Source organism: Manis pentadactyla, chromosome 4, assembly GCF_030020395.1.
Source record: "Manis pentadactyla isolate mManPen7 chromosome 4, mManPen7.hap1, whole genome shotgun sequence".
NCBI classification, from domain to species: Eukaryota; Metazoa; Chordata; class Mammalia; order Pholidota; family Manidae; genus Manis; species Manis pentadactyla.
This window is the reverse complement of record NC_080022.1, coordinates 39,744,009-39,888,187: the sequence shown is the minus strand read 5'-3', so window position 1 is coordinate 39,888,187 and position 144,179 is coordinate 39,744,009. Positions and strand designations below refer to the sequence as shown.

Here is a 144,179-nt window from a genome sequence, read left to right as displayed (position 1 = left end):
ATCCTTCATTCTCCTCCTCTGGGAAGTCTTCATTGAACCCAGGCTGCATTATGTACATTATCTCTATTCCCACAGACTCTTGGGTTTTCCTGGTAGATCTATGTCATCCATATTAACCTATGAGAAGCTTGAGGGCTCCCCAGGACCCCCTTATGATCCCCATACACTGCATGTTCTTGGTTCAGGAAGAGTAAGGGAGACATGTGAGTGATAAGGCTTGTGGGTGGTCAGCAGAGGACAGATAATGAAGGGCTTCTTAATCATGTAAAAGGTCTTGGACTTTATCCTGGAGGCAGTCAGAAGTCAGGGAAAGGCTTTAAGCGGGTGAAATGCTATGACTTAAGGGAAGAGAAAGTGGAGCTCTTAGGAAAATGAGAAGAGGTAGCCCAAGAAGCTGGAAAAACAGAGGTCTGGGGAAACCAACCCAAATGGGGACCTAGCAGATAATGTTGGTGCTCTACCCAGGTCCCCTTGGATGCCTACCCCTCACCTCACGTGCTTTCAGTAGCACCTGTGGCTTTTCTTCAGCCTACTTGACACTAGCACTAGCCCACTATCACAGACAGCTAGATATATCTGGGAATTGACCAGTTATTGTTGGATTGTTGGAAGGCAGAGGGTGAAAGTCCAACTCTGCTCTCCAGTTGGTATTACTTATACTGCAGAGATCCCCTGCAGGATCAGGCTAAAATCTATTTTCTGCAGGACTTTTACCTGACATCACACTCCTGTCTGTCTCCTTCCCCTTCCTGTCATGCTTTCCCTACTCCCCTACTGGTTTCTCCTGGAAGTAATTCCTTAATAGATTACTTGCACATGAATCACTATCTCAGAATCTACTCTCAAGAAGCCAGTCTAAGACACATACATGGGTACATACATTGATAAACAAATGGACATACTAACCATGCTCATGACCCAAAGCAATGGCTCAGAAGCAATACCATCTCCACCCCATATACCTGGGCTGTGAGCAGATACAGGGAACCATAGATTCTACCTTCTAGGACCCCCGTGAGACCCAACCAATCTCATGAGGCTACAACAAACTTACTTTGCCTTCATCATCCATGAGAGATTTGTTGTGATCCTCCCAATCTCCAGAACACTTTTCATCAGTTCTCTACTGGGCATCCAAAACATCCTGCAATATAGGCAATGCATGCTTCAGTCCCATTTAAAAGATGAGGGAACTAAAGCTCAGAGTGATTGGGGGAGTTGTGTGAGGCCAAAGAGTTCCCCATGGTTTCCTTGATTTCACTGTCAGATTTTCTTCACTATTCTATTTCTCTGAGGGCTACTGGATCTAAACGTAGGGAAAAGTTTCATACCTTTGTGCTACAAGATGAAGGTAAGTAGTACAAAGTAAATGAATCCTCGTATAGAAATCCAGTATATACAACAAACAAAACAGACAAAGATATCTGGAAGTTAGTGTCAGCACCAGACAGAACACTTGAATGGAGGACAAGAAGTAACAGGAAGTACTGAAGTTGAAGAAAACTACATGTTCTTCAGGACCTTGTGGCCAGAAGAAGGGCAGAGTGTCCCTCAAAACAAGACTGCATCCAACACTGAGTGTTGGAAGCAATTGGAGAACCGCAAAACAAAGAGGCCCTGAGCTAAAAGCAATGCTACAAAAAAGGCATTGAAATGAAGCTTCTCAGCTCCTTCTGGCCACAGTTCCAGTATTGCCTTTTATAAAACATATTCCCCGGCCCCCAGATGGGACAATCTGGTCCTCTCCTGTGTTCTTACTGTTTTCTGTTACCCTCTAGCACAACTGTTAATAGTTGATAGAGGAATTTCAGTTTACCGTCTCCCTGACTAGGCTATAAAATCCATGAGAAGAGTAGGTCTAAATCATTTATGAGTCCCATTGCCATGTCACAGACTGAGCCTTGATCCTGACCACAATTTTGCCTGGTCCTGGACCTCATCTCTCAATTGAACCCTAATTTTGGCCACAGACTGAATCCTGATCTTGGTCACAGCATGAACCCTGATCCTGGTCATAGTTTAAGCCTTAATCTTGGTCACAAACTGAGCCCTGCCCTTAGTCCCAGCCTGAGGTCTGATCCTGGCTGTATATGAGCCATAAACCTGGCCCCAGACTGAGTTCTGTTCGTAGGTATAGAACAGATGCTGGATCTTTTCAATATGCCCATCGTTTCACAAGGGACTCAGTCCAGCCAGCCTTCTTGCTGTTTAAAAACAACTCCTTGCATACATGCTTGCCTCTTGTTTCACTTGCTCAGCCTCACACCTTCATTAGATCATGAGCAACCCTGGGGGCATGTCTGCCTCACAGGATGGCCAGGGGGGGCCTCTACAGGCTGCTGACCAGAACGGATTCTCTAAGTGACCACGCCTCCCTGAAGATGTGTTCACCGTGGCTGCACTGTGGGAAGAACAGGAGCCGATAAGGTCAGATCACAAAGGAGCTTCTCGTCTTCCTCTACACTGGCCATCTCCATGATCAAAGGATATTTGAGAAAAGATTTATCCTTTTACACGCAACAGAGTCCCAGGTAACAGAATCTGATTTTCCTTAACCAAGATTCTTCCAGAAGTGGGAGAAGAGTCAGGCGCTTGAGGGCAAAGAAAATGAGAAGGAGAACGTTTGTCTTCCCAGGCAGAAAGTTAATTATAAAATCAGATCGAGTTACCAGAATTGTTTATATCTATGTTTTAAGGAATATGCCATCTTCTGAATCTAATAGATGGAACAGTCAGAGCTTGACTGCTACAACAGTTTTTAATTTGTTTGGAAATTAATTCAAACAATGAAGAAATGCTTTCCAGTACAGCACAAAGGGAATACAATTGGCATGTTTCCTTTTAAACAACAACAACAACACAGTTCTGAACATTGAATAATTAAAGAAATGCATATGTCAGACACAGGTTGTGACCTCTGGCTTGGAGGAATGCCACTTCTAAGGAGATACCAACACCAAACAAGACTTCATAGTTTAGCATTTGGTGTCTGTATCATTTTTACCCTTTAGTATAGAGCTGGGAGTTGGGCAGGTAACCCGACCCTCCGTTACAGGGAGAGGAAACTCATGCTCAGAGGAATGGAATCGTTTTCCCAGGGGCACACAGTTGAGCTGGTGCTGTCTACACCCTCCATGCTGCCTCGTTCTACTTCATAAAGGCTTTGCCCTTACAAGAAACAGGTAGATGGCTTTCCCTGGCAACTTGTGGATTTTTTTAATGGGCAAGTTAGTTTGTAGTGCTAGTGATGATCGATGATATAGACAAACTCTATACATTATAGTTTATAGCTCATTTTCACACAGAACTGCATACCTGCCCCAGTTTTACCATCATCAAGCTACTGTGTAATCTTGTGCATGCCACTTTTGCTTTCTGATCCTGTTTCTTCCTCAGCAAATGTGGTTAATACCTACCTCACTGATTTGTATGAAAATGAAAGGTAGTATTAGTATGTTAACTAGAAGTTGTGATTTAGTTAATCAATGGCTGTGAAGTGTTCAACAGTGATCAAAACCAAGATCTTGCTTTGTATCAGGTAAGTTGTTGTGCTGTGCCTTCTGAAGTTGTCCTGGTGCCCATCCTCAGGGTAAGTAAGATGTAGCTGTGAAGTTTCAGAAACCACAGAATGGCGTAGTTCAGTAGGTGACTGAGCTTCTAGAGATCTCATAGAGTTTGGGAGAGCTTCTCCAACTCGCCACTGAAGAAAGGAGGGTCACTCCTTGCTTCTTCTTCCTTCTTCCACTGGAAAATTTCAGTGGTTTAGGGGATGGTCTGGCAGGACAGGCTTGCCTATTGGAGGTGAGTTTTATTTTATCATTTCCAGGTCCTGTGAAGTTGGCCAGATTTCAAAAGTAAATAGCTAGAGGAAGTGGTTGCCAGGAAGAAGCAGTGGTACAAGTAAATGCCAAGGTACAGGGAGGCAACACAGGAGAGGAAGACGCAGGCAAGGTGGTCCCAAGGAAGCAGACTTGTTCTTCTGACCATTGGGAGCTATTGAAGAGTTTGGAGGACAAGAGTGACATATTGATTTTGTTAGGCACTTTACATATGTCAGCCATTCAACCCTGTGAGGTAGGTATTGTCATGCCCATTTTTACAGATTGAAACACTGACATTCAAAAGGCAGAAACAACCTACTGCAGTTACAGTTCAGAAAGGTGAGAGCCAGAATTTGAGGGCTTGAGACCAGATCTAATTAATGCCAAAGCCTGTGCTCTTTCTAGCACAACTTGCTGCCTCCCAGTGCAAAATGATATTTGCAAAATAGCAAATTGTGAGGTTAAGTTCCCAGGGGTGGAGGTTGTTGGGGGTTGAGCAGAAAGGGAGAACAGAAATGCCAGCTTCTAATTTCCTCTGTTCCTCCCAACAGGAGACTCAGAGTCCTTCCAGACTAGGTGTGCGAGGCAGTGTGCTCCTTCCTTCCTTCCTCTCATCTTCTCACCCCTGCTGCTCTTCTCTACCCCTCCTTCTCTAGCATGTTATCTAGCTTTTAATCACCCTCTGAGATGTCTGAGGACAGCCTCCTTCAGTGTCTGGATCTCAGTCTTAATAAATGATTTTCATGCACAATACACAGCTGAGAAATGGTGGAGCTGGGCTGGGATCCAAGAAGTTAGAGGTTTTTGCATTGTACTGTTCTCACCGTGCCTAGCACATAGTACGCGCTCAATGAATAATAGCTCTTTTCCTTCCTGCAGGAACCAATAATAGCATCCCACTGGAGGTTCAGAATTTTAGAGCCTGAAGATACATTGGCCCTTCCTTTCCCCCTGGAGGGGGCTCTTGTCCTTGGCCAGATGTCAGCCTTTGTTGGCAGAGTAGGAGCACCAGTGCCTGCAGCTTAGGCTATGAAGCTCGTGGTCTGGGAGTCTGGCCCTGGATAGAAATAGGGTGGCTTGGGGAGGCCCTGGCTGCTTTGCATGCGGGATGAGGGCTCCTCTGGTCAATTTGCTTTCACTAATGTCAGGCCCCCGCGGCGCTGTCATCGGTTGCGTAGCAACTGGCCGAGCAGCACGGCAGAGGTGGCCATGCATAAAAGATGACACATGATGGTGGGGCACAGGGTGACGATTTGCAAATTTAGATACAGTCGCAGCAGGAATATGAACTGGGCCTTCCACAGACATGGGGGTGGGTGGCTCTCTTTGTCCCCTCCCACCTCATTCAGAAAGCCAGGTTCCTACCGTATTTATAGAGGTGTGGGGAAAGGCAGTAGAAGGGTGAAGGGGTGGCTTGACTTCAGCCCCAAGAAAGCCAGGGGCTGGGTGGGTGGGGCTGAGAGGGAAAGAGGAAGGGGAACAAGGTGGGCAGCAATGCCACATGGACAAGTGGAGGCTCAGGGCATCCCAAGGACCTTTCTCAGGCAGCCTGGCCCCTGGAGACCATCCCACTCCCAGGCCTTCCCCACCCCTGTGGAAGGGTGGTGAAAGCTGCTGGTCTGGACACCCTTCCTCTCCCAGCGGGTCTTCTCTGTGCCACCATGACAGCTGCAGGGAGATGAGATGTGCCGGACTCCCCAAGACTGGGTTCCAGTCCGAGTCCTGCCATTTCCTGATAGTGGGGACTTCAGCAGGTGACTTTAAATCACACTCAATTCAATCCATCCAATACCCACTGAGCACCTGCTGTGAGCTTCATGCTGACCTAGGGCCTGGGGACACAATATTATAAAATATAATCCGTGCCTTGAGGAGTTCTCGGGGTGGCGGGAGAACATATCTTCCAATCAATACATTATACTCCAGTGCACTGAGTGCAAAGATAGACTGAGGAGGAGGTGATTGCTGCTCTGAGTTTTAAAGGTAATATAGTGGCTGGACAGGAAGACAAAGAATGGAGGGGAGTTTCCAGGCAAAAGAAGGTGTGATCTCAGCAGGACTGGAGGGAACTTTGTGGTGTTTGGTGGGTTCAGGCAGTAAAACTTAGTGGCTGAGTCTCAAGGAGGACATGCCTGTTAATCTCTAAAGGTCTACCTGGATGTGTGGGCTTGTCATCCTGCCCCCCATCCCCCCACTGAAGAGGGGAAAGTTCTGCTCTGTAAAGGAGTAACAAACCTTACAGTCATTGATGGCCACCTGGAAGGGCCTGGAAATCCATTGACTCCAGATCCTTATTTTAGAGAGGAGGGAGCAGGCCCTGAGAATGGGAGGGACTTGCAGAGGCCACCTTTTGACCCAGCTGGGAACAACAGAGGAAGAACAGAGGACAGAAGTGAGTAGGACAGCAATGGTGGGTACCTGTCAGTGAGGATCCTGAGGTCTGCGGGATTCCCGGGAATATGGTGGTTTCCCAGAGACAGATGCCTTCAGGAAGAACTGGTCTGGGAAATAACTCCAGTGCACATGCCACCCTCAGATGTAAACTCCACGAAGGCAGGTCCCTTTTTGTCCCATTTGACAACAGCAGCGCCTGGCACAGATGCTTGCTGAGTAGCTGTGGAATGGATCACTTCTCACTTCCTGAGGGCTTTGACACTCATTGTTTTAGCTGACCCTCTCTGAATCTGAGGTAGGTATTACATCTACATTTTTCAGGTGAGGAACCGGCCCAGACTGGAGCAGGACCTTGTCCAAAATCCCACACAGTGTTAGATGCTGACCCCAAGTTTTCTAACAGTCTGCCGTGCCCTTGTGCCTCCATATCTAGGACTTCTGTTCTAGAGTGAATGGCAGGTAAGTGTGACAATAGCAACAGACAGAATTACGATGTTGGATGGTCAGCCCAGCTGGATTTGGGGTCATCACTGAGGAATAAAATTGTCCTGAAAGAAAGACGTACTTTAGTTGAAACCTCTGCTTGGGCCTCCCTGAATGGGATCATCTATCCAAATGGAAACTGACTGGGCAAGGTGGCTTCCCTCCTGCCTTACCATTGAGAACCATGCAGGAGTTCAAATCCCAGCTCTGCCACTTATTTGCTAGGTGACTGTAAGTCAAACGAATTCATTTGGCTTTTATTTCTCAGTTTCCTTTTCTGTAAAACAAGGACACTAATAACACCCACCTAGTGGAGCTGTGGTGAGGATTAAATAAATCAGTGCAGGTGACATGCTTACAACAGTGGTTAAGTGCTTAATAAAACAATTATTATTATGGAGGGATACAATCCTGCTTGGAATAGGAGTTAGAAGATGGAAGGTGGGGAAATGACCTCCTGAGGGATCTAATAACAAGAGTCGAGTCTAGAAAGACATAAAAATTAGCCTGGCCAAGAAGTGGAAGAAGGACTTCCCGGATAGAGGGAACAGTAGGTGCTAAACCTCAGGGGCTCTAGCCCTTTACTTAGCAGATGGGGACACTGGGGTGCAGAGAAGGCAACTTCCCAGTTGAAGGTCACGTGACAAAAGCAGTAGCCGAGCCTGGTTTGCCCCAGGCACAAGGCCTGTGGGGAGAGGAGAGCCCTGCGTACCCCGGGGGCAGGGCCTGCAGATGAGCATGGCCTTAGCCGGCTCTGCTGGGGCTGTGTCAGGAGGCCACAGGGCAGAGGAAAGGTGGAGAGGTGAGGTGGGCCTTCTCTACCTTCCAAGGAGGCAGAGGGAAAGCCAGGCCCTGCCTCCATTTGAGTTGCCCCCTGGGGAGAGCGGGTGGTGACTGTCATTTGAGATGGGGGGCTGGTGCTTGGAGCTCCTGGCAGCTGAGGGGCTCATTGAGCTGCTGTGTCCAGGAGTCAAGCACTGGGCCCTGGTGAGGATGAATGATCTGCGTTATTTGCAGATCTGGAATCTGACTGGGAGTGGGTGCCTGGTGTGTTTAAGGTCAGAGGAGGCACCCAGAAGAGGCTGATGCCTCCACATTCCACATACCCTGTGCAATTCCAATGGCCTTTACAAGCATTTTGGGCTCTGGCATCTGTGAAGTGCTGGACAGAGACTCTTACAGGGCAGCAAGGGCCCTGACTGCATCCTTAGTTGACGTGAGCCCAAGAATGTTGGTTTTGGAGATGGACTCTCTCCTCGTATGCGTTCTGGTTGCTCCTGGGAAGTGGGTCATGGTGGCCAAGAGGACTAGAAACTTCTTGGGGACAATGTCACAGTCTAGAGAAATGCACCAAGGTTCAAATCTCTGCTCTACCTACTGGGTGTCTGATTTTGGCCAACTTACTTACTTTCCTCCCTTTCGTCATCCATAAAGTGGGGATGATAATAGTGCCAGACTCAGGATTATTCAGAAGACTGAATGAGGCTCTGCATGTAAAGCACTTGGAGGACAAAAGACCTGGCACAGAGGTAACTATCCCCGTGGAGTGTCAGATTCAACCTGCGTCACTGCCCTAATCTGCCCAAGGGCTGGGTAATTCTTCCTCACTGTTACCTGCCCTTCCTTTAGAGCTGCCTTCTCCTTCCCCACACTAGCTAGTGGGGGGAAATCTAGCTTTTGGTTCCAGCTAGGATGAAATTCTGGCTACTTTTTTTAAATGTCAGAGGCTACATATTACTTCAACATTCTCTTGGAATTCCTTCTGGAAGATTCTCAGCTTCACATTAGTCAGACTGGGCAAGGCCCATGTACATGGAGAAGCAAAAGAGAATAATGCATTAACAATTTCCAGAATATTGCCTCTGCTACTCTTTTATTCTCCTAATGATGATACAGTGAGGGCGATGTGATCTGCCTGCTTCCATCACCCACTCCAAGCTGTGGTTAGGACTGCAGCCTGTCTGACGATTCAAGGCTAGATCAAGGCACCGGCTATCCAGGGTGGAACCGTTGGAGTAGCCCCTGAGGGCACCTGGCTGTGCTTGCAGAGGCAGCTGGTCACAGAAGCCCTGGGCACACGGCCCCTGTCTCTACGCAGGCACCATCTGCACCTGCTGCTCCCAGTACCTCTCGGATCCAGCCACCTCATCCTCACTGCAGCCCTGGTCTGGGTCTCAGAGCAGAGATTTCTTTGGAAAATAGTCAACAGGGAAAAGCAGCAGCTCCAGAGGCTTGTGTTCTATTTCTTTCTTTCAGAACAAAAGCCAAAAACAAAAGAAAAAACCACTCCCTTCTCTCCTTCTGGAAACCCTTCTCTGAATCAGCATCCAACTGTCTCTCACATGAGCCGTAGAGCCGGACTCACAATCAGATGGAGGGTGCCAGAGGGGCTGGGAGGAGTGGTCTGGTGGTGGCCACCCACAGATGCCACTATTGGCAGGGCGGGGCCCTGAGGCATCTGCAGTTACCCAGACCTCCATGCGTGAACAGCGTCCTTTGCCATGAGCCTGCGGCTCCGGCCTGGATGCAGGCTGCAGGAGCTCTGGGCCACTCTGGCTCGCCAAAGTGCACACGATTTTAGATGATAGGTAGGGTGGTTTGCGGTGACCTTTAGAAAGTTACTGAACCTCTTGCTCAGTGCCTCAGTTTCTTCTCTCTGAAGTGGGAATAATGCTGTACCACATAAGGTTATTTCATGGATTAAATGGGTTGAAGGTGTTTATTTTTTAAAAAGCTTTAGCACAGCCTCTGACACATAATCCTTGCCATGTAAATGTTTGTTAAATAAATAAACTGCAAAGGTCACAGCATTAAACAGCACTGATTCATACAGCACTTAAGTGGATTCCATTTAATTTCTCTTTCAATCTGAGTACATCAAGAGGTGCGTACACCTTATTTTTGCACTGCCTTAGGCATCTCTCTAATACTTGCTTTTTCCCAAATGGGGGGCAGGCTTTAGACTCAGAACCTCTTGCAAGCAAGGGCCATTCCACACTTTAATAATTTTGTTTTGTTTCCAATTTTACATTTACTTTTCCTTCCTGGTATGTAATATCAATTTTCCATTTATGATAGTGATATAAACACTCTATAAAATAAAAAGATAAATTTAGAGAAAAAAATAAAGTAAGCAATATTTTTTTAATTGAAGTATAGTTGATATACAACATCATATTGGCTTCAGGTGTGCAACACAGTGATGTGACAGTTATATACCTCACTAAATGCTCACCACAATAAGTGTAGTTACTATCTGACAACATACAAAGATATTGCAATACTATTTTTTTATAGACTTGTAGTTAATATACAATATTATACTGGTTTCAAGTATATAACATAGTGATTCAACTGTTATATACATTATTAAATAATTTCCCCAACTAGTGTAGTTGCTATCTGTCAGTGGACAAAGGTGTTACAGAACTATTGACTATATTCTCCATGCTGTACCTTTGTCCCTGTGACTAATTTATATTGTGATTGGATATTACAATATTATTGACTGTATTCTTTGTGCTATACTTTCATCCCTGTGATGAGTTTATTTTATAATTGAAAGTATGTCCCTCTTTGTCCTCTTCACCTGTTTCACCAGTACCCCCCACCCTCCCCCACTATGGCAATCACTAGTCTGTTCTGTGTTTGTGTGTCTATTTCTGTTTTGTTTGTTTGATTTTTAGATTTCACATGTAAGTGAAATCATACGGTCTTTGTCTTTGCTTGGCTTATTTCACTTAGCATAACACCCTCTATGTCCATTCATGTTGCAAATGGCAAGATTTCATTCTTTGTTATGGTTGAGTAGTATTTTATTGTCTACAGGTAACACCTCTTCTTCATCTATCTATCAATGGATGATTAGGTTGCTTCTATATCTTGGCTATTGTGAATAATTCTTTGACAATTATAGGAGTGCATACATCTTTTCCAACAGTGATTTTGCTTTGCAGTCAGGTCAATAATGGTATTGGTGACTTACGGACATGGCAAAAATGGTGATATTGGGAAGCAAATCTTGGAAGTTATAAAGTGAATCTTAGAAGCAAAGAGAAGTCTGTCTATATCTGTTTTTTCTCCCTCTTCTTTCCTTCTTCTTTCCTTTTTTTCTTATCTTTCTTTCATCCCTAAAGTTGGTTTTTGCATATGCTCTGAGGAGTGTCTTTTTTTGCCTGGGTCCCATGTAGGCCCAGCCACCTGCTGTACCACTGTGTGTGACCTAGCTTTCCAGACATGCCCCAGGCTGGTGCCTCTTAAGGCTCTGCCACTGCAGGTCTTTCTGTCTTCACACTCTCTCTCCCTCTTTTAATTTTCTTGCCTGGCAGAGTGGCTGTAAATTATCGCATTAATTTCCAAATCAAGCCAAGTTCCATAGTAACAGAATGGCTTCTATCCAGACCTGAAAAGATTCATTAGGAAGTTGATTTGATAAGTGCCCTCAACTTACTCTTTCAAAAGAACAGCTGCATTTACCCAATTCTGATAGCTCTCCATGGGCCAGGGCTCCAAGATGATGTGAGCCTGATGCCTGAGCTGCCAGAGTGAGTCCTTGAATCGATGGGGTGGGAAAGTCGGGGATGCATTTGCAGTGACATCAGAAATTTGGGTATGTCAGTGGGGGGATGTAGTTTGCCTGCTCTCTTCGAGAACTCCTGGATCCCACAAGCTCTATTTGTGGGCAGACTTACTAAGCTTGCTGGGACAGGTGTCTGTGGAATGCTTTAGGACTGACAATCATGTCCCAGGATTGTGACTTTGGGGCAAAAGTGGGCTCACAAGACACCTCAGCCCCTTTATGTCAAGGGGAGGAGGGATTGAGTAACTGGGCATGTATCTTGTGGTTTAAAAGGGCCAGTAAATATTTATTTGATGAGATTCAAGTCATTTTCAGTGTAGATTATCTGAAATAGGCTAGTGCTTGGAGGCCTCCCTATGCTCATCTATAAAATAGGGACAATACCTTCTCTCAGAGTAGCTGTGAAGCCTGAATGGGATCATATGTGTAGAGCACTTAGGATAGTGCCTGGAGTGATATTACTTTTCTCTATCTATGATGATGGTGTAATGAAAGTAATGGTTCACAGTCCACAGTTCTGACTATAGTACCCCTGTACCCATCTATCCATCCCTCTCCCTCAGCCCTCCCTCACTCAGCAAGTGAACAAATCCCAAAGCTGCCCTTCCTAAGCATCTCCACTCCACTGCCTGCTCTCCTCTCCCACTCCCTGCTGAGGCTATTGTCACCTTTTAGTGGATGTTGAAGCAGCTTCCTAGCTGATGTCCATGCCCTAGCCGATGCTGAGAGTATCAAACGAAGCAATTTCTCTTCCCCTACCTCCCCTCCCTTCTGAGCAGCAGTGGTCCAGAGTAGGCTCTGAGTGCTAACCTCTGGGGCAGACAGACGCAGGACTGGTTGGATCCAACACCTACTAGTGGTGGGACTTTGGGCAAAGGACCTGACTTTTCTGAACTGGTATAAAACCATGTGTTGCTGTTTCTTACTTTACAAAGTACTAAGTACTATGAGATTCAATGAGATTGTGTTGTGAATCGGTTAGCCCAGAGCACATGCCTGGTAAATGTTAGCTACTCTGTTCATTTTCCTGGGCTGGGCCTTGTGCTAGGCACTGGGTAAGGGCTGGGTAAGACTCAAGCCCTGCCCTCCAGGCACTCACTCTCAGGTTGGGGAGATGGGTATCTGCAGGAACAGCCTTAACTCAGGGTACCAGAGGAGGCTGCAGGGCTGCTCCAGGAGGCCACATGGAGAGCCAGGCAGGACTGGCCATGTGGCACTGTGCGGTGGGCACTGCACACACGAGCAGAGATACCTAAGCCTGCTCCAAATACCTGGATTCCAGGGCCCTGAGCCCAAGTCTTCTGCAGGAATCTGAAGAGAGAGAGTGTATGTAGTCAGAGGGCAGCCCCGCCAGCCAATACTGGGGGAAGTGACTTTATAGCCAGTTTTTTTTTTTTAATTTGAGAAAATATTTTGAGGAGACATAGTGTCTATTGCCTTCATATGCTTTTATGTGATTTAATTTAACTGTGAGAAAGGCAATAATAGTAACGATATCTGACAAGTTATTGATGATCTACTATGTAGGCATGTTACAACTGAGTGCTTTCCATATATTATCTTATTTGATTCTCAGAGAATCCCATGAAGTTTATCTGGCTGTTGTTTCCCCATTTAGCTGATGAAACGGAGCCGGGGAAAGGTCACACGGCTCAGGACCACACTGCTAGAATCGCATGTCCACCTGGCTCCAGAGTTTTATCTTTGCAGCACCATTCTGGGGCTCCTGGCACTGGGAGATCCAGTTTGCAGATGGAAGACCAAGGCTCAGCAGGGTAACAGTCATTTTGGGATGGAGTTGCAGGGCATGGTGTCATGGGTGGGACTTGAGGACTGGTCCTGGGGGAAAGTGAGGGAGTGGCAGGTGGGGAGGGTCACTCTTCCAGGGACACAACCAAGGTGCCACCCCTCCCACCAAAGCTCCCTTTCTGGCCAAGTTTGGGACCAGCAGTTCCTGCCTGTGCCGAAACAACCCAGGCCAGTGTGCAGGCTCTACTGGGAAAGTCTTCCTAATGGCAGTCATGTTTGCTTTACACATTCCTGTGGTCTGTGGTGGGGAGGGTGCCCTACTTTTAATTTGGCAGTAATTAAAAAGTCTGAATGGAGAGACACTGCACGTCAGGCTGAACATGGCATTGTCACCCCCTCTAATTTGTTAGACAATACAGTCCTATGGCAGCTTCCAGCAGATGAGGAAAAACAAACCCATGTATATTAATGACTTTAAAAGATTTCCGTTTATCCAAGCATGTCACTTTCTTTTTATTCATCATATCATGAGATCAATAATTAGTCCCCGTATATATTAATAACTGGAGTTTTCACTTATGATTGTTTTTCATAATTTTGCATTTATGTTTGGCAAGTTCAGGAACTTGTTTAGTTTTAAAAGGGAGAAAGAAAGTCAGGGATGGTTTCTTCTTGTGTTGTGGCATCCCTAGTATAAAAAAGCAGTAGAGGCATGAGCTGAGTGGGGCTCACAGAAACCTGGTTTGTCTCTTAGCCTGACTGTGTGTTCTGGGTGTTTCTATTTCAGGGATGTGTGTGTTGGAGTGGAGCTGGGGATTGGGTTCTTCATTATTTTCTGTTTTTTGTTTTGTATTTAGCCATAAACTCTGCTCAGAAGGGAGATGCACTGGGGAAGGAAGGGATCCGTTCCACATGCAGAAGCCAACAGAATGTCTTCAAGAGGTATCTTGGCCTTGCACATTTTTTTTTTTTAAATAATTATTTTTTATTGAAGGGTAGTTGACGCACAGTATTACATTACATTAGTTTCAAGTGTACAACACAGTGGTAGAACATTTATATACATAATTCTAGGTTCCAGCTATCACCCTACCAAGCTGTTACAATATCTTGACTATATTCCTTATGCTATACATTACATCCTGGTTACTTATTTATTTTACCATTGGAAGTCTGTCCTTTTTTTTTTTTTTTTTGTGAGGGCATCTCTCATATTTATTGATCAAATGGTTGTTCACGACAATAAAATTCTGTATAGGGGAGTCAATGCTCAATGCACAATCATTAATCCACCCCAAGCCTAATTTTCGTCAGTCTCCAATCTTCTGAGGCATAACAAACAAGTTCTTACATGGAGAACAAATTCTTACATAATGAATAAGTTACATAGTGAACAGTACAAGGGCAGTCATCACAGAAACTTTCGGTTTTGCTCATGCATTATGAACTCTAAACAGTCAGTTCAAATATGAATACTCATTTGGTTTTTATACTTGATTTATATGTGGATACCACATTTCTCTCTTTATTATTATTATTTTTAATAAAATGCTGAAGTGGTAGGTAGATACAAGATAAAGGTAGAAAACATAGTTTAGTGTTGTAAGAGAGCAAATGTAGATGATCAAGTGTGTGCCTGTAGACTATGTGTTAATCCAAGCTAGACCAGGGCAATAAAACATCCACGTATGCAGAAGATTTCTCTCAGAACGGGGGGGTGAGGTTCTAAGCCTCACCTCTGTTGATCCCCAATTTCTCACCTGATGGCCCCCCTGCGACTGTGCCTGTCTTAGGTTGTTCCTCCCTTGAGGAATCTTACCCGTCTCTGGCTAACCAGTCATCTTCCGGGGCCATACAGGGAAATGTGAAGTTGGTAAGTGAGAGGGAAGCCTTATTGTTTGAAAAGGTTAGCTTTTTACTTCTTTGCATATTTATGCCCTGTGGCTTCTATGCCCAGCATTTGTCTTGAGGTATCTTTACCACTTGGAAGAATTATGATACTCGGTAAATTTGATATGAGGCACGAATTCTATTTAAGGGTTGTAATTAGGAAGGAAGAAGAAAAGCTATAGAAGTAGCAGGCGCAAGAAAACATGGGAAGATTGATTATTTCTTTGACATATCTTCTTGTAGAGTAACTTCAGCATGTATAGGTTTTAAGCTACTACTTAAATTGCACACACACATTAACATAATAGGAGTATAGTTACATAACCAAAGCATATCTGTAATTACCAGCCATCTCCAGTGAAACCAAGAAAACCAGTTAGGCACCTTAGGCATTTGTGAAAACTTATCTATGATATGGTGGATATTGTCCGACTGAACTTAAACAGTCTGAGAGAATTCAGACAAATTAAAACAACCCATTCCTGGGGAATGTTCACATCCCTTATGTTCTTTTAACAGTAAATAGTCTGTAGTTGTAAGACTTTGGAGCGCTACAATTTGCACTTCTCCAAATTCTTGGTTGAGTTCCAACAGTATAGATCCAGTCAAATTTGTTGTTTTACTGTATGCACAGGCCAGCTTAGATATCTCCTTCCTCATTCCCATGGCAAGTCCAGGAACTGGTGGGATGAGTGCATCTACAGCTGTAGCAGTGTGTGGATCTTTGTTGTGGTTTTTTGATGATCATCTTCTGGCATGAGTCTTCCCGAGAGTGCTGATGTTGGAAGTTCTTTTTCATATCGTATCTTAGTTCATTTTCGGGGTAGCCCAATTAGGCTTTGATCCTCTGTATAAACACAAACAGACCCTTTGCCTACACTTTTATATGCCCTTTATACCCTTGTGTAGAACTCGTTGGAGGTTACCACACAGGAACTGCCCTTTTTTTTTTTTTTTGCTTTGTTTTTGGTATCACTAATCTACACTTACATGACGAATATTATGTTTACTAGGCTCTCCCCTATACCAGGTCTCCCCTATAAACCCCTTTACAGTCACTGTCCATCAGCATAGCAAAATGTTGTAGAATCACTACTTGCCTTCTCTGTGTTGTACAGCCCTCCCTTTTCTCCTACCCCCCCATGCATGTTAATCTTAATACCCCCCTACTTCTCCCCCCGCCCTTATCCCTCCCTACCCACCCATCCTCCCCAGTCCCTTTCCCTTTGGTACCTGTTAGTCCATTCTTGAGTTCTGTGATTCTGCTGCTGTTTTGTTTCTTCAGTTTTTCCTTTGTTCTTATATTCCACAGATAAGTGAAATCATTTGGTATTTCTCTTTCTCCGCTTGGCTTGTTTCACTGAGCATAATACCCTCCAGCTCCATCCATGTTGCTGCAAATGATTGGATTTGCCCTTTTCTTATGGCTGAGTAGTATTCCATTGTGTATATGTACCACATCTTCTTTATCCATTCATCTATTGATGGACATTTAGGTTGCTTCCAATTCTTGGCTATTGTAAATAGTGCTGCAATAAACATAGGGGTGCATCTGTCTTTCTCAAACTTGATAACTGCATTCTTAGGGTAAATTCCTAGGAGTGCAATTCCTGGGTCAAATGGTAAGTCTGTTTTGAGCATTTTGATGTACCTCCATACTGCTTTCCACAATGGTTGAACTAACTTACATTCCCACCAGCAGTGTAGGAGGGTTCCCCTTTCTCCACAGCCTCGCCAACATTTGTTGTTGTTTGTCTTTTGGATGGCAGCCATCCTTACTGGTGTGAGGTGATACCTCATTGTAGTTTTAATTTGCATTTCTCTGATAATTAGCGATGTGGAGCATCTTTTCATGTGTCTGTTGGCCATCTGTATTTCTTTTTTGGAGAACTGTCTGTTCAGTTCATCTGCCCATTTTTTAATTGGGTTATTTGTTTTTTGTTTGTTGAGGCGTGTGAGCTCCTTATATATTCTGGACGTCAAGCCTTTATCGGATGTGTCATTTTCAAATATATTCTCCCATACTGTAGGGATCCTTCTTGTTCTATTGATGGTGTCTTTTGCTGTGCAGAAGCTTTTCAGCTTAATATAGTCCCACTTACTCATTTTTGCTGTTGTTTTCCTTGCCCGGGGAGATATGTTCAAGAAGAGGTCACTCATGTTTATGTCTAAGAGGTTTTTGCCTATGTTTTCTTCCAAGAGTTTAATGGTTTCATGGCTTACATTCAGGTCTTTGATCCATTTTGAGTTTACTTTTGTATATGGGGTTAGACAATGGTCCAGTTTCATTCTCCTACATGTAGCTGTCCAGTTTTGCCAGCACCACCTGTTGAAGAGACTGTCATTTCGCCATTGTATGTCCATGGCTCCTTTATCAAATATTAATTGACCATATATGTCTGGGTTAATGTCTGGATTCTCTAGTCTGTTCCATTGGTCTGTGGCTCTGCTCTTGTGCCAGTACCAAATTGTCTTGATTACTATGGCTTTATAGTAGAGCTTGAAGTTGGGGAGTGAGATCCCCCCTACTTTATTCTTCTTTCTCAGGATTGCTTTGGCTATTTGGGGTCTTTGGTGTTTCCATATGAATTTTTGAATTATTTGTTCCAGTTCATTGAAGAATGTTGCTGGTAGTTTCATAGGGATTGCATCAAATCTGTATATTGCTTTGGGCAGGATGGCCATTTTAACGATATTAATTCTTCCTAGCCACGAGCATGGGATGAGTTTCCATCTGTTAGTGTCCCCTTTAATTTCTCTTAAGAGTGACTTGTAGTTTTCAGAGTAGAAGTCTTTCACTTCTTTGGTTAGGTTTATTCCTAGGTATTTTATTTTTTTGGATGCAATTGTGAATGGAGTTGTTTTCCTGATTTCTCTTTCTGTTGGTTCATTGTTAGTATATAGGAAAGCCACAGATTTCTGTGTGTTGATTTTGTATCCTGCAACTTTGCTGTATTCCGATATCAGTTCTAGTAGTTTTGGGGTGGAGTCTTTAGGGTTTTTTATGTACAGTATCATGTCATCTGCAAATAGTGACAGTTTAACTTCTTCTTTACCAATCTGGATTCCTTGTATTTCTTTATTTTGTCTGATTGCCGTGGCTAGGACCTCCAGTACTATGTTAAATAACAGTGGAGAGAGTGGGCATCCCTGTCTAGTTCCCGATCTCAGCGGAAATGCTTTCAGCTTATCGCTGTTCAATATAATGTTGGCTGTGGGTTTATGATATATGGCCTTTATTATGTTGAGGTACTTGCCCTCTATTCCCATTTTGCTGAGAGTTTTTAACATGAATGGATGTTGAACTTTGTCAAATGCTTTTTCAGCATCTATGGAGATGATCATGTGGTTTTTGTCTTTCTTTTTTGTTGATGTGGTGGATGATGTTGATGGACTTTCGAATGTTGTACCATCCTTGCATCCCTGGGATGAATCCCACTTGGTCATGGTGTATGATCCTTTTGATGTATTTTTGAATTCGGTTTGCTAATATTTTGTTGAGTATTTTTGCATCTACGTTCATCAGGGATATTGGTCTGTAGTTTTCTTTTTTGGTGGGGTCTTTGCCTGGTTTTGGTATTAGGGTGATGTTAGCTTCATAGAATGAGTTTGGGAGTATCCCCTCCTCCTCTATTTTTTGGAAAACTTTAAGGAGAATGGGTATTATGTCTTCCCTGTATGTCTGATAAAATTCCGAGGTAAATCCATCTGGCCTGGGGGTTTTGTTCTTTGGTAGTTTTTTGATTACTGCTTCAATTTCATTGCTGGTAATTGGTCTGTTTAGATTTTCTGTTTCTTCCTGGGTCAATCTTGGAAGGTTATATTTTTCTAGGAAGTTGTCCATTTCTCCTAGGTTTCCCAGCTTGTTAGCATATAGGTTTTCATAGTATTCTCCAATAATTCTTTGCATTTCCGTGGGGTCCGTCGTGATTTTTCCTTTCTCGTTTCTGATACTGTTGATTTGTGTTGACTCTCTTTTCTTCTTAATAAGTCTGGCTAGAGGCTTATCTATTTTGTTTATTTTCTCAAAGAACCAGCTCTTGGTTTCATTGATTTTTGCTATTGTTTTATTCTTCTCAATTTTATTTATTTCTTCTCTGATCTTTATTATGTCCCTCCTTCTGCTGACCTTAGGCCTCATCTGTTCTTCTTTTTCCAATTTCGATAATTGTGACATTAGACCATTCATTTGGGATTGCTCTTCCTTTTTGAAATATGCTTGGATTGCTATATACTTTCCTCTTAAGACTGCTTTTGCTGTGTCGCACAGAAGTTGGGGCTTAGTGTTGTTGTTGTCATTTGTTTCCATATATTGCTGGATCTCCATTTTGATTTGGTCATTGATGCATTGATTATTTAGGAGCGTGTTGTTAAGCCTCCATGTGTTTGTGAGCCTCTTTGCTTTCTTTGTACAGTTTATTTCTAGTTTTATGCCTTTGTGGTCTGAAAAGTTGGTTGGTAGGATTTCAATCTTTTGGAATTTTCTGAGGCTCTTTTTGTGGCCTAGTATGTGGTCTATTCTGGAGAATGTTCCATGTGCACTTGAGAAGAATGTATATCCCGCTGCTTTTGGATGTAGAGTTCTATAGATGTCTATTAGGTCCATCTGCTCTACTGTGTTGTTCAGTGCTTCCGTGTCCTTACTTATTTTCTGCCCAGTGGATCTATCCTTTTCAGTGAGTGGTGTGTTGAAGTCTCCTAGAATGAATGCATTGCAGTCTATATCCCCATTTACTTCTGTTAGTATTTGTTTCACATATGCTGGTGCTCCTGTGTTGGGTGCATATATATTTAGAATGGTTATATCCTCTTGTTTGACTGAGCCCTTTATCATTATGTAGTGTCCTTCTTTATCTCTTGTTACTTTCTTTGTTTTGAAGTCTATTTTGTCTGATATTAGTACTGCAAACCCTGCTTTCTTCTCACTGTTGTTTGCTTGAAATATGTTTTTCCATCCCTTGACTTTTAGTCTGTATATGTCTTTGGGTTTGAGGTGAGTTTCTTGTAAGCAGCATATAGATGGGTCTTGCTTTTTTATCCATTCTGTTACTCTGTGTCTTTTGATTGGTGCATTCAACCCATTAACATTTAGGGTGACTATTGAAAGATATGTACTTATTGCCATTGCAGGCTTTAAATTCGTGGTTACCAAAGGTTCAAGGTTAGCCTCTTTAATATCTTACTGCCTAACTTAGCTCACTTATTGAGCTTTTATATACACTGTCTGGAGATTCTTTTCTTCTCTCCCTTCTTGTTCCTCCTCCTCGATTCTTCATATGTTGGGTGTTTTGTGCTGTGCTCTTTCTAGGAGTGCTCCCATCTAGAGCAGTCCCTGTAAGATGTTCTGTAGGGGTGGTTTGTGGGAAGCAAATTCCCTCAGCTTTTGTTTGTCTCGGAATTGTTTAATCCCACCGTCATATTTGAATGATAGTCGTGCTGGATACAGTATCCTTGGTTCAAGGCCCTTCTGTTTCATTGTATTAAATATATCATGCCATTCTCTTCTGGCCTGTAGGGTTTCCGTTGAGAAATCTGACGTTAGCCTGATGGGTTTCCCTTTATAGGTGACCTTTTTCTCTCTAGCTGCCTTTAACACTCTTTCCTTGTCCTTGATCTTTGCCATTTTAATTATTATGTGTCTTGGTGTTGCCCTTCTTGGATCCTTTCTGTTGGGCGTTCTGTGTATTTCCGTGGTCTGTTCGATTACTTCCTCCCCCAGTGTGGGGAAGTTTTCAGCAATTATTTCTTCTAAGATACTTTCCATCCATTTTCCTCTCTCTTCTTCTTCTGGGACCCCTATAATACGGATATTGTTCCTTTTGGATTGGTCACACAGTTCTCTTAATATTGTTTCATTCCTGGAGATCCTTTTGTCTCTCTCTATGTCAGCTTCTATGCGTTCCTGTTCTCTGATTTCAATTTCATCAATGGCCTCTTGCATTCTATCCATTCTGCTTATAAACACTTCCAGAGTTTGTTTCATTTCTGCTATCTCCTTTCTGGCATCTGTGATCTCCTTCCGGACTTCATCCCATTTCTCTTGCGTATTTCTCTGCATCTCTGTCAGCATGTTTATGATTCTTATTTTGAGTTCTTTTTCAGGGAGACTGGTTAGGTCTGTCTCCTTCTCTGGTGTTGTCTCTGTGATCTTTGTCTGCCTGTAGCTTTGCCTTTTCATGGTGATAGGAATAGTCTGCAGAACTGGGACGAGTGACGGCTGGAAGGACTTCCTTTCTTGTTGGTTTGTGGCCCTCCTCTCCTGGGAGAACAGCGACTTCTAGTGGCTTGTGCTGTGCAGCTGCGCGCAGATAGGGTTTCTGCTTCCTGCCGGGCTGCTATGGAGTTAATCTCCGCTGTTGCTGTGGGTGTGGCCTGGCTCGGGCCTCTGCTCCAAAATGGTGGAGTCGCGTTGGAGCAGGAGCTGCTGGGAGGCTATTTATCTCCGTAAGGGGCCTCCCTGCTCCCTGCAGCCCAGGGGTTTGGGTGCCCAGAGATCCCGGATTCCCTACCTCTGGATTAAGTGTCCTGCCCTGCCCCTTTAAGACTGCCAAAAAGCACCCGCCAAAACAAAACAACGCCCACCAAAAAAAAAAAGAAAAAAGAAAAGTTTTTAATTAAAAAAAAAAAAAAAAGGTGGTCGTTCGTTTTTCTTTATTCTCCGGTGCCAGCCTCAGGCCTCTGCTCACCGGTCTTTCTGCCCTGTTTCCCTAGTATTGGGGTCCCTATCCCTTTAAGACTTCCAAAAAGCGCTCACCAAAACAAAACAGCAAAAAAGCAAAAAAAAAAATGGTCGCGCGCTTTTCTTATGTCCTCTGTCGCCCAGCCTTCAGTGCCTGCTCACTGTTCTTGCTGCCCTGTTTTCCTAGTATCGAGCGCCCTGCACTCTGGCCCGGATGGCTGGGGCTGGGTGCTCGGCTGTCCTGTGCTCCGTCTCCCTCCCGCTCTGCCTGCTCTTCTCCCGCCGGGAGCTGGGGGGAGGGGCGCTCGGCTCCCGCGGGGCCGGGGCTTGTATCTTACCCCCTTCGCGAGGCGCTGGGTTCTCTCAGGTGCGGATGTGGTCTGTTATTGTCCTGTGTCCTCTGGTCTTTATTCTAGGAAGGGTTGTCTTTGTTATATTTTCATAGATATATGTTGTTTTGGGAGGAGATTTCCGCTGCTCTACTCACGCCGCCATCTTCCGCCCCTTTGGCCTTGCACATTTTTAACTTTGACCTTCTATCTCCTTCTGGACAGGCCATTGTCACTGTCATGCTGGGAGGGACCCAGTATCCACTGACACCTACTATGCCTGGTCCTTTTTGCGTTGCCATCGAACCTATGACAACCTTGTCTAGCAAGTGTTATTATCCCACTTTACAGAAGAGGGAACTGAGTCCCATAGCAGATACATGAGTTATCCCAGGCTACACAGTGAGAAGGCTCGGAATCCCAGTTTGCCTGGCTCCTTAGCTGTATCTTCCTACTCCTGCCCTTGCTTGGGGGTCCTTTCCAGTTTTACATTGTGACTCAGCATGTGAATAAGTTCTTCAAGGGACCTCCCCTGTCTCCTCAGGTGTCCTCTGTGGCCTCTGCCTGCTCTGTCATGGTGCAAGTCTCTGCTATGGGTGTGATAGCAGTTCCCCAAACAGGCACCCAGGGGCTGTCATCTGTTTACATGATGTCTCCCACCTTAGAATCTGGACTTTTCAGGAGTATATACATTCTTTATCTTTGTGTCTCCAGGCTTGGAAAATAAATATTTGAGGAGAGAAGGAAAGAGAAACATAGGGACAGAGGAGTGAATTATACTAAAATAAATCAAGCAGATTTTAAAGTTGCAATCTCTCTCAGTGCACCATGTTCATGCTGAATGGAGAAACCTCATTTCTCTTTTCCCATCTTTTTCTTTTTTCTTTTTATGAGTGTGAAGGTTTATTTATTAGTAAAGGCATTTATTATTTTTAAGTGAACCAGATGCTCTGAGTAAGGCAAAGAAGGCTATGAACATGATCTTTACTTTCCCAGAAGTTATAATGGAGCTTGAAAAACACACATACAGGATATGTTAAATAACTAAATAAGGGAGCTTATGATTCAGAAGGGTGGGGGGGATACACAGTCATTAAACATCTGCAGTGGGCCAGGAACCGAGCTAGGTATTTTACACACATAATCTCACTCAATCCTCACACTGCTGCAGTGGGCATGACAGCCCCATTTTATAAACAAGGAGACTGACGCTTCAGTAGAGGGGCTAAGTGACTGACACAACTAGCTGGTAAGGCATGTGGACCCAGGTTTGTTTAATTTCCAAAGGTGGCTCTCAATCAAGTTCCCAAATGAAGAGAACAGTCAACACAAAGTATATGGGCTGCTAGCGGTATCGGAGGCAGGGAGAACGTGCATATTCTGCTGTTCTTGCATTTCCTGGCCTGGTCAAGGCTCTCTTGCATCACAGCCCTGAGCCACCCTGGTGCTGGGAGGATGGCTTTTGGGCTCAGCCTCAAGAGTGGGTAGATTCTGGAATTAGGCTCATAGCCCAAGCCTAGCAGGTTGGACACTTGCTGGGAACCCTCTGACCCACATCCTCCTTTCTTGATGTTGGCCCCAATGATGCTTGCCTCAGTTCCCCTGATGGATCTCTGGTGTCTAACAGAGACCTCAGTCTTGCCCTTAGCTTGACACCTTGATCTTATAATTGGCTCTTTCCTTTGACTGAAGGAGTAGAAAGAGCAATACTGTGTCAGCAGGTGTCCAGTCAAGAAACAAACCCCTCTGGGTACTTCAAGCAGAGAGACTTTATTACAAAGCTATTGGATGGGCTGGAAAGCAAATGGGGAAATAAAAGGGGTGGTCCCCAGAAACCATTACTGAAAGGAAGGCACTACTGCTCCTTGGTCTGGAGAAGTAAAAGGGAGAGAGTGGAGGTGGCACCCCCACAGTCATTACTGGAACTGATGTCAGTTCAGTTTCTACAACCCAAGAGTCCATACTCTCATAGCTGACAGAGCCAAAAATGACTTCAGTTTCCCCTTGCCTTTGTATGGCTCATGTGTGCCTTTCAATCGCAGAGTCAAACTGGAGCACAGCTGGCTTGGGAGCCTGAGAAATGTAGTTCGCAGGTTTCCAGCCCCTTGTGGCGCACAGAAGAGTATAAAACAGTAGATGTAGGACTAAAGACCAATGACAACATCCAGCACAGGATGGAAAGAGCAAGAGCTTAGGAATCAGATAGCTTTGGGTTCAAATCCTGACTGCATTAATGGATCCTTGGGCAAATTACTTAACTCATTCTTAATTTTCTCATCTGTAAAGTGGGAATAATAATAATACCATCCTCACAGGGCTGTTGTAAAGCTTAAATAACAACACTTAACACAGTCCCTGTCCAAAGTCAGTTGTCTCTATAATGTTAGTTCTTGTTGGCAGTGGTGTATTTCTTCAGTTCACTTCCCTTCCATATACACACAATCTGTGTTTCTTGAACTGTGTATCTCTTTTTTCCAACCATTACAAATCAGTGTCCACATTCACCAACCACGGAGGCTTTTAAAAATGGTCCGGATCCTTGGAAGATATTGTACATTTGCAGAGAACTTTTCTATCTATGCTGCACTGAAGTGCAATTTTACCCAAAGCTGTGGTTTTCCTCACTCTACCATCTCAGTTTCCCTTGGGGTGTCAAGAAAGTTAGCAGGGGTCAAGTAGGAGTAGAAAGTGCCCACTACAGGCTCGCATCTGCCATTTCCTTGACTTCCCAATGATAACCATGAAGGTAGGAGTTATTGACTCTGTTTTGTAGAGGAGAAGAGTGAGGCCCAGAAATACTGCTGATTCCAGTGGCCCACCTTCTGCTTGCTGGCTACTCCTGCCTCCAAGGCCCCGTGGTAGGAGTCGGAGAGCTGGACTGCTTGTGTGGTGCTCAACTCCTTTCAGCAAGTGTTTTCTGGGCGCCCACGAGTGGTGGGCACACAGCCAGGCAGCCACTGCCAGGCCCAGCCCATCTGGAATTGACTCCCGAGACTGATGCAGACGGCAGGGGAATGGCAGCAGGAAGAAGACAGTGTGAGGAAAGAACATCTCCTGCTCCCCTTGCCCACGCATGAGCTCAGAAGTGGATCCAGTCACTCTGTTCCCCTTTCTGGCTCTTAAAATGTAATACTGGGCTGGTTCCAACTCCATCCCATTTCCTTTGGTTTTATCAAGCATTTACAGAGATGGGTCAGGCCCAGGGTCTGCCCTGGAGGAGCTCACAGTCTGGGGAGGCAGGTATGTAACAGCAAAGACAACCCTGTGTGGTCAGTGCCATGTTAAGGAGGCACAGGACTTGTGGGAACACAGAATATGGGTTCCCAGTTCTGCCTGGGGAGCCAGGAATGGCACCTGTGAAAGAGCGGCCACTGAGCTGAGACTTGGAGGCAGAGGAGATGGTCTGATGAAAGAGTTGGGGATGCTGGCCTAGGAGGAGGGGTCCGAATATGCAAAAGCCATGTGGGGAACTGAGAAAGGCCCATGTGGCTGACAATGGAGGCAAAGGCAGTTGTGGCAGATGCTGAGGCTGGGAAAGGTGGGAAAGGGCAGAATGGTGAAGGGCCTCGTGAATTTTGTCTGTGAGCTTGGATTCACCACTTGGAAAAAGTGTTCTGTGGCCAGTGCAAGACAGGGAGGCCACTGAGGAAGAGGCTGCTGCTGTGTCCGGGGATAAATGTGGTGGCCTAGATGGGGGTAGTGGTACTAGGAATGGAGAGAGGGGCAGGTTTGCTCAGGAGATGCTTTGGAAGTAGAAGAGGCCAATATAGTAACAGGAACCATAACAGTGAACACATAGCAGTCTCACCATATGCCAAGCGCTGGTCTAAGTTAGCTCTCACAATACCCCGAAGCAACAGGCTGAGAGGGGTGTGTATCATATTCAAAGTCATATACCTACCAAGTGGTGCTGTCGGGATTCAAACGCAGGCAATCTGGCTCCAGGTCTGTGCTTTCAACCCTCCACTGTACTTAGTCTTGAGGCCACGTGCTTGGTGACTGATTGTTGGGGTGAAGGACAGGGAGGAGTCCATCATGACTCCCAGTTTCCATAGAAACTCACACTATCCTGTGCCTTCAAACAGAGCGAGTGCAAAGCTGGAGGGAGCTGGGGAAGGAAGCATCGCTGGAGGCCTTTGTGGCTCATGGCCATGTAGGCCCAGGTCCCATTTTCTTTCTGGACCCAGCTTTTTGTCCTGACTTTTTCTATAGATTGAATATTTGTATCCTTCCAAGATTCGTATTTTGAAAACTAACCCTTAATGTGAATATATTTGGAGGTGGAGTCTTTGGGAGACGATCAGATCATGAGGGCAGAACTTCATGAATGGAATTAGGGCCCTTATAAAGAGACCCCAGAGAGCTCCTGAGGCCCTTCCTCTCTGTGAAGACTCAGTGAGAATTTGACTGTCTGTGACCCAGAAAGCAGGCTCTCATCAGACACCAAGCCTGCTGGTGCCCTGATCTTGGATTTATAGCTTCCAGAAATAATTTTTAAAAAATTAAAGCCACTCGGCCTATGGGATTTTTTATGGCAGCCTGAATGGGCTGAGATACTGTTCCTGGCATCCTTGACATCCTGGGGGCCTTGACATTGTTCAGGACTGTTGGCTCCTGATGGACTGGGGGTGTTGCGAACCTTTCCTCCCTGAGGATGCAGAGCTGCTTCAGACGCTGCCCCTGGCAGTGATAGTCTCGCTGGGGGCCTCCCTGCGTCCTCTCTCTCCCACTCCCCAACACATCCCATTCATTAGCATGTCTTCTAAACTATCTGTGGCGCAAGACCTTTCATTTTCCATTTCCAATATGTTCTGGATCAGTACTTGTGTAAAATATAGTAGAAATGTCTCAGCAATGTCAAATTGCTGCAAATGTTGCTAAGTCCTTACTCTCACCTTCCTCTTTTTGTACTTCTCCTGTTGTGGACTGGTGATGGTTCCCTGATCAGTTCCAGATCACAGGCCACACTGTGTTGAGCACTGCTCAAGTCCCTGTCTCCTATTCCACTGCTATCACTCTGGATGAAGCCACCCTCAGGACTTGCCCAGACTTCTGCAGTAGTCTGCCACATGGTCCTCCTCATGCATTCTGGTCCTCTCCAACCTACTCTCTACCTGCTCACCAGAGGAATAACTCTAGCCCATAAATCTGGCCGTGCCATGCCTTGCTTTACCTCTTCTGGGACTTCCCATTGAGTTCAGGGTGGTTCATGTCAGGCCCATTCCTACTTCTTGCTTCCTATTTAAATTCTCACTTTCTTCCTCATTCACAGACACCACGCTTCAAGTCATACCAAATTACTGCTGTTTAAAAAAAAATGAATTCACTTTTTCATGCCTCAGGGCTTTTGCACAGGCTGTTCTCTATACGTGGAATGCCTTTTATTAAAAATTCATTCATTTTTTTAACCAACTCTTATGGGACACCCACTATAAACAAAAACATCATCTAAGCACTGAGACAGCAAAAGGGAAGAAGGTACAGCTCCTGTCCTTTAGGCACTGTAGGCCTAGTAGGAGAGAGACAAGTAAATTGATGACTGCACAGCAGGCAGGACAGTGACTAAAGAAAGCACCAAGGCAGTGAGAGTCTGGGGTTCTTGTAACCCACCCTGGGGTTGGGAAAAGCTGCCTGGGAGATCTCCAACGAGTCATTCACAGTTAGCCCAGGAACAGCAGAGGTCGGGGTGAGAAAAGGTGGCTGGGCTGAGGAATAGCGTTTGCAGAGGCTCAGAGGTACCAGGCTGGGCAGGGGATGGAGTAATGGCAAGAGAAGTTTTCCTCATGCCCCAGCTGTTCTTTGTTAGGCCCTATGCTAGGTCCTAGGGACACAGCAGTGGTGGCAAATATCCCATGCACAAATACACACCTACAGACTTAAATACACACAGATGCAAAAACATGTATGGAGAACCTTAAAAATATTATACTAAGTGAAAGGAGCCAGACACAAAAAATCACATATTGTATGTTTCCATGTATATGAAATACCCAGAGTAGGTAAATCCATATGGAGACAAGGCAGATTAGTGGTTGCCAGGTGCTGAGGGAGGGGGACTATGGAGTGACTCTTTAATGGGTACAAGGGTTCTTTTTGGGGTGATGGAAATGTTTTGGAATTAGATGGAGGTGATGGTTACACAATCACTTATGTATGAAGTGCCACTAAACTATACACTTAAACATGGCTCATTTTATGTTATGTAAATTTTATCTCGATTGGAAAAACATATATGGAAACTCAAAGACGGGGTCACTCAACAAGTAATTACTGACAGCCTCCCATGTGCCAGGCACTGTACACTCTGGATGTGTACAAATCAGTACAAATTGAGGGGTAGTTCCTGCCCCAAAGGTACCACACGTGTAAATAGAAACACATGAGTCCATGGAGACATCGATATGAACCCATAAAGACAAAAGCATATGCCTCATGAAGACATGCAGACACATTCACTTAGCATTCATTTAACAAATATTTACTGAACAACTACTATGTGTCAGGCAATAGGCCAGACACTGAGTCTACAGGAAGGAACAAATAGATGTGGTTACTGTCCTTGTGGCTTAAGGACACAAACACAATCTCCTATAGAGGCACACCCAGATGGAGGTATGCATACACACACATACCTAAATGAGGACACAACCAAAGTTCATGGGTCAAATATGTGTTGGGTGAAAGAAATGAGCAATAACACACAAACAAGTGAGCATAATCCCCCATGCTCCCTGACATGCATACATCCCTCATGCAATCAATCGGAATTCCATTAAAAGTCAGATTAAAACTGGCTTGGGATTTCAGAGCTTTCTTGGGAAGGGGAAATAAACAGACCTCAACAGACGGGCCTGGAGCGTTGAGAAAAAAAATCCCCAAGTCTCACTTAAGTGAACTTTGGCAGAAATCAAATTAACGGCAATACTATGGACTGCTGACAAGGTGCTCCATCATGCTCTGCTCTGTGAATGTGTTTCTTATACATGTTGTTTTCATTAGCACTTCATTTGATAATGATAAATGGCATTTTCATTTGAAAGGAAAATATTAAAAAGTTCTGATTTGCAAGAGCAAGTTAGAATAAATGATATTATTATGTCGTGTCACTTGTTCAGCTCAGAGAAAAATAATAGTAATGATAATATTAAACCCCAACAGCTTTCCCTGCTGAAGACACACAAGAATTTTATTTCTCCAGTGGGTCATTTGCTTGCCGTCAAATCTGTCCTTGGCATAGAACCTGCTGAAAGGTAATGGTTTTGGAGGGTGGGGGAGAAATACTAGAAACATCAAAGGCCGTCAAGAAAGGGTGACCTTGGGAAGTTCTGGGCCCCTGGCGGGCTAGCAATGGGAGACATTGCTCACTTGGCTGGGGCTTTGCGGGGGGCCTGAACTGCACTTTCTTGCCTTTGGGTTAGATTTCAGCTCTCTCTCCACCAGTTATAGTAGCCTGGCCTCTTCTGAAATTACTTCAAAGACCCTGGGATTTTTATGGTGGTTGACCAAGTCACTATCATGCTTAACACCATGAAGGACACCCCATAAGGAGTTAGGATACCCCATAAGGAGTTAGGATAAAGTCCTAACTCCTTAGCCTAGCATCTGAAACCCTTGGCCACCTGGCACCTGCACCCAGCTTCAGCTCCCACATTCCTCCACACTCACCTTACGCTCCATTTATACTGAAGTTCATACTATTCACTGCACACACTCTCTTTTCTACCCATGTACCAAAAAAGCCCCTGGCCCCCTCCTTTGGTGAACTGTTACTCATTCCATGAGCTCCAGCATCTCCCTGTGAGAATCTGTCTGAACCCTTTTATAGGAAGGGGCTTCACTCATTGATTTCCGAGTCTTATTTTACATATGTTATTATGGGTGTCAATGCATGAAATGGTCTGGTGCAGATGGAAGGCCACAAGCCGTCGGTGTGGTGGTGCAGATGGTGTGAGCAGGTGCCCTGGAAGGGAGCCCTGGGGCTGTAGCTGGGCCCAGCTTGTAGAGGGCCTGGTATTTTCAAAACCTCTATGGCCTTGTCCACCTCAAGCCAGTCAGTGTTCTCTTCTGTGACTCGCACAGCACTCTGGGCTACACCATCGTATGTCCTCTTACACCTTAATATCTGCAGTTGTCTGAGTCCCTGATTCAGCCCTTTTCTTGCCCTTAGACTAGGAGCTTCATGAGTTCAGGGTCTGCTCTGTTTTCTTGGGGGCCTGGCTCAGGAGCTGCTCAGAATGAGCATTTGTTAAATAATCAAGTGAGTAAATGGTGGCCAGCTGGCTTAAGAAGGGTATGTCACCCAAACCTAAACAGAAGCTGTTAAAGTTGAGGCCTTGGGAGAACTGTTGTTGGATGACTTTTTTCCTGGTACTTCTTCATATCAATAATGTAATCTTTCTTTTCAACAGAGGTGAATCAGGCAAATAAACTTGTTTGAAAACCTGGGACATCTCAGCAAGGGTCAATGGCATTACTATGCATTGGGAGATTTTTGATGTCTGGCGTCAGCCCAGGCAATGGATGAATCCTGTCTCCTTTGCAGCAGAGGTAGACTGGTGTGATGGGAGAGGGCTGAGAGTCTGCTGCCTCCAGATGGAGTGAGAGCTGTGCAAGGTCAGTGACCAGGGCAGTAATTCAGGACTTTGAAACTGTCTTTAGTCTTTCTTCCTGGTCTTTTGACCATCTGCTACCTCACTTGATGTCCTTCAAAAGCCCAGTTCTACTAACATGAAATGAGCTCCTACTAAGTGCCAAACACCCAATTGAGTACTATTGGCAGGAGAAGTATGGCTAATCCCACTTTATAAATGAAAAGACTGAGGTTCAGAGATGGAGAGGGTCTTGCACAAGGTCACACAGATGCATAATGGATGGAGCAGGACTAGAATCCAAGTCTGTCTTGCTTTGCCTAGGTTAAGGGTCTTCCTCTCCCAAAGCATCTGTAGGTATTCAGCCCTGGGATTAGTGCTGGGGGAGAGAAAGGGCTGACTGAGTCATGGAAATTGGGAGGGAAAGGGGAGTTTGTATCCAGGCTGACACTGAAGGTCTCCATAGTCAGTCCCCACTTCTGTCTTCGGCTTCCTCCCTGCCCATCTCACATCTCAGCCTATATCCCAGTCACACCCAAGCATTCTCTAAGCAGGCCCTGCTGCCTTCTCTTCTCCAGTCCTTTCCTCAAGACACTCCTTCTGCCTGGAAGGCCCTTCTGTCATCTTCATCCATTAAAATTCCTAGAATCCTTTAGGATCCAGCTTAAATTCTACCTCCTCTAAGAAACCTGACAGCTATATATAGTTTGTTATCCTCACAGCACTAGGAAATCTGTGGGGCCATGGGTTTCTCTAATTCATTCTTGAATTATACCTGACATGGAGTGGGTACTCAGTAAATGTATATGCAGTGATGGTCACCATAGCATGTTTATCATTGTTAACATTGTAATATTTGCAGTATTTGTCTAGAATGGTGCTTCCCAACCAACTTTGGGTCCCCTTCTCCTTTGAGAATCTGTTGCTAGGTGTCCCTCCTGCCACAAATGCACAGAGGAGTCACACTTTATGCGGTGTATTCTAAATACAATCTGTGAGGCAAAAATCACATGTAACTGAAATTACCCTTGAAAATCCTTTGAATTACCACTAAAGTCCAGAGTACAATCTTAACACAGTAGTTAGTTGATTTATATCTGGGAACCATGTTGTATTAAAAAGCTTTCTTTAAACAATGGGATCATTATCCACATAGCAAGATGCTTATCTGTAAAGGAAGCATGAGGAAGTCAGTGGGATCAGCACATTTATGCCTGTAAATACAATTTTTAGCATTCTTTTCAAGCGGTTCATTGGCTCAGGTATGGACCTCAGGTTAAGAACTTTTGGTATAGAGCTTTAAAAATACAAAGTCTTTATCATACAGTAGCTAATTTTAACCCTAAAAACTAGCCTCTGAAATGGATATTTATTTCTACTTAATAGATGAGGAAATTGAGATTCAAAAAGGCAAAATGACTCTTAGTTCAAAGACCTAACTTCTTGTCCAGTGACTGTGCCTAAAGATGCCTGCACTCCCCTTCCTTGATGGCCACCCTGAGGGACTGATCCTTGATCCACTTGTTGGTGAAATAGGATGTATGACCTTAGACTTGTTACCTAACCTCTCTGAAACTCAGAAGCTCTGTTTGCAAAATAAAGATAGTAATATCCCTGAGAAGTGTCCTTGTAGGATTAAATGAGCCATTGGATATGAAATTGCCTGGCAGGGTGCCTTGGGTATTCCAAGGGCTTCCTAAGGGTTTGCTTTTCTTCTTTGTCTCTGCTGGCACTCCTGGGAAATCAAACAGAGAAAAGCATTTCTCTTAGCAGTGTCATCTCCCCTTCTGACCCCTAAAGTCTTCAAAGAGTTGGAGTCTTGGGCAAACTCCTTAAGTGTATGTAAATACCTTTCCTTGTCTTTGAAATGTCTGGATCCTCAAAACCATTTACTGAACTCCAGGAGCAGTACAGTAGCTAATTTTAACCCTAAAACCACATTTTGTGTGACTTTGTACAGATGTCTTCAATTCAAGAAATGCTTATGGAAACACAAATGCCATTGGGGTCCTTCATGAACTTTTCAATGGCTGCCCATTTCACTTAGAGTCAAACTCAAGCCTTACAGAGGCCTATAGATCTTGTATCAGTCAGGGTCCAGCTGGGAAAGCACAACCCACCCCAGGTAGTTTAGTAAAGAGTATTTAATACAGGGAGTTAGTTACAAAGGCATTAGAAGAGCTGAAAGAGAGGCAAGTCTGCAATGAGCCAATGCAGATGCTGCCACTGCCCCTAGGGAGGCAGGACTGAAGGGAGGAGGCCATGACACTAGAGCCCAAGGGCTGGAGCTGCCCCACTGGAGCCTGAACCATAGGAGGCCTGTCTGGTAGGAGCTGGAGCTGTGGGGAGCTGTGGCCCCTGCTAGGTTATTACTTGAACTAGAAAGAGTGGGATATATGCCTGGCTTTAGTTTCCTCCCTCTCTAATCTCCTGCCAGTGCCTCCCAATGGCCAAACCAGCCAGAAGCCAGAGGTAAGAGAGCAGTACAGACAATGATATGAATATGAGAGGAAACCAGCCATTGAAGGCATAGGACCCCTCCCCAGCCCTCTGGACTCAAGTCCAAAAATCTTATATTTCACTCACTGTGCTCCAGCCACATTGGCCTCAGTGTTCTCTGGACACACAAGGCTTTTACATTTGTTATTCCTTCTGCCTGGATTTTGTCCATTGCGTATCCACATGGCTCCCTTGCTTGCTCACTGCTAAGTGAGGCCTTCTCTGACCAGGCTACACAGTTTCCTCCCTCTTTCCCCACTGGCCCTCCTTGTCTCCTCCCTGCTTTATTCTTCTCTCCAGCTTTTATGACCTTTTAGCAGTCCATGAATTTATGCATGAATGAATTTATTTTTAGTGTCTATTTCCTCTCTTTTGAATATGAGATCCATGAGGGCAGACATTTTTGTCTGCTTTGTTTATTGCTCTATCCCCAGTGCCTAGAACAGTGTCTGGCAAATGGTAAATACTCAATACTTGTTGAGTAAATGAATGGATGAATCAAGATCCAAATACCCCCTTCACTTTTATCCATTTGTTTATTCAATAAACTCCAGTGTGGAGGATGGAGTGGAGTGAGGAGTATAAGGAGATAGTCTGAGCAATTAGGACTCATGTCTGATCTTTGGACCTCAGTTTCCCCATCCATAAGGCAAAGAGGCTGAGCAAGAGATCTCACAGGACCCTTCCAGCCTCACCATTGTACAAATCTAAGAATATTTCCCTGGTGGAAATACTAGGAAGTAAAATTAATCCTCTCCTTAATCAGCAGTTCCTGTCTCTTCACATGACTTGTCAGGGGAACGTTTCTCTGATGCTCACACGATGTGGGAACCTGTCACATCTTCCATCTCTGGGAACATCCTCACCTGGAATTGAAAGGTAAATATTTCAGTTGTGAGTCTCTTTGTCATGACTCAAATAATTTTAAAATTGCTTAGATGTCTTTGCTTAACAATGTTCAGATTGTTCTAATGCAGGGGAAAACGGTACTTCTAGACACAGTAATATTGATAGCAGCTAGTAATTTCCATGTATTTCTCACAGTTATTGGCACTGTGAGAATTACCAAGGAGAACTTTTTATTCATTAAAAAGACACTCTATGTCAAGGACCTAGCATGGTACCTGGCAATAGAAGGTGCTCAGTAGATGATGACTTTTGCAATAATTATTTAATGGAGTTGGGTTGGAAAATAACGCTTATTTCCAGTGTGCTATAATGTCCTCAGGGATCTCAGCTCAAAGGGATTTTATTTCCAGTAGACCCTTTTGGAAACTGGGACAGGTCCACTACAACAGTATCAGAAATTTGTAGGGCAGAAAATAAATGAAGGATTGAAACAAGATGAGAAGGTTTTACAACTAGGGGTCAGTGGACAGACAGCCCAGAGTTGGCATAATCCTTCCCTCATTGTTTCAGCAGATACTCTCTAGTGCCTTTGTGAAAATCAAACTCTGTCCCTGTTTGAACAGCTCCCTATCTAGGCAGAAAGATAATATAATGTGCTATAAATATCAGTTAATGGGTCTCCATGCAATGGTAGGGGAAAGTACAGGGTGTTTTCTTGTGTCTTTAGAACACCAAAGATGTTTCACAAACTATATATTGAACCAAGGACAAATTTTGTTTTGCTACCTTCACTCAGTAGTCTTAGCAAAAAGGGAAAAGGAACTTAGATAGTAAGCAATGCATCACTATTTAAAATACAATATCATTTATGTGGTCATTTATTGTCTGTTTGAGGCCAGGGAATTTTATCTGTTTTGTTACCTGCTTTATTCCCAGCATCTAGAACCATGCTGGGTGCATAGTAAGTCCCCAATAGATACCTGTTGGCTCATGGACTAGACCAGCCCTGTCTAGGCCACTTACTTCCTAGGAGAAGAAATAAAACTGGGCCCTGGACAAGAGAAGACGGAAGAGCCCCAAGGTCCATAAAGTCAATGGAGCGCTTAGGGGTGGGGGTGACAGCTGGGAAGGGAGAAGAGACGGCTGGCAGAGACTGGAGGTGTGGCCAGATCCTGGGAGGCTTGACTACTGGGCCGACCATCTTGACCTGAGTCCTGAGGCCCTTAAGAGATGCTGGGGGAGTTTTAGCTGGAGTGAGGCCTTCTCTGACTCCTGATCCATGACTTCCTCTTCCTTTGCAAAGAGATTTCCAAGTGCCCTTTCGTGCTGCTTTGTCTGACTAGCCTAGTCTTGCTTGGGAGTTCTCTGGCCAGCAAGTCTTTCAGTGAGTGGAAGGGACCTCGCTCTCTGGTCCTCCCTCCGTAAATCCAACTCATCCAAACTCTAGTCCACACTCTTCCTGAAATTAAACCCAAACTCCAGGTAAATTAGGCAACTATTTAAAAATGGCAACTCAAGAAGGATGTTGTAACAATTGTTTAATGTCAGATCTTTGTCATCCCATTGTAACCTGAAGGGCAGCTGGAGGGGGAGTCACTGCGTGGGATTTTAATTATGTGTCCAGTTCTTGATGTATGTAAGGATGATGACAACTGGATGCCAGTTTCAGAGAAGATGAATCAGGTTTGGTTTGGCATGTCTGTGCTACCTGTCTTGTATCAGGGTCTTTTTTAATATTAACAAAACTCTTTATACTCATTGACAAATATTTCTTAAATATCGACTAGGTTCCAGAACCTGCCCTAGGTTTTGGGGCTGTGAAGTCAGTATTCACAAAAAGCCATGTCCTTGCCTTCCAGCACCTTTTAGTCTAGTAAGGCAGATTTGACATGTGACCATTAGATTACCACAACAAAAAGCAGCTTTCTCTATTTACTAAGTGTTATTATATACATTTTCTCATTTAACCCTCAGAGTAACATTGAGATGGAAAGTTTTATTTCTGTTTTACTAGACAACGAAACCAACTGTGGTGAGGTTGGTAAGTGGCACAGTCAGTATTTGAGCTTAGGTCTGATCCCAAGCCCATGGTCTTTCCCCAGAGCCTGTGTCTCACTTTGGAGGAGAGGTGGTGTGTGTGTGTGGGGTGGGGCTGGGGATTCCATCAGGTTCTTCGAAATAATGAAGGAACAAATGGCAACTGGCTAGGATGCAGAGAGGGGGAATTGAAAGAGAGAATTTCTGGCCTGCTATGGAGGTGGGCAAATCACTAAGTTTCAGGGGTCTAAGGGCCTCTTTTTTAATCAAAGCAAGGCCCAACATTCTAGTGGTCCTGTCGAGAGACACAATCACCGGTGTGGAGGTGCGGCGGAGTCCTAGCTTGAGTGTCCTGTGCAGACTCTGGCCACTGCCCTAAAGAAGCTCCCAGTTTGAAGGCAGGAACAGAGCCTCTCCCACACCTGCTCAGGCTCCAAGCTCCACAGTAGAACACAGGGCTTACAGTATGTGAGCAGCTGCTGTAAAAGCCCATCTTCTGTGAACTCAGTTGAGAGCAGTTAGTCTCACCAGGTCTGGGGGTGGAAGAGCCTAGAATTGTGGTTGATAGAGAGAAGACAGTCCCTGCCCTCTGGGGCGCCCACAGAGACAGCCATGGTTTGGCATGAAGCCAAATATAAGCAGTTACTAGATACATCGCTGGGCAGGCTGTGGACCCATTCATTCTCACCTTCAGTTAGTTTTGTTTTGTCTAAGTAAAACCCTGGATTGGAGCAAGACAGTGAGCCACTCTAGTCCTTGGCATCTTACACAGCAGGAGTTACAAATCTTGGAATCAGGAGGAGTCTCTGGTGCCAGAAATACGAATCTCCTTGCAGTTTTCTTGTCCAGTCTGTTCAGCTTCTGGAAGCCAGAAGATCCACCTGAAACAGTCACTGTGTGGGGAGCTCTCGCATCACCTACCTCCAAAGCCTAAGTCAGGACCACTGCGCCGATCCGCTCTGCTCATCTGATTCTGAGCACTCTGCTCTTCTGACCCATTGGGCTGCCAGTTCATCTTCCTTTTCCATTCTTCAGTTTTATTCTTCTTACCTGCTGCTCCCCATCATGGGCTGGGTGTGGTCACTGCCTCGTCCACCAGAATCTCAAATTGCTTCCAGAGCATTTTGCCTTCATTCTTGGTTTCTTACACAGTTGGTGTGGCCCCACAGAAACTCCTAACTGAAGGTCCCCACTCTCTCTTCCCATGTCTGTTGACTAGATGCAGAGGAGTCCAGGGCTATAGGGACGGTGGAGCCACGAGACGGGAGAAACTTGGGTCTACAGATTTCCTCTAGAAGAGCTTCCTACTTATCAGAAACATCCATTAAGACTTCATACGGTTGAGAAATAAACCTGTGTGTCAAGCCGCTGAGTGGGGGAGATTATCTGTTACCCTAGCTGGCAGATACCTTTACTTAGGTATCCTCGGACTTGAGCATCTACCAAAAATCATTAGCAGAGCTTGTTAAGAAAGAGATTTATGGGCTCCATTCTGAATTTCCAATTGAATAGGTCCTGAAGTGGGCCTGAGAATTTATATTTTTAGCAAGTCCTCAAATGATGCTTGATGCTGCCTGTCTGGGGCCACACGTAGAGAATTACTGCCTTCACTCTGAACCCAGTGGGAGAGGACTAACTTTGGGTCTCCTAAGCTGCATAGGAAGGGACCTTGGTTGGGTGACGATGACGAGGATCACAATGACGACGGCAGTGACTTAAGGCCCACTTTTGCTAGGTGCTTACTTCGTGCCAGCCTGTGTTCTGAGTCACTGAACCCTTCCAACAGTCTGAGAAGGTAAACTATTCTTAAATTTCTGCCTGTGGGAGCAAAGGCTTCTGCTGCCAGGGTGCCTTAGATGTTCCCTGCCTCTGGCTCTGTAAAAGGAGCAGGAGGCAAATATCCCTGGGCAAAGTAGTGAGACTTAGTAGAAAGAGTTCATAAGCTTTGGAGTCAGACAGATGGGCTAGAATCGCAGCTTCCCCACAGACAAACTGTAGATTCTGGGAAAGTCGTGTGACTTCTCTGCATCTCTGATACCTTACCTATGAAATCTGAAAAATACTATGTACTTCAAAAGTGTATTAGGAGGATTATAGAGAATGTATTCAAGCCTGGCCCGTGGTCTGTACTCATGAAAAGCAGTCATTATTATTATCTCTGCTCCAAGTTCCCAGACCCCATGTATAGGCCAGGCCTGGCCATATTAGTGTGTGGAAGTCCATTCTTTTCCCTGATCTGCCTCTGTTTCCCTTAAACAGTTTTAGGCAATGGTCTGGAGATGGAGGAGGGGTTGCAGCCACCTGTAGCTATGACCCTGCTCAGCCTGTGTGGACCTGGGCTTGTCTGGTTCTCTTAGTTCTCTAAAGCACGTAGGACTGGCCAGCCTGATTCAGATGTCCTATTCCTTTTGTGATTCTTCTTGGGGATGTCCTGACCTCGAGAGAGCAGTGACTACATTTTCACACCAGGTTTATATTTAACCCTCCCTGAGCACAGAGATGAGGCCCTACAAGACTTAGCAGAGGAAGAAGGTGAAGTGAGAGTTATGGCTAAGGTAGGGGTCAGGGAGGCAAAGCAAGCCCTGGCTTTGTGGCCTTACCATGGCAGAATTCTGGCTTCCAGGTATTTTCCTGGCAGCAGGTCACTAATCAACTGCCTTTTCAAATGCCAGGAAATTAGCTGGATTCTTGGCTGGAAACCCTCAGGCATTGCTAGGAAATTCCTTTTAACTTAAGTACAGAGCAAGACAGCGATTGCTGATTTTAACCATATTTAACCTCTTTAAATGCAAGCCATTCTAGCTTTCTTTTTTCTAGGTCCATGTCATGAACAATCTGGTTAAAATGTTCTTTAAGCTCTCACAAGGACACCTCTGAAGAACCCTGGATAATTTCACTTGAACCTGAAGGCAATGGTATGAGGTAAGCAGGTCAGAAATGGTTATGACTAGATTATAGACAAGGAGTTCAGAGACGGAGAGGTACTTGCTAGATTTTGCATAGCTTGAGCCTGGCAGAACAGGCAGCTGAATCCTCAGGTCTTAACACTTCTCCATACTTTTTATTTAGAAAGTTAACAACATGCAGAAGTCAGTGACCTTGAAATAAAATCAGCATTTCTTATGAGGGTCCTCAAAATCCTGTATGATCTGGCCTGCCTCCCTCCCATCTATAGCACCTTCGACCCTGCCTTCACTGTTCTCCTGCTCCCCCAGGGCCACCTGTTGTTTCCTACAGCCTATTAAGTTCCTTCCCACCTCCTTTACATTGATGTTCTCTACTTGGCTCTTCCACAAGACTCCTCAACCTTCAGGTCTCATTTCAAATTCATTTTCTTGGGGAAAAGACCCTACCCTGTCTAAGTAAAGCCCCTCTGGTCTTTTCTTCCATACCACCTCCTTTCCTAGCCCTTATCACAATCTGAAATTCTTCATTACTGAACAGATGGATGAATGGTTTGGTACATAAATTACTCCTTTCAATTAATTTAATTATTCATTTACTTAGCAAATTTTTATTGAGCATCTACCATGGCATTCTTTCAGGAGCTAAGGTTACAATAGTGGACAAAACAGATACAATCTCTGCATGGTGGGGGAACTTTCTAGGGGGTAAAAGAAAAACAAATGGAGTAAGTGTCACTTTAAGAGTTTTGGCTTGAGAGACTGGAAGGATAGTGCCACTATATGCTGAAATGTGGAAGAGAGCAGGTTGGGTGGATAAGAGGGTAAAAGGGAGTTATTTTATGTATAAGATGCCCTTTGAATGGTTAGGTGGTGATGTCAACTTGGCAATAGTCTATATGTCTCCAGAGTTCAGGGGAGAGATCTGGGCTGGAAATATATTTGGGAGTCATCTGAGCATAAATTATATTAAAAGCCATGACCCTGGATAAGTGATTCTGGAGTGTGAACGTAGTTAGAGAAAATGTCCAAGAACTCAGCCTTCAATATTTAGATGTCATGGAGACAAGGAAGAAACAGAGATGGCCAGAAAGGTGGGAATGGGAAGCAGAGTCCTGGCTTGAGAATGAGGGTGGGGAAGGAGGTGTTAGAAACTTAAAGAAAGAGGAGAGAATGGGGAACTGTCAGCACAGAGAGAGGGAGAGTGGATGAACTGCAGAGATACAGGGTGACCTTCAGGCGGTTTCAGGGTCCCTAGAAGGCTGGTGGTCATTAATTTAAAGGGAACCTGATCAACATTAAAATATATTCTTCTCTTATCATGTTCAACTCTGAAGGCGTGGGTGCTGGAGGAGCCAAGAGAGTAAGTGCAGTGAAATGAGGGAGGGGCAGGAAACGGAGAACGCATGCAAGGCGGGCATTAGATGTCTGACCATGGAATTTAAACTGGATAAGAAGGCAAGGGAGGACATTGCGGGGTAGGAGGAAGGGGTTGAAGTCCTACTGGGGGTTAAGCCGGTTCACTAAGGGAGGGGCAGAGGAAGTAGGCATGATAGGGAGATGCCTGAAATGGAAATTCAGGTATTAAGGCCTGAGGTGTCTGCAAGGAGAGAGTAATGGGGGGAAGGGGGAGCAGAGGCTGAGGGACTGAGAGGCCAGGGTATTGGAAGGGCCGTCGAGGCATATATGAAAGTTGTCAGGAATTAGGATGGAGTCCTTTCGGAAAGAGTCTTAATGTGGGTTGGGGGAGTATCATGAAGGATGCCCATGTGCCCGGCACACAGTGGGCTCTTAGGGCAGTTCAGCAATTTCTCTGCCTACTGTTTGTTCAGAGCACTGTGGCTTCTCCCTCAGGTGCTTCCAAAGCAGAGCTTCGTGGAGGGTTGTGCATTGCTCTGTGGGCGATGATGGAATTGGAGCACACTTGGGGCCTGAGCCCGACCTCAAGGGAATGCACAGGTCCTGCTGCTGAGGCTGCAGCAGCCTAGGGTCCAGGCTTCCGCCGGCTTTGGACTGGACTCCCACCGGAGCGCACGCCTTCGGCTCAGCGGCACAGGAGCGGATGGCGAGGAGTGGGTGGGCTGGGGGTATCTGTGACTGATCCCACAGTTGCCGGATTAATGAGACCTCGTGCCCGCCTTCTCTTCTGTAGTGTGCCAGCTGACAGTAGCTTCCTTTGCTGGGGTGGGTTTGTTAGCAGGGAATTTTTTGGCAGTGGAAGCTCAGCACCTGATTGAAAACTTCCTTTCCCTCTCATTTCTTCTCCTCCCCCGGCTCCTAGACTTATTCAATATATTCTGGGGCTTCAAGCCTGTCCTGAGGTTCTTCCTGGTGTCAGAAGATGAAGTGGAGGTTTACATCCCCATTTACAAATAGGGAAACGGAGGCCTAGATAATTGAATCATTCATTCTGTAGCAGGAGGCTCAGGACTCTACATGCATTCCATGGCCTTCTGGTGTCTAGCTATACCCCTGGGTTGGCATCGACCCCATGAGTACGAACCTGGATTCTCACATCTGAGGTTCTGACATACATAAGCATATCTGGTGAGCATGGAGGTTATGGGGCTTAGGGGCATGGGAAGCCAGACTGAAATGAGGACGGTGGTGTCTCGAGGAAAAGCCATCACTGTGAGGGGGGAGTGCGGTGCAGAGGGCCAGGCCAGCAGCAGGCTTGGAGATGAGGAGCACTGGTTGTGGGCTTAGTGTAAGCTCCTCTTGGCTTACTCTGACTCGGCCCCCAGGGAAAATCCAGAACACCTTTTCACCAAGTAACTCAGGGTCCAAGAAATTCTGTGGTAGCTCTATTCCCTTCCCAGCAAAGTGGGGTAAGAGAAAGGGAGGGTGCATCCCTCATTATGATTGAGAATGAGGAGCAAGAGAGAGGTGAGCCCCTGGAGACCTGGATGTGAGTGAAGAAGCTGAGAGATTCCATCAGTATCAGGACTGAGGCCCTGAGTAACATCTAAGGTCAAAGGTAAGTCGGTGCCATTGGATGAGTGGCCAAGAGGAGCCGTAGATACACGGCAGACTAATAAGGCAGCTATGAAGCAATGACCATCTTGGGGCGGTGGGGACAGCAGGCTGTATGGGAACCTAAAAGTGGGGACAGCAGACATTTGTGTGGCCATGGGCATCCGGACTGGGTCTGAAGACCAACTGGTGGCACAGATGGAAATTAAACACAGCTCACCTGGGCCAGGGTTCCCTCCATTGCTCTGCATTACACTCCAACCTCCATCCTCTGTGGCCAGAGAAGCAGTCCGCTGATGTCTTTGGACCCGCTGATTCTTCTCCCCTTCTCCACCCACCAAGGCGTTGAGAGCCCAGGAAGGAGGCTAATCTGGGGGCAGCATCTTGCTTCTGGAGGGCCCAGTTTGATGAGGGCATGCTGAGAGGGTGAGCAGAGGGGCCGTCATAAATGCCGCCCCTGCTCTGCGGACGCTAGGGGTCAGGGACCACCCGGACTGAGCACTAGCTTCTCCCCACAGCTATTCTTCCTCTGGTTCCTGCTTAGTGCTTGGCTGGCACTCTTATTTCCCATTGCTGCTCTTACAAATACTACAAAGTTAGAGCAATACAACTTTGTTCTCCCACAGTTTTAGAGGTCAGAAGTCTAATACAAGATGTTGACGGGCCTTCGTTCTTTCTGCAGCATTTGGGGAGAATCCGTTTCTTTAACCCTCCCATCTTGTAGAAACTGCCCGCGCCCCTTGGTGTGTGGGCCCAGCCTTTTGCTCCCGCCATGACTTCTCTTGCCTCCTTCTTAGAAGTACTCCTGGGATCACTCTGGGCCCACCTGGAGAGTCCAGGATCACCTCCCCATCCCAATCCTTAACTGAATCACATTTGCAAACCCTCTTTGCCCCATAGGCCTATTGTCAAGGTCCAAGGAGTCGGACATGGACATCTTTGGGGGTTGGCACACTGTTCAGCAGCTGAGCACCTTCACCAAAGTTCTTTTTGTGTGCAGAATTATGCTGATGAATAGGGCACAGTCCTGGCCCTAACGAGCTCACAGTTTAGGGGCAAAGACAGAGAAGTAAACAGCAAAGTACTCTGCAGGGTGAGAGAGGGAAGCACAGGGCTTTGGGATCCTAGAGGAGTGGCACGTAATCTGGTCTGGGAGGTCAGGGAAGGAGCTCTAGAAGCACAGTCCCCATGCTAAGTTTTGAGGGCTGTGTAAGCATTAGCCATGTGAGTAATGATGATGATGACAGCAGCAAACATTTGCGTGGTTATTGCTAACAGCCAGGTCGGGTTTGAAGCACAAATGTATTAGTGCATTTGTTCCTCTTAGTGCCATGTGGGTGGGCACTGTATCACCCCTCCTTTAGAAATGAGTAAACCGAGGCTGAAAGAAGATGATCCATTGGCTGGAGTGTAGGTCCATCCCACTGCTTGTAAGGTAAAGAGCAAAGCTCTTTCTGTGGCCTGAGAGGCCCTGGGTGCTCAGGTCCCTGCTCCCACTCTCATCCCAGCCCCTTTCTTGCCTCCACTGCCGAGACACTGGGCTCCTTTCAGCTGAGCCTCACTCTTCTCTATCTCTGGCCCTTTGCACATGCTATTCCCCCTCTGCCTAGGACGGGACATACATACCTCATCCTTCAGATCTCAGCCTGAAAGTACCAGGGCATTCCTTGTCCTGAGCTGGGCACATGTCCTTGTTCCTCGCAACCTGTCCTTGATCTCAACAGCACTCACCCCTGGTGGTGTAGAAACATTTTTTTTGTCCCCTCATTGTATCCTCAGTTCCATATAGTAGGTGGTCAATAAATATTTGCTGAAACCAATGAAAAACATACAGGAAGATAAGAGTCTTTGAGTTAGTGGCAGCAAGATCATCAGAGACCATCTAGTCCAACACCTTCCTTTGACTTCTGGGAAACGGAGGCCTAGCAAGGTGCAGTGACCCGCCCAGTGTCACAAAGTACATCAGGGAAAGAGCTGAGGAAGCTGCCTCACAGTGCTGGGTCATTTTCATGTTTCCCCGGGTGATGCCCTTGGCTTGGCAAACCTGCCTGCTCAAGCATGATTCATCAGAGAAAGCTGACTCCTTAACATCTCTAGAAAGCTTTTCTTATTACACCTCAATTTCATGCCACCCTGCCGAAGCTGGAATTGACTTCTTTTCTCTGTGCTCCCCAAATGTCCTCTAGCTTTGTCCTGGCCCTTGAGCTCTCTGCTTACGTGTAATCTCTCCCAAGGCAGCCACTGTGTCTGATTTCTCAGTCCCCAGGTGAGTCCAGGATCACCTCCCCATCCCAATCCTTTACTGAATCACATTTGCAAACCCTCTTTGCCCCGTAGGCCTATTGTCAAGATCCAAGGAGTTGGACGTGGACATCTTTGGTGGGGGGGGCACACTATTCAGCAGCTGAGCACCTTGACCAACATTCAAATGTGAGGTGTGAAGGGTGCTGTGATACAGGAAAGCAGAGGGATGTGGGATTGTCCAGGAATCCCTAACCCAGCCTTAGGGTCAGGGGAGGTGCTCAGGTGGCAGTGAGACATGAGATGAGCAACAGGATTAGCCATGGTGATGGTGCCTGTGTGTTTGTGTGTGCCTCAGGTAGATGAGGCCTGGGGCATTTTAAGAGGAATCCTGTTTGTGGAATGGAATAATGTGCTAGTCAAGCTAGCCGCATGGGTGTGTGGCTGGGTGGGGGGTGGCACCCCAAACCCCTTTTTTCTCCCAAGGGTTCAAATGAAGATGTCGAACGGACTTCCAAGGGCTTTCCATAGGTAACTAAGCAGGCAGTGATAAAGCTGACTGCGTGTCGAGCACAGGAGGGCTGCTCTTTACAGATGGTCTGACTGAATCCATTTCCCATCTTAGGTGAGACAGAACTTACGACTCTATTTTATGCTTATAGCCAAGAGGAGGACTTGGGGATATCAGTATTTTCCCAGATGTTTTTTTAGGAATGCAAGGGCCTCACTTCCCCACTCAAAAGCCTTCTGGAACCATGCTTTTCTAAAGAAGTCCCCAGACTTGGCCTGAGTATCCAACCCTTTTTCTTATTCCTTTGCTATCTTCCCACTGCTGCCTACCTCGGCATCCCTCCTCCAACCTGGGGAAGGCCTGCCTCAGTTCCACCTTGTGGAGCCACTCCCCATGGTGCTGCACAGGCTGTGCAAACTGCCTTCCCTGCCCCAAGCCCCCTCTCCCGGGTAACTCCACCAAGCCATTCTTCACCATCAGACCATGTTGGGCAGCACATGACCCCAGCCTTGGCTTCAGCTATTTGGACCAGATTGGCCTATGAAAAGGAGACTTAATGGTGCCAGCAACTTGTAAATGCCAACTAACCAGGGCTGACATAGTAACCTCTCCCTTGAATTGGAACCATTCATTTAGGGAGGACTGGGCTGCTGGCAAAGGGGGCTGATCACTGAAGGGTCAGAAGGACGAGGTAAATGGCTGGGTCACTGCAGCAGCCAGACACCAGAGGAAGGATCAATGGAGTCTCTGCTTGTTGAGGGACAATTAGAACCTCTCCTGTGTGTGGCTGGAGTTATTGTTATATTTCAAAAGCAGCTTAAGTTCTGTGAGACCAAGTGAGATTTCCAAGAGCTTATTCCCACATTTATCCCTATTTTTTCCCTCCTTTACTTGAGGGTTTCCTCTGTTCTTTACATCCAGAGGCACACACTGAGCCCCCTTCTCCCTGCCAGAGGGCCTGGCTAAAGCTCTTCGCTGGGCAACTTTCTGGCTACAGTTTATTCCTAAACTGTCAAGTACCAGAAACTTGACATGTTTTATCTCTACTCCTTTCTTCTCTTATCAGGAATCTGAGACATTATGCAATTTGTCCAGGGATTCAGAACCAGAACTTTCCTTCACAAGAGTCTGTTCTATTTCACTCAGGCTACACTCTCTTCCTTTCTGGGTCCTGGAATATTCCTTGCAATTCTCACAGATATTTGAAATTTCCTGTAATTCTCCTTCTCGCACAGAAACTACCTGGCATGACTAAATAGTTGTGCATGTCTTATCTTCATAACAAAATTCTAACTTTCCATTCCTGTTCTGTTTGTTTGTTTCCTGTCATAACCCATTACACAGTGTTGTGCACAAAATAGGTGGAAGAAAAAAGATGAATTTTTATTCATTCTTGTGCCTTAGCTCAGTGCCTGGTACAAGGCAAATGCTCAAAATAAGGACTCTAGTGTAGACAAGACTTAGGCTAGTTCCCTCACCCCTGCTCTCCTATACCTCACAGGTAGGTGGGTGTTCAATGAATGGTGGTGTCACACTGAAAGGCCATTAGTGCGCTTTAATGGAAAGACAATGGGTTGGAGGCAGATGACATGGGTGTAAATTTCAATTCTGCTACATGCTGTACAACTTTAGGCAAGATATTAATGTCTCTGAGCCTGTTTTGTCAGATCTTAAGTGGGGATTGCACTGTGTGCTTCCCAGGATTATTCTGGAGATTGGCTTGTAGCCATGGCGGTACAACAGGAAATTTGGGGTCAGCCAGGCCTGGATTTAAATTCTGTCTTCACTGCCTACTCACTCTTACAAGATACCAAATCTCTCTGAGTCTTTTTTTGCTCAGTATGAAAGGGGGATGATATCCCTCACTGAGTTGGCAGAAGGACTAAATGTTAAATGTATAGTGCCTGGCCTATTGGAAAGATAATAAAAGCTAGTGCTCTTTCTAGAGACCATTTCTTAGACCTCAAGGACTTTGGTGGAAACTGTTTAAAATAATTACATGGTATCCTGCGGTGGCATGTGAGTCCACTTTGCATTTGACCCACTAGTAGATTAAGCTGGACTTGGTAGGAAAGCCTTCTGGTAATTAATCCAGGGTTGGGTGATTTTCAGCCAGTTTTCATTCTGTTGCAGAAACAAAAAAGATGAGACTGGAGAAATGCTATTCCTTTAATTGAAGGAACACTTTTATGTTCTCAGGTCTATTTTAATCTTAAGTGCCGATTATGCATCATTCTCTCCTGTTAGACACTTCTGTAAGTGATCTGCACAGGAAGAAATATGATTCTTACATAAATACTGTACCATGAGAAATTATCTTATTACCTAAAATGCCAAAAAGCTAATAAGATAAAGGAATGGTATGAGTCATTTTTGGACAATATTAAAACTTGATTGTAGCTCATGGAATAAAATGTAATTTCCTTTTATTATTCTATTTTCCAGGTAGAACAAAGGCAGTGGAGGATGTAGGGGTGTTATGCAGCTGTGTTCTGTGAGCTCTTGTTAGGGCTGTGGAATGGATCCAGGCAGGATGACCTCGAATTAAGATGCTGAAGACTCTTCCATTTAGAAAACACACTCCTGCCGGTAATGCTGTCTTATCATGTATGATTTCTGAATTTACAGGTGAAAGTGAAAAAACTCATTTCCTTTTCAATTGTACAAATGGTTGCCTCTGTGTTTGCATGTGTATATCTGTTAAGGAACAAATGCATAGTCCCTACAGAAAGCAAGGGCAGAACAATTTCAAGAACTGAGAGTTTTCTGAATCATCTATGGCAGAAGGCAATTAAGTGCCCAATTTTGACAAGGTTAAGGTTGCTAAACTCAAATCCTGACTGAGAAGGGGTCCTGCAAGACTTTGTGAGTTTCAGATGTACTTTTAAATGTTGTTCTTTGGGGTTTAAATATCTTATTTACAAATGAACAATAGTGATTGATCTTGATGACAGAAATTTAACCAAGACTCAAGTTGATAAGGACTTCTGGCTTGTAACCATCATTTGGGCAGTGTCTGAGCCTTGGTAAGAGATGTAAGTAGTTTTGATGCTGGTGGTGATGATGTGGGATGGTTACAGACACAGCACATGTTTTTTTTTCACTCTTGTTTTCCTATCACTTTGACAGAAATAACACTAAGTAAATGCTTTCAGCCTTCTCTGGCATGCAATTTTTCATCCAAGCAAAACATAATGTTCCTAAGATCTAAAGGAAATTTAATAATCTTTGCATTCTTGTGATTTGTTAGGCCTTTCCCACAAACACCTACAGAAACTATATAATGTTTGCCTGGAGATTTAAGGTAACAGGCTTACACTCACAGCAAGATGAATTTTTTATTAGCTGTTAGGCAGACACATGGTGCTGATGTTGGAAAGTGTTGCCAAGAGAGTGTTTGTAGAATATCCTTCTATGGGTAGTTTAAAGATCTATTTAAACACCTACAGCTACTTGTGAAAGTTTCAGGATAAATCTGTTGGAGGCTGGGGAAAGAACTATATGAACTGGTAAGATTCCATCAACTCCAAATTCCAAAATAATGTATCCATTTGTTTAAAGTGCACTAAGATGATACCTTTAAGGAGCAAGAGTGGTAATGATTGGTAATAACTATCATAGGTTTGGCAGTAACATTTTCAGACCCTCTATACGTATTTGTGAAGCTCTGTTGCTCTTGGAGGCAACTATTAGTTTAAATGCCCACTTTTCTTCAGAAAAGGAACATAGGAGCTTGTATTTTTGATAAAACTAAAATAAGAACCTTAAAGTTCAACCAGGTGAAGTTTCAGCTGACTAAGAGTTTTAATGTTTAGCTTGGTTAATTAAATCCCATTCTTCGCCCTGAATTTAATTATCCCAACCAGTAAGGTAATTTAATATAATAATAAAAAAGGGGATAATGAGAAATGGAAGAGAATCTGACTATTCCTTTCTCTATCTCAGTGGGGGCATTTCTTCTTCAAGTGTCAGTTTATGGATGGTGATGTTTTATGGGGTATATTTCAATTAGCGAGAAAGTGAAAGATAGACAGTAGATCATCAATGAGTGATTGCATTAGGAAATCACTAAAAAGCTCATCTGTAAAGCTCAGGGCATATTTTAATATGACTTCATGATACCTTAGGCGGTTTATTCCCCCTAGTTTAGCTTAAATCATGTTCATGTTCTTTATATTCTTTATTCATATATACATGGATAAGGCCTTGTTTAGGGTTTCTATTCAAAGGTAAGAAAGTCATATATTTGCCACTTCTATGCAAAAGTGAGTGTTAATAAAAAGGTGACCTTTCTTATTTACTTGTCACTTCTGATACACAGGGTCAGTTTCTTAATATTGCTCAAGCTTTGCCATCTCAGAGCTGAGGTGCTATGGGTAGAATCAGACTTGGATTCAAATCACAGCTGGAAACATGCTAGCTGTTTCAAGTTAATCTCATCAAGCCTCAGTCCTGTCATCTGTGAAACAAGGAGAGTGCTCTCTACGTCTCCCAGATTGATGAAGGACAAAGTGAGAGAACGTAGAGGACCCCCCACAACCTGTCTGATATGTAGTAGATGCTCTGCAAATACAGCCTCCTTCTCTTCCGAACAAGTCACAACTATGCTTATAAATGAATAACAGACACTAATATAATACCAAACATAATGCCAAATGTGCCAGCTTGTTATCAACCAGGGCAGTGTACCTCACACTTTCAAGTACCAGTGAGTCACCTGGGGCTTGGGTTAAATATAGCTTTGAATTCAGCCTGAGATTCTGCATTTTAGCAAGCTCCCCAGATGCTGATACTGCTGGTTGGAGAACACACTTTCAGTGCTATGGAACTAGGGCAATGACTTTTGAATACTGAGTTGACTTTGAGAGACTGGGCTAAGGTGCAAAACCGAATTTTACTCTTCCTTTGTTTAATGATAAAAATACTGGGGCAATAGGAAGGTGCTACAGAAAAAAAGTTTAAATGGACACATTTAAAAATCGGGGAAGCTCAAATCCATTCTACGCACTTTCATTTATTGTCTGGACAGATAAAGTACAAATAATTCAAACACAACGAGATTATGGAAAAAAAAACATTTACAATACTTTCCCTCAGAATTCATCTAAGCTAGCAAGATTAACATGAAGTCATTCATTATAACTCAAGTATACAACTGCCTGGTCCTAAGATTTTTTTTCCTTTTTTTTCCCCACAAGAGTGAACACATTATAGAGAAGAGATTTTGGCATGCTTTTCCCACTAATGCTTAGCAAATGCATCAAAACTTTGCCAGCAAACTGCGTTCATTCATAGCAGGTGATGTAAAAAGGTTTTTCCCTGAATGTTGAATGAGTGTTCTCTGAACTGAAATCTGGTGTCTTTTTTTTTTTCCAAAATGAAAAAGAGGAAAAAAACCAGAAAAAAAATGTAAAGGAGGAGTCTATGATGCAGCCTTGGTGTCCGTCACCTGTCTACCACGACGACGACGACTACTACAAAGTATGCCTCTTCAGTGTGAAAACAACAGTTCTTTCTACATGCACTTAGTGGGCTCAGCATGGGAAAAAACGCACAAAATAAGCACAAGTTATAAATAACCATAACGTTTTATTACCATTAAGACTAAACTTGTATTGAAAAGATTTTATATAACAAGACAAGAAAAGCAATAGCAAATTTAACTATCAACTAGGTTATGCATAGCGAGTAACTGTTTCTATTACCCAGGGAAGAGCATGAACCCTTGTATTTTTTTTTGTTTTGTTTTTGTTTTAAATATATAACCGTACAAAGCACAAACATACTAAAAGGATCAGTGCACTGGACGTGGGAGAATGCTCCCTCAGTCATTTTGTTCCCTTAGCTCTGTTTTGTTTTCCCCAATCTGAAGTACATTAAAATAAAGACCCAGTTGTTTTTATTTTTCTACTGTGCAGTAAGAAAAAATATTCACAACAAACATGACAATATATCAAACAATAGTTCTACACAAGTTACCTTGATACCTCTTTAACTGTCACTTAAATATCATAAGAAAACATTTTAAGACATATACAAACAAAACTAGCCAAGTGTTACAACTTATAATAAATTAACCCAAAGAAAAAATAACTTTATATATATATATTTATATTGTATATACACATACACACACAACAGAATGACACAATAATATGCTTCTTCCCATAGTTTAAGTAAACAAATAAGTAGTCTAGCCAATCTAGCTATATTTGATCTCGGCCATAGGCATCATCACATCGGCGATTAAATAAATAAGTGTTTCAAGCAACATAAACAGTGTTTCAAATGTACCAACACAGCCCAATTCTATCAGCATGGGCTACAAAGTGAATTTGAAAATTCCTCAATGAATTTAAAGCAAATGTATCTTTTGTTTTCCTCTCCTAAACACATTACATTTAACTATGATACTAAGATATGTAAATAATTTGTAGCACCTACTGCTCAAACTAAGGAAGTTTTAGATCAGAAGGAAAATTAATCTTTTTACTTTTTGTTCTGCTGACATCCCATACTGATGACTTAAAGAAAAACTGTCTTTCAACTCATCTCCTTGCTTTTGGGTTTTGACTGTGGGGAACTGTGGTACCCTGGGTAGAACGAACACTCCTTTCCCCTAGTAATTAATAATTGTTTATTATTATTATTACATGCTATGAAAAGATATGAAGATCATCTGTTTATAGCCCATCCTTCAAAAAACAGTCTACGAATCCAGTTTAAAACACACATCTTGATCTCTAAAAAGTTAACCAGTGCAGTATGAACGCGACAAAGTTGTCAATTTCCCCTAAATTAGCCAGTCAAAATATTTTTTTCTCAAATCCAGATTCTCTTGTAAAAATTCTTTATATTTTATAAAAATAGATTTTTCTTGAAACCCATTTTCAGCAAAGAGACCACCTCTTTGGCAACAATGTTAATGATATTAAATTGTTAATGTCATCAGGTATCCCCCTTGCCCCCATCCCCTAACAGAAGACTGTTTTTAGTTCACATGATATAAAAGAAAAAAGGAAAAATAAAAAAATTTGCAAAAGTTTTTTTCATTTTTGCAATTTTTATTATTCCTCTTTAATTTGTGTGGGGTTGTTTTTTTTTTTTTTTTTTTTTACCAATCTGATTGGAATCAACATTTTGACAAAAAAGAAAAATCTTTTTTTTCTTTCTTGGAATCCCATTACTTTGTAAAAATTGTTTTCTTTTTATTATTATTTTTTTTTGTTTTTTGTTTTTCTTCTTCAAATGAGCGAATGGTCATCTTAAAAAGACCCACCTTCAAGGAAGGTAGTAAAGTTAGCTGGCTGGGTTAAAATCCCTGCACATCGCTATCTATGTATATTATATTCAACAACGACAGCTATGAAAGAACATTCAATGCATCAAAGGTATTTTTTTGTGTTTTTTTTCTTTTTTTCTAAGCATTATAAAATCCTTTCCTGGTACATCTCAGGATAATCCAATGTTTTAATACTTAGGCAACACTGGCTTATAAAGTCCATGGTTGAATATAAGCCTTGAAAAGTTTGTTTCTCTCTCTTGTGTGTGCGTGTGTGTGTGTGTGTGTGTGTTTTGTTCATATATATTTATATATATATTTTAATATGTAAGGATGGGAAATTCAGGACTTGTGGGCTTTGTTGGTTTTAAAAGAAACTTGCAACACTCGGTCTCCCAGGCGGTAGCCATTGAGGCTGGCGATGGCCATGGCCGCCTCATCATAGTTGGTCATGGTGACGAAGCCGAATCCCTTGCACTTGTTGGTGTTGAAGTCGCGGATGACCTTGACGTTGTTCACTGCGCCAAAGGGGCCGAAGAGCTGCCAGAGGACGCTCTCATCGGAATCGGGGGACAGGTTGTAGACAAAGATACACCAGCCTGTTCCTGTGTGACCAGGGATGTTCATTCCCACAAGGCTTGTCATCCCATCAATGGTGATTGGGGAGAACCTGGAGGAATATGCAGAAGGGGGGACTGGTCCAGACATCAGTCTGACCGTGGATAACACACAGATGCACAGACACAGACATAGGGCAGAGGGCTGAGTGAGTGTTTGCAGGACAGTCTTCTGGGTTTAAAAACCAAAATGCAAAAAACTAATCTTTGTGGCATTTCTTCTGATGGGAATGGATAGACTTGCCTAAGGCACACAGATGCCAAGAGAAAGCCCTAGGCTAATTCTTAAAACCCACAAGGAACTGGCGGAGTGAGGCTCTGTCACAGTCCTATCACGTATGTTCCCTGGGTATCCCACCTGGTCCTTATCCTCCCTCCCCATAATAGACAGCGAGCTCTTTGGGAAGGGGCTTTATTTCATTTATTCTGTTGCTCTACTTTTTATTCAGTGGTGCACATATGTCTCACAGACATAGTGACACATAGAAAAACACTCAATTGTTTATTGATTGAATAAGTGAATCACATTGGTGGATGTCAATGCTTGGGCAGTTTTATTTATTTTTTAAGGCAGATTAGGGGACGGTCCTAGTAGTCTCAAGTCTACCATCTTTGCAGTCCCTTGACTTGTGGTTGTCAAAGATCTCTTGTAATTGAAGATGGAGAAACATGAGAATGGACAGACATGTCTTGTTATTAATCAGATGGATAGCTCATGTTTTAGTTAGCATTTATTCAAGAATTAAAAAAAACCCAGGCCATAATAATAAAGATGTATCACTTGTTGAAGCTATATTATTATTTCTAAGAGTCACAGGACTGAGATTTTGAGTGGTTTGTGCATTTATGTATCTTGAATCACTGTACATTAGAAAAGCAGAAAACTGTTATTTGCTGTATTACAACTACTATTGTATAAGGTCTTCAAAATCTTCTTAGTTTTCATGTGATATTGGAAGGAAAAACAACCTTTCATATTCTATTCAGTCTGATAAAATATATCCATGTGTGATTTAGAACGGATGCATCAGATGAAATAATTAGGTTACCAGTGCCTACGGCAGGAAAATATGGGTTAACGTTTGTTTTATACCGAACTTATGTAGGCACTTGACCCTATACATTAACTAGTATTTTGCTTTTCATTTGGTTTGTTTAGTTGCTTGTTTCCTGAAGAGGGGAATAGGAGAAGAGAAAAACGGAGAAGAGGACGGCTAAAGTGTCATCTAGGACTGTTTCAAAAATAAGCAAATACTCTTGGAGATTTGAAAGTCCTATGAAAGAATTGTTGTGTATCTAACTAGAATTTAGATAATCAAATGGCTGCTCAAGATATGCTAAACATAACAACTTAGTAGAATTATTTTTGGTATTATTCACTAAGTCAGTCTTTCCTCTTGCTTAAGAACAAGTAAGACAGAACCAAAAAATACCGTGGTATGGATTCAGAGAAGGGCAAAGCTATGTCGGTCTTTTGTATTATTTCTGAAGACTATCTTCTTCACCTTCTCTCCTCCAACTGAGTGAACTGACTACTTTCAGTTTATAGGTAGAGAACAGCTGAGCATTTCTTATAAGGCCAAAGTCAAGGCCAGCAAAGAGGTTTCAAGTAGAGCTTCAGTTCGAGTTGGTAATGGCTACCTGGAGCCCTGTGGTAGGAGGGATTCTGGATCCCAATCTGAGTTTAATAGGAAAAGAGAATGCTCTTAGTGACTAGTGATGTTGACCATGGGTGGGGAACCGGAGGGTACAGCAACAACTCAGCTGCAGCTGAGCCTTCCCTGGCCTCACCTGTATGTAAGCATCACTCTTTTTAGAATATTTGGTGCTACCTCATTAAAGTTAGAGAGGAGCAAAGGTATTGGACAGATTTGGGGAAAATGTGAACTGTGTGGGAACAGGCAAGCAGTGTGCTAGACATGTAGAGGTACTTCAGTCATCCTCACTAGGGCTGGGATTGAGATTTGGGAGGCTGGTGCTCTGCTAGTGAAGTTGCAGTCAAGTTACTTCACAGTGTTCCAATTTTCAGAGTCAGGGTACTTACCATGCACGACCAAATGATGAAAGAACTGCCTCATACAGGCAGTGTGACTCGGACTGTTAAAGACCACATCTCTTTCCCTTCATTGTAGGAAGGGGAATTAAAGTGTGCAGCTCTACTGAGCAGGATGATGAAGATGCTATGTCCCTAGCAGCTCATTGGAGCTTATCAAAAGCACATTTAGGAATCTCATGGATACTGTGGCTTAACACACTCAACTTCTCTAGATTCAGCTTTCAGACTAGGTCTGGAACACCTTTGTGACTGCATTCAGAGAGCCCCCAAAACCTTGACTTTGTGCCCCTATCCCCATTAAAGGTCTTGAAATGAAAGAAACAGTAAGTTTTAAACATACATACATATATAACAAAGGAGGATTTATAATAACTGTTAAAAACCTGTAACAAAAGAAACCCCTGGTTGAGGTGCACACAGATACACTTCATTCTCAGGATGTGCCCTGGAATGTTCACTGAGGTGGGGATGGGAGTCAGAAGGTCATCCACAGGTTTATTCATGCTTTGGCCAGGGCTGGTAGTCCAAAATCTAATTTTTCCACTGACAATCATAAGATTGTCAACCATGATTAGCAAAATGTTCTAATTTTGATTTGCTGGAATCTGCCCTCTTAACTGAATCTTGGCATTGCTAATGTAAAACAGTTGCTCTGCAAGTTTGCAAAATCAGCTGGCACAGAGTCTGAGCCTTCCCCCTTAGGGAGGCCATTCAGAGGACCAGATCACCAAGAGCTTGGTAGCTGTGGCACCTGAACCATAGGAGAAGCCCACCTGCAAATGAAAGAAAAAGTGAAACACACAAACACACTTTGTGTGCCCTAAAAGAAACAAAACCAACTGAGGTCTGAAATTAAAATTAAGAATTTGACATGCTGGTGGAGGAAAAAGGAAGAATTAAAAACAAAGTAAAGTTAGTGAATTAAAAAAAAAAATTTCTAGCCCCAGTCTGTGCCAACACGGACATCTGGCAATCTGTGGAGTTTTAATTACCTCTTTACGCCATAGGCCATATTAAGCAAATTGTCCAGCCTGCAAAGAGAAGGAGGGTCTCTGGGTTAATGCCTCACAGATGGCAAGATCACTCAATGGAACTATTAATAAGAATGCTCCATTTTCAAAGAAGAAAAGCTCAACAACTTTCCCCAGTGCTTAGGAGTCTATCCATTGGTAGTGTCCCCCTTTCCTTTCCTGCCTCCAACTAGAAGTAATTCATGTTCAGGTCAATGCTAGAGTTTAAAGCAAGAGTCTAATGAATCTCCCTTTCTTTCAAGGTATAAATTAATCCCACTCCTCCCACCTCTCAGAACATTTTTGCGGGCTGTATTTTATATTGTGTGTGAAACTGTTAAAAAGGGGCAGCTTCTTAAGTTGTTCACCTTTTATTACAATTAAACTTGTGAATAAAGTTCTCTATTTCAGATTAACAATACGTATGCACACACAATGCATACCAGAATGAATCTTTTCTCTTAGCCTAACTACATGAACTAAATCTTACCGAACACATGTTTTTGGGGGTGGGGAGAGTTGCACGGTTAAGATTTTTAAAAATTAGCTTACTATTTACAACCTGAAAGCAAACTACCGTTATGCTGTAATCTCCCTCATCTTCCATACCTTACTTGAGGACAAGCTATTCACACCATGGGGCAGTAGTAACCATAGTTTCTACCATTAGAAGCCTGCTGGAAAGGCTTTTTACATAAATAGTGCATGAGCTCTCACACAAAATAAAAATTAGATGACTTGGACTCTTCATGAAATCATTAACCATTTCAAATTCTTGGGGCATGGGAGGACAGACACAACAGAAGCTGATTTTTCTCCTCATTGTGGCCAGACGGAAGGGCCTACTATCTTCCCATGTGATGTTTGAAAAGGAGAAAAACCCTTTCATTAAATGGAGGCTGGGACATAGGTGGAATAAAAAAATTATTTACAATTATTAGGAGTAGGTCAAGAAAATTCTTATCTCTTGCAAAACAGAGGCCAGACGAGGTCAGACTGGCTTCATGGACAGAAACCTGCCTTTCAGAGCTGTTCCAGGAGAAGGGAAATGCCCCATTGTGCCAGGGGCTTCCTGGGGGCTGGGTACCTGGAGGAAACACTGACAAAGCTTGGACAAATCCTCCTTGTCTTCCCAGAGTCTGCTGACCAAACACACAGAGGAGTGCCTGTCCCCTCCCCAGCCCAGTAGAGTTACCTGCGGGAGAAAGGGCAGAACAGGCCAGACCCCTCCGTCCGCCTCTTGGCCTGCTCTTTTCTTTAACTTTATTAAAAGCCACTGCCTTAGCCTAAAGCCTAAGCTGCTCAATGTGGTCATTTATCTGTGATTAGCTCTTGTTGAAACTGAACCTCCTTATGTGGTTAAATGTAGAAATTTTGTTTCAGCCAAATAATCTGTTGAGCCAGTCACAGTGGTAAATTGAAGGGGATTTGGAAGAGCATCTGGTTCAATTATCTCATTTTACAGCAGTGGAAACTGAGTCTCAGGGGGTTACTTTTCACAGTGTTTTCTGGGGAGGAGGCTCTTCCCCTTACCCCATCCTTCAGGGCTGTGGGCCTCCCTGGCCCTCGCCGGCGCTGTGCTCATGTAGCAGGGCTCCTTCCCCTGAGGGCTTGCCTACCTGAACCTCTGAGCCTGGTGGTGAAGTGGGCCAGGGTAGCGCCGATTGGGGGACTGGTAGAGCTGGGAAAGCAGGGCCTGGCTGGACTTCTGGCTGGGGTTATTGGCAAACTTCACAGTAATCGGTTCCGTAGCACCAGTGGGCTTCTGGCCATTTAGTCCTTTGATGGCTTCTTCTGCTTCGATCCTCTTATCGAACCGGATGAATCCCACCCCTCTGGACACTCCTGGGGAAAGAGAAAGAGCCTTCATAAAGAGTGAGCAAACCACACTGGTAAAGGTCTCTGGGAAGAGTGCACAGTCAGGCCACCTTTGGGGCCTAAGAATCCACCTATTCTGTAGGATATGTCCTACCCACCTAGAACGCTTGATCCCTCCTTCTTGCCAGATAACTGCAAGTCATCCTCCAAAACCCTGTCCAAATGTCACCTGCTCGAGGGTGCCTTCCAAACCAGGCATAGCATGCCTTCTCCAGGGCTGAGCCTGGTTTCCTGAGTCTTTCTCACCCATCACAACATATCTGCCTGTCTTTCTGCCATCATGGCTCTGGACAGGTAACTCCCAGTCACAAAGCACAGGCATCTCTCACATTGTCCCTTCCAGCCCTCACCACTGTCTTACTCAGTCCTCATCTCCCTTTAGTTGCTGCAATTGATCACCCACTGTCTGGTTTCTAGTCCTCCAATGTGTCCTCCATACCTAGTAAGTAAGTAATCTATTTGAAAAGCAAAATCTGACCACATATTACTCTTTGACAATTATACTACATAAAATATCTTTTATACCTCTTTTGTACTTTTTCCATTTTTTACCTTGTGCATGGTACCTTTTCCTCATTGCTCTCTACTCTAAACACAGAATAACAAACCAAGAAAACCCATAAAAATCTTTTTTATAGCCCCATGTTGCATACAGATGAAGTCAGACTTCTTTGAATGGCACTTAATGCCCCTGATGACCTGGCCCCAAATCCCTGTTGAGCCTCATGCAAGCCATGCTGAACTACTGGATATTCCTTGAATAGGCTGTGTTCTTCCTTGATTCCACACCTTAGGATATGTCCTATCTACCTAGAATGCTCAATCCCTCCTTCTTGCCAGATAACTGCAAGTCATCCTCCAAAACTCTGTCCAAACAGCACCTGCTCGATGGTGCCTTCCAAACCGGGCATAGCACACCCTCTCTGGAGTTCTGACAGGGCACTGGACAGCCCCTAGCAGGTATTCAGCCCACTGGAGTCCTGTGAGGGTGGGATTGTACTTCCTTCCTCCCTTGTCTCCTGCATCCCTCTGCAGTGTCTGAGGCGGAGCCGGCTTCAGTGAGGGTATGTTGCATGAATCAAATCATAAACACATGCTAAACTGCTCTCAGGAGGTGTTTTAAATTGGGATCAAATTTGCAGTAGGTGAAAACATTTTGTCATTAAAAAAGCAACCTGGGGTGCCTTACATTTCTTACCGAGAGATGGTGGTTGCCCTTCTTTATTATGGATAAAGTACCGCAGCCCCAGATCTTGGGGTTCATGTCCCTACATGGCCACTAACTAGCCAGACAGAAGACAGATGCCCCACTTTGGATCTCTGTTCTCTCATGTGTGAAATGAGGCAGTTGGAGTTTCCCTCTAACTCTCCAATGCTATCACTGGAGCAAGATCTATACATACAGGTCTTTTTCAAGTACAAAAGTAATGTTACTAGGTTGAGGGTTGAAAGAGACTTTGAAGGTCATTCAGACCCAGCTCACCCCGATGCCTGAATCCTCTTAACAACCCTGCCAAATAGTTTAGCTGCTGCGGGAACAATTCCCATGATGGAGGTCTCCCACCTCTCAGGATTGGCCCATTTTAAATTTGTACAGTGGATGGGTAAGAAGGCTTTCTCTTAAGTCAAAAACCTATCTACTTATGACCCATTTCCTTTACCCTACATAACCATTACCCCTCTGCTCCCATGGGTCACAGGGCTCTGGCTGGTGACCCAGAGACACAAGGAAAGAAATGACAAAAAGGCACTTAACCTGTGACTTGGTCAACCAGGATTCGTGAGGTGATGATACGGCCATATTGCGAGAAAAGCTGCTCCAGTTCCTTCTGGGTCATCGTTTTGGGAAGCCCGCTCACATAGAGGTTAGCATCCCGGATGGAGGCAGAGCTTGGACGGGCGTATGAGACCTAGGCAGAGGCAAGAGGAGCTGAATCCACTGTTGGCAGCATACTCCGAGTAGAGCCTGAGTCAGTGACTGAGGTGGCAGCCCCTTGTCTATCATTCCAACTCATGGTGTCAGTTTAAATAACTCAGTAGTTCAGATTTGTAGCTACTCTTGTAATAGTGCTGAGAACCAGGAGAACAGCAATAGAGGAACAAAAGGAGGGTTGAAGATAACTTAAAACAAATGCATAGATAAGGGTCTCTAAGTGCAGAACAAAAGAGCTACTGTATGGCAGCTGTTAAATGCAGAACTACCCACGCATGGAGTTCTGAAGATTTACCTCCTGGATGTGGGTGTATAGATGATTTACTGTATCCAACACATAATAATCTTTGAATAAACCAAAAAAAAAAAAAACCTATGAAATTCTGCTCTGCAGATTTCTCTCCTCGCCACCCTCCCCACCCCCACCCACTTCTTCTTGAACACATAAAAGCAATCAGGTTCTCTGTAAGATTTTTTTTATGTCCTATCCTTTGTGTTGTTCCACTCTGCTCCCATGAGGTCTGCTCTTGCTGAATGACAAAGTGCTGATGAAATGGGGCTGAATGAACATCTGCTTGTGAAACTGGATATGTGACCTTGTCTAACATCTGCAAGAACCAGTTGCCTTCTAACTTTAAGGCAGAGCAGATAAAGCCACAATAAACAAAATGAGGGCACAGTGGAAAGAGGGAGGGAGAGGGCAGTGGGAGAGAGAGGCAAGCTTCACCAATGGTTATAATAAGTTCGATTTTATAAATTTGTCCTCCCAGATCTCTCAACCACTTTTTTTTCCCCAAAAAGCTAACACAGCAGTGTAAACAGATCTGAAATTCCATCTGTAAGAAGCCAAATCTGTAGCCGTACACATAAGCAAAGCAAACCCCAGCAGTCATTAATTTTAGACTTTCATTTACTTATTTATTTATTTTTTAAGAAAACAACATCAGACATTTGAAATATAATTTACAGCTAGTCTAACAAAAGCACTTTCCTGCTAAAGCTATTTCTGGGGCAGTTATGGCTCAGAATAGATGATGAAAACAGTTATTTCAGAGTACAACTGACAATGCTGGACAGGAAGGGACCTATATGCCTTAGCATTTTTCTGTTGGGAGTTTTATTTAATCTATATGACCAGTTCACAAGGCCTGCTAAGACTAAAGGGGTGAGTGACTGTGTGTGTGTGTGTCTGTGTATGTGTGTTATACGCACTGTGCACACACAAAAGCATGTATGCAAAAGGAATTGTACATGGAAACTGAACCTTTGGCATTAAGAACCACACCTTCAGTAGCAAAGTGGACCTTGCATCTGAGCATGGGTCTCGCAGTGGATCTAGCAAGGAGGAATGACGGATTGAAGGATGAGCAGACCCCCTCACCCATGTCATTCTCTCTCTTTCTGGGATAGAGATGCCGTCCCTGTATGGGTTCCACACCTAAAAATAGATGTTGACTCAACTGATAAAATGAGTGACTAATCTCTGTTACTGGCCTCCTCCTGCAGGTGGAGCAAGGCGACGCATCTGCAGTGTCTATATTTTCTAGAAACTCATGGGTAGCCTCTGTAGGCTCCTTCCCAGCACACAGCTGACAGGCAGAGGGGGCTTACATGGAGCTCCTTGTGCATACATTTGGGGGCTGGGGGCTGGAGGATCAAACATCCCATGTGACTGCCTGGACCAGGCATCACTTGACACAAGGTTCTCCTACCCAACCCTTTAATGGACAGTCTTTCAGGTTATAACCTAGCAGAACTATCTTTTAGGCATGAGAAGAGAGCAATAGGGGGAAGGAAATAAAAACATCATAGTGATATATCCAGGCTGAGGGCCACCCTTGTCTCACCCCTGCCCATTACTGACAAATTAATCATCTGAATGACCTTGCTGCTCTCCCCAAACATACCCTCTTATCTCTATGCCTTTGCTTATGGGGAAATTTTTTCTATTTATGTCTTCAGATCCTAACCCTCCTCCTCTTTGAGGCCCAGCTCAAGTGCTACTTTCTCCAGACAGCTTTCCCTGATCTTAGCTTTCCCTAAAAATCCCCCCTAGCAGTGCTTTCAGTGAACCACACCCGTGGTACTTAACCCATTCTGACCTTGATTCACCATCTCTTTACTTAGTTTGCTGATCTCCTTGAGGTCATGGGTTTTGTGTGCATGTCTTACTCATCTCTGTGGCTCTAGCTCCCTGCATAAAGCCTGATACCAGCAGGCTACTGAAGGAATGAATCAACACCCACATTTCATAATGAATCATGTGGGCATTAATGGCTCTTTGGGGTTAATTGTAATTTGGATTTCTCCACTTAGGGGATTATCAAGAGCTATGCATCCAGAATCACAGCTGTGTTTCCCTACTAAGCTAGGAGCTAAGGGACAGGCTTCCCATTCTCCAGTGTCTGGGTTTGGAAGGACTGAAAAAAGATTGTATGTGGACTAGATGTCACCTGGAGGCTTCTCTTAGAGGACATTTTCTGAGGATCTACTATGAGCCAGGCACAGTACTATATGCTGGGGATATATAACAAGAAGAAGAAGGCATGGTCTCTTGCCAATGAGGGCAACAGGCAACACACAGGAGGTGCTCAATAAATATGAGTTGAATGTTAGAATGGTATACATAAGGACCAACTATCATAACACCACAGGATGTGTGTTTTCCCAGGGATGTATAGGTGAGGCTGGAACATAGAGAATAGGAGACTAATCTCTCTTTAAATTAAGGGTCAAAAGGGCCAGGAAAGAGATATAGCTGAGGTGAGACTGGTGGTGAGACAGGTGGTATGAAGTGTGTGGTGGGGTGAGGGAAGGGCAACTAGATGATAGCCCTCCCCTGTTGTACAGACAAATGACATGATGAAGGTCAAGAACTTAGTACAGCACCTGACTGGCACCCAATAAGTGCACAATGGGTAGCAGTTAGTTTTGGGAAGCCAGGGTACAGAGGGGAGCAGGCTGGGGACAGACCTGCTAGGGAAAAGGAGCTGGCACTGGAAAGTCCATGACAGAACCAAAACCATTTCCCCAAAAGATAATTCGGACAGAGGCAGGATCTTAGCCAGGGGGAGTTATGCAACTGCCCCCAGCCACAGAGCAGTGGAGGGTCCCAAAGGGCAACAGCACAGCCATCATTCATCGAGCATAATTCATGCTTAGTTTTCTCCTCTGTTTGAAACCTTAAGTCTACTGTTCTCCTTGTCTGCCTGTCTGGGAAACCTGCAAAAGTGGGAGTGGGCAAAAATGACAGAAAATATCTCACATTCAATATCCAAATGTTCATCCCAGTATCTAAACTTTTCAGGTTTCCTCATACATTTATTAAACCCTATCTGAGTGACTTTAGGTATCAGACCCTTTGTTAAGCTGAAACATTTATAAAAAAATACACTGACTTTTAGCCCTTGCAGAGAGTCAGCATTGCTGTCCTGTGAACTCCACTGAGCCAGTGGCCTAGAGCCCAGGGCTTCCACACTGGAGGCAGTGCCTTAGAGGACCTCATGCCACAGACTGTCAGGATCCTGCTGGCTTCATTCACTCAGAATCTCTGTAGACAAGACTGGCATTTCTAGGTCAGCGCTGATCTTTCTCTGGAGCTCAGAAACAGCTGGGAGTGAGGAGGCCCCTCCTATCTGTCTGGGAGAGGGTGGCCCACAGGCAGATGACTTTACAGATGATCTTGACAAGATTTACAGTCCTTCCAAACTCTCCTTCCCTCCCCCTCCCTGCAGGCTCACAGTACCCCTGCCATCTGCAGGAGTGACAGTACAGCATGGAGCTCATGAGCCCTAACTGCAGGCTGGCTCCAGCACTCACTAACTTGTGTGACCTTGGGCAAGTAATTTGATCTTGATAAATCTGTTTCTTTACTGGTAAAAAAGGTGGACAATTCTGCTTTAATGGGTTATTGTAAGGAACTGAGGTAATAGATTTAAAGTGTCTAGCACATACCATGAATTTGGTAGATACTTAATATATATTATTATGTGATGAGTCATACAGACTTCTGTGGACCAGCCTGGGACTCTCGTCTCTGTTGGGACACACCTTTCAATTTTACCACACAAGCCAACTCTGAAACATGACCAATGAGTGCCTATAGAGGCACTACTCTCCTGCATCAGTCTTGTGGGTCTGCATCATCCTTTATCACTTCAGTGACATGAATTTTCTCTAGCACATTCCTACAGATTCTATTGCTTCTCATCCACAAAGTACTTTCCATTTTCCAAAGTGACTTCACAAGGCTGCTCTCAGTGATTCTCACCAAGGTGGTAAGGCAGGCACTGTCATTCATCACAGATAGGGCAGCAGGACCAGGGCTCAGGGCTGCCCCTTCCTACCCAGGTCCCTTCACCTGTTCACACCCAGGGCTGGCCTTGGTGGGGTGGGAGGAACAGCGTGGCCTGCAGAAAACATATCTGAATCATCTGGTAACACCTTGTCCCTGTTTGACCCACCAGGGCACAGGAAGGAGAGAGAAGCCGGCAGATGAGGAAGGTGTGGTCGGGGATGCTGTGAAAATGCTGAGAAGAGAGGAAAAGGCAGGCTTCTCTGGCCTGGAAATATGCTCCTTTAGGAAAACACCGGCCTTACAAGATGAAAGTTCATTCATTCTTCCCCTTCAGGACCACTTCCTGTGTGCCAGGCCTGGTGTTGGTGCTGGAAGTGTCTCTTTGTCAAGGGCCCCACAGTCCAGTGAAGGAAGTAAGATAACAAATGAAGAGTGCAGTACAGAGGGCTGTTCGGAGAGTGGGATGCTCATTTTCCATGCCCAGTGAGCTCCCTGGAGTAATAGTCTAGGCCTTTGTGCCCTCTCACCCCCTCTCTCCAGGGACAGTGGAGTGACTGCTCTGAATAGACTTCATTAAGGGAAATGGATCTGTGGGCCTCAGATGCCTGCTTCACCCCCTCTGGGAATCGGATAATAGCCAGAAGCATGTGTTCAGGGCCAGGCTTTCAGTTCTACAGAAGCAGGAGAGGCTGTAGGGTCCAGAGTGCCTGTGACAGGGCATGTCAGTCCGTCAAGGTGTGTGGTTCTATGTTGGGAGACTCACTGTGTCCATGGAATCCACCTGAGCATTAATCAGTCACAGAGATGACCTTAGGATTCAATAGGCTTTTCTCTTTTGTCTTGTCTCTTGACTGGTTTAGAACTTAGATATGGAAAACAGGTGTCATTAGTTGGGCCCCTTTAGTTTATATAAGGACCTCTATCATCATCTGGATGTTTTTGTGAGCTAGGCATTCTATTCACAAAAATTGCTATCTCTACAATCAGCATTCATAGGAAGTGGGAATAAAGTGACAGGTGACACTGGTGATCCCAGCAGAAAGCATTATCCTTGAAATCTGCTTCAAAGAAACTTTGTGCTGAAAGTAGCCTCAGAAGTTGGTACATGATCCAAGACAGCTGGCCACCTACCTTACACATGTCCAAAGACAGGAAGCTCACTACCTTATAAGGTGAACTACACCATCACTGGCCTTTACAGATGGTTGGAATGAAGTTCTTCCTTCTACTGAGTTCATACTTGTCTCCCTGTGGCTTCCATCCTTTTCTTATTTCTATTCTAGTTCCATATGCCAGGGACATGCTTCCTGGCCTCATCACCCCTTACCTTGTGGGGTCTCACTCATAGGTGCTAGTTAGAACATCAGGCAACTCTATTTTGAGACAGGACACTCCAAGTAAGTTCTTATGGTACTTTAAGTAAAATTAAGCATCTATTCTGGAATGGAAAGGAGATGGAAGTTGAGAGCAAGGGCTTTGGGGTTGGAAGTATGTGGATTTAAATCCCTACCACTTAACATCTGTGTGGCCTTGGGGCAAGTCACTTAACCCTTCTGAGCTGTATGAATATGTATGAATTACATAGTTTAGAAACTCTGTAATAGAGTTGTTGGAGCACTAAACAAGCTAAAGCACGTAAGATTTCCAAGCACTATGCCTGGCACTCGGAACGCTCAATCAACAGTGGCTTTGATACTATTGCTATGTAACTTAGGCCTTATGGTAGACACTGGGGGCACAGAGATGCATACTACAACCCCTGGCATGTAGGACTGTAAGTCTAGCAGAGGAGACACACACAGAGACCGATGCTTTCACAAGATCAGGCTGCAGATTTTCCCCAATCTGTTGTAACACCCTATTCTCTAAGTGAGCACAAACTCCCCAGAGCTTACAGCTCCCTGGGGAACAGTCATTCCAAAGAGACCAGGGAAAGGCAGCGCAGAAGAGACTCTGGTGATGCCAGGGCCTTCTACAAGCAAACCCTTCCAGGGACCCGAGAGCCTACCTCCAGGAGGAGTAGAAGAAAGAAGCCAGCTGGCTCCTAGAACAGCAGCTTTGACTGTGAGGATCGGCTTATCCCTGTGCTGTGGCTTAGGACAGGTGTCTGTCCTATGTGGCCCTACTCCTCATTCTTCCCCCAGCTGCTGCCTGAGATATGATATTCTCTTATCAAGGGCAAGACCTGATGATAACATTTCTAATGAGTGCTGCTAATGCCATGCCTCCCTGCTCAAAACCTTCATTGCTTTCCTGGCCTTGTAATGGAAGTTCAAATCCCTTACCTAAGCATTCAAGGCCCTTTTGGATATAGCCCAACCTTTCATCTACTGCTAACCCCTGCATGCACCTATTTCTCAGTTCAAACAAAAAAGGGTCAGTTTTATGAATATTTCCTTCAAGTTTCTACTTCCATGTCTTTGTTCTTGCTATCTATTCATCATGATGGTAAAATGAATTCCTGCCCATCCTTCCAGACCCAGCCTGAATATCACCTCCTCCATAAAGCCCAGGCCCAAATGATGGCTCCCTTCTTAGATTCTACAGATGATACACATTTCAATGGCAGCAGTTCTCACTGCCCTGCCTCCTCTCACAGCCATCTCTGCTAATACCCATCTTCTCAAATAGTCTTAGCATTCCTGTGGTCTCTGCAAACCCCCTGTCACAGAAGCTCAATAAATGCCCTCTGAATTGAAATGACAATGCATAATATACTGTATGCAATGGATTTTAGCTCCTTTCCCAGGAGCTAACTCTGGTGTGGAGAAGGAGCTAGAATGAATCATGGAGTTTAGGAGTATCTAAGAATATGTGATACACAGTTAGGCTGGATAAATATTTCTTTTAAAAAAAAAGGGTGTTTTGATAGACTCATGCACCTTACAACTTATTTTAAAAAGCCATCAAATCATCAAGGGAGCTTACTTAGAATGAGGATCTCGCTGTCTGCCTAGCGGCCCCAGAAGGGAGAGATATGTGCTAAAGGTTTCATGGCCTGGTTAGTGGAAGAGTTTGTCTCAGATTTAGGGCTTTTGATACTCAGTCACTTCACTAAACTGCAACTCCTGACTTGCTTTATCAAAGACTAAGATTACTGTGACCACCTGGGAGCTCCGTAATACTCTCCACTCTCCAAAGCCTTTATAGATACTGCCTGGGGCTTAGTAAGACTCAGACTCACTCTCTACCTCCTTACACATCTCTGAAACAAGTAGATGGGAAACAATCTTCCCTCCTTACCCCTATTTCTGGTCATCTTCGCTCTGGGGAATGTACTTGAGCAACCCACCATAAGTGAGATATTGTTAGTTCCATTGTCCAGATGACAAATTCTGGCTCAGTGAGGCCAAGTACTCATTCAAAGTCACAAAGTCGACTGAAGACAAAGCTGGATATGACTCCAAGTTTTGGGATGTTTCCACTATGCCAGGCTAATGTGGACGGTGAAATAAAAGCCGCGTGCTTGGCACAAACTGTTCCTTTCCTTGCAAAGTTACCAAGCTGGAAAGATCACACTACAATATTTTATTAGTTAGACTATTAGAGATGCAAGGAACTATTCTACAGATACAGAAACAAGTCCAGAGAGTAGAGTTGCCCAAGGTCATCTTAGTAGGTTTTAACAGGGCTGGGACTTAACTCTCCATCTTAACTGAGAACTCTTTTGAATGGACAACAAGAGGGAAGAGAAGAGGAATGTGGTTCTACGATCTCTGATAGACCAGCTGATTTTCCCTGGGGCTTCCTGATACCCATAGAGAAGTGATTCTTTATTCTCCAGGGCCACTGATGTTCTAGGCCAGCACTGTCCAATAGAACTTCCTGGAGTCATGAAAACATTCTAGATCTGTTCTGTTCAATATGGTAGCCACTAACTGCATGTGGTTGCTGGGCACTTCAAACTTGTGTGACTAAAGAACTGAACTTTTCGTTGTATTTGATTTGAATGAATATAAACAGCCATATGTGGCTAGTGGCTACTACTTTGGATGGAACAGCTTGAGGCCCAGAAACAACAGTTACTGCATCTCAGAGTTAGAAGGGACCTTGAGGATCATTTAGTTGTCCTCTAGTCTGATATAAGAATCCCTTCTACTTCATCCTTAATGACTCCATTTGAGTATCTCTGACAACCAGAAACTCACTACTGCCCAAGGCAAATGTGCTACCCTGACAGCTGCATAGGTTGTCTTCCAAGATTCCTGAAATACAGGATTGAGCTTCAGAGTCACTGCAGATTTTTTTTCCCCTAGAATGGAAAAGCAGCCATTGTGGATGGGGTGCATGTGAGTGCAGCACCATCTTTGCTGTCTCCCTGTATCTCCCTGTATGCCACCGGACAACGCTTAGAGTGTCAGGTCTTTGCAAAAGGTGGAGCTGAGAATGAGACGCACAAGATATTGCGGATGGGTTGAGCAGAGTGGACAAAAAAGGACCGCATTTCCTGTGATCTGGAGTCCACAATCCTAACACATTTGAGGTGTGCTGATTTTTTTTTAAGTAGCTCATATTACACTGTTGGCTTCTTTTACCTTGTAGACTGCTAAAGCCCCCCTTCCACACACTTCTGAAGACCTAGATGTCCTCTCAACCTGTACCTGTCCAATTTTCTTTTGTAATCCAGACACAGGACACTGTGGATGACCTTTAAGATGCTGGGATCATAACAACCTGACTGGGCAGAGAGAGCAGGGGAGCTGTATTTCCACATCTCAAACTTCTGCATCTGTATCTGGAATTATTCACTCAAAGGAAGGTAACAGGGCGGTGGGAAGCAGAGTAGCCAAATAGAACCTCTCATGGGAGAGAAAGAGCAGCTGGTACAACTGGGGTAAATGGATCTCCCGTTTCCACTGGCGATGCCATGTGCCCTCTCTTGGCTCCTTGGGGATCAGTGATTCAGCTGCCCCTGCTGACCTTCGCAGGGAAGTGCTCCCACACCAACTCTGATGATAGCAGTAATGGGGGAGGAGAGAAAAATGCCTTTTCATTATTAATAAGACCAAGGGAGGCAGTCTATCATTTCTGGGTGGGGTGATATCCGTCAGCAAAAAATGATCTGCTAACTCTCCAGGAACCATTAAGAGCAGTGATAGGAGAAATAATTGCTTATGCCGAGTGCAAAGAAAGGATGCCTCAGCGGAATGGAGGCCTTTTAGCAAGGCAGGTGGGTTGCCGGCAGTGGGAGGGAGGCATGGCTCCCTGATGACCCCCTGCAAGAGAAAGAAGCAGGAGGGGCAAACTGGAACCTGCAAAACTCAAGTGTGGAGAGACCCCCTGGAGGCACCGTAAGTGCTATTAGAAGAGTGAAGTGGAATGTCTAAGCAGCATCACAGCGCAGAGAGGCTGGCATGAAGGCGATCGCTCTCCTTCCCGGAGAAGGGAGGTTTCAGTCACACCCCTTCCCCTTTGCTGCACCTGCTTCCCAGAGAATGGGCTGCTGCTTCATGCTAAAGCATCTATCTATTCTCTCACCCACCTTCCTGACTGTCAGCCCTCCTGGAATCTACTCAGAGTGGCAGAGTAGCCTTTTTGTCCCCTCATCCCTGACCTAGTCCCCAAATCACTCACACCTCCAGGTTTGCACAAGGGCTGTGGTCTGGGAATGTTTTCTTTAAAAGTCCTATTTTTATAATTTGAGTAATAGTTCAACTCAATTGTTAGGAGACAAGACACAAAATCATCTGTAAATCGGTAAAGCAATGAGAAAAGGAAGGAAACATTAAAATGTTAATGGCATGGATTCAGCAATGGCTGATATTGCCTTCATTATATGATAACGTAGTTTTCAAATTATTTATAAAGAAGCCTGTCTCGCTTTTAAAATGAGTAAAAAGCTACCAATAGAGCTGATGAAAACCAATGTCTAAGGCTGACAAAAGCCTACCGCAGCAGCCTGCAAGTTGCTGGTTTTGTAACACCCCAAGTTATGCACCACTGCCAGATGGACCTTCTTGGAACTGTACTTTGACCAGATCCCTCTCTTGTTCAGATTTGCACAACTCTTCACTCCCTGCTCACTAACCCCAAGTCAAATGGAATCCCTGCAGCCCATGACCACCCCCAATTCACAGCATTAAAATTGGTCCTTTGCATGTTTGAGCCCTTCGTGAGATGGGAGCTTCTGGAGGCAGAGCAGTGAACACTTCTTTAATTCTGCTCCTCAAACTCAGGTTAAAATCTGAACAGGTGTCCCACTACTCTGAAAGCTTTAGAGGGAGTGATTCCAAACCTTCAAATTCCATTTTGGATCACTTTTTACTGAAGGTTTCCAGTGTAACTTGAACATCAATCCAACTTTTGGTAAACATATCCCTCTTTTGAGGGTACTATAGAACCATCTAATTTCCTTTGTTCCTAATTAATGTGACAAAGAGCTAGGTAGACCACTGCAACTGGATTCAGCAGAGTGTTCTTACTAAAAGGCCAGGATTACAGTGTAAATTCAGAAGCTGCTCTTTTAGAGCCCATGGAGCGCTTCAGAATGGGGACGGGCTTCCAGTGTGGAGACAAGGAGTGCTGGGAATCATTCTCCAGAATTCACAGCCATTTCACCCAATCCTTCCCAGAGTCTAAAGTGATCTCTGTTGGGGACAAGTAGAGGAGAGAAAAGCTAAACAAACAACACTCCCCAAACCCTAAACAAGGCAAATCATCTCCATTAGGTTCAGGGTTGAAATGCTGAGGAAAGACCCAGTTTCCAAGTGGGGGGCAGGCTGCTCTGGCAGGCAGGACAGCATAAGCCCATGGTCCATTCCCCATGCCTCTCTGACACACGTAGATGGGAGAATCTCCAGGCACTGCCGTCTCTGGGTCACCTAAATCCCAGGACCCAGCACAGAGCCTGGAAAGCAGGGGTTCAGAAATTATCCAAAGTCAGGTCTCTCCTTGGGTTCATGGCAGAAGCCCCAAACCATAGGTTTGTTCACTGAACAACTTGGAGGAGCCACATAATTCATTTGTTTGCTTTTTATATCTCCCTCCCATGCCAGGGAGTGTAACCCGCTTGTGCTGAGCCAAATACACACCCACACACTCTCACAGAATGCACGTGCTGCTGAGCAAACAGGCAGTGTGACATCCCAACACTTACAACCTACTGCCAGAGTTATTTTTAAAGCACTTTTTTTCTTACTCCAAATCTTACCTATCAAATGTTGGATCCTGGGTGAGTCTCTTAACCTCTTTGGGCCTCAGTTTCCTCATTTGTATAAAGTAGAGAATAGTACCTTCTTACAGGGCTATTTTAAGAATTAGAGATGATGTGTGTAAAGTACGTAGCCTTAGCGATATTTCAAGGATTAAATGCTGTCAAGCATGTGAAGGGGTTAGAACACTGTTTTACATCGAATAAATACTCAATGTAAGGTAGCATTACTATTTCCTTTCAAGCTCATGTTTACATATTAAGCATCTCTTGTTCTGGCAAAATCCTTTGCAGGACCTTTGGATGCTAACTCAGCTCAACTGCTGGCCATTTGTGAGCCTTTCGACAAGTCACTTTACCTCTGAGCCTGATCTCCAAGAGGGGTGGGGACTTGTTTCCTTTCTCCTACTAAAGAATTGATAATCTAAAGAACAATTCTTCTATAGTCACATGCTTGCAAAAATGTGCTAGATGGTTCTGAGGAGATCTATGTAATGCATGTTTCCAAAAAATATATCTAACCCTTAAACAATGCAGGGGGCTAGGGGGGTTAGGGGTGCTAACCCTCCTCACCTGCAGTGGAAAATCTGTGTATGACTTTTGACTCCCCCAAAACTTAAATACTAATAGCCTACTGTTGAGTGGAAGCCTTACAATAACATACACAGTTGATAAACACATATTTTGTATGTTATATATATTACATACATTATATACTGTACCCATACAATAAAGTAAGCCAGAGGAAAAAAGAGTTTTTTTCCAATTCTTGCAAATCTCCAAAAAATTTTCCAATAGATTTATTGAAAAAAATCTGTGTATAAGTGGACCTGTGCAGTTCAAACCTGTGTTGTTCAAGGGTCAACTGTATTTGTTTTTTAAAGATAGGGAAGTTGTTTGCAGCCATCCACACTACTCATAGGGGCTTACTTAACAAATCCTGTTCTTTCTCTGCTCTGATGCTATGTCTACACCAATATTGTATTCGCCTTGAAGACGCAGGCCTGGCCTTGTCCTCCACTTTCCCTCAATATTTACATATAGTCACATTACATACCCCTTAATAAAGAGGAAATGAATATTTGTTTAACAGGGAATCATTATCTGTGGGCACCTTCTACTAGCAGCCCAGAAATGAATCATGCAAGTCCAAATAGCATTTGTGCATTTAAATTTGAATACAGAGGCTACAAATTGCTTGTCCACAGGTCAAGTACTGAGTTTTGTTTGGCCTGCCTACATAATGCTTTAACACTTTTTGAGCTGGGATGCAACCTTTAAAAATTGGGAGATTTGGCATAAAAAAATCTAGATTTCAGTTTCTACTGAATAATTGGAAGATCTGGCAACAATCTGGGCTTCAACAATTAGCAGTAGTTGAAGAAAAGCTGCCCTTCAGCTCACTACAGTCTCTACTACTCCCTCAGAGCTTTCCAGAACTATCCTTGAATCTAGCTGTTAATCATTAACCTTCAGTCTTTAGGAACTCACTCTTGGTTTGCCTGCATCTACGCTGTGCATTACATTTAAACTAGGGTGTTTTGCATGAAGCCTTCCAGAGGTGAGAGAAGGAGTGGCAAACTTGACGAAAGTTTGCATACATGTACTAGATGGTTCTGAGGAGTTCTCTGTAATGGATGCTTCCAAAGAAGATACGTTTTTTTCCAGATAGGCAAGTTATCTATTGCTTCATGGGAATCAGAGCAAAGAGATAAATCTCAGGTTACTTATCAAAGCAAACGGAAGCAGAAGTAAACAGTGGCCTGAAAGGCAGAAAAGCAATTTAAAAAATTAATAAATGATGAGACTATTAACAGTACATGAAGAGGGTGTGCTTTTTTTTCTCGCCTTTAATACGATTTTTACCTTAAACACTGTGTCCCTTTAGGAAAGGGGAGAAAAGTTAATAAAGGAACCTATCACTCAAACTTAGTTTTTAGTATGGCAAATAAACTGCTTTAATGAAATGGATGAAATCCCCAGGTTTGCACATTAAATTTTCATTCGTAGTAGAGAATGGAAATTATTGATTCAGCCGTGGCATCATGCATTTTGAATTCTACAGCGCCTTGGAAGCACATGTAACTGCTCGGTGCAAATGTGTTGTCAGCGTTTTGATGCAGTTGAGCACAGGGTGGGTGAGGGGAAGGGGAAAGGGATATAGAAAAAGGAAGGAGGCAGATCAGGCTTCTCACAGAAGGAAAACATTATCAATGCTCCTATCTCTAAGATCTGTTTAGACAAGGCACTACTTCTGATGGCATGATGGGCCAAGGGGTGCATTCTGAGATCAGAAAAGCTGGGTTCACTAAGTCTTTTGGGAAATCCCAATGGCTTCATGGAATACTTAAAAAAAAAGTAGAATTTATGGCTGTTGATTTGATGTTAAGCTCTTGGGAAAGTTTGGGTTTCAAGGAAACTGTAGAGGAAAGAAAAGTACCTTGTTCCATTCAAGGTCAGGGTGTCCATCAAGGGAAGAATAAATGTCTGACATTCTCAGGCTGAATTAGGTAACAGAAAAATCAATCTAACCCACAAGTATAGTTTTCAACCTGGTGTGGCCTCATCAGAGGCCCCATCTTTACTTAAAGCATAAAAATAGGTCTGTTTTCCCCTTGATAGGAATTAATCCTCCTGTCTCTCAGAGGGCTACCTCACAATTAAACAACTCATTTTCCCCTTAAAGAGATCATAGGGATTGATTTTAAGCTGAGACTGAGGCAACCTTGAATCAAAGCCATTTTGGGGTCTGTGTAGCACAGACTGTGTGAGATTAGGAAAGCAATCATCTTTAGACATAAGCTAAACTCATCTGCAAAAATAAAACTGCTTGGAAGGAAGGAAGGAAGGAAGAAAGGAAGGAAGGAAGGAAGGAAGAAGGAAGGTTGATAATCACATAATATATTCCAAAAAAATTCTGTTTTGTTTTGTTTGTGTCTTCATTTTGATTACCTCCCAGCTAAGATTATCTTATACCAGTAGTCTCCTCTGTCCGTCTGGAAATTAGAAAAGTAGTGGTATTGAACTAAAAAGTTCTGATTTTGTGTTTTCAGATGCTGAGAGCTGGTGCCATCTATAGATTTCCATTCTGGGAGAGGTTTCTCTTTTGTCTTATTTTGCGTCAGACGTGCTGTCGTGAGGATAAGAGCGCCCAGGAGACGCCTCCCTGTGGTTTAACAGGCTATGAAGGGTGGGACTCATTAACCAACCGGCTGGCAGCTGCCCCCAAGCAGGATGCTGCCTGGAGGTGGGGGAAGGAGGCGAAGGGAAGCTGAGGAGGAGGTGGCAGCTCCATCCAGGAGACCATCACTGGCTTTTGGAGAGGCATCTCAAAGCAAACACCGCCACCTCCTGAAGGAGCCCCATAAGGGGAAGTCTGAACCAAGTGAGGGCCAATCCAGCCACAGAAACCTCCGTCTGGAGGAGCAGACGCTGGGTAATTGTTTTTCGTCTTCAACTTAACCCCTGCTGAGATATTATCTACTGGTCTGATTATTTTTGGATTGCTAAAATGTTACCTTTTTCTGTCATTCCTTTACTATAGTCCCCTCAGTTTTATAGTATCTGTCCTTATTACACTAGTGTATTTATTTATGATTGATTTTTCATAAATCAAGTGTTGGTTGGGAGGTTTCCTCCACCTTAAGTAATGCCACACTGCTTGGCCTGGAACACGAGGGGCCTGTCCACCTCGCATCCTCATCTTTTCATCACCTTTCCACCCAAACTTAGGCCATTCTATTTTATACGCTGTTCCCCTCTCACAGTGTTACGTACATTTTCACAGCTTTGCATGTGCTGTTCCTTTGCCTGAGGCAGCTTCCTTGCCTCAGCTTCCTCCTGTGACTCGGCTCTGGCCATCTTTGCAGACGCGGGCTCATAGGCCTTCATGGTGGAGGGGTGGTTATCCCTGACACCCCATCTGCCTCTGGATTGGGTGTCCCATAGCTTGTGGTCCCTTCCCCCTACTCAGCTCTCCCCTCACTTTGCTGTAATGATCTGTGTTTCCCACTTAGTGGACAGTAAATGTCCTTCAAATCAATAAAGAACTCTACTTCCAGCTCCCTCACACCCTAGATTTATTTGACCAAAGGGATGACTTTAACCAGGGCCTCCTGAATCAGGAGCTGGCATATCACCTCTTACCTTTATGGTTTTGGTCTGGAGTCTGAGTCCATTTAAAGTGTTGATGGCTTTCTCTGCATCCTTTGGATCAATATAGTTAACGAATCCATACCCTAAACTCTGTCCTGTGGAAACATTTTTTAAAAAAGAAGGAGAGAGGGGGAGAGAGAGAGAGAAAGAGAGAGAGCACTCAGTATCTTTACAGCGTAACACTTCCCATCGCAGTGAGTCAAAGCCCTCTTCTGCTGTATGACTCCTTTTACATCAGGGTTTACCCCGAGGTTGAGAAGTTTCCAGTTCTTCCATATCTCACTCTGATCAGCCTTTCAACTCAGAGGAGCTGCCCAAGCTGGGAATGGGTCGGGGCCCCTTCACATGCACACCAAATGTACACAGGTGTCCATTTAGTTGGGAAGAGGTGGGGCAGGGTAGTGGAAAGAGAGCAGGTATGGTTTTGGGAGGAGATTTGAATAGGAGTCCTGGGGCTTTCCAGATCAGCTCTGTGACTTTGGAGAAAAGTAATTTAATCTCTTTTTCCCTCCCCCCACCCAACACTTATTCTCTGGAGATAACTGCACTCCCTTGCCACAGACAGGCTTGAGAGGGTTAATGAGATATTATATATAAAAGGCTTACCAAGTACAGTGCCTAGAACATAGTAGCTGCTCAACAAAATATAGCTATGCTATGCTCAGTCCTGTAAAATTGGGGCAAGCGCCAGATGCAGTAGCTGTGTCTGCTGCCTCAGTCTTGCCAGCCACATCCACACTCAAGAGGAATGTAGCAGGAGCTGAACAGCAAAGACTGGAGACGTTTATAGTAAAGGCAGGGCCAGAATTTAAAGAAGTTGTTACAAATCATTCCTTGCCCTCAGCATCCCCCCAGCCCAAGAACAATTAAAAGGAGGGGGTTCTATTGGAAAGAACTGAGGAGCTCCTAACACAAAGGGGAGAGTGAAAACACATTCTGCAGAGAGGATTTAGCTACTTTCGGTGGAGATGGCATCAACTTGTCTGCAAAGAGAGGTAGCAAGTGACAGGGCTCCCCCCTAAGTGAAATAAAAATAATGTGCTTGTGATCGTGCCACTGATTATAAATAGTCCATCAGCTCTGCCATGTGTCATCAGCCAGAAATATCATTAGGAAACTTTACATTTTTTGACATACCCTTTAAGAAACACAGAGCTTAGGGTGGCTGCAAAACCAGCTTGAACTTCCCAGGCAATGTTATTGATTTGTGGGCGGCAGCAGAGCTGAAGGGGAGGAAAATGACAGGACGTCACATGTCAGGGAAGACTGATTACATAAAGCTCTCTTTGGAGTACCGAGGCCAGGGGTGGGAGACAATACAGCAAAAGCCTGCCATGTCCTGGTGACAGGAGCCCATTTCAGCAGCCAAAAAAATCTTTCCAACAGCTTCTGTTTTGGTGGTAAATGTCTGTGTTTGTGTTGGTTGTAGGAGGGAACCTGGGAAAACAAGTTGGGTTCTGGATCAGAAAACGGTGACTTTGTTATTCTTTATCCAATGGAAGCAAAGAGAATCATGAGGACACTCAATTGTATATTTGTCCTCAAAATGGAAAACTTAAAGTGACAATACATTCCATTAGGCTATTCCTTTGTGTTTTGGAATAACAGGGTTAGAACAGGAAAGACAGGAGTAAACCTTGCCGATATGCCCTTCCCCAGCCAGAATTAGCAATGGAAGAAGGAAGAGAGAATGCTGAGCAGCCTACAGATGCTGGGACCCTTCTCTTTGCATTTCACTGTGTGTGTACGCAGTTGAGTAAGAGTGAGAGAGAGAGGTACGTGTGAATTGCAAGACATGTTCTGAGAAACATTTGCAAATCCAAAAATACAAGAGATTAATTTCATTGGTTTAAAAATATCGTTTATCCTAAATTTGGCTCCACCTCATCAAGCCTAACTAAATTCACCTAATGGAATCCATTTTCATCATGCAAATTAATCAGTCCTATTTACCTTGTAAATAAGAGAAGCCTTAAAATTGCTGTACTAAAATATTCTTACAATTATTTCTTTTAAGCAGTCATGCACCCAGTTGAGCTGCTTTAAAGGGCATTTTTAAAGCAATAATCTCAATGATAAGCCTTACGTATGAATTCAAGGAAATGGGTCAGACAGTCAATCTAGCCAGCTAAATCAAATCTGTGGAAAATAAGAGTGAAATATAAAAAAATATAGACAGTACTCACCAGTTTACTGCAAACACTAAACATAAATTCAAACAGCTCATAATTCATCATACTGATGGAATTACATGGAAGGATATGTGGAGGAATTTATCATACCTACCAGTGGTGGATGTTCCTTGATATATTATCTTTCTTTCTAATTATTCATTTATTTATGGAATTCTAAAATAAATACAGTTGCTATGATTTTTACATTCTTATATTATCTGTATTTTAGACCTCTACTTCAGGAGGAGGGAAAATATACTCAGGTCCTAAGAAGGTTCTTAAGGTCAAATGAAAGAAAGGACTCCTGCCCAACAAGATGGGTCATACCTACCTACCTGTATCAGTCCCCAATCCACCACCACTTTAGTACCTGACTGCAATTAGCATGTTATTGTCACCTTCTCTTGGTGTAGAGAGAGACTGCCCTTAACATCAAGAATGAGGGTGCTTTGGGGAAGACTAAAAACCAGATGATCACTGTCTCAGAAAGGAAAGGGAGAGGTAATTGGAGATGCTCCTTGTTACAAAATAATGAACTGCAAACCCTAAAACAGAACACTGCACTGAGCAAGAGCAGGGCGGAGATGGAGGGACTTGCCTGTGAACTGAAAGATATGAAATCACCTGGCAGCACAAGGATCCTACAGTGGTTACCCTGCCTGGTTCATGCACAGGCTTCTTCACGTGCTCTCCCATCACAGAGGCCCAGCTAAGTCGAATAAAAAAATACTCGGTGGAACCAAGCACTCTCTTTTAGAGAACTCTAGAGAGGATTAAATCCCTAGGTGGAAAATAGAAAAAGCCATGCCTCATTTCTTTCAGAAACTGTTTTAGTAGTAGGGGAGAGTAAAATGAGGAAGAATTTTATGTTTTAATTTTGGTGGCCATACATTGCTGATGGGTTTTGGATTTGCAGTTCTGCATTTAAATGTACATAAAAAGTACAGATGGAATGTATTCACAAAAAATACCAAAACTATTTCCATGGGGACCAAGAGAGCCACCATGCTGGGAAGTCCAGGGGACTCAGTCTGGAGCCTAGAGCTCAGTATAGTGTATCTGCATCCCGGAAATAGATAAGGCCCTCGTATTATCCTTTCTTTTTTTTTTTTACCTTCAAATAACTGCATCTTCCTTTATCAGCAACAGCAAAATTTGACCATATAGGTATGCAACACTATTTTCAACACTATATTTAAATGAACTTTATTTTTGTTCTCAATTTTTGATAGTTAAATTGGATAAATAAAAAAATTAAATAATTAAAGTTATGTTTATTGAATCATCAATAAAGAAGAGGTATTATGAAATGAAGATACCCTCCAAATCTTAGAAACTTTAGAGGCTACCTTGCTCTTTGATGCCCAGGTGATCTACAATACTTACATGTGACCAGTCATCAATGGTCCTGTCTGACAGACATGGGCAGGAAATACATTTTTGGCAGTTGGGATGGAAACTTAGAATGTTAGTTTCCAAGGGAAAACTTTAATATATAATGGCTACATTTTAAGGCACTTCAGTGTATTTTGGATTAAACAAGTTCCTGTTTTTAACAAGCTCTTCTTAAATCTGAACCTGAATATTCCTGTTGTTATAAATTGCGCACAAGCACACGCACATATACAAACACACCATGTGTCCTATTACTATGCATGACATGGAAACATCTCTGTTGTAATAATTTGTATACCTAACTTCTCCCCTTAGAAATGAAACACCTCTCCTCACAGGAACTGCCTTATAAGAGTCTGCATCCTTGAACAGAGTAGATACTCAACAAATATTTGATAAGTGAAAGGTGGATATACACATTTGAACCAATTATCCATTTCTGGAAGCATATGACCAGAATGTTTGAAGCAGAGAGGCGTTACCAGTGGAATTCATTTTGCATTTGTGAGAAAGGGAGAACACAGCAATCAACTGACACCAGGGATGGGGAAACAAGACCAAATAAAAAATGTCCTGGGCAGGGTCTTCTCCAGCACAGAACAGGCGAACAATAAAAACCATCCCTGCCCACCTTTCCCCAGAGATTCTGAGTTTCTAAAGTGCTTTCCTACCCATTCTTAGGCATTTGATCCTCACAACAACCCCATGGGAGCAATGACCATCATTTTACAGATGTGGAAACTGAAGCTCAGAGAAAATAGTGATTTGCCCTACTTTACAGAACTGGATCTTGGTCTAGATCAGGGGTTGGCAAGCTTTTTTATGTATAGGGTTAGACAGGAAGTAGTTGAGGACTGGTGGCTGTTCCAGTCTCTGTCATGATAACTTTGCCGTTACAGCATGAAAACAGTAATAGACAGTATGTAAACAAATGAGTGTAGTTGTGTTCCAATAAAACTTTATTTAGAAAAACAGGCAGTGGGCTCAATTTAGGCTCTGGACCATAGTTTGCTGACCCCTTGGTTGAGATCTTTTGATCCTAATCCAGTACCCTTTACCTTAAGCACAGTTACTCCCCCTGAACTAAAATGTCATTGACAACTATTCAGAGGCCCTGAAATACCTGTGAGGGTTTTTTCAATCACCTAAGAAAAAGTAAATTATCTTTAATAATTTGTGTTAAGCATTTTTATTGTATTCAAACTCTAGGAAGTGTTGTCAGCATAGCTGATTACAGCCCCTCATTTTCCCAGTCACTCTGGATAGAAGTTGTTTTCCCTTGCCTTTGGGGCCCTGGGAGTTATGACAGCAGGATCCAAATGTGACATCCTCATGGCTGGCGGGAGCATCAGAGAAGCCATCCCTTCACAGTGCTGGCCGGAAGGAGCCTCAGCATTTTCTGTACTGCCAACCTGCATACCTTGCTTTTTTCATTCTTCAAAAAGCATAATTCTCCAGAAAACTAACAGCTATTTCCCTCATTTGCAAAGCCTCCAAGGGCACAGCCAGATGGGTAGCTGCTGATGATGAAAACTTCTGAGTTGAGTAAGGAATTTTGTGGATGTGAGAACCCCTAGCTTAGGCTGAAATTCTGTTCTCAAAGCACATGGTAAAATCCCCACTCACCTCAAGATCACCTGGGCAGTGGTAATCTGCATGCTGGGGTAACCCCAGGCAACTCTAAGTCCCAGAACTACCCCCCTGACCATCCTGAGGTGCCTTTCCTTGCTGTCAGCTGCTTCAAAATCTACCTGAACACACCCAAAAGAGGGTCAGAGAGATTGAGGCTGTCACTGCCCATCTATATGTGTGTGTGGTTCAAAATTGGACTTGCTGTATAACTTTGGTTAAGTCACTTAGTCTTCATCAGCCTGTTTCCTTATCTGTAAAAACAGGGATAATCCCTTATTCTCACAATCAATGGATCACTGTGAGGATTAACTATGTTAACACCCAGACTAACAGCAGCTATGATCTGTTCAGTGCCAGACCCTGTACTAAGTGGCCTATGAATGTTATCCAATTTAATCCTTGTGAAATGGGTACCACCAGGCCCATTGCGCAGATCAGGTAAAGGAAGCCAAGACATGTTAAATAACCTGCCCAAAGTCAACCAGCAAGTAGGCTGCCTGGATAGGCTCCCAAGGAGCCCAGGTCTATGTGACTTGCCAGTTCATGCTTTCTCTCCATGGGCTCCAGCCTCGGTGCAAGGGCACAGCAGAGTGCCTGGCATCAGGTAATTAAGGTACTAAGGGGATGCCCACACCCTGATTTCAGGTCTCTTCCCCTTCTCAGTACTGACTGGAGATGCTTTGAGGTTCTGGAGCACCTACTCCCTCCCACCCTACCTCTGTGGGTGTTTACACAGAGTTGGGTAGTCTGAGTCTTTGCTTTTCTTCTGCAAACTCAGCATTAGTAGAGTTAACTAGTGATAGAATATCTTTTCTTTTGGTAGTTCACACTACTGCCTCAAAATAAGCACAGTTTAAACTCTTGTCAGTATGGTCTAAGTGTGGTCCCTGAACTTGCTAGATATTAGGAATGGGTTCCAAAACGGCCAAGAAATTATTCCTGACTTTAGGGGACTTACTGTGTAGAAGGTAAAGACAGATATAAAAATTAATTGGAGCTCAGCAAAAATAATAAATATACCAGAGATTGTTCTTTTAAAGCTATATACAGGAACAGAGAGGAGCTGGAGACTGATTCTGACTGAGCAGAGTAGGGAAGGCTTCCTGAAGGTGGGGGCATTTGAGTTGGGTTTTGAAGAAGGAATAGAATTTTAATATGGTTCCCCTATCAAAGGGGTGAGATTCCAACCTGAGGGCTGAATCCCAGCACTATATTAATTTATCCCACAGATATTTACTGAGCATCTATTGTATGTCAGGAATAGTTCCATTCACTGGGAATACAGCAGAGAAGAAAAAATACTTTGTTTCTGTCATCACCAAATTTATATTCTGATTGGGGGTGAAGGAGTGAGAGAAGAAATCTATAAATAAAATCTAATATCTCCTTTAGACTATTTATAGACTAAATTTATAAATAAAATCTAATATCTCCTTTAGACTAAAGCCTGCAGGTCCTTTCAGATGCGGCTCATGGGATCTGGTACCATACTTCTTACCAGTATCCTCTGGACATAGGAAGGCCGAGGTCAAAACATTTGCTGCTCTTGCTGGTTCCTTTCTGTTTGTTAGATATTAGATATTATCTAATCTAGATAATATCTAATATAGATATTAGATATGATATTAGATAATATAAATATAATCTAATATTATAGAAGAAATCTATAATAATAAAATCTAAAGATGATTGTGAGGTCTTGGGAGAAAATAAAGCAGAGAAGGGTAAAGGCAGTTTTGGGGGTGGGGTTGTGATTTTTTTAATAGCGTGGTTAGGTGAGGCCTTACTACTAAGGTGACAGGAGAGCAGAGACCTAAGAGAGAGAGGAGGCAGTCACTGTGCCCTATCTGAGGGAAGGGCATTCTTGGCAGAGGGAATTGTATGTGCAAAGGCCCTGAGGCAGGAGCAGGCTTGGCATATTGGAACAATGGCACAAGTGAGTGTGAGGGTGACACGCCACTGCACTTATCACATAACTGAAAAGAAGAAAGGGGAAAGGGCACCCCTGGTTTCTTCAAGCTGATTCTATGGTGCTGTTGAAGAAGAGGTGTGAAAACCACCTCAGCCCCCTCCCTTGATCTTGCATATCAGGTGAACATTCTAACTGACACAACCTTTCAAAACCATCTCTTGGGCTGGGGGCAGCTTGAGGCCAAGGTGATATTTTGTTCACCTCTACACCCCGAGGACCTACCGAAGAGTCTATAGCATGGCTGGAGATCTAGTGAATGTCTGTTGGGTGAATTAGTGAATATTACCTATTCATATGCACAGTACATCCTCTTAACCATGTTCACTCTCCCATAACAAACAGAAAGGAACCAGCAAGAGCAGCAAATGCTTTGACCTCGGCCTTCCTATGTCCAGAGGATACTGGTAAGAAGTATGGTACCAGATCCCATGAGCCGCATCTGAAAGGACCTGCAGGCTTTAGTCTAAAGGAGACAAGGATCTAGAGGTGTTCAAAGCCCCTTCTAATATTTGTCTTGGGAAGGCAGGGGTAGAGTTGCTTTGTAGGGTCCTAAGGAAGAGAACAAGGCTCAGGCAGTAGAAGAAAGCTGGGGAGTAGATTTTTATCTTGATAAAAGCAGGAAGTTTTTAACAATGATATAAAGGTGTGGGCAGCCTTGTGAGATGGTAAGGGCCCCATGACTAGACATATGCAAACAGGCCATATCTATGTTTTATCAAGAGATGCTGCAGCAGTCAGCAAGAGCAGCTCATAGGATCCCTTCTAATGCTAAGACTCAAAGCTTCCAAATTATATTTATTTCAGACCCAGTGCTCACAAATGGTTTCAGCTTATTCTGATTGCTGAGAAAATAAAAATAATGGAGAATAATGATTAAGCACCTACTATGGGCCAAGCACTTCACATACATCATTATTTAATTCTTAACAGCCTCTGAAACAGAAATTTAAATGTCCCTATTATACAGAACGGGAAACCGAGGCCCAGAAAGAGGTAACATACCCAAGGTGATTTGGCTAAAGAACAGTAGCCAAGCCTATCTGACTCCAGAGCCTGTGCACTTTCTACTGTGCCATGGTTTCTTGAATTCATGCTCACTTGTGTGCTAAACATCTACCCTGACCCAGCACGGTGTACTGACTTTGAAAGAGCCTGGGTTTTCTAGTACTGTCTCCAAGTCCTCATTCTTTCCACTCAGTGCCAGTACATTCCCCAAAGTACCCCATCCCTTTCTTCCAACTTGGTTGTGCCTGTTAAACTGGATCTGGGCAACGCAGAATGACAGTCTGGAAAAGGACTGTAATATCAATTTCAAGTCTTCTACACATTAGGAAACTGGGGACCATGGAAGAAGCAAGGAGTTCATGGTGCTGGAAAATTAAACCTATGAATTAACAGTTAGTGTGGAGTGTGATTCAATGTCTGACCATGTGAAGGAGAGAAAGCTTTCTCAAGGATATACCTGATTTGAGACTAATTTGAAAAGACTGACAGGAGACAGCTAGGCAATAGACAGACGAGGGGGCATCCTGAGCACCCATCCCTTGAGGAGAGAGGCCTGCTGCTCAGTTTACAGTCGTCACTTCAGGACGCTACTGGTTTTTGGCGTTCACCTGGACTGTCAACAATGCTTTTAAGTTGAATTGTGCTCAGATGCATATGTGAGATCTCCCCATACCTCTATCAGAGACTCACGAATCATTAGGCATCTGAAATTTTGAGTTTGTTTGCTCTCTGTCAACAACAAAAGTTATTAAAAAGGACAGGACCCAGTTTTCCTTATTCTGAATTCCCCAAGTATTTAAAATTACATTGAGCCAGTGTTTGGTTATGTCCAGAGGCTACATTCCAGCTTCCTAAGTAGATGTAATTTCCCAGAGGTTAAGAACTCATCATGTGGCATCAAAATGGCAACAAGCAAAACACTTGGTGCCCAGTGGGCATTTGATATAAGCTTGTTGAACTAAATGTATTTCCTAAGTTGCTTAAAGGAGGAGACATAGATCTTACTAATCTTGGGATGACCAATGTCTGGCACATAGTAGGTTTTCAATAAATCTGTGTTGAATGAATGAATAAATGGATTCAATAAGCAAATGAATAGTAACAAAAATAGTTATTTTTTGAGTGCTTACTACTTGCCAGTCACTGTCCTGAGTACTTTTTTTTCTTTTTCCTTTTTATTGAGGTATAACTGACAAATAAGATTGTAAGATATTTAAAGAATATATCAGGATCATTTCATATACAGATATATTCATTTTTTGGGGGGAGGATGAGAACATTTAAGTTATACCTGAATGCTTTGTTTCTATCATCTCCTGTACCCTAAAACAACCCCACCATGTCAGCATTACCACTGCCATTACAATACAGACGCCCAGAGGCCTGAGGGCCTGAGACACAGGTCCATCTGGATCCAAAGCACATCCAGGCCTTTAAAAGAATTTCCTGAGGTCAGAGGAGATATCAACCCACAGTGTTCAAGTAGATGTAAAATAATGCCTCTGTTACTGGGGTAAGGAGCAGGGAAATTCACAGAGGGTATACAATGATTTCCAGCAGGTCCCAAAGCAGGAAGGGCCAGTTACAAAGCTACACTGATTCCACAAAGAAAGCCAACCAACACATTCTCAAAGGAGTTTTTTTTCTTTTTTTTTTTCCCAGCCTCTTTTGGTTTGTCCTATCAAATAAATTGTTCCAAATGATAGATCTTCAAATATACATTTCAATAATAAACCTCAATAAATGAAAAAACTGAACTAATCTGAACCCTCATCTTCTGTCTGTTCAGGAAAGAAAGGCGATTCATAAGATAAAAAGCTAGTATCAAGTGCTTATTTTAAAAAAGAACCTGAAAGGAAAAGATATTCTAGGTAATGTACCAGGGACAATAGAAACCTCAGTGATAGCCGCCTCACCTTCAGCATTTATCACACAAAAAAGAAGTGTTCAGACTGATGACCCTGGGGCAATAAAAGATTCTTAATCGAAGCAACATTCAAGGAAATTATGTTGAGAATATTCCCACAGGCAGGAAAGAATAGTCACACATTTAAAAATATTTTTAACAAGGGTTGAAACAAAAAGAGGAGGATGTTGGCAAACTCCCAGCTAGCCAGAGAAATGAATTCTTAATTCTTGGCCAGCTTACTTTCACATGAAACCAAGGTCTGAATGTCAGACAGACAAGATTTCCCACCGAGAATGGATGAGAACCAACAGGTGGTTCCAGAAATGCAGCTGATGTCAGATGACGATTCAGCAACAAAGGAAAAAGAGGTAGCAAAAGTTATCAGGTTAGTACTAATTACGTACACTATAATTAGCTTTTGGGCAAATGAGACTGTCTGCGGGTGAAGCATCTGTGGTGAAAGGAAGCACTGTATTTAACACTAAGACAACGGCTTCCAAAGCTCACGTCAGACACAGTTCTCATAAAGCGTATGTGGAGGTTCCTGGTATCATGTTGGGATTTAAATTAAATGAGATAAGTTATGTGAGAGGGCTTGGCACAAGGTAGATGCTTCATAGATACTCACTGACTATAAATCTATTAAAACTGCCTTTATTCAAAGTAAAAAATCATAGCTCTCGATGAAGGATGTGAGATAAATAATTTGTCTGTGCAGGGGTAAGTCAGGATGTCACCTATGAGCTGGAGGACTTTGCCTGAGAACCTGTGTTTGTGTGTGTCATTTCTGAAACAGGGGCTTGGGGTTCTCTGGCCTTGGACTTACGACTAGCAGCTGTGTGAAATGCAGGGATGAATACCCGCTGTCCTACTGTCAAGAGGTCCCTGATAGTAAAGTACCAGACGGAAGGCTCACGACTGTGGCCTGACAGCTCAGTCTGGTTCCAACAGATGTTAAAAAAGAAAGACCCCAAGTCCACGAAAAAGAAAAGAAACAAGAAACAAAAGTACATTTTCCCTTTTTACCACCATTTAGCTCACTATTAAGGAATAAGACAAAATAAACAAATCAAAACTCATGAGTGAAAGAACTTGTGCAGAAATGGGTCTGGAGAGCAGGAATTAGGGAAGGAAGCCATCTTTTCTGACTTTTTTTTGGAAAGCTATGGGTTTCTTGGCAAATGACTAGAGCATGCAAGCGTGACCAGCCTCATTATACTGAGTCAAGTACCTGGGAGAGGTGAAAATGAAGGTGTGTGACAATCACAGAATGTGAACACGTTTCAGTGGCTCAGCTTTTCTGGCAATGGAAATGAAATGTCAATCAGGAAACCAAACACATCCATGATTTATCTCATGCCCAGAACATGCTTAGTACTAGGTAATTTTCAACAAAAATGCCCAGTATCTGATAGGGCTGCACTGGGGCTGGAGAGATGGATCCATATGGCCCCATTTTCTGTTCCTGGGCATCGGTAAGACTTTCCTAGGACACCAAGGCCTCCACCTGCCCACCTATGTGTAGTAGAGGATCCCTTTTCTTAACAAAAGAAATGAAGTCATCAAGCAGGAACTACCCCAGACTGCCTCCTTCCCTATTGCCTGCAAACTTATCCCTACTGGAGCTCCACTCTTCCTTCCTGGCTTACAACGTGTATTTTACAAAAAACGGTTCTTTTTGGGTAATGCAACATATTACACAATTCCTTTTAAGATTTATAATGCACATTAGCACAGATCAGAGAAGTAGTGACAAAAAGAAACCTTTTAAAAAATTTTGGTTTGATTCAGTTTCTCAAACTCATTTGGTGACAGGCCCCTTTTTAAAAACATATTGCCTATTAATCACCTCTGGGACAGACTTTCAGATGGGATTCCCAAATGAACATTACTCTTTGAAACATGACTGAATACTGCCTCAGGATGTAATTATCCTAAGCTGCAAGGTCTGGGCTCCAACTCCCAGCTATAGTTCCTGAGATATCAGAGGAGCCAGCAGAAACAAGGAAACCAAGTCAGAGAATACTTTTAAGGTCTCTTTACACTGTGACACTTTATGATTCTGTTTCTCAGAAGACATCACACAGACCTGCTTCTGGGATAATCTAGGCTCAGAACAGAGATGCTTAGTGGGGTGGGGGGGTGAGATATCTGAAGACATATTTTCATGTTGGCACAAATCATAGAAGTCTGATTCTATGTCACTACGTATCAGTAATCAGCATGTGACAAGCTCAAGGAGTTTCACCAGGAGAACCAAAGACCCGAGGATAAAACAAAACATGATCATGTGTAGCTGCATGGACACCCAAGCATGCACACACACACTGATTCACACACGTGAACATTATCTATACTTCACTAATACACTATGACCTTGGGAGGCAGTAGAGTACCGCAGAGAAAAATATAGGCTTTGGACCACAGGGCATAAATATGCAAAGAAGTAAAAAGCTAACCTTTTCAAACAATAAGGCTTCTCTCTCACTTACCAACTTAACATATCCCTGTATGGCCCTGGAAGATGACTGGTTAGCCAGAGACGGGTAAGATTCCTCAAGGGAGGAACAACCTAAGACAGGCACAGTCACAGGGGAGTCATCAGGTGAGAAATTGGGGATCAACAGAGGTGAGGCTTAGAACCTCCCCACCCCTGTTCTGAGAGAACTCTTCTGCATACGTGGATGTTTTATTGCCCGTGTCTAGCTTGGATTAACACATAGTCTACAGGCACACACCTGATCATCTACATTTGCTCTTACAACACTAAACTATGTTTTCTACCTTTATCTTGTATCTACCTACCACTTCAGCATTTTATTAAAAATAATAATAATAAAGAGAGAAATGTGGTATCCACATATAAATCAAGTATAAAAATCAAATGAATGTTCATATTTGAACTGTTTATAGTTCATAATGCATGAGCAAAACCGAAAGCTTCTGTGATGACTGCCCTTGTAATGTTCACCATGTAACTTATTCACTATGTAAGAATTTGTTCTCCATGTAAGAACTTGTTCATTATGCTTCAGAAGAGTGGAGACTGACAAAAATTAGGCTTGGGGTGGATTAATGATTGTGCATTGAGCATTGACCCCCCTATACAGAATTTTATTGTTGTTAACAACCATTTGATCAATAAATATGAGAGATGCCCTCACAAAAAAAAAATATATATATAGGCTTTGGAGTCAAATGAACATGGGTTTAACTTTGCTCTGCCACTTAGAAGCTTTGTGACCTTGGAAAAGTTATTGACCTTCCGAGCCTGTTTCCTCGCCCGTTAGTTAAATAGGGCTAATAATAACTACAACTCATAGAGCTACGGTAAGAATTACTATATGCCAGGTGCTGTTCTGAGTCTTTTACTATTGATGCTTATAATAATCCTGTCAATATCCCTATTTAACAAGTGAGAAAACTGAGGTACAGAGAGCGTAAGAGTTTGTCTTTTACACAGCTAGTAAGTGGTGAGGCTGGGAGGCAAACACAGGCAGCCTCACTTTTAATCACTAGGCTATCCTGTCTAGCACAGTCTTGGAATTCAGTAGGTCCATGATATTCCCCTAGAAGATACAGACAAACATACACAAATATACAAACACCTTACACCTCCTCTTCCTCTATGGCTTTTAAAATGTACTGCTTTTGTCATTAGTTTATCACACAGTGCTGTTCAAGTAGGCAGCATGCAGACACCAGCCTCCCAAACACAAGGATCCTATGTGGCTGCTCAAGGAACAGAAGAACAAATTCAACCCTGAGAAATGTTCATTCTCAACGATGACTCACACCGCTATTTTCACAAACAGCCTGCTAATTAAACTTTCTTATGAATTTTGCTAACCAATTTTTCCAATGCATGGAGGAAAAATCGTTCATTATAGACCGGAATCCAAAATCTAATATTAACAGCACAAGTAGGATCTGTGGCATTGTAATTCGATCAGCTTGAGCATTAATAACAGTTAGACACTGATGTCTGAGAGAGTTAATCAGCTTTTGTTGAGATGTACGTAGATAACTGAACAAAACATCTGGGAGGCAGACTAGAAAGCAAGGCTAGCTTATCACTGGGGTCTGGTATTTGCTTTACCCTAATAAGTCCCCTGCTCACAATGTCCTATCTTTCAGGTGACCATAGCAATGTCCTGAATCAGTATAGCACTAACACATTAGCCTCTCATCTGATGGCACAACACATACTAACGTGGAAAGAGCCAGTGTCATTATCCCCATTTCATGCACTACAAATTGAGGTACAGAATGGTTTGATCTGCTGCAAGTCCTAGTTAGAGGTAGCATGAGAACTTGGTGAATCCTTCCATTTTATCATGTTGCCGCTCATAAAAGTGGTCTAATTTTAAAAACAGTTTCAGAAATAATCGTGTCATTTTCAAATATTCAACCAAAGGCTTTCATTTGCAATCTTCCAGAACCACTAAAACTGTTGTTCATTAGTACCTAACCATTTCTGAGGCTTCCTGTAATATAGCTACACAGCCATGTTCATGCCTCAGGATGAAACAGCAAGGACACAGGGACCCTCTCTGGGAAGGTCTCTTATCCTTGAGAACTGGCAAAAACATGTGGTCAGACAAATACAGGTACACTGAAGGTTTGGCCACTTGCCAGCTCTGTGACCTTGGGTCAGTCCTTTAAATTTCATGAGCCTGAATTTCCTTATCCAAAGAATGGGGTCACCACTGGAGTTGTGGTCATGATAAAATGAGTATTGTAAAGTGACTGGCACCTCACAGCATTTAATGAATGTAAGCTCTCATTCCATTCTTCTGCCTTCCCATAAGCTGTCTCCTACTTCCTACTTTAAATTGCATAACTGAGGACTGAATCGGGAACAGATATTTGCTTTCCCTTTCCTCTCTCTTTATCCATCTGTTGGCCCAGGGGTAGGACCCTTGGCAAGAACAGGGAAGGAGTTATGAGACAGAAGGGCCCCTCCCACATAGAGGCTGCTTTAGTTTACAAGTGCCTTCACATGTGTACCCTGGCTTGAACTCACAAGTGCAATCCAAAGAAGGTAGGGCAAGGATTTATCTTCTTATTATGTCGAGAAAATGGAGGTCCAAGGGGATGAAGTGGCTTATGAAGGCCACTCACAGCCTGTAAGGTGTGTGAGTGAGAAGGCCCTGGGGATGGAACAGGACTGCTCCTGAAGGCCCTCTCACTTCTGGTCAGTTCATCGCACTGTGTCTGGGGTTTCTGATGTGGAAGTCTGCGTGTGTGTGTGTGTGTGTGTGTGTTTTGGTGAGTGTGGGGCTCTGGAGTAGTGCTCTGTTTCTTTGGTGCTTAGAGGGTGTTCTGTCTCATTGGGAAGGCTCCATTAACTGGTGAGGGGCCCTGGGAAGAGAAAAGGTGGCTGAGGGCTGGTTTTGGTTTCCAGGGGCAGGACCAGGAAGTGAGAGTGACATTTGATTTTCCTGTTGTCCAGCTCAGGGTCTGGCAATAGGGAACCAGCCAGAACTCACTGCAGGAACCCTCACCAGGAAGATGGGAGTGAAGGACTGAAGTTCTTGTGCGTCCATTCTCAGGGTTTGAGGGGAGGAGGAAGACTGAAGAGACTCAGAAGCCAGTGATACCTAAGGTCAGGGCAGCAAGCAAGGAAGTCCACCCCAGAATACCTCCTTCGGCACACTGTTCGCACCCCATGCTAATGAAAACAGGAACTGCACTCCGGCAGCCTCTCTGTGTCACTGTCTGCCCCAGCCAGAAAACACAAGCACATCAATCCAAACATGGGTTCAAGCATGAAAGATGGGAAAAGGAAAACTCTATGTATGTGATTCCAAGCTTCATATCCCATCTATATTAGAGCTGGCAACGGTTTGCACAACCAGAGGCCTGCAGACTACTATGAGTGTAGTGGGAAGCAGGGCGGGGCTGGGATTCTGGTTATCGCCAGAGAATGGGATCAAGGTTGTCACCATCTATTTTTCCTCGATTTAAGAAAACTAAGCCTAGGTGGTTGGTTACTTCTCAGACAAGTTACCTAGCCACATTTAATTTACAAATTTTCCTCCTGGTCTCCTTTTACCATCCTATACCCATTTTCCTCTACTTTGTATTTTTTAAAAGTCTATGATTAATTTAATTTTAGCTCTTTTCCATAACATAAGCCAATCCAAAATCCTTTTGGATCAAACAATATAAAACAAATAAGCCAGGACAGGAAACAAGCAAATAAAAGGAAAAGGAGAGGAAGAAAGTGCAAGCTAAATAAGGAGCCAGGTGCTCTTGACTTAAGTCTTCCTTGGGCTGCACTGGTGCCGTCAGTAAGGTGAGTACAGACAGTGCCTACATAGGCTATTTCTACAGGGTCAGAGGAAGTATTGAATAGAAGAGCCTCTGAAAACAAAGACAAAGGGCAAATACTGGGGAGTATTAAGTATATATTTTTATGTTCATACCACCAATAAAATTATTTAATCTGATTCAAGATGTTTGTGATGAGAAATCCCATTAGCAGCCATAGGAATCAGAGTAATTACCCTAATTAGCTGTATCCACTTAATGTTAGAAGGGCCAGGAAGAAAACCAAACTTGTAAGTCAGCAAGAAATTGAAGTAGGTGGAAAGAGAGTCATTGAGAAAACATGAACTTGACCTCAGCAACACAAACAATGATACTCAAGTCCTGGACACCATGGGAAGTCTGTCAATTGTCCTCCTCTTCTGTGCTAGGTCAAGTTATTTATTAACAAAGTAGAAAGAACACGACTTCGGAGTCCAACAGAGTTAGGTTCTAATCTTAACCCACCGCTTACTAGCTAGCTGTGACCTTGGATAAGTTACTTAGCCTCTCTGAGCTTCAGTTATTTCATCAACACAAAGGGGAGACTAACATTTGCCCACACAATAGTCCCGGCTCTTCTATTCACTATCCCTTGAAGATGTCTCTGAAGCTTGGCTCAGTGCTTCCTTTGCTTAGACTGGTTTCCTACAATCTACTTTCTAACCAAGCTTAAGGCTCACTCTTATTTGACACTTGCTCTGAGAATCCCAGCCCTCTGTCATCTTTTTCTCCTTTGAACACCCATAGCTGATACTGTCTTCCTCTTTATTAAGCAGAGGCAGAATGAGGAGGAAACAAAGACCATAGGCTTTGTAGTTAGATAGATCTAACCCCATTCTCCAGCTAACTGATTCTAAGCCTTGGTTTCCTTAACTGTAAAATGGGGATAATACCAGTGATCGAACATAACTGATACAAAGACTCAATGAGATAACATATATAATATGCCTAGCACTGTAGCTGACATACAGTTGGCATTCCATCAAACCTCCAACTTCATTGTACTGTCAGGAGCCAGTGTTATGTGCTATCTTTCCAATGAAATTAATAACCAGGGTCAGGAAGGGTGAGTTTGGGCCTTGCTGAAAAACAGAACAAAGCAAAGCATCCCACAAAACAGCAAACATAGATGTGTAGTGATATGCATCACAAGCAATTTCCAGGTTCCACCAGACCTGCAGGTGGCTATAGGACTCCGTCATTTGTCCTGCTTTACCCCATTCACTGGCCCTGCTAGCAGCCACATATGGGCACAAATGATGTCTTATCCTCTTTGACTTCCTCACAGACCCTGACAGAGAATTTAAGAGGAGAGAAGAAAAGGGAATAACATTTATTTGGTCTAAGAGAGCACACACTAAATAAATACTGTTGGCTGATGGAGAATGTTTTATAAATGTAAAAGCCTTATACAAATATATAGTGTCTATATGAATTTTATCTTCTCTCCAAACTGGAAATATCTTCTCCCATCAAAGATCAATTTGGGAACTGTAGAAGAAACGAAAAGGCAACTTAAAGACCTTTAGTTCTTAGAAGGGATAAAAACATGCAGAGTTCACCAGTAAAAGCAGTAAGGGAGATATGGAACAGGGGGCACAAACTGAAAGAAGAAATCACCACCACACCTCAGAGAACCCCAACAAAAAATGAATTTCACGTTAACACATTTCAGAAAGCACTTTCCTCCTACTGAAGCTAATGAATTACAGTTTTAGATGATGGGTGGAAATTTCAGTTTGACATTATTTTCCTCAGTCAACCAGGTCATTCTACAGAGAAGTGGGGGTAGTGAGTGAGAGTGAGTGCATGCGGGTGTGTGTGTGTGCCTGTTTTGGGAGAAGGAGGGGAGGCTGGGTGTACAGCGAATTGGTCTTATGAACCAAACAGTCAGCTAAAGTACAGAAATAGAAAATCCTTAAAATACCCAGGCCTGATTCACATCCTAGGTAAAAATGCTTTGAGACATCTCTCCTGGGATATGAAAATACTTTCCTGTGGTTATCTGAGTTTGGAAGCAGCGCAGAATCATCTGATTTGCAAGGGAAGATGAAGAGGAAGATAGCCAGGGGGCAAAAGGGAACCATGCCTGGCCTATAATCCTGACTATTGCCGTCTTGGGAAAAAATTGCGTCAAGAGAAGCAGAATGTACCTGCACAGCCCCACTCAGTTGCTAACCTGTCCTTATTAGAAAGAATAGGAGGGCTCTGACTGCCCTTGGTGGGTGTGTAAGAGGCACAATGATCACATGGTTGGTTGTTTGCACTTCATGTGCTGGCCTTCTCCAAGTTCCCTTTAATAAGTTTCATTTTAATAAGGAGGACCCCTATTCCCATTCTGTGACCCCATTAGGCTGTCAAATCTTTTCTATACCTAAAAATTTCCCATTCACCCCCAACAATAACCAACCCCCTCCCCAAGTCAACAAATCAAAACTCTTTTATTCTTCTTTGTGGAATATGTATAAGATGCCTGCAGGGAGGTGATAAATAAAATGACAGATACAAACCTGGTTTATTTTTCTCTGAATTCAGGAGACACATTGCACTGTACCAAGCACATTTTCAAATTCAGCAGCAGAATATGCTGATAAATGCTACTATTTCCTCTACCCTTCCCATCCCTAACAAATATCCCTTTGATGTACATGTAGAAAAGTTCATTTAGCTAATCAATACTTTGGGATTTTTCTTGGATATGCATAATTGAGGCTGGGTTTTAACTATGCTTAAATTTAAGGCAACATCCATTTCGATATGGTGCTTGCAAAATAAAGAGGCAAACATAGTGAAGAGTATTTTGTGAAGAGAGAAAACCTGAGGTTAAAAACCACTCCAAGTCTATTACCCTTTGTTCAGGTGAGTAGTGACCTGGTTAACGAAGGCATCACCAATATTTATTATTTTTTTAATGGGCAGTGTGATCTTTTCTGAAACAAAAGATTTTTAATTCTAATTATGTGTGCCTTGGACTAAAAGTTTTCTTTCCCTAGGTAATATAAGCTGAGCTGGCTGTGAAGGGGAAAAGTCAGTTCAGTGCTTTTAGGGAAACTGCCAAAGATAAACCAGAAATTGAACAATTCACAATTAGACAGCCCTGAGTTCAAGTCTCAGCTCCCCTACTTGGAAGCTAAGACCCTTTGGACTCAGTTTTCTTGAGTCCAAGTTTCTTCTTTTGTAAAATACTATCTTAAGTTTCTTGAGGAAACTCCATGCATTCAGCACAATGTTTAGCACACAGTAAGTGCTCAGTAAACACTGGCCATTCTTAATGACTCTCCAAGAAATCCCAACTTACTACTCAAGTGTGCTACTATATTTAAAGCCTTTAACATAGTACCCAAAACACACATAAGCCACACAAAACCACACAACAGCTGCTGCTATTATTTTTTATTTATTTGCCTTTGCTGAATACTGTAAGAAATCATGCCAATAAACTCACCTTAGGGCTGAACTCACCACCCTTCAGGAGTGAATTCAAAGCACTTTCATATTTTAAGATTTTTCAGAGCTTTTTATTTTTTATAAAGTTATCTCAGAAGTAAAACCCAGACTTGTGTAGTGTCCCTATCAGTCCAGTTCATTCAAAGTGCATGAGGCTACATAAAGCAATCCACAATTCCCTAACTCTCCTGTTTCTCTTCAACCCAAGAGCCTGTGTCCCAGGGAATGCCTCCTGGCCTCGATGCTCTAACACTCTGCCCATTTCTGTAGCTCTAACACTCTGCCCATTTCTGTAGCGCATGTGCCGTGTCTCATCTGCTAAGAGGGATACATAGGGTTATTAGCATTTTCACAAATCCAAGAAAGAAGAGAAGTTACCCAATGTCACCTGACCAGTATTGAGTTGGTGCCTTTAATTAGAGACGTGACTCCAGATATAAAGGCAGTGGCGAAGTTTCCACCCTGAAATCCCCAGCTGTGAAGGGTCTTTTTTGCCTTGTTCTGCTTATTCCACTGAATGATAACATTAGTTAAGCCAAAGACATGTGTTACAAAGGAAGAAATGAAGAGACGGGTTAGAGGTGAGGTTTAGGAAATGCTGTCTTTGTCCATTGGGGTGCAGCTCTAACTGGCTAATGTTTTGGTATGCTTAGCTTCATTGGCAATGCCGCTTCATATGAGAATACTGCTTCCAAAGGGGCATGCCGGGCTTTACTGCCTTTGTTCACAGCACAGAGGAATGAAAAAGCCTTTTGTTCCTAGACTGGAGTTTTAGTACCAGTCTTTTGCTTTTCTTCCCTCCTACCTAAGCCCTAACCCTGTCTTTCAAACCTCCCCCTATATCTGCAGCTAACTCAAACTTCACCCTTTCTCAACCATCCACAGCACTTATAGTCTGTTCTGTATACCAGTCACTCCATATGTTCAGCTTTATAATCAATAGTGTTCAGTTTGGACCATCCTGTCCTCAAAACCTCCCCATCAGAGTTCTTACTGCTTGAGATAGGTAGATAACACTCTTAAAAACTACACTGCACATAATACCCTCTAGATCCATCCACGTTGTTGCAAAAAACAAATACCATATGATTTCACTTATTTATGGAATATAAAAACAAAGCAAAACAGAAGGAAGAAAACTATTAGACTTACAGACACTGAGAAGTGACTAGTGGTTACCAAGGGGGAGTGGGTGGGAGACTGTTGAACCACTGTGATGTACATTTGGTAGTAATAATAATACATAGGAAAACAAAGAAAATCAGTCATGCTACAAAACAGTTATCAAACATTAAAATAATTTTTGATATAGTAAAAAAAAATCCTACACTGCATGGGCACATGGAGAATGACTTCAAGTAAAAATACAATTCTTTTTTGTCACTATGATGCAAATAATCATACAATCTAGATAGGCAGATCAAAACTGTTAGAGTATACTGATTTATTTCTCGGGATTTTTTTTGTTACTTTTTTCCTCCTTTCTCTATTCCTTTTGGAGAGGGGTGATAATAAGACAAATAATTATAAAAATGCAATTTAGCATTCCAGCTTGGCTGGCTTTAAGACATACCTACCCTGAGCCACCTCACTCTATCCTGGCTAAGCTGTTTGTTTCCTCCCCTAAAATACTGATCATAGGAACATGGATTCAGTAATGCAATCTCAAAGCTTGAAAAACAAAAATATGACAAATAAAAAATAGGAAACAAATTCAATTCTCTGCAGTCCATGAGAAAAATATAATTTCTACCTTGAGTTTGTGTTTTTGCCTGAGTTTCTAGGTTGTATGAGTCCTTGCAGACAATGTGCCACTTCCTCTTCTCTCCAGAAGCTGCAGGTGGATGAAGGAGAAAGATAAAGGACGTGGCTCCTAGCCATCAAATGCTCATGGCTGCACACAACCTGGGATGCATGTTTTTTTCTCCCTGGTATCTAGATTATCTTGATAAGTGTCCTTTCCCAATTGGAAAAAGAAAATCTAATATTTCTGAGAAGATAAGTAACAGAGATGTCCAAAAGCAGTTAAGGGAATCTTAAACCTGGCACTTTCAGTAAATTTGGCTCCACCCTGAAGGCTGAACTATATCCCCAGAGGATGACAGATATGGTTATCTTTGGCTCTTGTTACACATAGAGGTCTTAGGTGCATTAGGTAGACTCTGCAAAGGGTGGCCAGCAACTGCTACTCAGAGGAACACATTGTTTTGCTGGGTTATGGGGTGAGGGTTAGGCAGGGGTCTTCACTTAACACAGACGGGGGCACCCTGTACAGGCTGCCACATAAGATAATGCTTTTGGGAACTGGGTGAATCCCAGCTCCTTCACCTGTTAATAAATATGCTGCTGGGAGAAGTTGTTTAAATCCACTAAGCTTCAGTGTCCTCATCTGAGAAAATGGAGACTGTTCTCAATATTAAATGAAACAACATATGTCCAGTGCTTAGTAAGTATCTGGCATAAAGTAGGACTTGAAATGATAGCAGTTATGTCTTCAGCACCACAACTCTTAAGTCTATGCCCAAATTTCCTGTGTTCTCAAACAGAGAATGCATTGACCACCCATAACCAGGAGTGAATCCAGCCTGTCAGCCACACCACTGACAAAGAGGGTCTTTTTCTCTCTCCTCGTTAATTTTCTAAGCCAGAACCATCTAAGGGAATCGGTTACATTCTCTTTGGAAGTGGTTTGGGCTGGAAAATCTTAATCTTGATTTCTTATCTCTTTGCCACTACCCACCCCCCAATCCTCCCACTGGATATTTAGAACTTCTTGTAAAATTCACAGGATTGAGATGTATTGAGATCTGTAGGAGGTGTTGGAGGAAAAGGGGGGACTGGGATGTTAAAAATCAGGGCAACAAAAATACCTATGATGTCATTTACCCTGACTTCTGACTTTACCCTGCCAGCAGCAGCCTTTCAACTTGTCTGGTGTGATACCTCACCTCTGCCTGCCTGTGTTATCACTTAACCCCCAATGTAGGCCTCAGAGGGTCTTCCATTAGAACAACTGCCACTCCTTCCCCCTCCCCACAGACGTCTCTCTCCCTCCATCTCTGACTTTTAGCATAGTCAATTAAACCTGAACAACTGGTGGATGGAGGAAATATCCTACATCTATGGAATGGTACAGCAGGGACCAGTTTCACTGTTAATTTAAAATGCTAGAATTAATTAGGTAGTGTAAATGAAGAATTTAATAAGCACTCTTTACAACCACAAGTTCTACTTTTATTAAACACTGCTACCAAATGAGAGCAAATATCTCTTGTCTCTCTCTCTATTTCCTTGCCTCGTTCCCATAGGTTCTTTGCAAGTAAATCTCTTATTTTTGCCTGAATGAAGAAAACATTCATAATTATAAATTTATGCCTGAATTGTATTTCTGCTTTCAACCCATAAGCTTTTTCTTTAAGCTCAGATGCTCCTGTATGTCTCTGCTTGTGCTGGAGGGGGTGCTGAACAAACCAAAGTTGACAATTTTGGTTTTGTATACCAAATTAAAGGCTGTCTTAGAAGCTGTCACTCCTATTCAAATCGACTCGGTGAACTACCAAATTAGCATTCTTTCAGTAAAGGAATCTGCTTGTTTAAACATGTGTCTTTAGAAAACAAGGAACAACACCATGAATCAGTACTTTTCAAAAATCTCACTGTGGTTCTAAGGGGGAACTCTTTTGAAAAGGTGATTAATAATATTCACTAATATAGCTGGCAGAGTCCCTATTTAGAAGGTAAGGCTACACCAAAAATACATTTTCTATACAGGAGTGGGAGGAAGAATCATATGGTTAACTGGTTTTAATTTTGTTTGAATTATCATCTTATTATATAAAGATTATTCAGGAATCTAAACATTGGCTTTCTGAGAGCACAGGCAATTGTGTTGGGGGATGGATGAGCCAGTACTTTAGGATAAGACTGTCAAAGCCCTGGCCCTATGTGAAGACCTTGATACTATTTCTCTGTTTGAGTCAGCCCCCTTGAAACGTATTAACTGTATCTATAATAATCACATTTCCCTTTTATTGAGAGATCACCATGCAAAAGGCATTGTGCTGGACAGTATGTGTCAAGTCTCTCATTCAATCCTCACAATAAACCCTCTGAGATAAGTATTGTTTTCCAATTTTACCGATGAGGAAATTATATTTGGAGGACTATGTGACTTATATTTTTGACAGTTATTTTAGCTTTATGATTTTGCAAAGTATTTAATTTATATGGGGACAGATTTACAAGTGAATCAGAAGAACTAGAGGATATGTATAGCTACAAGCACATGTACACACTGGATTCTCTGATTTGAAATCATGGTGCAGTACCTCCCTGTATTAATTATAGTTTCCTTTTAAAAAAATATATAGTCCAATTGCTCAAAAGTTAAACTGTCCAGAGAAAGGGAAACAAAAGTCAAACTCAAAAAGTACAAACACTCAAAGTTGAGTGTGAATGATTTGAGGGGTGGAGCATCAGGGAGCAGCAGCTTCACTGTCATGATGTAGCCCAATATTTTTCTGAGAAAATAGTCTCACTTGCAAAAAGATTACAGAGAAACTTCCCCCCAGAATTACAGCATCAGTGTCAAGCAAACCAACATTAGGTCCTCAGTGAACAGTTGCTGATTGGAAAGACTCAGAACCTAAATCCTTCAGTATTGACGTGGTATAGGGTATTGTTTCCCTTTCAAGTAAAAAGTCTCTGACTTCCCACAGAGTAGCTGCAAGACAAATTAATAAAATAAAATACCTCGAATGCAGATTGTCATTAAGTATCTCCCTCCTATTGCAGAGCAGTTTTATTCTGAATAATCTGCTGTCCTCAAGGCCTGTTTCTCTCCTGGGACAATGGGCAGTGGTGACCTCCTTCCACAGTCTGTGAGAGCACCTTTAAAACACTATCTCAAACACATGGAAGAATGCTGGACACGCACAAACCATGTGTTCGAGAGGAAAGGAGCAAATAGATAAAAACTAGCCCAGAGTTTAGGGAAGGCAGAGGGCAGAACAAAGCACTCTAGAACAAAGGGAAGGGGTGGCTGATTGAGAATAAACAGGGATAAAATCAAAGGATTATTTCACATAAAGCAAATCTCCATTTACTTCCCAGTCCTACCAATCCGCAACAAGGTTTTGTGTAAGGTGCACAGTTGTATGAGTTTATGATCTTGTACCCAAGCCATCCTTGAACACAGGATGCAGACACTCAGATGCAGCACCATGCATATGGATTATACTAAGGCCTGCACATTTAACAGGACAATGTAGCTGTGGAAGAAGAGCATACCTGTAATTTTGTCTCTCACGAGTTTGCAGGATTCTATTTCACCAATGCTCCCAAAGAGACTCCTGAATTCCTCTTGGGTCATATTCTGGGGTAAATAGTTGACTATGAGGTTGGTTTTGCTGTCATCTGTGGCTGCCCCTGTCTGCATGGGAGAAGGACAATTTCTATTGTTGCTGGAGGGTCCATTGCTTGTATTGGATGTCGGGCCATTTGACACCTGAGGCTCCATGGTGCTAATTATCTAAATAAAAATAAAAATAATACAAAGAAGGCTTTTGAAATAAATCTCAAAGACACAATTAAAGTTTCTTTCAAGATTTTCTTTTCTTTTTTGAAAAAAAAGAGAACAAGATAAAGCAAGATGGAGCAAAGGAGATGGGGTTGTGAACACAGCCTATTTAGAAACATGTTTTTAACCAAAATGTTAAACTCCCCTCGCTATTTTTAGGCCAGCCCATAGATTCTGAACACAGACTAGAATGCAGTGGGAACTCTCCCATTATTTTGTTAATGAAAAGCTAATTCCTGTTTTCATTACACAATCACTCTCAGAAATGTATACTTAAGCCACACCAAATTATAATTAAAATGTAAAGTAATAATCATGATTAAAATTATAGTTCCATTAAAGCTGAAAAACTAAATATAGAGGGCTACACGTACAAGATCAAATACAGTACCTGTTTATTAACTATCTCATAAGGTAAAATGACATTAAATTAAGTGGGGGCCATTCCATACGGGAAGGGTTTAGATTTTCAGGGATGCTTAATCATTGATCAAACTTCAGACTTCATAAGCACATGCTGGAGAGCTACAAAGTCACTTGTGATTTTTCTCCCTAGCCATTCCATTACTATTTCTCCTGAACCTCTAATAAAAAAAAAACATGAAGGAAAAGTTCTCTTTAGTTCTCTACCTTAGGTCCAGCACAGCCCAAGGCTGTCTTCTCACACATTAGTCAAAAAGGACTTTCTCTGGATTTTTCCTCTGGACGTGTGAACTGTTCCAGGCAGCATGCATGGGAATAAAACAATGGGTAATTCTTAGTCTCTAACCTCAAGGAGCTCATAGTCTATAGTGGGTATAGGCAGGCAAACGGCTCACAGCAGGACACTGGACATACAGTGTAGGAGCAAAGAATCCTGCTTATAGGATAGGGGGGTTTGGGAAAAGTACTGAGACGATGATGCCAGAATATGGTTTTACATGGAAAATGGGTTTAAGCTCATGGAGCCAGGTCATAAAGATGCTTTGTGCATGGTATGACAAACATGGAGAATCACAATTGTACAGCTAGAGGCACTTTAGGGAATGAGATCTAGTGCAAAACTCTCATATTTGAGATTAATTCCAGAGATACCCAGCAACTTCTCTGTCATCCCAGGAAATAGGGGCAGAGTCTGGGATTGCGCCCAGTTTTCCTGGCCCCAAATATGGCCCAATCAATCTCACTTTTCCTTTCTGTCCTGTCATCATCTCTTACTTGTCCTTCATGATATGGCTTCCATCTCCTCTGAAACTGATTATCATCTCCTTGGAAACAAATGGTATTCTGCCATTAACTAGCTGTGTGACTGTGGGTAAGGCACTTAAAACTCTGAAAGCCTTAGTTTTCCTCATTTGAAAAAAGGAAACAATGCCACCTGCCTTTCAAGGAAACTGAACTGGTGACGTGGTCTATATAAAACACCTGAATAGTGGTAGGAACATAACTACAATCATTGGTAGTTACTAAAGTCACTTTGCCAATCACCTGATGCGACCTCTCTCACTGACTCCTCACCAGAAGGCAATGAGGTATATTTCAATATTCTCTATATCCTATAGATGAGTAAAACAAGACCTGGCAGACATCTGATAATTAGCACCTTCTATTATTATTACCATTTGACTGTTCTGAAAATTTGGGAGAGATAAGCATCTTTACATATGTGTTGCAAAGTGTACAAATTTTAAGGGTACAAGTCAAAGAATGTTTACAAAGTGAACACAACTCACACCTGGGTAACCACCTTTCAGATCACTGTCTGGAAATGACAAGCATCCCAGAAGCCTTTCTCATGTCCCCACCCCCATCATTCACACAAAGTGCACAAATTTTTTTAAATTTTGTTATCATTAATCTACAATTACATGAAGAACATTATGTTTACTAGGGTCCCCCCTTCACCAAGTACCCCCCACAAACCCCAATACAGTCACTTTTCATCAGCATAGTAAGATGTTGTAGAATCACTACGTGTCTTCTCTGTGTTGCACAGCCCTCCCCGTGCCCCCCACCACATTATACATGCTAATCATAATGCCCCCTTTCTTCTTCCCTTCCCCCCCATTCTCCCCAGTTCCTTTCCCTTTGGTAACTGTTAGTCCATTCTTGGGTTCTGTGATTCTGCTGCTGTTTTGTTCCTTCAGTTTTTCTTTGTTCTTATACTCCACATATAAGTGAAATCATTTGGTATTTGTCTTTCTCTGCTTGGTTTATTTCACTGAGCATAATACCCTCTAGCTCCATCCACATTGTTGCAAATGGTAGGATTTGTTTTCTTCTTATGGCTGAATAATATTCCATTGTGTATATGTACCACATCTTCTTTATCCATTCGTCTACTGATGGACACTTAGGCTTAGGTTGCTTCCATTTCTTGGCTATTGTAAATAGTGCTGTGATAAACATAGGGGTGCATCTGTCTTTTTCAAACTGGGCTGCTGCATTCTTAGGGTAAATTCCTAGAAGTGGAATTCCAGGTCAAATGGTATTTCTATTTTGAGCATTTTGAGGAACCTCCATACTGCTTTCCACAATGGTTGAACTAATTTACATTCCCACCAGCAGTGTAGGAGGGTTCCCCTTTCTCCGCAACCTCGCCTACATTTGTTGTTGTTTGTCTTTTGGATGGTAGTGATCCTTACTGGTGTGAGGTGATATCTCTTTGTGATTTTAATTTGCATTTCTCTGATAACTAGTGATGTGGATCATCTTTTCATGTGTCTGTTGGCCATCTGAATTTCTTCTTTGGAGAACTGTGTGCTCATCTCCTCTGCCCATTTTTTAATTGGATTACAAAGTGTACAAATTTTAAGGGTACAAGTAAAAGAATGTTTACAAAGTGAACACAACTCACACCTGGGCAACCACCTTTCAGATCACTGTCTGGAACATGACAAGCATCCCAGAAGCCTTTCTCATGTCCCCACCCCCATCATTCACACCAGCCCCCTAAGGTAACTACTCTTCTGACTTCTTATCCATAGATTTGTTTCTTCTGTTTCTAGACATGAAATCACACAATACATACTCTCTCTTATGTCTTTTCATACATTATGTCTGGTATCATCCATGTTGTTAGATGTTACAAAAGGTTGTTCTTCTTCTCCTCTGCTGTAAAGAGTTCCATTGTTTGAAAATACCACATTTTATTTATCTCTTCTACTATTGATGAACATATGGGTTGTTCTAGATAATGATGCTGTGAGCATTATGTACATGTCTTTTGGCGTACACACACACATTTCTGTCGGGATATTCTTGGGAGTCCCTTATTTTTTGGTCAGAGAGTACATGTATGTTCAACTTTAGTATATATACTGTCAGTAGTTTTCCTGAGTGGTTTTACCAATTTACTTTCCCACTAGAAGAGCCTGAGAGTTCCAGTTGCTCACATCCTCATCAACATTCAGAGACCATTTTCATTTTGTTTCAGTTTTTATTTTCTCATCTGAAACAGAGTGGTATAGTCAAAAAGGAATGACTTTTTAGTCAAGGCAACAGCTGATGTAAAATTCTACTTCTACTGCTTATTAGCTGCAATATCTCAGGCAGGTTACTTCAATACTCTGGGCATCAGTTTCTTCTCTGTAAATTGGAATAAAGCCTATTGTGTGGTGTTATCTTCAGAATTAGAGAATATATATATTTATTAAGTGCCTAGAGGTATCCTGTTATTTCTCATTGTGCCCTACATAGGTGTTATTCTAATTGTTTCCTCTTCCGATGACCACAAATGGGAAATGAAACTGAAGAAAAAACGAAGATTCAAGAGGAGTCAGGGAAATAAAGCAGATTGAGGAATGTGGGGAGCTTCTAAAATTCTTTACCACCATGTAAGTAACTTTAGTGGTTCCACTTATCACACCACCAGAATGTTCCTCTTGGCTTCAGGTCAACTGCAGGATTCCAGACAGAAAGAAGAAAGCAAAGAGTTTCTGAGAAGAATCTGAAAGCAACCTTTCCTGAGCACAGGTAGAAGCTGCACCCAGCAGAGCCTATTAGCTGCTCTGCCTTTAAGGCAGGAGAAAATGGCGAGGTGTGCCCCAGAGAGGGGGTTGTGCTAATGGAGATGATGTTGTGGAGTATCATCATAACGCCCGGCTGGGAGGCTGGTTCCCGCTCTGCCAAGCCGTCGTGCCTTCTGGGTTCGTGCAGTGTCTCCATTTCCTGTGTCGTCTCACTGCTTCACTGAGTTAAGTGTCCGAGCAATTAACACAAGGAGTACAAGAAGTACCACCAACTCCAAGATAAGGAACGTGAAAAACACAATTTATCCATTTCAGGAGGCTCAACTGGCAGAACCACAGAGATGTCCAACTACCATGTTTCGATTTAATGAACCAGTTGTATATATATATAAAGTCGTATCTATAGAACACCTTCCCTGCTGTCCACTTTTCTCAGCTTACCCTTGTTACAGCTTCCCAACAATTACCTAGAAATATCCCGAGTGGAGGTAGCTTTTGGGGTATTAATGATGGAGCATGAAGAAGAATATAGTCATACCAAAGCATTCTGAGATTCTGTGGGACAAGAACTGTTAACGATCACCAGACAGCGAGGTTCATCTTCTGTCGTGTGGATGCTCTCTTCACAGACAGCCATGATACAAGCCAGCACCTGTCCATGTCAACATACTACAGGTCTTCCTGCTCCAGAAAGACCCAGGAAGTACTAAGTCTGCAACAAAGTAATTTCAGTTCTCCAAAAACTTTCTGGGTCTCCTTACAGCCTATGTGGATTTCCTAACCTATACTGACTGCTGGAGTTGAGGCCCATCTGTAGACCAGGTTCAAACCTTCAAAGAGGAGTCATGAGAGGTAATGTTTGGTACTGATCTACTTCAATTGACCAAACCTATAAATTAGGTAAAGTCATTCTCATCTGATGGAGATGAAGCTCTCTGCTCTGCACACACACAACAGTTATCCTTCTGTGAATTCAGAGAGGATTGCTGAAAACACACACATGCACATACAGTGCTTTCTAATAAATGTATAGTTCCAAAGCTAAGAGACATTTGCAAAATGTTAATATATAATCATGAAATAAGACCCCTTATTGGTTTTAATGATGCATCCCAGGATGTAAGACAGGCTTAAAAAAAGAATCAGAAATGTAAAATCTCATAATCAAATCTGACACACAAGTGACCCCAAAGGATTTTGAAACATGACTTGGAAAATAACAAAAGTTGCCAAGATAGAAAGATATAGAACCCAAGAATATGAAATTACAGTGTTTTAAGGTTCCATGATAAATCTTAAAGAGAGGATACCTGTAATCTCTACTTGGGAAACAGACCAGAATTAAACATCGTTGGTGGGAAGCACATTCTCTGGTAAGCACAGAGGCTGGCTTGGCAAAATCAGGACACTTGCTTCCCCAGGCTAAAGCCTTTGATATTCTAACACCACAATATTCATTGCAAATACATAAACCAGTTATCAAGTGTGCATATGTACTTCAATATAACGTTCTGTGTGGGTCTCACAGCCAACTTTGCCGCTGACCACATTCCAAACCCCTGATTTGCCCTCCTTCCCTTTTCTGAATGTCAATTAAGAACAGAATTACAGCGAGCATCCAGGATAGAGCACTGAGGAGGTTCAGTTGACTTCAAACTCTAATGGTTGTACAAAGCACTGCATTAAATCTTTTATGCTCCCGTGATATATTTTAAGAAACATTATACAGGCAGAAAATTTCAGGGATAAACTATTAGAGCAGTGCACAATAATGCAGGCACTCAAATCCTGTCATTGTAAATGTCAATGGTTTGAATGACTAATTACTCACACTCAATGCATTAACCTCACCCCTCCCACCACTCTTTTTTTTTTTCTGCAAAATATACAACAAAAGCCAGAGAGAAGGCCTCAGATATGCAGTTGCTCGATCATCACTCAGTTATTTATCTCTGCAGAGGGGAAGTAAGAAGCAAATGTTGGGTCAGGCGCTTTCTCAGGGGTGCTCCTAGGTAAAAGAGCCAACCCTCTCTGCCCTTCATGGCATTTCCATCGCCATAATCCTGGGTCCTTCCCAATGGTCCTAATTACCTGTTCAATCACATTTCTTGTTATTGTCCATCCAAGGCATTTGTTACACTGATTCTTGGACATGCCAGGTCATATGCACATAAGAAAAAGATTTATCTCTGCAATGGCTAGATCTGGGTATGTATGTTAGATGAGCAGAGATGGAGCCCCAGAGTGTCAGGCACTGTGCTAGGCCCTGGGGATAGAGAGTCAACAAAGACTAGCAGCTGGCCTTCACTGAGTTCACAGTGCAGATGGACCAGAGGTATAAGAGAACATTAGGGAACCACAGAGCCCAACCCCATAATTTTAATGATGAGGAAACTGAAGACAGGAAAGGGGAAATGACTGGCCCAATATCACACTGCTAGTTAGAGGCAGACATGGGACATGAGCCCAGGTCTACTGACCCCCTTACTTGAGTTCTCTTGTGCCAGCGCAGACATTGCCTTTTGGATGAGGGTTTACTTCTCTTTTTTTATTTTAAGAGAGGAGGTGAGGGGTGGCCATATCATAGAAATGCACTTGATAGAGGTGTGGAGATGTATCTTCCCCCCAAATTTCCTGAGAATAGCACTTTATAGTTCACAAAGAATAGTGACCTGAACCCTGAGCTCCATGGCCCAGAGACTACATATATTTTGTGTATTATAGTATCTCCTGCATGTAGAGCAGGACCTGACAATTGGTAGGTTCTGGATAAAGGACTATTGATTGAATGCAAGTCCTTGCATTTTCAATAGTTCACTGGATCCCTCAAATGGCCTCTAACTAGCAGTGTCTTATGGTCAGAAAGTCCATCAGGTGGATTAAACAAGACCATTCCCAAACTCTAAGGACATAATTAAAGCTTCCCTTAATATTTCTTTCATCAGCTTATGAGTATCTTACAGCCCCACTGCCTATCCTCCCCTCTTCACAAGGCTCTTACTTGCTCAAGTTTGAGGAATAGTCAGGCTAAAGTTTCAGGGCTGGTCCTCCTCACAGCTGACGAGAGTCACTGTCCTGGATCCCAGAGAGCCACATCAGAGGCCCTCCCAGAGCCCCCTCACCAATCCCATCAGCCACTCTGTATTGTGGCTATGCTCAAATATTTTCTATTAAAATGACAGTCTGACAGTAAACTGTATGGTCTTGCATTTACATATCTTAACCTAGTTTATACTTTCAAGATTTACTTCGTGAGGCAAATGAAAGGTTACAACTTTACAGGAGCCTGCAGAGTAGAACAACTCACTACTTCATCATCCAAGATCTCAGGCAGGGACCCTGCACTCCCTTCACAGTGCTCTCTGCACTCCTCAACCTATGGTTTTCTAGTAGAGAAGTGGTCTTGAGGCACAATTCAAACAGAAGGACCAAGAGGAAAGAACCTAAGAAGATCGCAGGAATGTGATAATTCTTTTCCAAATGCTCTCCCTACTTTCAGTGCCCTTCCAAATGTCAGCATTCCCTCAAACTGGGAAGATGCCAGAGGAAGGTACCGATGGCAAACATGCCTCAGGTGTGCACATCTGTACATACACATGTGTGTTATTCAGTATTTTCCCGAGTATTTAAAGGTGTTGCCTTTTACCATGTTGGAAGGATTTTTGAAAGTTTATGTCTAAAGGCCACCAAGAGCATGAAGAATAATGTTCACCAAGAGCAGCCTCTGAATTGGACCATTAAAGAAATGGGTTTGAATTATTCATGAGAACAAAAATAAAAGTCTTAATTCTCTTTGTAGGCATTTTCCACTTAACCCTTGTAAAATTCTGACAGGCAGTATGTTAGACTCTGGTGGAGCAGCCCAGACTACTGCATCTCACCCACCTTTCAAAAGCCTGAAAAACAAATTCTCAAAGTTAGAAAATTACACAGCAGGCTCTGTGTTCCTGAAGACAGATATTATTTTTAGGAATAATTCTTCACTTCTCTTCTTGCTCCTTGAAAGACACTAAAAATGTCCCTACAACCCCACAATTTCATATTTCTTTAAGTTTGTCCATCAGCTCATAAAATCCATACTCTCCCCTCCTTCTTTTCAAGAGGCATTAATTTACTCAAGTCCCTTCAGATCAATGCTTTTTTCCTAAATGCAATGCTTTCTTGGTTATGATTCAGCTGGGAAGGAGACACATTATTAATGGGGCCCAAGAAAAAGTGTCTGAGATCGATGATCTTATCACTCTAGGAAAAGGAAACTTGGGAATAAACTCCTCCCAGCTCACCTTCTTACCCCAGCAATTAAAGGGGCTGACTCACAAAGACCTGTGGACCAGGAGAATCTGGTTGAAGACTGCACTCCTGTCTCCCAAAACCATTTATACCAAATTTCCTAGATTCTGCTGGAAGGTAACTAGAAAACTCCAGAAAAAATATTTAATTCCAACTGGGGAAAACATGCTGACAGCTTAATAATACCTTTGGGCAGATGCACAAATAACCTGAAAGACCTATTTACTCTAGGAAGTTATGTGGTAATAAATTCTCAGCATATCCTCAAAACAAGTGTATTCAATTCAACACAAGTTTATTGAATGCTATTATAGATCAAGACATTGCTCTAGGAACTGGGGAAACAGAAATAATTTGGTCCCTGCCTTCAGAGGGTTCAAGTTGGGAGGATGGGAGAGGAAGGCAGGTAAACAAATAATTAATTAAAATCAATTATATATATCCCTTTCTTCTAAGAAATTCCCTCCAGTGACTCCCCCTCTTCACCAAAAACACGTAAGTGAAATACACACAGCTTAATCCTGATACCAAACTGAGAGTTCTATTTCCAGTCTCAATACTTACATCCTAAACAAATGACTGTTTGTAACAATAAGGTAAGCTTGAGGCACCCCTCCTTTGAAACAGCAACTTCGTCACTGGAGATGAATACCAGACACACCAAAAGTATTGTCAATAGTGGTAGTCAGGGCTTTTAAAAAATCAGCAGCCGCTGGAGAGAACAAGAGGCATTAATACTTTAAAATAGCAGGGCCAGCATGAATATGAAAAGCATGATTAAAATTTAATTTCTTTTAGGCATTATTCTCAACTTAACAGAAATTCAAGTTTTTAATCTTCCTCCCCAGACACACAATACACATTTCTCTTTCTACATAAATACTAGTCTCCTTTATATTTCACAGTGTGTCTCTAGGACTTCAGTTTGGGCCTAAAATGATTTCCTGGCATGCCCATTCTGGAGCAGTCCCGGTAAAACCCCTGAGAATTTGGTTTTAACAGACTTTTACAGCTAACTCGCCAGAGCTGCAAGATGGCTTCATCATCCAGTTCATTATAAAGACGAGGAAACCTTTCCTTCACCCCTCTCCCCCAATTCAGTCCTCTTTTCCAAAATGGCCAATAGATAAATAAGAATCACAGACTTTCAGTAAGCTTTCTTTGTTAAAGACATATTGAAAAAGATAAATATTTTCATTTTAATATAAACACGATTTTGTGGGCAAGCTCTCAGGCTTCCAGCAAAAATATTAGCTCTAACAGAAAAGAATCAATTGGGAAACAATTCCTTCCCATCCTGCTCCAAAGCCTCCCTATCCTGAATGTTTGATGTGAACAAAATGACCAAACAGCTTAATAATAAGCTACACGTACCTGTTGGGATGGGAACCAGTTGTGCTGGTAAATATGTTATCTTCATCTTCACACAAAGAACATTAATGAATCATTTGTAAAACTGCCCCCAGACTGAGTAAGTCAGACTTATCTTTTGATTTAATGCATAAACAATAGCCAATGGCACAATTCATGTAAACATAAATATTGCATATTTATAAAATGCCTAGCTAGGGGCTCATAGTATAAGCAAACTCACGGAGATTCAGATGTAAAAAGCAATGTGTTATTCTGTATCCAAATCATTATCTAAAGCATTGGGTCAAGTCTCTGAATTTAAGCTTTATACACACATAAATTCTTCAGAAATCCACAAAGAAGTATTTTTTATTTAAAAAATTAATACATGTTTTCCTAACATAGATGGGATGAGATGGGGAGGAAAGTGGAGAAGAATAGAGGGAGTTAATATTTAGCACAGAGCAACCTTCTCTTTGTTAAGAAGGATTGTATAATGTCAGCAGCTCTTCCAATTGTGCAATTCAAAGGAGAGAGATTATTTGGGGCATTCTGAAGCTAAAGATGCTGAGTGAAAGGAAATGGTTGTCAGCACCTCCATGTATGTACAAGTGACCATGTTAAGTCAGACCTGAGGACATTCACAGAGCCTCACATTGTAGCTACATGTTCATTAGTGAAAAGATGTTGAACATTCTTCTGACACGGTAGTTTTACATTTGAAAATCACTTTATCGCAGTGAATTTTTATTTTTAATTTCCTCCTAACTTCCTCTCATTGTTGTTGTTTTTTTAATAAGAAAGAAACATTAGAATAAAAGACATTTTTGACCTGATAGGACAACTTCCTCGGAGAGAACTACCTCTCTGAGTGAACCATTCCTCCTGGACACCCTCTGGGAAGCCAGATGGGTGCTAATAAAACTGGACTCTACCAGATGAGTGTTGGTGAGAACACAGACGTGGGTGGGAGAAGTGTGTTTTTGAATTATCTGTGGACAACATGTTGACAGGGAACATAGAAATTCAAGGTTTGCAACTGTCAGGCTTTCAGGTGCACTGAAATAGTCTGTCTCATCATTATTGGTGGAAATATAAATCGGCACAACTTTTCTGAACCTTATGTTCCTATTCTTGGACCTAATGAGCCATTCTGAAGCTCAGAAAAGAATCCAACATTCCACAGATCAAAAGTATTCCCAAGAAGGTACATTAAGACACTGAAAAAATCTGTCTTAATGTCTTAATATCTGGAAGAGTGAAAAAATAGGAAAACTTGAGGGCCTAACAATGGGGGTGACAAAGTAAGTTATTGTATAGTTTCCTGATACAGCATTCTGCAACTGTTAAAATTATGTTTATAATATGTTTTCATAACATGAGAAAATGTGTATGATAAATGTAGGAAAAAGGTGAAATAAAAAATTATCTCAATTATGTAAACCTGCACTTAGCAGGAGGGAATAATAAAAATGCTAGCAATAAGGATTGCTCGTGGTGGATTACAGGTGACTGTGTCCTTGTCTCTGTCTTTATTTTCCAAGTTTTTGTTTTACAATGAAAATATAGCACTTTACTAAACTGAAAGGAAGTTCTTTTTAAATAAGAAAGAAAATGTCAAATCTTTCAAATCTGTTTGGAGCCACAGTGTTAGAAATGATTCCCTCTCCTTCCCAGAGTTGCCCTGCAGGATCTCTCCTTGGCCACACTCTGTTGGTTCCTACATTAGAGGGCACATAGGAGACCAAATGAATAAAAATTGCATTTCTTGAAACAGTCTCTGATTCGGTCTCCCCTCCACCTAAGTCACTGTGTATTAGCAAGGTTACAATCTAAGTCTGTCTTATTGCCTGGCAGCAACCTTCAAGAGGACAGCAAGGAGAGGAGATGATTTATAAGAAAACCATTCCCTGGATCAGGGAGTGAAAAGTACTGATCCGTTCTAAAAGCTCCTGCTGACAAACTCTGATATTATGAACATTCTGCGCTTGGCCAAAAGCCCCCACTTTTCTTAATTACATGGTTTGAGCAGGAGCCTGCTTTCAGGATCTGCCCAATCACACAAAAGCCATTTATTTTCCCAACTGCAGCTGCCAAAATTTCCCTGATCTCTGTTCTGTGCTCCATCTTCAAGGACATCTTGTGAATGTATGACACTGTCAAGCAGCATTCCATACCATGCTTTTTAAGCTTCACTTTCTCTCTTTCCTGCACAGGGAGATCCTCCTAATACATATTTATTAAAAATCTCATGAACAAGAAGAATCAAAGTGGAGATACAAAAAATAAAAAATCACAAATACCAGTATCACAATATTTCTGACTGCTTTGAGGCAAATACTTTATTATAGCAATGAACTACTAATATTCTCTGTCCTCTGTGATGGGTTTGCTTTTGTTTTATGGACTCCACATTTTGTAATTTACTAGGTCCCCTCTTTGTAATATTGCTAGGAAAACGAGTGTCAACTCTGTAGCCCTCTGTGTGTAAAGAAAGAACACAGGACTTCATAGAAAACTTCTGATTTTTTTAAACACAAACTTTACCTCTGAATTTACCATTTTTTTCATTCTCTTAATTTTCCTTCACTTCAATTTCCTCATTGTTCTATTTTTAAAATCTCCTATTATAGGTATTTTTATGATTTGCCTCAAAATACAGATTTTTGGATTAGAATTGAGAATAAATAAATTAATTTTTGTCTTCATAAACAATCTCTTATCTTTTTCAAAAGGTGCTTTTACAATCTCACGAATTCAATTAATTGGGCAAGTGTCAAACAGGCATTTAAAAAATTTGGAAATATTAAGGCTTTTGAAAACACATGATAAAGTTTCAAAATTATTACCTTTATATTAAAATTCAAACTGCATAATACATAATTCTCAGATAAGGCCCTTTTAGGACTAATGTAATATATCCCTGAGAATAATTTGGATATATTTATGTATATACACTAAGATACTGCAAAGAGTTTACTTCTTTGAGTAGGGTAACCATATCTTTTGAAACCACAGATACAAGTAAGTTTGCTCAGCAAACTCTTCCAACTCTTGACTTATTCATCCCAGAAATTTACCCTTTAAAAAAGGGAAAGGCTAACAAATATTCACAATCAGCTGTTGTCAAATTACTGCAACCTACAATTTCTTTACTTACAGGCATATTTTAAAGCAAGTTATAAGTCACAGTTTAATAATGATAACATAGTGCTTTATCTGAACAGCCCCTCCCCACAAGTGAAGTTAGCTCTCAAGAAAAGGAGAAAAGAAGTACAAAGGAATAAAAGCCAAGTTAACTTCCTTAACATTAATTAGTTCCTTCAACAGGCTAGAAGCCATTATGTTAAATGCCAGGGATACCGAAGAGAAAAAGGGTTTCTGTCTGCAAGGAAATAAATAAGTAAATACCCTAGAATGTCATAAATGTGGTAATGGAAGAAGCACATACACAGTGCCTCACAAAGATCTTGCCCAGGAACCATCAAACGCTTAATAAATGGAGTTTGTGTGATAATGCTGATTAAAAAGTTACACAGGAAAATGTTTAGGTAAACAATTACCATGAACTCTTCTGATACTACCAACAGTTAGCACACAACAAATGATGATGAGTGTTTTCCCCTACGTTACTTCACTTAATTCTCCTACTACTTTGCCAAGTAGGTAATTGTCATTTGCCCGATTTACAGTTGAGTTGAGGAGACCAAGGCTTGAAGGAGCAAAGTCCCTCTACAGGTGATGGAGAAAGGAGGCTTCTGGCAAAGTCCACTGTCACAGCCAGAGCTGCAAGTTGAACTCCAGTCTGAAACCATATTCTGTGCCCTTTCCTGAGACTGATGACAGGGCCCCTATCACCATAAAATGCAACCCAGTAGTTTCAGAAAAGTAAAGGATCTGATCCAATGAAAACCATTCTAGAGTGTGTATTGCTTTTAGTTGGTAATAAACTAGTTGTCAAATGTTATAGGCAAGATTTTAATTCAAAATTCTACATGGTGTAATGGAAAGAACATGAGGCATGGGGTTGGTCTGGTGTGGGCTTGAAAACAAGTTCCAGCCTTGACCTTGGTTTAGACACTTAAGACTCTCTGAGGGGCAGTTTAAATGTATTCATCTGAAAAATACGAACAATTCTATCTGCCTTGCAGGGTTGCCATGAATATTAAAAATTACAAATTTAGGGCATCTGGCCATCCAGTTCAGAGGTCAGCATACATTAAGCACTCACTACATGTTCATTTCCCCAGCCCAGAATGTGACATTCTGAAAATATGTGCCCATTAGAGTGTATCGCATGTGGCAAAGTTGACTAAAAGCTGGTAAGATTTATCATTGGAATTTAATTTCTGAAATAGAAAAGAACACTTAAAAACGTTACTACTCATCACCTATGTCAATAGCTATTTCCTTCATCTTTAGAATGCTTCATAAACATTAACTCTTAAGTCCTCACAATAACACCAGTCAGGAAAATACAGAGCAAAGGAGGAGAGATTAAGTGAACTTTAAAAATGAATAATGACAGCACTATTTTTAACACTCACAAACACAATTTCTGGTATACTTTGCCCCTTTTAAAACCCCTCTACTCAGAATGGCTTAAAAGATATACTTCAAATGTAATAAATGCAGCCATTAGGGTTTCTGATTTAAGGAGTCTTGTTTTCATGGGCAATTCCAAGAAATTAGCACTGGGTGCTCTATGCACTGCTAGAGAGGGCATTTCTGTCTTTCTCACACACCTGGCTCAGGGTGGAAGAGCACAGGTTGCTCTTGGTTCATCCTCTGCTTGGACTACTCTGTCCTTCCTAGGGACCCCAAGGTGCGGCTGCATTGACCTACTGTGCTTCAGGAGGATTTTCCAGGGCACTGTTGGAAAAATGTGGTGGGAAGTGTAGGGAGAGCATGGAAAATGTTATTTCCCTCCAGAAATGAGATGAACTCTTACAAAGCCACTGGAAAGAATTCATGAAATCATATGCTAGACTTGGGATTTTCTAACCACATTCATGCCGAATGCCCTATTTCATCTTTATGAAGACCCTGAGAGATGTGTGGATTTGGGCTCATTGCCCACCACCCCCACCACTTGTATGTATAGGTGAGCAAACTGAGTTAAGTGCAAAGATCTGAACTGTCATTGACTTCCTGTTGATTTATCAACTTTGTCACCTGCAATGCATTTCAATGGGCACATGTTTTCAGAGTGTCACATTTTGGACTACGGAAATGCACATGTATTGACGTCTACCTGTCATTGACTCCCTTCTTCCTCCTTTACCCACCACAACCTCCATAAGCCCTGGAAAGCACACTGGGCAACATCCTCTGCAGCCAGCATCAACAGACCAGAACACGGTGTGTTCTCTCCTTGGCCACATTCCGCACAGCACTCCTGTTGGCCTGGAAAGCCCACCTCTCTCACCATCAGACCCAGCATGCCCTTCTCCAATAACCACCATGGCTCCCACCTCTATCCTTTGGACAGGCTTCCATCGGGGACATTTAGCACATAGCATCGAGATGCTCCATCCTCCTGTCTCTCTCTCTAACTGGGCTCTGAGCTCCTTGAGGACCGAGGCTGTGTTTTATTCATGTGGAATCCCAAGGACCAGCACAGAGCCCCAGGTTTTGCTGGTAGAATGAATGGATGGATGGATGGCTCTTCTGGGGCTCACCTCCTAAGTCTGCTTCCCTTGCTCTGTTCCCCACCACTCTGGGCTCATGACAAACCTCTCTCATATTTCTTCCCCCTCTTCAAAATCAATTTACAAATACAAACACTTTCATCTTTTAAAGGTATATTGTTTCTCTCAACTTCTTTCAAACTGTCTCAAAAGACTGTGTGTTTAAGGTCAAGGGTCTTGCATTTTCTGGGTAAGGGCATCTTTACAGCCTCTGCTTCCTCACTCCCACTCTCCTTCCACCTCTGGCCTCCTCTGTCTCACGCCTAAACTTATATTTCATGTTCACTTGGGTCTGAGTCTGGCCAGAGTCTGGAGGTTTAGGGCCTCACAGAACATTTCTACCCATGAGAGTTTCTGCAAGTCACATAAGCCAAGGCCAATACCAGTGGGGATGCTAAATAATTTGGGGCAAGAACTATTAGAGCTGGGCGTAACTGGCATGTTATTTTTTTAAAACAAACACAAGAAAAAATTATCATGTAATTACTTATTTATCCATTCAATTCAAATCAATTCAAACACTTATTCAATATCTATTGCATAGCATAATGGTTAAGAACATGGGCACTAGTGCCTGAATACCTAAGTTCAAATCTTAGGTATCTGTTCAGCTGTGTGACCTTGGACATATTACTTAACAGTTCTCCTCAGTATTCTTAATGTTAATAGGGTTCATAGGAATGTGGCAAAAATTTAATTTGTCATTATTTTTAGATAACTGGGTCCCATGGCATTTGATCCCTGCCCTCTAAGAATTCAGTCCTGGGAGGTTAGTAGAGAGATCTGCAAACAGGCAAAATTCTAAAATGCACAAGGCAACTGCCAGATTATGAATGACTCCTGGAGTATGCCACTTCCATGTCTTTGAATGTGTGCTCCCTCAACCTGCCACCAAAATGCTCCTCCCACCACCATCTAAACAGCCAAGCCATTTTATAAAACTCAACTGAAGCCTGCCTTTCGGGCCCACACAGCCCCGGGGACCTTCTCTCTCTCCTCTCTTCTGGCACCTATTACTTGCCAGTCTCCCTGGGCTGGGAGTTTCTTGAGAATAAGACCTGAATCTTGGTTGACTTCTTGCTCTTGGAATGCAGTACACAGAAAGAATTCAACCAAAGCCCATCAAATGAATCAGTGATCAGAGGCAGATGCAGGTTGCTAGGAGAGTTCAGAGGGAGGCACATGGGGACACCAGAGGGACACTTCCTTTTTCCCAACCTGACAGGCTCCGCAGTCTGCTAAGAAAACCATAAGAGGAAAATGTACTTCTATATTTTAAAATCCTTTTATTAAGCCTTTTCTTCACTCTTCCTACTCTGTTTATTTTAGATGAGTGCAGGCATCAAGATCAAAACAAACATGAATTAGTGGCCAAGGGGGTCAAATAAATTCTGGGAGAATCACAATACTAATCATAAGAGGAAGAGAATATTAAGGGCTTCACCCAGTGCTCTGTATAAAAGGTGCACTGATAAATGCTCAGTTACTCTTAAAAACAGTTGATGGAGAAGTTTTTTTTAAAGCAAAGTCTACACATTGTGAATGAAAACAAAAGAGCTTTGGAAGAGAATAAATCTCTAAGTAGAGAAGGGAAAAAAACCTCAGTTTCTCTGACTCCAAAGCCTATGTTCTTAACCACTAGAATACTCATGGAATAAAGAATCCTATGATAATGCCAATGACTACTGCACTTACTTTCTTGGTCCACGCTCCCACAAAGAGCTATCAGAAGGTCTTACAACATTACTTGACACAATACCCTAACCAAACATGTCCTTAGCTGAATGATGGGCCAAACCTTCCTTCTGATCTTCTTGGGAAATGAACCCCATTTCATAGCTTCAACTATAGGGAAATAGAGTGGAGGGGCTTCTGACCTGTTCATGAGTTTTCTATGTTGGGTTTTCCTGTGGCCCAGACACCTCAACTCAGTCATTTAATTTCCTGCTACTCCTGGGATGACCATCACACAGCGAGTGCAGCTAGGGCAAACCTGTCATCCCAAGAGTGAGCCGCCAGACACACGATGCCCAGCCTTTCAGAGCGGGGCGTGACTGCTCTAGCTCACCAAGTGGAAGCAAGACATTGGTTGGCCTATTGTGGACTCACTGTGTGTCTACAAACAAGTACTTTCCAACCCATTATCTCACGGAATTGTTTAAACAGCATTTCATTATATGAAATTATAAAATATCACACCATATATAATAACTACTTATTTACTTACTCTATTGTCTGTCTTTGCCCTCTAAAATGAAAGCTCCAGGAAGGCAGGGACTTGTCTTAGTCATTGCTGTATCTCCAGCACCCAGAACAGTGTCTGGCATATAGCAGGCACACAACAAATATTTTCATAGGACATAAATTAACATTGTATGATAATAATAATGATGATGATCATTAGCACTTTATATGCCAAGCACTGTTTCAAGTCCTTAATATACATTGGCCTAGCAAAGCCTCACAACAATGCTAGTTTGCCAATGATGAAACTGAGAGGCACTGAAAGGGTAAGTGATTTGCCCAAAGTTAAAATTGGTAAAGCCAGGATTTGAACCCTGGCAATCCTCATCCAAAGTCCCTATTAATAACCACTAGGCTAAATACCTCTCACTAGTCCTTACTTTTTAAGTGGTGAGTAGTACAAAGTGGGAGACAGACTACAGGCTTTGGAATCAAACACACCAGGCTTGGAATCCCAAGTCTGATATTTCCTAACCATGTGACCTTGTGCAAGTTATATAAGCAATGCTCTTTCTTTAAAATGGGAATAAAAATACCTGCTTCTTAAGGTTGTTGTAAGTTTTAATGAGATAACCTAAATAAAGTTCATTTTGCAAAGCCTAATACATACAAGTATAAAGGGTAGCTGTCATTATGATGTACCATTGTTAACTACATGGTACAGAGAGCAAGTGACATAAAGGAGTCTAGAAGAAAGAAGAATTATTGAAAAGTTACAGGTAAGTCATGGTGATCAGGAAAAGTACTCAAGATCTTCAAATCAAAGTTACAGAGGTGTGGTTGGTGAGCAACAGTAGTGTCAAAACCAATCTTCATGACAAGAGGGCTTTGGGTCCAACAACCCTTGCTTAGGCTAGAGGTTAACAGGGCAACTGATGGGAACCCATTATGGACAACCTAAATGACATCTAACTGTATCATTCAATTAACAACTAATTGCTGAGCACCTACGAGGTGCTAGACACAGAGGGTAATCTAGTCCTGGTGGTCGAGGTGGTGGTGAAACATAAACAAATCAACATGTGATTAGGCAGTGTGGGATCAATGATGGAAGGATGATGGCAGGGTTAACAGAGGAGGCTCTAACCCAGCGTGGGGGAAATTGCCTCCTTTGTGTCTCATGAAGCCAGGTGAAGAAAAGCAGAAGGATGTTTGAGACCAACGGCTCCGTTGGAGTACAGGTATGGAACAGCACACTGCAATTGCACAGCAGAGAATGAAGGAATGAATGGAAGACAGAGAGCTAAAAGATGGGAGGCTGGAAAGGAGAGTGGGGGCCAGGCCACAGAGGGTGTCCTGGTCCTAGTGAAGGTGGCTGGGCTTGGTCCTGAGCCACAAATCTATTACGTTGATATCTCTGAGACTGTGCATCTCAACTGTGTGCCCATAGTAAATACACTAGTTCCTCATGAAATACAAACAAAACGGCACTGAGAAAAACAAAGAATACATTATTTTTTTAGGTTCTCTGCCGAGTTTTCTTTGGGGCCCTATATTCTTCCTGAATTGATCACAGGTATTTTTAGCCTAGTATAGTTTATTACCACCTCAAGATACTGTTCCCCTTTTGTTCTCTATTGTCATTCTAAACTCAACGCTGTTCAGTAAGTGTTACTCTCCCTTCTCCAGCACAGTACCCTGCACAATTTGGTAAATATTTGCTGAATTGGGCTGGATTCATTGAGCGAGGACTATATAAGGAAGCAAGACTGGGGCCCAGGAGTAGGAGATTAGAATATCACAGCCCCCTAGCCCTCCAGAAGCTTGTACTTCTAATGATGCAACTGAGACATGCATGACAATGATATGCATACCCTGATGCCAACTGCAGGGTGTTGCATTCTTTCAGCAGTGGGCTTTTGCCTGTGGTGGGAGATTGAATCCCACACTTAACAGCATTTTCACTGGACACTTTGTCTCCTTTTCTACTAAATTCCCATAGACCACCAAATAGTTAAGTACATACTAAGCATTTATCAAAAGGATTTATTTAATCCTCACAACAACCTTGAGAGGTAGAAATCATTTTACAAATGTGGAAACTAAGGCTCAGAAAGGTAATATGACTCGCTTGAGGTTATAAGGTTAGAAAGTGATATAGTAAAAATAACAACTGTGACTATTATTATTTTCATTCTTAGGAAGCCCGCCTTTCATTTATCATTCTTCATATGTCTCTGCCATAGGATTCTCTTTTTATCCTAAGATGGAAACTGTTCTTTCTGCTTGAATGAAACTTGTCATTTATAATTTGAGGTCTTGAGCTCTGGTTGGCTCAAGTGCTGCCAGTTTTAGGAGATGCAAAAGGCAGCAAATTTTTTTGGGAAGATGGATCTGCCATGGTGTACGTAAGTATATTCTTTAGCATAAAGGTTCCCCAATCACCAGGTAAGAATTCACCCAACTTCAGTTCAACTCTATAAATTTTAATTGAATATCTACTATGTGTAAGGCACTTGTCCCAGTACTCCCAAAATAAAATAATTCATATGAAAGATTCCGTGCCTATCCTCTTGTGATCAAATCACATCTCAAGACTCATGCACAGTAAGACCTCAAGGGCAGCTAGTAAACACTCAAGGGTGGAGACCAACTGACCCGTTTATCTTTGTAAAGGAGTACAGTGCTAACACATTGTAGGCATCTTAATACATTTTCATGGAATTGATAAATCCTTCAAATTTTGCCCTTGGAATTAGGCCGGGGTTCAAATCAAATCCCAGCCCAGTCAGTTATTGGCTGTATAACCTTAATTTACCTTTCCAGACCTCAGTTACCTCATCCATAAAACAGGAAAGTAAACATTTGCCTCTTAAGGTTGTTCTGAGGATTAAAAGGCACAGTGTGTATAAGAGCTCAAGAAATGAAAGCTAATCTCATTATTTCTAGTCTCACCTCTAGGTCGCCTCCACTACTTATTATTGTCATTATCATTATTACTTTGTAGGTTCAGTGAGGTAGCACAACCAAGGAATGAGATTTGCTAGTTAATAAATATTTTGACTACAAGCAAGCCCCAGCATATACCATGCAGACATCATTAATTTTCAAAGATTTATGTGATACAATGTTCATATTAAATCTAAAATAATCAGATGTCATCCTTTATTTAATACATTGAAAGATTAACTAGAGATCTTGCATTGCATAGCTCTGGAAAAACCTGACTGGCTTTTTCCTTTGGGTAATACAGACCTCATTACCATCTAGAACAGTGTTTCTCAAACTTTACTGACCATGATCCAACAAAGTAAAAAAAGTAAGAAACACACTGAACACAGCAACTTCATATTACAACTTGGGACATAATAACTGAAACAAAAGTTTCATGAAATAATACCTACCCTTACTGAGTACCAGCCACTGATACTTTCTTTTCTATTTCACTTGTTTTAATTTTCTAAAGCTCTGGTCAAGACCCAGTAAAATAATTTTTGGCAAAACTAGAACCTAGTCATTTACTAATATTGTTGCCCTGTCAGAGTTTCTCAGGGATATAATTTAGCTGATCTTCTCATCAAGCTATTTTAATTCTATTCTATGTATTAAGAAACAAACACAAAAGGTTAGGTGACTTGGACTATATAGACTAAATGATAGACCCAAGAATCACAAGTCTTCTAGCTATGTAGTTCAGGTTTAAAAAAAAAAATTACGGTAACTTAATTCAATTAGCATTTACTGAGTACCTGTTATGAATCCAACATTGAAATTAAGAGCATTTCACGATCTCTGCCCTTCAGGGTTCTCAGGACTACCAGGGAGACAACCACACCTTGGTACATGCACTTGGAAGCCTGAAATGGGTATTTTTCTTTTCTTGAGGAAATAAACTTAATTCCAAATCACCACCACCCCTTCTGGCCACATGTTATCCCACAAAATGAGCACATGTACCTGTTGGTGAGAGAATGCAGCATGCTCCTTTAATGGCACATTTCTTTACAATCTGAAATAAAGTTGATATTTTTCCTCCTACTGCTTTTTGACACTGTCTCCCTAAAAGTAATCCTCAGTGTGACTCCACCGATGAGCATCATCATCATGACATCACACCGTGACCAGAGGAGTGCTGTAACACCGATTCCCTCTAAATGACCAGTACTTAATTTAGAAGCATCTTTAAGGGTGACTTCAGCGTCTGAGAAATCATGACTCAATGAGGAATGGTTTCAACCTGGAAAAACAATCAGGAAACCATAGTCCTCTGATCTAAGACAGTCCATGGCTACCAATTCAAATAAAGTCAAAACCAAGTAAAAAACACCTTAACCTTCCTAAACGATAGCGTCTACCTGTCTCCCCAGCTTTATCTTTATGCATCCAATGCAGCATTCACACCGGACTACTTATCAGTCCTGAAGCAAGTTCCCATCTCCGTGCCTTTACTTATACCCTTCTCTCCACATGGAATTCCCCTTTCTCCTAATTTTTCTGCCTATCCATCTTTACCTGCTCCACTCAAATGGCATTTCTTCCATGAAGCCTTGTCTCCTTCCCCCAGTCATGAGTATCTCCCTCTTTTGTACACTGTACCTCCTCTGCTGAGACACTGTTCATATTCTGCCTGTCACTGTCCTTACCCTCTATATCAGAATATGTTTTTAATACTGTGACATGCAAGAAGGCACCTAGAATATGGTTTACAGGCAATAGACATGCAATTGTATTTGCTGATTCCACACTGAAAAACTTAATCTGGAAAAGGAATTGTTTTTCCTTCCCTAAAATGTAAACTTTGGCCAAGCTGAATGTATCCCCAAACACTCTGGAGCTAGGGTTTCTGATATTGCTAAACATGTAACTTTAGGCAGGAGGCTGAGTTTTACTTTCTTTAAAAAGAATTTAGCTCTACCTGCCCTAAGTATACTTAAGAGACCAAACTGACACCAAAAAGCAAAAATTATACAATATTAAGTGAATATGAGATGAAATCTCCATGGTCACAGACCCATTACAACAGAATTGTGCTGGGAACAGCTGAAGTTCTAGAAATGCAAACTTGTTCTTCTGTTCTTGGAAAATTGACACAACCAATAGTTCAGGAATGGTCACTATGAAGCTTCTACCAACTTCAAGCCTATCGAAAATTCACCAACTAGAGACCTGTTTAAAGTAAGAGTTTTTACAAAAGTTCTTCCAAGCTAGAAATCTTTTTTCCTTCTTGCAGATAAACTTAAGCCATAGGTATAAAGCAGGAAGAAGCAGAGACTCACACTTTTGGCTGAAATATGGGTAAAATTTTTAATAATATAAACACTTATCTAGCAAGGAGATCCTAAGAATATTCACCTGCCTTTCCCCTGCCCATTCACCTGCTCAAATCACTCACGCAATCAACTCTTTTCAGACTTTCAATAATAGGCTAAACTAAGCAGAAGCATCTTCTATACTACCTTTCTCCAAATTCAAACCTCTCTTTCCACAGATATAATTCTGCTCACACAAACACATTCTGAAAATCAACCAAATTCTTCAACTTGCATACCACATACAAACCTATAGGGCTGCTTACAAAATCCTTAGAAGAACCTCGGCGAATCTTTGACATAGGTACGTGTAGAAAGAGAAAAGTTCTCTTGTTTGTTTGTTTCACAGTAAAGGGTCTTTTTTTTATAAAAGCATGGGGCCTGCAAAATGGTACTTGGGGGATCAGATCAGTTTATAAGCCCTTCCCCTAATTTTAAGAATTAAATTGTAGAAAGAAAATTACTCCTTTTCACATCCTTCCCATGATTATATGAAGTGGAATTCAAAATCCTTGGCACCAAAATAGTATTGTAAGGTCATGTTTTCAGTTTAAGTCTTAAACCTCTTTAGGGACTACTTGTATTGTTTCTTTGTCTGCACTGGTGACAGCAACAAGTCCCAATTTAAAACAATTTGTGAATTTATTAAAGTGTCTATTTATTTCCCCCTTCAGAGCTTTGGGAAAAAGGCACAAAATTAGGTTTGGCCTAACACCAGTCCTGACACCACCCACTACCCCTTCCAAACAACAACTACGTCAAGACCTTTGTGGTGATTTTCCTTCTCTTTTTTTTGCTTTCAAATGGGAGGGTAATCAATTGAGGGCCAGCATTCTGCTCCCATCTCCCACACCTCTTCAGTCAATCTGATCACTTCTAGAGCTGTTTGCACTGCCAAAGCCATCCATCATCCTGCCTCACTGTGCAGGAGGAGGAAAGCTGGTGGCATGTTAGAAAAATCTCGTTAAGCCACTTTTTGCCTCAACTTCTCCACCACTCCTTGAGAAACAGAACTTCAAAATGCAGCCTGTTGGGGAAACAAGAGGGACAGAGGAAAAAAGCTGATTTGGTGAAGAGGGAAAAAAAATGACGCCAAAGTGAGTCGGTTTCTGGGCCAAATAACTTGCAGATTGCAATATATGTATTTTTAGACAGCAAAGATGAGACCGTATCTATGAACTTTAACCCATATTTATTTTCTTTCTGGTTGACTTCTGAATTTCCTAAGACTCTTCCATGAAAGTAGAACACAGCACTGATTAAATTAATTTTATGTTCACCTTTTTTCTCCTTTAATAACTAACACCCAAGTTAATTCTAATTTCAAAGGAGATCATGAATATACCTTGTAAAACCCTAGAAGAATGCAGAAAATATAATAAAACTGCACAGTCCCAGAGAAGAATTGAGAACTTAAAAACAACTGTGTGTCATTCCCATCCTCTCCTGAGTTCTGGTGAGAGGATGGAGGCTATGAGGGCAGCATGAGATATCACTTCTCCCCAAAACATCTGGCACAAGTGGAAAGACTGACAGACTGGAGAACTAACATCCTCTAAGCACCTCTAATTTTCAGTCCTGTGTATGACTGGTGCCTTCAAATATTGGTTCCCATCTGATACAGAAACCCTGTGAGTTAGGCATTATCACCCCCATCTTAAAGACGAGAAAATTGAGGCTCCACAGCTGAAGCATCTCATCCATCCAGATCACCCAGTTACTAATCGAAATAGCCAGGATTCTAACCCAAATCCACCTGACTTCAAAGTCCTTTGCACATCCTGGTTTCTTAAAACAAAGAGCAGTCACTCCAGAGGTGTGCCCGAGAAGGTCCTCCAAGTCCAGAGGCAAACTTGCGGCTCCGTGGCCTCCGAGCTGGCCTTGCTAACAAAGACATAGGAATAATGGTATCCAGTAGAAAGAAATCAAAATTTCCTACATATGCACAAGTCAATATAATGCTTTTTTTTAGCCCCATCTGCACACTGGCCCTCTGGGTCATAATCACAAAAACCAGGTTGATTTCAAGATTGGAACCTTTTCCACTACAGCGGAGATTAAAATATAATCAAGCTAGAAAGTTATCCTCCCCCAAAGCCACCTAAAACAGAGCAACTCCAAAATAAAACCAATTTACATATTTTAGCCCAAATTAAAAAGTAAAAGCTAAGGATTCCCTTTTAATATCCTGAATAATAAATGCACATTTATGTAAAGCTTCCTTTGGGGAACGGTTACTATGAGGACAACTTTCCCAATATTATTCATAAATATCACTTTTGTTTTGGTGTTACAGTAAGAATCTGGACTTGTGGGAATTGTACTGTCTGTACCCAGTGCATCAACAGAGATAATTAATATTGAAGACATGTACAATATCTGGGATTTTAGATGTGTGGTTGGCTGCATTACAAAAAGGAACATAAGAAAGGATGAGTCAAATCTGGTCAAAATCACAAATTACAGGGATTTCGTCATTTACTCCATTTTAAGTGAGCACTTTCCTAATGAAAGTTTCATTAGCAAAGATTGTAAGTTCTCAGGCTTTCCACTACAGACTTTTAAATAGCACTTAGAGCTAAGGTTTATCATTAAAGCTGTATTTACTACTGCTACATCTTCAAAGGGGGCACTTGAGAAAAAAAAGTTCAACTCAGCCTGTCATTTTTCATGTAGAAAGCAAAACTCTAAAAGGTTTAGAGTGGCAGTTTTGAAAACACAGGCTACCTGAGAAGCCATTATCTGTACATCCCAGAGCACACGGAGGGTCATGGCTATCTATACCACACACACACACTGTATACAGTATCTACGTGTTTATGACAAAATAACTCTATGATTTCTGCTCCACTAGCAAACTTATAGTTTGCACAGGTGCTTGGTAAGAGGGTCACATATCTTCTCAGGTCCCTAGAGGGTAACATGGGAAAAGGGATTCAAAGAGTCATCTCTGTCAGAGCAAGGCATTTATATTTTTGTAAATTCAGATTCTAGCCAACTTCCATGGACAGCTGACAGAAAGACAGGTCCCTTCCAAACTGTCCAAATTTTGCTTTGTCCAGAGAGCAAATACCTGCACACGTGGAACCTTACAGACTAAATGTCCAGAACGTCTCTTATTTCTATCTTTTGGAGTCATGCCTAGACTCTTACAAACACAAAAGGTAAAACATTTATGTACTTGAATGTTCCAACAGATCTTTTTTCATAACTTGACACAAACCTCATTTTGTAATATCCAACCTTAAAATCCCTCACCCCAAACCTTATCTCTAATCACAGGGACTTAGTCCTTAATAATGTCTTTTGAGCAGTGTCAGAAGAAAAAGAAATGGTGACCTTGAATTCTATGTTCCATTAATGCATGTAGTAAGTCCTCAACAAATAGCATCTTCATCCAGCCACAAATGGTAGCTAGCCTCTACTATGAACAGGTGATAAAACAAGTTCAAGGGTGAGTTGTTACAAGAGTACGCAACAGAAGATAACTGATTCCCACAATAAGCAGAGGTGGTTTCAATACCACAAAGTGCAGAGAGGAAACCTCCATGCTGTGGTGTGCTTTGCAGAATTCGCCATCTTGGCTGGATTGTTTCTCTGCTTCCTCATATTCTGAAAATAGAATTGAACTTCTTATAGAAAAAATATTTATGAATTGTGTTTTTATAGTTTTAACATGAATAATTTAATACTTAAACTCAAGTTTAAATGTTACTTTTCAAACCAAGAGTCCAAGGGAAGTTATTTTCAGGAGAGACCTATGACTTGTAATTTTTTCATTTAAAAAAATCACATATGCTAGTTCGGCATTTTACTTTTGTGGTTAAAAAAGAAGGCTTTCCAAAAACAACAAAAAAACAAAAACGCAAGCACAACAAGTACACTGACCTTATTTCTTTAACATTTTCACTGCTTCCTCAACAAAAATTATTTAAGGGATCCTTTATGGCATTCAGCATTTCTTGATCTTTGTACAGGGGCATCCATGTTGAGGGGGAAAATATCTCTGGTGTTAGATACAACGAGGATCTGAATAATCTTCCCTAAAGCAAAAATAGTCAGTCCTAAAATGATCCATTAAAAGGCAAAATCTCAGGAATGAGGGTCATGGGGCAGAGAGAGAAGGAGACAGAGATAAAGAAAGAGAGAAAGAATAAGAGAGAGAGAAAGCTACTAGCCTATTAGGAGCACTGACACTGCAAAATTTATTTCTTAATGAATGTACAAGGAACAGCATAAATATTACCATTAAGCAGAGTGGATATGAACATCCAAAGCAAGCCAGCTAGCTGATTGCTTTCTCATTTTTTGTTCTTTTGTAACAGTTCCATTTCCAAGTGCTTGATTCTTAACACTGATGCTCCATAGCTATTGTGAGCACACTGCCTGAATACTTAATGAAGTAAACAACAAACAAAATGGCTCATCTTTGGTGCCCCCAGCTAGCATTCCAAACTGGATATAATTAAAGGTGTGAACAAGCAAGCAAGGAAGTAATGAACCTGCAAAGTCAAGGTTCTGAGAAATTATCGGGCACCCCACACTGCACCAGTTCAGATTTGTCACTCATTGTCTCTTACACCAGCAAGGTGAAGATCCACATGTTGGTGCCCCTCTCCACTCCTGTCCTCCAGTCTTTCTTATTTTCTTTCCATTTCTAGATGGCTAATTTATGACAATCACTGCTTGTGACAATTCCCACATGCCCACAAATTACCTTTCCTTTTACCCTTAGAAAGCCACTGACCTATAAAAGCCCTCTACCCTTAAGATATGCAGAGATTTTAAAATACAAGGATGTTCCTAACACACACACACACACACATGCAAACTCACAAAACACATCCTGAGATGCTAACTCAGCCACCTTACACCCTCCTGGTTTTTACCAACAGTTAAAGATTAGGTTCAAATTAGACTCCCCAAAGAAAAAGAACTCTCCTCCCATATACACATACATTTTAATTTGAGCCCAGCTCCTTGACTAGAAAGACAGCTTCTAGCTCACATGTACTGTTATGGATCTGCACATTACAGCTAAAGAAAGGTGTTTGGTTACTAATGGAATCTGCAGGGTTTGGATGTATCTTTTTAAATGAAGTTTTTAATTTTTCTAATAAGAGAACTCCACTTTCATGGGAAACAAGCCCAGTTTGGTTTTCTTTCCATTTTTAGATGTACTTGCAAGTATGTATACACATTTGGCAAATACCAAATAAGGAAAACCCAAGACAGGTGCAGGATTCTAGAAACACACCTGATTACATTGATACACACACAGAGTCTCCCTCTATAACATACACATACTTTCCACATATCTATTATATGAATGAGAGGATGGAGAGTAGGTAATAAAAGATTGACTTCACTTTCAAAAGGGGAATCAGTCAGTTCTGTACAATATGGCCCATCAACTGGAAAACAGTAAGGTAAAAGCTTAAGAATGCTTATGTCCCTTCATACCCCCAAAATTCCGAATGACATTGGGAAAAAAATACTGCATTGCAGCATTTGCCAGCGCACACTCATGTGTCTAGCATCTGCTAGCCAGCTCACCAACAAATGTACATATTAAGTGTCCAGGCATATAAATTAAGTGTCTTGGCCACAGATCATTGGAACTGATGAAGAAATTTATCAAGGCCAAACTACTTCTGTCCATATACAATGACCTCTATGAAGATCGCCATTCCTTACCTGCGGTACACACAGATAATTTATTTTGTTGTTCGTTTTTTATATTAAAATAAGGCATTAAGATGCCAAGGGCTAATTGAAGCAGCATTATCTCCCCATGCAAGGAATAGAATTTGGTCTTCATGTTGGAAGAGAATCCTCCACGGTAAGGAAAGAAGTGCAAAAGGAAGAATCCAAACCAAAGAAAAGGTCGAGCTTTGAAGAGACCCTTTCATTGTTCATGCTAACTCTGACTTGTGAAAAACACCTTGATTCGCCCACAAATTCTTGTAGAGATATGGAGCACACACACACACACACACACACACACACACACACACACACACACACACACACACACAAGGCACCATTCATACAATGATTTCTAGATCTGAAACTTCAAGCAGGTTATCCCCAACAGAAATGCTAAGTTGGAAATATTTGAAGTCTAACATGTCCCAAACCCTATTTCAAAGCTTGGTTTAGAACTAAAATCCAAATGCATAGCTCATTTTCTCTTTCCTTTAAAAAAATATTCTATTGTATTGTTATTACCTCACAATAATCTGGCCTTCCTCTCAACAAAATTCTTCAATAGTCACAGGACCAAGGGAAGGCTATAGAAGAGAAAAAAGTTTGAAATACTATCAAACATAAACAAGCCCATCTATATCTGGCCAGGAGGATAACTTGAATGAATGGCAGTTAGGAATGAATGGGACTGAGATCACATATGAATGTTTAAGTTGCTTTATTTTAAAAAATGAGATATTAAAATGACCTTGTAAATCAGCGATTCTTAGTGCAATTTTTAAATGCTATTTCCTCACCTACATTTTACCCTTTCAAAAATTTAAATATTAAATACTTTAACCATATGCATTATATGAACATTCTGATCATTAAAACTGCGACATAGTCAGGTATTTTTGGTAGAAATATTTCTAATCGTACTTTCATTTCTTAATAAACGCACACTCAGCCTTGTGCTTCCATAAAGGTACACCTCCACATGCAGGTAGTAGGCACTAATATTTTTAAGACAAAGAAGCAAGAAAGGTCAGCAATAGAACCACGTGTCTTTTTTACAACCCAAGACAAAGTGACAGTTCTTATGGAAATGATTTCCCCTAACTCAAAAATGCCAGAAAAGTCTCAGGACAAAAAACTGTATTAGAGACAATCAAAAAACGATTCTATTTTTAATAACAACTCAAGATATGAAAGCAAGGCACAAGTGTATGGAAAAAACAAGTTTGTTTATTTTTACTTCAAGAGTCAAACAAATCTTTAAAATCCCTCAATAAGAAGACAAAGCAAAAAGAATTATCTGTAAGAGAAAAATATTTGGGATGTGTGTGGAGATTTGTAATGGAGAGAGTAAAAATTAAAAGAGTATGTTCAATAGAGTCAATTATATTTCCTGACCTTTTAATATACTTCAGTATTTTTAATATCTCAATTTTGAGCTTAAAATGAGCTACCTGATCATGTATCTAATTTATCTTTCAGGAAGCAACCAGAACAGATAATCGTTTCAGTTTTTATGCTAACCTCCTATTCACCTAAGTACTGTACCTCTCAGCCTTTCTTTTACCCACCATCATGAGAAAAAGAGACTACTACTAAAGCACACTTAGAAAAAAAGCGAGAGATGCCTGTCACCCACTGCATGCGCGGGTCCCAGACGTTCAGAGATACTAAAAAAAAACCCCAGCTTTTCACTCCGTTTATGCCGAGACTAGAACCGGACTAAATGCCAAATGGAAGGCAGTGGTTGCAAGGGTGCAGCCTGATGCATCCTGTGGCTGGAGGCGTGGAGAGGGAAGCAAAGCAGAAGGACAGAATACAGCTTTTCATTAATTATTTGTAAAAGTAATTTCTACTCGGGATTTAAAATGAGACAGACAATAAACTCCCTGGAACTATAGTACCAACATCTGATTTAGTAAAAATACCAATATCACTTAGCACAAAATCATTGCTTAGGGTAAATCTAGTCTACCTATATTTCTCCTATGGATATTTGCTGGAAATTTCTAAGAAATCATTTGCAGAATCTATCGACTGTGGGAGTTCACTATTATGCTTCTGACAACTTCATTCAATATAATTCACATTTTTTTCAAATGGCCTCACAGGATTCCTTGCGATTTTTCACACGTACAATTTCACAGCAGGGAAAAGGGGGAAAGAAAAAAAGAGAGAAAAAAAGCAAGATTCCCTACCCTCCCTTCCCCCTCTCCTTCTCTGTTTGTTAAACCAAAAAAAAAAAAAGAAAGAAAGAGGAAAAAAAAACCAGGGGAGACAGAACAGATGCTTATAAATAGATTTCTAAAAATCACTGTAAACCAGAGTTAGAAATGTAATTAACACCTATTTATAAAGAATAATTAAAGTTGGGCTGGCCACAAAGAACAGCAAAGATAATCGAGGTCCTGTCCCCCACACCCCCCCATTTTTTTTTACACTGTTTGCAGTGTGTTCTCATGATAGCCACCTGCTCCCTACTCGGCTTTTCCTCTGTTCGTTTCCCCGGCAACCTTTCATTGGGTTTTCCTCCCAGCTATCGCTTTCAGTTGGGCTGCTCGGTCTAATCTTATTTGTTTTACACCCATCAAAACAAGCAGCCAGACAAAGGCAATCCTCTAAGAATGGGAAAAAGACCACAGCTTTGTTATAACATCTATACAGAACGAAAAGTCCTCCCCAGGCTTTACTAGCAAAAAATAAGTGAGATAGATATGAATTTACACCCACCCCTCAATACCCTTCCAGCTTTGAAATCCAGTGAAAGCTATTGCTGGTGAAATTCAAAGTCAAAGTGGGCACTCGTGATATCCGATCGTGCCATTTTGTGCCATATCTTCAGGGTCAACATCAGGCGACAGGCGCGGCACTCAAGGAGTTTCCCTGCTTCTTCCTCTCCCCTTTTTTTCCCCCAGGAAAAGATGATGCTAAAAATAGATTTACTACTTTGGCAGAAAGGTTTTCTACTTTCCCTGCCACATCCAAAAGTCCTGTTTCACAATTGCATCTGCTGGTACTGAACCTCACCTCCTCCACCCCTCATTCCCAGCCTTCCTCATCACTCCTAGCAGGAGACTGAAAAAGAAATGTGCCTTTAACTTTAACAGTCATGTAATTGCACTGAAAGCTCACAGAGGCGGTGGACACACCAGCCAGCAGCAACGGTGACATTGTGATTGTCAAAAAAGACACCAACCTTGCTTGGCTAAAATGTGTGTTCGGTGGGAGAGCAGTGTGTGTGCCTTGCATGCGTGCAGTGCCATTACACTTGGAGATGGATTCTGGTTTTCAGAAAAGAGAAATACTAATATACACACACACAAACGATCTGCACAGTGATTTATGATGCACAGTCCACCATCCTTACACACACACACACACACACACACACACACACACACACGGTTGGAATCTCCAAGCTGCCTTCCTCTTTACACTTACCATCTTCAAGCCATTCCACTCCATCTGTGATCAGAAGAAGATGGACCCTCACACAGTGTGTCAAAAGCGGAAAGGAACGTTATGTAAAAGCTGACATTCCTTCTTACAGAGCTGCTGCCCAGAGAAGGAAGCAACAACTCAACACGCCAGGCACCGCTACACATACAAGCCGCCTCCTCTTTTTTATGAGGTCATGACAGGAAACTCTTTGAAATACAAGATGCAGCATTTACTGAAGCCCAAATAAATCACTGTCTTTGCCGTTTTGACTGCGCAGTCCCCCGAAACACAGCTGCCCATCTCAACGTTCAGTATCCAGGAGCTGCCTCTTGAGCTTTAAATTTCCAGCATGGAAATGGAGAGATTCCTAACCCCGCTGCATCCACTTCCAGCCCCACAAAACCCAGGCACGTAGACAAACCCCCTCTCCCTGACAAAAAGAAAATCTTTTGCCACTATGGTCTCATGTAATATAACCCCTTTCAACAAACCAGCAATTATTTCAGCCCACCTCTCCCCCACCCCCACCTCCGCTTTTATGTTGAAGGGAAAATTGACAATGACCTGTTAAAAATGACAATTTATTTCCCCACTGCTTTTCAATAAAAGGACCTACCCGCACTCTCTACACAAAAGAGATAGTAAATGTAGGAACCGAACAGCAGCAGAGAACTAAACTCTTTGCAAGCATAAGACTGCTCAAGGTGTAGATGCTTTCCTTCCCTCCAGCAACACAAACAACAGATTACAAATCTAGTCATACCTACCATAACCATTCTTATTGGCAAGTATTGGGTCTTGCAGAGCTTCGACTCTTCTCTTAAAACTTGCAAAGGTTTCAGAATATATTTTTTAAATGACTACTATTGTTATATATTTTTAAAGATCCACAAAGCACAGTGTGGATGATTGTAAAGTAAATCAATTATTTTGGGGGGGGGGATGGGAGGAGAGAAAGGAAAAAAAAAAAAAAGAAAGAAAAGAAGCAGTGAGCTGAAACCCCCGATTCTAGGATGTAGATAAGAACAACTGAACAGAGCCTTGCTGAAATTGGCTCGAAGCTTCCCCTTTTTACATCCATTTATGGGACCATCTGTCAGCTGAAGCCAGGATCTGATTGGCTGGGGAAACGAAGGGAGGCGTTGCAACATCAGGTGCTATTTAAATTAGCTACTGCCAGATTGACGATGTTAATGATTTGGTGACCTCTACAACAACAGAGACCAGATTTCTGAACTGCTTCTTGTGTCTGGTAATTAAGGCCGGGCTGAAGCAACAAAAGCCATTCTTGTATTTTTACCTTTTCCCTCCTCCCAGCTCAAAAGTACTGTAACAACTTGAGGTCACTAGTGGCTTGCAAACCTTAACTGTGGGAGTATCCTCCCTCTCCTCTGTCCTGAGGTCTGCTCCACCCCACCCCTCTTTCAGAGGGCTTTTCCCATATAGAATATTTGCAACCGCCTTATCTTTCTGGACAGTTGCTTTCTAGCCAGATGAATATTTAACGATCTGCCTCTAGGCTTAAAGATACAACAGAAGCACTTGAATGTGCTAATGCAACTACATTTTAACTTTACTATTTCCTAATATTGCTGAATTGTAGTAAGTAATGCCACCTCTGCAGCTAACATGGCCAGCGTTTCAAAAGAATGCAAGGTTGAGATTGTACTTGCTGCATGAACTAGGTTCATACAAGTTTGCTTCAGAAAACTATCTCCTCATACAGAAAAAAAACTGCGGGGGGGGGGAAGGGGCAGCTGTCAGCCTCTACCTTTCTGCCTTCTGTCTGAGCTTTTCAAAATAGAGAATGATGAATTATTTATTTAAATGAATTTATTTCTCGAATTGGATAGGGGCATTATCTGAATTTTTTACGATCTTCTAAAACACATTCCCTCTTTCCTTTCCCTGCTGCTACAGAGAAAGGTAAAACATGATTTTGACAACAACCTCATTTCATAACTGATGCAGAGAGCTCATCTTGCCTAACTGAACACGTGATTTTGCTTCTCTCTTTCAAAGGATGTCTTTTTCTTTGGCCTCTTAAAAGACTTGCAGAGACACTTAGCAAATGTGTGGTGATGGGTACAGTTTTTCTGCCTGTGTTATACATTTCATAACCTCTACACCATCAAGCCTCCAGGAGTGTGGGTATTCGTTTCAGTTTTGATTTTAAAGTGGCTTACCTGAGGAGTTGGTGCGTTACGTCTAAAAGACTAATGTCATTATTTTATTTATAATTTAGTCAATTTGTTCCTCAATAAATACACAGGGGTAGCCAATACTTCTAAAGACATAATTCAACATAAGTTTTAATTAACCTTTGGCTGGAGTTGACAGCGAGATGAGACTGGGCATAGTAGAAATATAGGCCAAAACTCATACTACCTTCTGGGCTTCAAAGTCCAAGAAAAAATGGGTCCATGAGAAATTATTAGAAAAGAAAATAACTTTTACATTTTTAAAATTTACAACTATTCTCTCCAAGCTATTTCATGAACACACACACATAAATACACATGTACATGCTTTTAAAAATACAGATACACCACAAAACAGTATGTGCTGTGTACACTATATGAACTATTAGACTTGAATATAAACAAATCCAGATAAATGAAAATACATAAAATAGAAAAGTAAAAATGGTAAAAACTATAATCCGTGCAAATTGTACAATGCTGAATTAAGTAAACTTTTAAAATAATTTCTTTAGCAAGTCTGTAAGGAGACCTACCAGTCACAATAGTAATACAGAATCTGTTGCACTGTGTGCTAAGGATGAATGCACAGGTTACGTGGTCTAAAGAGCTCAGCATACGTATACAGGGCAGGTGCAGATGCCCCAAATCAACAGAAACTGTTAAGTGACATCTCACCAATATCACAATATTGTGAAAAGGAAACAGGAACACTGCCTGACAAATACAAATAAAAACAGCTCACTCTGGAACAAAATATTTACTTTGTATTTCCCTGGAGGTTGTAAGTCAGAATTTCTTAAAACCCTTTTCTCTCACCCATACTGATCTGAGCACACTTAGTGAGCCATTAATTAACACTAGGTATCTCAGAAGATATTCTGCCCACCTTTCCAAAATAGTAACTGTGTATTACAGTATAAATAATTAGCTAGGTTTGCTAGGCTAAAAAATCCATGCACTTTGTATATTGATCACTTCTTCAAAAACCTCCACTCTCAAGTCTTTCAGCAGAATCCTCAAACAAATGCACAAATGTCCTTAGAGGCCTTTTCTCTAAAGACAAAGGCAGAATCCTATTGTTGGGAAAAGTCAACCTTATTATTGCATTTCCAATAGTACCATTCATCTTTCAGAGTGAGGGGCTGACCGCTACATCAGTGGTGTGACATTTGTAAAGCAACAGATTCTCAATATATTATCTCAAGAATCAGGGAGGCGAGTCTCCCAGTCATGCATGATTTTTTTTTTTCCGCCACAATCGTCCACCACCACAGGAAGAAACTTGTCTCACTCAGGCAGATAAGGCAACCTAAAAATGATATCCCAGAGCTGTGGGGCTGCCAGCACCGCTGTATCCCTCTTACCATAAATGAGCAGTGTCTTGAGTCATTAATAACAATTTCCCTTAAAAGAAGTAATCTCTTATCAGTCAGCCCCTTGCCACCATGCACACATCCCAAAGGTTGCAGATATCTCAGCATCAGTCACCGGCAGCCAGCTTTTCCACACAGAGTCCAGATGGACTGTACCAGAAGCCAATTCAGCGTTAATAACTACCTACTCCGTGCAGTGGAGAAGCCTTACGTGGCACAATGGGCTAGTAAACAGCAGCCGGCTGAAACTGCAAATACAAAAAGACAACCAAATTCTTCAAGAGCTCCGAAAGGAAAGAACAGAAATGGAAGCAGGAATTATATTCCTTGACTTCCATGAGAAAAAAAAGAAGTGAAGTAGAAAAAAAAAAGAAGCCTTCATAAACATAGGAAAAAAAAATTAAGGGTGGGGGGGGGGAAAACAGATGCTGCCCAGAAAAAAGTGACAAAATATTACCTCATTATTTAACAAAGCAGCATTAAGCGTCCTGCTGATTTCAAACATCTTGCCACAGATTTTGTTTTAAGAGAAACAGAGAGAATCCTTTGCAAAGCACTCCGTCTGCAAAGGGTTCTTCAATTTTCTTGCGTGCCACGGAACAGTCAATATATTATTTCCCTAGAGTTCGCACATTAAAACCTCTAGTCAGTGAGCTGGATTTTCCCCTTATCTCACACACAGTAGACTCCTGTTACATGTGCTGTTCTCTTTGCAAGATCAGCCTGCCCCAAACATGGCTGGTGTTTAAACTACTCTTTAAAGTAACAGTTCACTATATAACCACCAGGTGGGTAGAGTGCACAGATTTAAATGAGCCATCTTCAAAGACTGTTTTTTTTTTTTTTTTTTTGCTTTTCCTCTTGGAATAGCTTTTGGGTGTAGAACGTGACATGAGAAATGCCAGTATCTTAACAGGCATCTTGTCTTGTATCTTCTCTCTGTATCTTGTCAAAGTAAATAAATGACATTCTTTCTCCTGACTTATTGCAAGGAAACAAAACAAAACACTATCACCAATTCTAATAGGAACTGTGAAGGATGAAACACAAACAAGCTTTGTTTCATTCAGCAAAGGATGAGCAAGGAAAATGCAGTCAACACAGAGCAAGGGGAAGACCAAACCCTCCATGGGAATATTTTCCTTTAGCAAAAAGAGAAAAATATTGACTCATGTGATAAAAACCCAATTCAGGAGTAAGCATATGGACGAAGCACATACAAGATGGAAGCAAGAGTTTAAGGGGGCAACTTTTCTTCTAGTAAAATATGAGGCTTGTTTCATAGGGTCTTTTGTCATAGGAAATAAACAAAAGCTTCAAAGTAAAGACACTGAAAATAAAAACAAAACAAAATCTTAAGTATCTCTTTTAAAAACACAATGATACAAATAGCTATAAATAACCAGAAGAACAAACCAATCACACCTCTCTCTCCAGCACTGTTCTTTTTCCCTAAGATCTGCCTCAAATGGGACATTTATGTCCTATACTATTCCAGATGCATAACTAACTTTGTGTCTCCTTTGCACAATTCTATTCCAATTAATCTGCTCCTCTGCCAGGAAGATATAGAATGTTCTAAGTTGAAAGCCCGAAGTGATGGGGGTGGGGTGGGGTGGGAGGGGAATGTTAAAAGGAGAAAAAACCACCTGGACAAAAATAAATCTCATCACTTATATTGTTACATGGTCTGGTTTTAAGGAGGATTTTATTACTTACAGAGCATGCATGCACAATTCTATGTTCCCTCAGTTCCCTCGTATCTATAAAAGAGAAACCAATACACAGAGATACCTGGGATTCTGTTTTCTTGGCCGGATAAAATTAAATCCCTGGAACTTCCACATCCTCCTGTAAGCACTGATGTCGATACTAGTATTTTTCCAGCCCATCTAAGCAAGCCCGTTTAGCCACACACAACAGTGACTGTCTCCTTCATCTTCAAGTCAAGCTGCATCACTTAATACCATTTAACCTCCTCGCATATATTAAGTTTCAAGTGACGATTTTTAACTGGGGAGTGAGAAGGAGGAGTTGCTCTCATCAAATTCTGGTTGTATGAAGTAAGCTAATTTGTACACTCACCATATGTCTTAAACACTAATTAAAAAATGTCACTTTCTTCAAACATTAAAATGTAATCAGCCTAGTAAATAAAATATTCTAGAGTTTTCTTGCCTTGGTGATAATTTAAAGAGTGTTTATCTTCAGGTAACCTCTCTATTTTGATTACCAAGGCAGGCTTTTGATTTGAGAAGGGAGTAAAGGGAGATATTGGGGGCTGGGGGATGGAGAAGAGAAAACCACTACTGTATGTAGCTGCACAAAGGAAAATAGGATGAAGCGGGTTTTTAAGGACCCATAGACTTGCTACCCTAAGGCAAATTCAGCCAATCAATACCACCCATTGACGGCCTACCATCTGCCATACTACCCAGTGATGTGGCTAAACAGACCTGCTCCATATGACCGTGGCCGGCTCATTTTCAGTTGATTAGGGCAGTTCCAGAGCATTCACGTGCAATAGCACAAAACTCCAAGTCAGACCGAGCCTCTCTTCACACAAGACCCTCCAAGCACAGCTGCAGACCTTTGCCTCTAGTTCTGGGGTGTCTGGATTACCTCTTCTTGCCCCTCAATCGAATTAGCAAAATGGGGTGGGAAGGTAAGAGCGAACAGACACTCACATATCCACACACATACAGAGAACTGCTGGTCCTTCTTCACTGTCATGCAGAAATCAGGAATTCCATGTGCTCTGCCCTAATGTGATTATGGCACACCATTTAAATAGTGTCATCAGTGACTATGACCTGACATTTTCTTGTGGTTCTATTTCTTTTATCCTCTCCCTCTTCCTTTGAAAAATAAACCTAAACTGCTGGTCTGCCTTTCTTTAGGAAAAAAAAATACTATCAGTATGCCCAGACAATAGTATGCTATATTTAAGGGCTTTTGATAACATTTGAAGCCTTTTTCTTTTGATGATTTGTGGTGTTGTTTGGTCTCTTTTTTTCTGAATCAAAATCAATCAAATCAAATTTTTTTTCTAAATTAAACTTTACAGGAAAATGAAAACACACCACAAAGGCAAAAAGATGTACCAGCCTTACACGGAGTTTACTGGAAGGGTAAGGAGTTCTCTGTCGATGTTCTCTTAGAGATCTATGACCTAACTGCATGATGTAGTTTTTCTATGTAGTTTTGCCTACTATGGATTATGGGAAAGAGCTAGAAGAACACTGCTGTGTGGGAAAATGTGACAAATGGATGTCTAGTCCACTTAAATTGCCTAAGGTTCACCTGTGTAAGTAAACTAACCTAAGGCTTGAATCACAGTTGATCTTCCTGTTTTCTTTCCATACCCCTAAGTCTTATGCTGGGACAGTAGCTGAAAGCAGAAGGTTTCTTTCCAGAACTAAAATATACTTTTTCAAATGTGCCTCTGACTGCACACTTAAAGCACTAAGGTGTCTTTCTGGGAAAGAAAATTTAAAGGACAGGAAAACTGCCTTACTTAGAAAATTCCAAAAAAGGTAAATATACATTTATCCAAGAAACCTAATTTAAGTGGAGACCCTGTCTGGACTTTTCACTGATATATTCCTCACCATAAACCAAGAAAACTCAGCAGGGTTGATGTGCAAATGCACAGACATTTCTGTGTATCCCTGCATTAAGGGATTTGGGGCCTTCGCGTTTCGGTTCAGATGAGCTTTCCTAAAAAACAAATAAACAGAAAAAAACATGAAAAACACCAAGAAACAAACAAATCCTCCCTAGGATACATATACATCTTTATGAATCAAAGGCCACTGAGCAGGTAAGTATGGAGTTACCATGCCATTAAAGGATAGTACTTAACCAGATGAATATGCTTTTGAAAATAATTCAATATAGCCCTTTAAAAAATTCTGGACTCATTTATAATTCTGCAACTATGAATAAAAAATAGATGTATTCTAAAAGGCAAGGAAGGTAATTTGTGGAAGAAGGAAGCAGTGGGAGAAAATGTGGAGGAGGAGGGAAAAGTAAAGGAGTGGGGAGGAGAGGGAGGAGAACAAATAAAGCAATAATAGGACTTATAAAGTGCAAATAAAAACTATCTTTAGCAGGAATCTACTGTATACAAAACATTGCACTAGGCACTTGACATGCACAATCTCATACATCAGGGTAGTGACAACTGTTACATCTAACCATTCTTCTAGAAAGGTGTTTTCCTCATCTAAAAGTAAGATCTCCCCTCCATCACTTCATGGAAGAATATGCTTAGTAAATCTTTGTTGAATGAATGGGGAAAATGGGCATAGAATAGAAGAGAAAGGAAAGGAAGGCAGGCATGCTCAATTTCTCAGTGAAAAACGACTAAGAGATTTCTTGGTGATGTGCTTCTAACTAGGCATGTGCTCATAATGTATCTCACTTAATCTATCTTTTTGCCTTTGAAGTAAATCTGGAGTGAGAGTGATACAAAGGATTAAAGCTGGAAAGCAAAAACATCTCAGAAGGCGGGCTGAGTACCTAGTTGAGCCCTCAGCCCCAGTCCCTACTTCCTCTTCCAAATCTGGCAAAATTCCTTACATGGCAAACATTGCATCAGTGAACTTCTATGTCCTCAGCCCCTTATAGCCCAGGCAGCACTCACTTATGGGGAAGGAATGAAGATCAACAGCTCCACTCAACATCACCTCAAAAATTAGCCTAACGTCTCTTTCATTTGTTTCAACTAGAGGTCACTGGACACCATCTTAGGGGAGAATGATGTGCTAGGTTCCCTAAGCCTCAGTTTCTTCAACTCTAAAGTGGGTACAACACTTCCTTTAAGGCTTGTTGCTAGGATTAAAACAGATATAGACTTCATGGAGGAAATGTTCTAAATGGTAGCTACTACTATTAATATGGAGAATAGCTAAAAACTGTATGAATAATTCAATCTTGTTGAGGAAGATATAATTCAGAGACTCTCAGAACAATTAGAGAACAGTAAGACAAAAATAAGGAAGAAAGCCTGAATAGCCTGTTCCTGTTTTATTGAAAAATGTCTGCTGCAGATAAACATTGGCTTAGTCTTGTAGGCAAAGTTCAATGCTAAATTCTTGGTGTGAAGAGTAAAAAAGAAATATGAGCCATAGTGCCCACTTTTAAGGGGTTTACAATGTGGTTGGAAAAGAGGCTTTTCTTTTATTTGTGAAGCTTGTAAAGAAGAATATAAAAAAAATAGTATCAAATGAAATATGGAAGAATAGTCAGTGAGGATGCCATCTGGAGTGATGGGGGAAGGCTTCATGGGAGAACCTGGAGCTGATGCTAGGTTTCAAGATTAACAGAACTTGTCTAGAAAAATGCAGAATATTTCATGTAAGAGTAGAGGTAGAGGAGGAGGGAAGAAAGTGGATATTGGCAACCACCTCATGTGAGCTAGACCCTCTGTGAGGTCTCCTTTCTATCTATTCTAACTTCTCCCATTTTTAAAGATAATAAATAGAGGACTATTATGACATGATGACTGTAGAAGGCCTTTTATTCAGTAAGTACTTTTATAAAAGAAACAGGAATTGTTTATTGAGCATCCACTATGTGTCCAACATTGCACTGGTATTTTGCCTATATGTCTCATTTAAGCTCACAACTCTTGAGATGTCTAACATGGAAACTAAAGATTAGAGAATTTAAGTGATGTGCTCAAGATCACACAGCTAGTAAGAGGCAGACTTATTTATACCCAACCTCAGTCTACACTTTTCACTATAAATATTACCTTATATAGAAAAGTGCAGATCTAGAGAAATTTGTGTCTTATTTTATGTTCTTCTGTAGTCAGAAACCAACATTCAGAGTAATGTCATTGGTGTCTGCTGACATTTAAAACAATAACAATTAATAAAACCAAAAACCCTAATTAATGCTTGCAATTTCAGTATTCTGCTACCAGGTGATGATAGAATCCTGGTGCTATGAAAATGACAAGGGTCACATTCTTGCCTGTTATTATTTTTTGTGTGTGCCAGTCTCTCCTCAAGCTCTGCAAGTGGAGGAAAGATGCCAATCTTCAGATGGAATTGTCTACCAAAGTCTAACACATTAATCTTTCCAAATATTTTTCAAATTTTATTTACCAAAAATTCAACTGTGAGCATAATTCTAAACTTCAACAATTTTCAAACAATTCTATTACAGATTGTATTCAAAGAATTATAGTTCTTTGTTACTTTCACAATGTACTGTGAGATTGCAAGGTAGAAATTATATATTTTTTGCCTTAGAATCCCAGCATTTAGAATATCAGTACCTAGAATATAGTGGGCACTCAATAAAAGAACATAAATAATTGATTCCAAATAGTTTAGAAAAACTTTTGAACTAAATGCTTAGGGCACAATTCTTTGGTACTTTATTCATGAATACATAACTTTATTTTTTGAGTCACCCTTAATTCTGGTTATTATATAAAGCTCTTTCCTGAGGGTGGTCATCAGCAAAGCATTTCTCTCATTAGTTGGGCATGTGCTTCTGCCTTGGCCAGGGACAGTCTACATGCATTGTAAGTCCTGCCCTGCACAGTAGGCCTATTTTACCTTTTCAACCTTCCTATGTCCAGGAACGTCGCTTCCTTTCTCTATGGGAGGTGAAGAAAAAACATGAAAAACAAGAGAGACATGCTATATAACTGTCAGAAAGAGGCAACTCTCCACTTGACCCTTTTTAGTTCTTCCCCTCTCTGACTCTGAAGCTGGGGGGAATGATTTAAGTACTTTTAAGCAGAAGAGTAAAGTTACACATTAGTGCTGAGTAGCTCATTTTCCCTTAGCAACCCCTTAGCAACAGCAGTTTCAAGTTCAAAATACCTTTTTGAAAAGGATCACATCTTTAACAAAGATGAGTATTTTTTTAATGTAAGGTTTTTGAACAGAGGTTTTAACATTGCAACCCCCAGAGCCTTGTAGGCTACAAATACCTATTGCATGCTAACCTGTCCTTATCGTATTACATTGGGACCATAATGATGTTGGGCTTCTGTAAAATTTCAGTTCCTGAAAAAGCCCTGGCCTTACTCTGAAATTATTCACAAATAGATAACTTTTATTTTATCAAGTCACCATTAGTGCTAGGTTATTATAGAAATTATACTTCAGTCCTTTTAAAAGGGTTATTGATATTGACCTTACTATTCAGTTTGCTCCCTTTATTGAGAAGAGTGAATAACTAAAACCACAGTTTAAAAAAATCTACATCAGGGTTTTACAAACTATATTACATGTACCCTAAGGTTCTGTGGACAGTTTAAAGAAAAATATAAAAAGGAATTCCAACTTTACCCTAAACTGATTTTATTATTTGACACCTACCTTGCCCACTTCATTGTCCATAACACAGATTATGGGGTAGTTTTGCTAGCCTTCAAAAACCCTAGGAATGTAAAATGTGTGCGTTATATATGTTATGCATGTCATTAAAACTCCCATCTTCTTCAAGAATTTTGAAACTCTTTTGTCATCTTAAAGGTTTCACAACTCAAATAATACATAAACTTCTGGTTGAAATTTGTTCTTTATTGTCTATTAAAACTTGGGTACTTGGGGCACAAAATTCATGAGGGTTTTGAACAGTAGTTTCAATGGACTTCTGCTCTGTTAAAAATTTCCTATCCAGAAGGACCGCAGAATCTTATGTGTGCCAATTCTAAGATATGGGATAGCTAAAAGACATATTTGCCCCCTATATCCTTTACTTGGTATCAGTAGATGCCATCCACCTGACATGAAGTTTTACACATTTCCATGGGGAACATGTCTAGAACAACAGCCCTTTCACACAGTAGGTACTCAGGATGGGTATGCCTGAAAGGTTAACCATTTTAAGCCCATAGGGAACATACAAGGAGGAACCAGTAGACCTCAAGGCCAGCTCCATCTCTACCACTGATAATACTATGACCTTGGGCAAATCAGTTCTCCTCTTTGGACCAGATCTTCTTGAGTAAATAAGAAGTGAAACTAGGTGATTTCTGAAGTATCTGCTAGCTCTAATATGTCAGAGTCCATAAATAAATAGTTTTTAATTGGCAAACAAAATTGTCTGCAAGGTTAACTCAGATTTGCAACTCAGTTATTAAGAATGGTGGAGTTATTAAGAAAGGGAAATCAAACTTCTGAAGGAGATTAAAATCTGCCTCAAATGAACAACCAGGTTAATACCATGTTCCTCCAATATTCAATTTGGTTACAGATTTACCTTAATAAAAGATAGAACTGGAGATGGTTGGTTAAAATAATTAAAACCAAAGGCTTTGACCAGGACCTTGTTCAAGTCCAAAGACTCTGTCTGAACTTTAGTGTCATCGTATTC

General features: G+C 42.1%; 1 protein-coding gene across 3 annotated transcripts; it reads right to left on the bottom strand.

Annotated features, from left to right (window-relative positions):
• Positions 1 to 49,500: 49,500 nt before the first annotated feature.
• Positions 49,501 to 133,273, bottom strand: ELAVL4 (ELAV like RNA binding protein 4). Of its 3 annotated transcripts, none has more exons than XM_036893180.2 (7): positions 133,021 to 133,273; positions 100,042 to 100,282; positions 74,895 to 74,998; positions 59,125 to 59,278; positions 57,110 to 57,335; positions 55,473 to 55,511; positions 49,501 to 52,477 (listed from the first exon to the last, which is right to left on the bottom strand). In XM_036893180.2, exons 1-7 carry the CDS (start codon positions 133,027 to 133,029, stop codon positions 52,150 to 52,152), a joined length of 1,101 nt encoding a protein of 366 aa, XP_036749075.1. In that variant the 5' UTR covers positions 133,030 to 133,273; the 3' UTR covers positions 49,501 to 52,149. The 3 variants fall into 3 exon arrangements, with proteins under 3 accessions (XP_036749075.1, XP_036749074.1, XP_036749076.1); XM_036893179.2 differs by lacking the exon at positions 133,021 to 133,273 and adding an exon at positions 132,254 to 132,609; XM_036893181.2 differs by lacking the exons at positions 55,473 to 55,511; positions 133,021 to 133,273 and adding an exon at positions 132,254 to 132,610.
• Positions 133,274 to 144,179: the final 10,906 nt, after the last annotated feature.

Excerpts from the sequence above, each read along its gene's own strand:
- ELAVL4 (XM_036893179.2), bottom strand. The coding sequence starts at position 132,277 with ATGGAGTGGAATGGCTTGAAGATG. Across the intron at positions 100,283-132,253 it reads AGTGGAATGGCTTGAAGATG|ATAATTAGCACCATGGAGCC; the intron begins GTAAGTGTAAAG and ends ATTTTTATTTAG. Across the intron at positions 52,478-55,472 it reads ATGGCCTATGGCGTAAAGAG|GTTCTCCCCAATCACCATTG; the intron begins GTAATTAAAACT and ends ATATTCCTCCAG.